This window comes from Canis aureus, chromosome 7, assembly GCF_053574225.1.
Source record: "Canis aureus isolate CA01 chromosome 7, VMU_Caureus_v.1.0, whole genome shotgun sequence".
In the NCBI taxonomy this organism is placed as follows: domain Eukaryota; kingdom Metazoa; phylum Chordata; class Mammalia; order Carnivora; family Canidae; genus Canis; species Canis aureus.
This window is the reverse complement of record NC_135617.1, coordinates 35,245,378-35,389,556: the sequence shown is the minus strand read 5'-3', so window position 1 is coordinate 35,389,556 and position 144,179 is coordinate 35,245,378. Positions and strand designations below refer to the sequence as shown.

At 34.8% G+C, this 144,179-nt stretch overlaps 1 protein-coding gene, 1 non-coding gene and 1 pseudogene across 11 annotated transcripts; 2 read left to right on the top strand and 1 right to left on the bottom strand.

Annotated features, from left to right (window-relative positions):
• Window positions 1-6,036: 6,036 nt before the first annotated feature.
• Window positions 6,037-7,240, bottom strand: LOC144316699 (beta-secretase 2 pseudogene; annotated as a pseudogene).
• Window positions 7,241-25,848: 18,608 nt separating this feature from the next.
• On the top strand, window positions 25,849-142,422 carry SENP6 (SUMO specific peptidase 6). 10 transcript variants are annotated; one of them, XM_077903330.1, is made up of 25 exons: window positions 25,902-26,048; window positions 28,813-28,875; window positions 51,506-51,599; window positions 53,565-53,625; window positions 63,616-63,758; window positions 65,068-65,172; window positions 69,655-69,675; window positions 76,628-76,698; window positions 90,163-90,308; window positions 95,607-95,994; window positions 101,218-101,450; window positions 104,691-104,861; window positions 110,085-110,118; window positions 110,507-110,701; window positions 111,987-112,213; window positions 113,546-113,655; window positions 113,804-113,920; window positions 123,054-123,176; window positions 124,318-124,410; window positions 128,405-128,835; window positions 134,752-134,855; window positions 136,629-136,717; window positions 138,821-138,889; window positions 138,989-139,139; window positions 141,262-142,422. In XM_077903330.1, exons 2-25 carry the CDS (start codon window positions 28,851-28,853, stop codon window positions 141,469-141,471), a joined length of 3,411 nt encoding a protein of 1,136 aa, XP_077759456.1. In that variant the 5' UTR covers window positions 25,902-26,048; window positions 28,813-28,850; the 3' UTR covers window positions 141,472-142,422. The 10 variants fall into 10 exon arrangements, with proteins under 10 accessions (XP_077759454.1, XP_077759453.1, XP_077759455.1 ...); XM_077903328.1 differs by lacking the exon at window positions 28,813-28,875 and having other exon boundaries at window positions 25,849-26,048; window positions 69,658-69,675; XM_077903327.1 differs by lacking the exon at window positions 28,813-28,875 and having other exon boundaries at window positions 25,849-26,048.
• Window positions 72,316-72,421, top strand: LOC144317923 (U6 spliceosomal RNA). Its single transcript, XR_013383805.1, has one exon. It is a non-coding gene; the product is annotated as a U6 spliceosomal RNA (small nuclear RNA).
• Window positions 142,423-144,179: the final 1,757 nt, after the last annotated feature.

The window sequence follows — 144,179 nt, the reverse complement described above, 5'->3', positions numbered from 1 at the left end:
AAAATAAAAATGCAACCTACCAAATGAACAACAACAACAATGAAAACTCATACAATAGCAAAAAACCAAACAATCCAAATAAAAAAGGGCTGAGGATCTGAATAGAAATTTTTTCAAAGGCATAGAGATAGACAATGGGTACATGAAAAGGTGCTCAACAGGGCACCTGGGTGGCTCAGTTAGTTAAACATCCAATTCTTGATTTCGGCTCAGGTCATGATCTCAGCATTGTGAGACTGAGCCCCATCCCATGTCCAACTTCACGCTCATTGAGGAGGCTGCTTGAGATTCTCTCTCTCCCTCTGTCCCTCCCTCTGCTTGTGTGTTCTCTCTCTTTCTCTTTCAAAATAAAAAAATAAAAAAAGGAAAGCTGCTTAACATCACTAATCATTAGGGAAATGCAAAGCAAAACCACAATGAGGTATCACTTTGCCACTGTTAAAAAGGCTATCATCAAAAAGACAAGAAATAACAAGTATTTACAAGGATGAAAACAGAACCCTTAAGCACTGTTGTTGGGGGCTATACAAATTGGTTCAGCCACTGTGGGAAACAGTACGAGGATTCCTCAAAAAAATTAAAAATAGAACTCTCACATGTTCCAGCAGTCCCACTTCTGGGTATTTATCAGAAGGATGCAAAAACACTAATTTAAAAAGATCCCCATTTCATTGCAGCATTATTTACAATAGCCAAGACTTGGAAAAAACCTAAGTGTTCACCACAAATGAATGGATAAAGAAGCTGTGAGATTATATATATATATATATATATATATATATATATATATATATATTACTCAGCAAAAAAAAAAAAAGAAAATCCTGTCATTTGCAACGTGGATGAACCTTGAGGGTATTAGGTTAAGTGAAATAATTCAAACAGAAAAAGATAAATTCCATATGATTCCACTTATACGTGGCATCTAAAAAATGAACATCTAAAGAATGAACTAAGCCTGGGTGGCTTAGTCAGTTAAGCATCTGCATTCAGCTAAGGTCATGATCCCAGCTGGAGTCCTGGGATGGAGCCCTGCTCTGGGCTCCCTGCTCCATGAGGAGCCTGCACCTCTTTCTCCCTCTGCCTCTCCCATCTATCTCTTGCTTTCATCCAAATAAATAAATAAAATCTTCTAAAGAACAACAACAATAACAACACAAGAACAAAACAAACAAAAAAACTCAAGCCTACAGATAGAGAACATATTGGTGGTTGCTTGGGGGAGAAGGGCAGGGGCAAGAGGAGCAAATGAGTAAAAGAGGACAAAAATACAAACTTTCAGTTATAAAATAAAAATGTTTTAGGGATGTAATGCACAGCATTGTGACTATAACTGATGATATATTGCATATTTGAAAGTTGCCAAAAGAATAGATCTTAAAAGTTCTCATCGTAAGAAAAAATTTTTTTGTAATTATGTGTAGCGACAAATATTAACTAGACTTATGGTGGTGATCATCCACAAAATATACAAATATTGAATCATTACGTTGTACACCTAAAACTAACATGTGTATATGTCAATTATATTTCAATAAGAAATTATGATAATAATATATCAATAATGTACCGTTTTTTCCCATAGAATTTGCTTGCCTGTGATTACCTATTTTTGAGTCTGATTCTTTTTTTCTAAGATTTTATTTATTCGTGAGAGACACACACACGGGGGGGGGGGTGGGCAGAGACACAGACAAAGGGAGAAGCAGGCTCCATGCAGACAGCTCTCGACGTGGAACCTGATCCCCAGTCTCCAGGATCACCCCCTGGGCCAAAGGTGGCGCTAAACTGCAGAGCCACCCAGGCTGCCTGAGTCTGACTCTTAAAACAATGAAGTACAGTGGTAATTTAAAAGATGTTGAATATGTATCATTAGTGCTTTAAATGTATTTTTTTTTAAAGATATCAAAGTTGGGGGGCCTGTATGGCTCAGGTGGTTAATCATCTGACTGTCGATCTCAGCTAAAGTCTTGACCTCAGGATTGTGGGTTCAGGCCCCATGTTGGGCTCCATGCTGGGTGTGGAGCCTAGTTAAAAAAAAAAAAAGAAAAAATATCAAAGACAATGAAGAGTAAATTGGTATGCATAATACTGTAGTGAGTTATTTGGCAGTAAGTTTCAACAGTTTAAAAATTATTCATTGAACCCCCTGAACTCAGTAATTTTACTTCTAGAAATCTATTCAGAGGGAAAAAACAGTTGGAAAAATGTATAAATAAATATGTTCATTGTGTTATTATTTATTGAAAAACAAAAACATCTGTACTCCCGTCACTTTACTCCTTTGCTATCCTCATTAACTTGACTTTATTATTCTACTATCTTCAACATAACTATTCTTTTTTTTTTTTTTAAAGATTTTTATTTATTTATTCTTAGAGACACAGAGAGAGAAAGAGAGAGGCAGAGACACAGGCAGAGGGAGAAGCAGGCTCCATGCAGGGAGCCCAACATGGGACTCCATCCTGGGTCTCCAGGATCACACCCCAGGCTGCAGGTGGCACTAAACCGCTGCGCCACAGGAGCTGCCCTAACTTTACTATTCTAAGAAATTCTTGGAAGACAAGAGTCAGAAATATCTTTATTTTTCATTTCTGGGATATCTTGCAAATACATCTAAAGAAACATTGGACTGGTCAACTTTTTTTTTTTTTTTTTTTGGTCAACTTTTAAATAGTAAGACCAAACAACTGTTTTCTCTTCTAGTCTCTAAAACCTTAGCCTCAAACTTTTACCTTGCCTATGCTCCAATCAATCCTAAACCACTATATGATTCTTATTCTCTCTCTCTCTTTTTTTTAAAAGATTTTGTTTATTTATTCATTCATGAGAGACACAGAGAGAGAGACAGAGACATAGGCAGAGGGAGAAGCAGGCTCCACGCAGAGAGCCCAATTCGGTACTCAACTCTGGGACCTGGCGATCACGACCTGAGCCCAAGGCAGGTGCTCAACCTCTGAGTTAGCCTGGCGTCCCCTTACTCTGTCTTTTTCAATTTCTCTTGTTGAAAGATCCACTTTAGATCAGATCCCCAAAAGCCTTATAAATCACTGGGTCTACTCTCAGGAAGAGAGATGCTAAGATTCTGTTAAGGTAGTGGTCTCCTTTACTGAGGTAAGCAATAAATTTAGCTTTGCCTTATCACTGGAATGTGTTGGAAATGTTTTGGGGGAGTTGGCAGTCACCGATATGAAAGCAAAAGATGGAATGATATTCATACTTAGTGTCTAATTAAAGGATAGTTACTGTAGAGGCAGAAAATTTTTCCTTTTCCCCCTTCTATGGTTCTTTGCCTGGTCTAATAATTAAATCAATATGAGAGATTAGGTAAACAAAATTGCGTAAACACAAGAGCCTCATAAAAATATGAAGACTCAAAGGGCAACCAGTTAATTGAGGTTTATATAACATCCTGCTTAAGGAATGGGGTATGGATTTAGGGATGCAAAATGGAGGGAGGCCATTCACAGCAAGGCAGAGGAGGTGTTTAGGGAATAAAGTTGCCCTGTTATGCAGATAAGCTCCTTAAAGAAAAATGTCTGGAAACAGCTCTCTTCCTGGTACAGGACCCCTTTCCAAAGTAGATTTAAGCAGTTGAGAGGGAGGTAAAAAGTTTTTTCTGAATCTGCTGGATTTTGATTGCTTTTAGGTCAAAATGATTCTTGTGATAAAGTGACATTTTTTGGTGGTAAATTCTGCTCCCCTTCATTACTAACTAAGATAAGGTAGATTATTTCAAAGAAATAAAGAAATATGGAGTAAGTGGAAAATGCTTAGGTTATAAGTTAAATATAATATGATTATAACATTATCATATTATAGTATGATTCCAACCATGGGCTCTATGTAAGCATGTTAAGAAAAGAAGGAAGGGAGAGAAAGAGAAAGAGGAGGGAAAGGAAGAGAGAGTGAGAAGGAGCAAGAAAATAGCTCAGCGATTCTCTTTGAATGTTGAAATATATTTTTTTCTTCTTATTTTCAAATTTTCTTCAATAAAAATGGTAATAATGATAATATCTCAAAAAATATTAGGAACTAATTTTTAAATAGTGTTAAACATATAAATAAAATGTAATCATCTTTCCCAGCTTTGTATACAAATGGTACAATGGCTATTATGGTATGTGAATAGGAGAGATATAATTTGTGCAAAGCTCTCTCTTAAAGTTATTGAAGTACACCAGGTTCCTCCACAATCAAAATTAAATTTACTGGTTAGAAGACTACTGAAGAGAGACCCTAATTGGTAATTGAGGAAAATGATAGACTAGTTCAGGCAGGTGAACTTCTTTGAATATAAATAATCACATTACATATTCTAAAATCTAGGTGGTTTCCATAATCCTCATAAATAATGGGGGCTCTCTTATTGTCCTGTAGATGTGACGAGATTAAAATTATTAACATAAGCACAGCTTCTTTCTTTCTTTTTCCCTCAACTGTTTCCACAAAGCTTTCAGGTACTGCCTACTTAATTAAGCTTTATACTTCTTCCTTTAGGAATGGAAAAGAAAGGCCTGAAAAGAACCAGTGTTCTCAGGGCACTGCATGTTTCTAGGAGCAAGTAGCATGGTGCTCTAGAAGCAGAAGAAGTATAATAATCAAAGACTGAAAACATTCTTTTCGGATAGGGAGTGACAGATTTCTAGGAATTTCAAAGCACTAAAAATAGGAGTGGAGAAGGGATAATTGAACCCCTTTAAACATCGGAGAGATAGAGGCAGCTCGGTGGCTCAGTCAGTTACCTGTCCAACTCTTGATTTCTGTTCAGGTCATGATTCTCAGGGTTATGATATTGAGCCCTGCATTGGGCTCCACTCTGGGCATGGAGCCTATTTGGGATTCTCTCTCTCTGCCCAACCACCTCCTTCTCTCCCTCTCTAAAAAAATTTAATAAACTTTGTTTAAAAAGAGTTTGAGAGAAACGTGAATCAAGATTGGAATTTCTTTTGGAGTTGTGTTTTAAATGTAACAAAGGAACAAACCTCTGATGCTGTCATTATCATTAAGAAATTAATGAGGGCAGCCCGGTGGCTTAGTGGTTTAGCGCCGCCTTCAGCCCAGGGCGTGATCCTGGAGACCCAGGATAGAGTCCCACGTCGGGCTCCCTGCATGGAGCCTGCTTCTCCCTCTGCCTGTGTCTCTGCCTCTCTCTCTCTCTGTGTCTCTCATGAATAAATAAATAAATAATCTTAAAAAAGAAGAAAGAAAGAAAAGAAAAGAAAAGAAAAGAAAAGAAAAGAAAAGAAAAGAAAAGAAAAGAAAAGGAAAGGAAAGGAAAGAAAAAAAGAAAGAAAGAAATTAATGAGGATTGATTTAAAATTCATAGATGTGGAGACGCCTGGGTGGCTCAGCAGTTAAGCACCTGCCTTGGGCCCAGGGCATGATCCTGGAGTCTCTGGATAGAGTCCCACATCAGGCTCCCTGCATGGAGCCTGCTTTTCCTTTGCCTGTGTCTCTGCCTCTCTCTCTGTGTCTTTCATGAATAAATAAATAAAATCTTTAAAACAAATAAAAAAATAAAATTCATAGATGTGGAATGTTAGTCAATAATAATAACAAATCCCATTCACATGTTAGCAAAGAGTGAGATTATTTCTTTGAAGAAATTTCATATGTTGGGTAGGGTAATACTGATGTCTCCCAACCAAAGTATATTCTTCACACACTGAAAGTTGATCACCTTTGGTGTAATCAGCCATAAATACTTAAGAAAATAATCACATTAACATTGATCACATTAATCATATTAGTAATAAAAAATAAAATCAGTATTAGTAATAATAATCCTAACAGCCTGTATCTAAAGAAAATTTGATGTTTGTTTATTCATTTGTATATCATTTGTATTCTGAATTATCTTAGCACATTACACATTACAGCATGGACTTAACCATATAAAGGGTCTATGTCAAGCCATCTAAATAGATTTGCTTTTCAAAATACCAAAAGACCTTGTTTTTCTACTACTGGCATACCTCATTTTATTGCCCTTCACTTTATTGTAGTTCACAGCTACTGTATATATATATATTTTTTTACCAATTAAAGATTTGTGGCAACTTTGCCTCAAGCAAGTCTTTTGTCAATACTTTTACTACAGCATTTCATGTACGGGGCAGGTGCCGACACTGGGAAGGGAAGTAGCAGCAGGATGATTAGGAGAAGAAGGATGATTCCACACATGCTCAAGAGAGTATAGGAGACGATCCACAAAATGGGATCATTCAAAGACAGGGCGGGGACGCAGTTGCTGGCTATGTTGTCTGTCGAGAAAGGCCCAGAAATTTCAGACACTGGAGCACCTGCAATTTCTGCACAGGGGCTTGCTGCAAAGCCCACCCTCTTCCAAGCTCTGTCGAAGACCACGTAGAAGCCCTCCATCACGGTAGCACCAATCACCAGCGCGTTCGTGGAAGGTGAGATGCCGAATCGGTAACATTTATAATTCAGGCCAGCCCCCATCATGGGCTGGACGTACAGCTGAGGCAGGATGGTTATGCCGAATGACTGGCTGGAGTTCTCGTCTCTAGGTAGATGGAGATTTTAGGGAAGTAAGACCAAGGTATCTCCGAATTCGTCCAGCAAGCCAGCTGGGACCCAGTCCAGAAACCATCAGAGAATTCTGGAATCAAGAGACGTGCGGGTCACGGCTTCAACCACCACATTGAACACCTTCTGGGGCAGGCGCAGAAGCGTGGTACCGCTATCCACGATGGCCTTGTCTGCGTTATACTCTCTGCAGTCCAGATTCAGACTCTGGCCTCCAATTTCCAACTTCAGAATTTCTATCTGATAATACCACTCCTCCTTAATACGGGTATACCAGATGTCTCCTTTGTACAAACTCGGTTCAGTTCCACCCAGGACAAGACTACCTCCGTTGGTACCAGATCCAGCTACGGGCAGCCCCGCCCCCCACATCTGCATGGAGAAGACGTTGGGGGATCTTCGCCTGCGCCGCCAGAGAATCAAAGAAAGTCTCCAGGGAACTGGATGGCTTGGCCAGAGCAGCATATGCGAGTTCAAGTGTCTCATTCCATTTGATACCAGGCAGAAAGAAATTCTCGGACTCAAAGATAGTGGCAATGTTGACAAAGAAGGAGCTGTTGAAGCCTTTGGGGATGGTGACAAAGTCCTCCCCGACGATGTCAGTCCAGCTCCCTTGCGTGTAGTTCGCAGTGACATCAAAGCCCTTGGAGCGGTACGTACTGGACTTGTCTGCGTAGGAAGTACGACATCACTTCATGTCTCTGTGTCACATTTCAGTAATCTCACAGTATTTCAAACTTTATCATTACTATCATGTTTGTTATGGTGATCTGTGATCAGTGATCTTTGATAGAGCTATTGTACTTGATGGGAAGACACAAACCACACCCATATAAGACAGTGAATGTAATCAATAAATGTGTATCTGATTGTTCTATCAACTGGCTGTCCCTCCCATCTCTCTCCCTCTCTTTGTGCCTCCCTATTCTCTAAAACAAAACAATATTGAAATTAGGCCAATTAATAACCCTATAATGGTCTGTAAGTGTACAAATGAAAGGAAGAATCTCACTTCTCTCACTTTAAATTGAAAGCTGGAATGATTAAACTTAGTGAGGAAGGCATGTCAAAAGTTAGGCCTTTCATGCAAGTTAGCCAAGTAATAAGTACAAAGGAAAAGTTCTTGAAGGAAATTTAAAATGCTATTCCAGTGAACAAATGAATGATAAGAAAGCAAAAGAACAATATGACTGCTTATTGACAATGCCCCCTGGTTACCCAAAAGCTCTGATAGAGAAGAACAGTGAGATTCATGTTTTCATGCCTAACATAACATCCATTCTGCAGCCCATTGATCAAGAAGTCATTTCAACTCTCAAGTCTTATTTAAGGAATACATTTCATAAGACTAAAGCTGCCATAGATAGCAATTCCTCTGATGGATCTGGGCAAAGTAAATTGAAAAATTTCTGGAAAGGATTCTCTGTTCCATTACAGATACCATTAAGAATCATTGTGTTCACAAATTCCTTTAGCTTGTTTGTCCTGGAAACTCTTTATCTCTCCTTCTAGTCTGAATGACAGCCTTGCTGGATAAAGTATTCTTGGCTGCATTATTTTCCCACTTAGCACATATGGAAAATTTATTATGGTCTTATTTTAAGAAATTGCCACAGGGATCCCTGGGTGGCGCAGCGGTTTGGCGCCTGCCTTTGGCCCAGGGCGCGATCCTGGAGACCCGGGATCGAATCCCACGTCAGGCTCCCGGTGCATGGAGCCTGCTTCTCCCTCGGCCTGTGTCTCTGCCTCTCTCTCTCTCTCTCTCTCTGTGACTATCATAAATAAATAAAAATTGAAAAAAAATATTAAAAAAAAAAAAAAAAAAAGAAATTGCCACAGCCAACTCATCATTCAACAGCCACCATCTTGATCAGTCAACAACCATCAACATCAAAGCAAGGACTTCCACCAGCAAAAGATTAACTCACTGAAAGCTCAGATGATGACTAGCATTTTTTAGCAATAAGATATTGTTATTTAAAAAAAAGATATTGTGATTTAAAATATATATATATATATATTTAGACATAATGCTTTGCACATTTAATAGACTTCAATATAGTATAAAAAGAACTTCTAGGGCAGCCCCGGTGGCTCAGCGGTTTAGTGTCACCTTCAGTCCAGGGCCTGATCCTGGAGACCCAGGATCCAGTCCCACATCAGGCTCCCTGCATGGAGCCTGCTTCTCCCTCTGCCCGTGTCTCTGCCTCTCTCTCTCTCTGTGTCTCTCATGAATAAATAAATAAAATATTTTTTAAAAAAAGAACTTCTATATGTACTGGGAAACCAAAAATTTCGTTTGACTTGCTTTACTGCAATGTTTGCTTAATTATGATGGTCTGGAACTGAACCCACAATATCTCCAAGGTATGCTTATATGTTGTCTCTAATACTCTGGCATAGATATAGGAAAGTTTCCTAAGGGATTCCAGCATTTTTGTGTATTTAAAGCTCATGGGTAGCACACATTAAGAAAGAAGTATGGCTGATTTTTTTAAAAAACAAAGACTGAATTATAATAAATACAACATAAATATATAAATGCAAATATACATACAAGAAGGCAGGCAGGATAGTTAGTACTCGAAATCATAACAATGTTGTACCGTGTTTTATGATTCCTCTGAGTTTGTCTCATGGACACACCACATACTTAAAATAATTTTGTGGGGGCACCTGGCTGGCTCAGTTTGTTAAGTGACCACCTTCAGCTCAGGTCATAATCCTGGGGTCCTGGGATCCAGCCCTAAATAGGACTCCCTGTTCAGGGGGGAGCCTGCTTCTCCCTTTCCCTCTGCCCTCCCCCCTGCTTTTGTTTTCGCTCTGTCTCTCTCTCTCTCTGTCAAATGAATAAACAAAATCTTTTAAAAAATAAAAAATAACAATTTTGTGATTAGGAGCTTAAATTTAGTGACTAAAGGTTAAAATTAAAAGAAGAAGATTAGGAATATCTGAAAAATATAGACTACCTAGTGAGTTGTTTTGGTCATGCTAAATAGCAGAGGAAAAATATAATATAATAAAGATCAATGAAATCAAGAACTGGTTCTTTGAAATGATAAACAAAATTGATAAAACTTTAGCCAGGGTCATCAGGAAGAAAAGAGGGAACAAATAAATAAAAGCCAAAGTGAAAGAAGAGAAGGAACAAATGACACCTCAGAAATACAAAGGATTATAAGAGACCACCATGAAAAAAGTATATGCTAACAAACTGGACAACTTAGAAGACATTGATAAATTCCTAGAAATATACAATCTTCTGAGACTGAATGAGAAAAAAAATCTGAACAGACCAATTAGTAGCAATGAAATTGAATCAATAACCAAAAAACTTCCAGCAAACAAAAGTCTAGGATCAGATGTTTTCACAGATGAATTCTACCAAAGGTTTAAAGAAAAGTTAATGCCCATTCTCCTCAAACTATTCCAAAAAAAAAAAGAAGAAGAAGGAAAGTTTCTAAATACAGCATACGAGGCCAGCATTACCCTGATACTAAAATCAGACAAAAATATTATTAAAAAAGGAAACTACAGGTCAATGTATCCCTGATGAACATAGATGCAAAATTCAACAAAATATCAACAAACCTCTTTCAACAATACATTCATTCAAAAGGATCATTCAGGGGATGCCTGGATGGCTCATGGTTGAGTGTTTTTGCCTTCGGCTCACAAGTGATCCTGGGGTCCAGGGATTGAGTCCCACAGGGAGCCTGCTTCTCCCTCTCCCTATGTCTCTGCCTCTCTCTGTGTCTCTCATGAATAAATACATAAAATCTTAAAAAAAAAAAAAAAGGATCATTCGGGGCACTTGGGTGGCTCTGTCGGTTAAGTGTCTGCCTTCCATTCAGGTCATGATCTCAGAACCCTGGGATCCCAGGTGCCCCACATCAGGCTCCCTGCTCAGCAAGGAATTTGTTTCTCTCTCTCCCTCTGCCGCTTCCACTGCCTGTGCTCTCTCTCTCACTTGCTCTCTCAAATAAGTAAAATCTTAAAAAAACAAAACAAAACAAAACAAAACAAAACAAAACAAAACAAAAAAACATCATTTGGGGGTGCCTGGGTGGCTTATTCCAATTCTTAGTTTCAGCCCAGGCTGTGATCTTAGGGTTGTGAGACTCAACCCTGAATGGGGCTCTACACTCAGCGGAAAGTCTACTTAAGATTCTTTCCCTCTCCCTTTGCTCCGCTCCACCACTCACATATGTATGTGTGCTCTCTCACTCAAATAATCTTTTTTTAAAAAGTATCATTAAAAAAAAAAGGATCATTTTTTATGATTCAGTGGGATTTTATGCAAGAATGATTCAAATATTCACAACTCAATCAATGTGATATATCAAATAAATGAAGGATAAAAATATGTCATTATCTCAACAGATACAGAATAAGTATCTGACAAAATTCAACATCCAAAAAGTTAGCATAGAGGATAAAAAAAATTCAACATAATAAGGGCATATATGACAAACCTATAGCTAATGTCATACTTAATGGTAAAAAACAAAGCTATTTCTCTAAGATTAGGAACAAGACAAGGATGTATGCTCTCACCATTTTTATTCAACATAGTACTGGAAATTCTAGCCACAGCAATCAGACAACACAAAGCAATGAAAGGCATTCAAATTGGTAAGGAAGAAGTTAAACTGTCACTACTTGAAGATGACATGATATTATATATAGAAAACCCTAAGGACTCCAGAGACCAAAAAACTCTAAAAACTAATAAATGAATTCAGTCAAGTTACAGGTACAAAGTTAATACACAGAAATTGATGTGTTTCTATACTAATAATGAAGTAGAAAGAGAAGAAAACAATTCCATTTACAATGGCACCAAAAAGAATAAAACAAAGGAATAAAATTAACCAAGGAGATGAAAGACCTATATTCTGAAAACTATAAAACACTGATGAAAGAAACTAAAGACTATACAATGTATCCTGTGTAATGTATATAAATGTTGACCTGTGTTGTACACCTGAAATTCATATAATATTGCTTGTCAACTACATTTGAAAAATTCCTTTTTCCAATATGTACAAAAATAAATAAGTAAATAGATGTACTACATACATGACAATAATGTTACAGGGTTATTGCCTTAGGAATTTAGTTTTTTGTTTTGTCTTAGGTGTTTTTTAATTTCAGTTGTCAGTCTGTAGTAATAGATTTGTAATAATTCATGCACATTGCCTTTTCTTCTAGGAATTAACAAGCATAATTGTTATCCATTTTCAGATTTAAAATTACAACTGTGCCTCTATTCTTTTATGACACTATAAAATAACACTGACTATATTCCCTATCTTTTATCCCCATGAGTTATTCCATAACTGAAAGCCTGTATCTCCCACTCCACTTCACCATTTTGCCAATTCCCCTGCTTGCCTCTCCTCTGGCAAATATCAGTTTGTTCTCTGTATTTGTGGGTTTGTTTCTGCTTTTTGTTTGTATTGCTTTTTAGATTCCACATAAAAGTGAAATCGTATGATATTTGTTTTTCTCTGTCTGACTTATTTCACCTTGCATAATGCCTTCAAGATCTATTCATGTTATTGCAAAATGGCAAGATCTCATTTTTTTCTATGGCTGAGTAATATTTCATTGTAAATGTATATACAAGGAAGTGTGGTATATGCATTCTTCTATCAATGGACACTTAGGTTGCTTCCATATCTTGACTATTATAAATAGTGCTGCAATAAACATAAGGGTGCAGAGACCTTTTTAGGTCTCTGAAAATTTAGCATTTTCATATTCTTTGGGTAAATATCCAGAATAGAATTCCTGGGTTATATGGTATTTCTTTTTTTTTTTTTTTTTTAAGATTTTACTTATTTATTCATGAGAGACAAATAGAGAGAGAGAGAGAGAGAGAGAGAGGCAGAGACACAGGCAGAGGGAGAAGCAGGCTCCATGCAGGGACCCCGATGTGGGACTCGATCCTGGGTCTCTAGAATCAAGTCCTGGGCTGAAGGCGGTGCTAAACCGCTGAGCTGCCCTATATGGTATTTCTATTATTGATTTTTCAAGGAACCTCCATACCGTTTTCCACACTGGCCATGCCATTTTACATTCCTGCCAACAGTGCACAAGTGTTCTCTTTTCTCCACATCCTTGACAACACTTGCTATTTTTTGTCTTTTTGATGATATCTCATTGTGGCTATTTGTATTTTCTTATTGATTAGTGATGTTGAACATATTTTCTTATGTCTGTTAGTCATCTGTATTCCTTTTTTGGAGAAATGTCCATTCAGGTCCTCTGCCCACTTTTTTCTTTTTTTTTTTTTTTTTGCCCATTTTTTTCATTGGATGTTTGGGTTGTTTTGATTGAGCTGTATGAGTTCTTTATATACTCTGGATATTAACCCTTTATCAGTTGTATCTTTTTCAAATATCTTCTCTTATTCAGTAAGCTGCCTTTTTGTCTTGTTGATGGATTTCTTCACTGTATAAAAGTTTTTTGGTTTGATGTAATCCTATCTTTTAGTTTTACTTTTGTTATCCTTGCCTAAGGAGGCATATCTATATCTATCTATATCTATGTATCTGTATCTATATGTATATCTATGTCTATAATAATGGCCAATGTCTAAATGTTAAATGCTTATGTTTTCTTCTAGAGTTTTTTTATGGTTTCTGGTCTTATATTTAAGTTATTAATCTATTGTAAGTTTATTTTTGTATAAGGTATAAGAAAGTGATCCAGCTTAATTCTTTTGTGTGTAGCTGTCCAGTTTTCTCAGCACCATTTACTGAAGAGACTGTCTTTCCCACATTATATATTCCTGCCTCCTTTATTATAGATTAAATGACCATATACATGTGCACTTATTTTTGGACTCTCTATTCTGTTCAATTGATCTATGTGTTTATTTTTGTGCCAGTACTATACTGTTTAGATTATTACCACTTCATAGTAGATCTTAAAATCTGGGATTCTGATACCTCTAGCTTCATTTTTCTTCTCAAGATTGTTTTGGGGCCTTTTGTGGTTCCATACAAATTTTGGAATTATTTGCTCTAGTTCTGTAAAAAAAAATATTTTGAGATGGATTTTATTAAATCTACAGATTGCTTTGGTAGAATGGACATTTTAAAAGATTAATTCTTCCAATCCATGAGTAAGCTGTATCTTTCTACTCATTTGTGTCATCTTCAATTTCATTTACCAACATCTTACAGTTTTCAGAGTACAGATCTTTCACCTCTTTGATTACATTTATTTTCAGTGTTTTATTCTTTTTGGTACAGTTGCACATGGGATTATTTTCTCAATTTCTATTTCTGATAGTTTGTTAGAGGTATATTAAAATGCATTATTTCTATATACTATATTATTAGTATACAGAAATATTTCTGTACATTAGTTTTGTATCCTGAATTGACTTATTAGTTCTGAGAACTTTTTGGTGGAGTGTTTGGGGTTTTCTTTTTTAAATTTTTTTTTAATTTTTATTTATTTATGATAGTCACAGAGAGAGAGAGAGAGAGAGAGAGAGAGAGAGGCAGAGACATAGGCAGAGGGAGAAGCAGGCTCCATGCACCGGGAGCCTGATGTGGGATTTGATCCCGGGTCTCCAGGATCGCGCCCTGGGCCAAAGGCAGGCGCCAAACCGCTGCGCCACCCAGGGATCCCTGTTTGGGGTTTTCTATATAACACCATGTCATCTGCAGATAGTAACAGTTTAACTTCTTCTTTACCAATTTGGATGCAAATCATTTCTTTGTGTTACGTGATTGCTGTTGCTAGGACTTTAGTACTATATTGAATACTAGCTGTGAGGGTGGACATACTTGCCTTGTTCCTGTTCTTAGAGGAAAAGCTCTCTGTTTTTCACCGGTGAGTATGATGTTAGCTATTGATTTGTCATACATGGCCTTTATCATGTTGAGGTAAGTTTCCTTTATACCTGCTTTGTTGAGTTTTACCATAAATGGATGTTAAATTTTCTCAAGTGCTTTTTCTGCATCTATTGTAGTGATCATATGATTTTTATCCTTCTGTTTGTCAATATGATTGATTGCAGATATTGAACCATCGTTGGTTTCCTGGAATAAGTCCCACTTGATCATGGTATATGAAGTGCATCGATTTAGGAAGGAGAACTACAGAAGTGTTCCTGGAACTTTTCAGGTGACTATAAAACAATTCAAAATTACTTTTAAAAAAAGATAATATGTATACAATAAATTACAAAAATCAAAACAGTAAAAAAAAGAAAGAAAAGTAAATCTCCCATCCATCTTAGTTTTCTTCACAGAAGAAAATGACTGCTACCAGTTTCTTAGGGCTAAAACAATCTTCTTTTACATGGTTTTTATGACTTATCTTCTTCAAAACTGTTTATTCCCTCTGTACTTCCACTTCAGTTGTCTCCTACCTTAAACCATATACTTATTCTACATAGTATAGTCATAAAGAGGACCAGTTCTTCACAGTCTGAAAGAGGCTAATACAAGAAACATGTAACTGCTAAAGTTAATCAATGTATCAAAATGATGATAATGGACTTTGGATACTTTCCTTCAATATGAAAGAGAACTTCTCTTTTATCAAGGTGTATTTTCAGACTATTGGTTTATCTGAGGCAATCACTATGCCAGGATGAGTTATACAAATCAGGCACACCTTGGAACTGGGGGGTCAGTCCCCCAAAGCCATGGTGGCTAAACAATGGGACAAGGTAAAAATGGATCCTCACAGTGACACTGACACAAATTTGAAGAAGACATAATTTATTTGATTCTTAAATTAGAAATCCAAAACAAAATGCATGACTTGACTAAGATTCTGAGGATAAATTAAGTATACTTACCTACACAGGACTAGGCAATGTTCTTCTACAGACTTAATAGAAAATTATTACAAAATTATTCCATATTATAATCCAGTGTTTATTGGAATAAAGACATCTTTTGATGATATAACAAGTATTCAGGAGAATACCAATTTCTGTGTATGACCACAAAGCTACTAATGTTGGAAGACTGCTGAGATCAATAACTGGGACTTGACTAATGTTGCTTTCACTTTATTTTACTATTAAATTAGCAAAAAGAAATATGAAACTTAAACAAGATATAGTGGTATAAATGAGTGGAAGGTGTTCCCTAATGCTGTTCCTTTCTCACAGAGTTAGGTCCTAAGTTCTGCCACTGGGGAGAGGTCAAGTCTATATTCAAGGACTGGTCCTATTGCCACAAGAGAAAAAAAATTTTTTTTCCATCATAATGCACCATTGGGCCTTACTAAAATTTCAGTCCAGTAGGCTTGGCTACAAGCCACCAGGCCTATAATATATCCAGACTCAGAAACATAAAAGTATATAAATTATAAGATAATTTAGCAAATATTTATTGCATACCTACTAAATGTTCAAAAACATGCCAGACACTGGAAAATGACAAATTTATTTTTTGTATCTAACTTTTACATTTGGTTTGATTTCACTTCCAGAGATACATATACATCCATTTTGAGGGAAGGTAGAGATTCCTGTGATGTTTTATTTGTGCAACAACTATCTCAATAACATCTCAAAAACATTTATCAAGCAGCTGATTGAACTGTGGTCCAGGATTCTTTTTCTCCCATGGTGGTATTATTGTGGAAGATTTTACATTATCACAGCAATTAAAAAAAAAAAACATTCTTAGGAATATGAGCCCAAATATTCCTAGTTCATAAATGATATTCCAGACAGGTTCTAAATCCAGACACTAAAGACAGCCTAACCTATACACTTGCCTTAAACAGATCAGCTATTTAAAATTGTTTCCAAGTAGCCCGATTTAGTCATTATAGTAGGTAAAAAGGAAATAGCATCATCAACTTCCTGTTCCTCTATTCTTTCACGCCTAGCCTAGCCTCAGGGTGGACTGCTCTTCTAGTTCAAATAGTCTTCCCCCTTGGATAGATATGACTGGCTACTGACATCGTGTTAATGGCTCCCTAGGACCATGGCTTGTCCATAAGTCATCCACAAGCCCTTTCTGGGGAAGTAGCTACAGAAGCAAGCTAGGGTCTCAGAGCTAGTGTTTGCACCTCTCATTCAGATTTTACATAATGCTCTCTAGCCTGTTTCTGTCTATAGAAATGGGACTTGTCCTACACTGCCAAATTTGTTACATAAGAGGCAAGGGACTTTGCATAGTAAAGATCCATTCATAAAACCAAATACCTAAATGCTTTATCTTGCTTAGAACTACAAAGGTCAGTAATAAATAGGAAATAAAATAGTTTCATGGGCATGAGAGATGCTGAACAATACAAAATGTTCTAAAATTCACTATATAATACATTCCAATCCAAAACATTACTAAATTATGACTACTTCCCAAGAAGAAATAATCATAAATGTTAAGTAATTTCTTATTAAAAGCCTGAAATCTCCTTCCATCTCCCCAAATGAGACAATTTCATAAGAACCTAAATCTCCAGTTTGTCACATTATGGATAATTGCTGGTATCTATTCTTAAGAATATTATACTGTTTGCCTTTCTAATACATTGAAACCAAGGTTGTAGTACATGGCTATATTATAGTCACCATGTAAATTCTATACCTTTATTTTTTTTTTATACCTTTAATAAACCAAGCTTTGCAACATTATGTTTTTACAATATTAAGACAAATCTAAATTTTCCATAATTATTTTCTAGGAAAAGATCAAATGACATAATTCAAGATAGCTATTGATTTTAAGGTAAAACCAAGTGAAAGTACCAAAAGTTGACCATTTTTGACATACAAAACCAGTAACTTCATTTGATTCCACCTAATTCCATGTGTTTTTCAAGAATAATGTGCACAAACCAAATACTAATCATCATAACAGAGAAATAGTAGAGGAATCAACTGCAATTACTTAGAATTGTCATAATGGACACATAAAATAGTTTTCCCACATCCAAGATTATAGAATTTGTGTGGTTTTCATACCTAAAATCTTAAACCCATAAGGACGAGCAAGGCCTGACAGAAGAGGATAAATATATAAACCGGGAAAATCCATAATGACCATATTTTTGTTTCAAGAAAAGGCATATTTTTAGGGGCACTGGGTGGCACAGTGGTTGAGCATCTTTGGCTCAGGTCATGTTCCCAGAGTCCTGGGATCGAATCCGGCATCAGGCTCCCCACAGGGAGCCTGCTTCTCCCTCTGCCTATGTCTCTGCCTCTCTCTCTGTGTCTCTCATGAAAAATTAAATAATTTTTTTAAAAGATACATGTTTTTAAAAGAAAATGATAACATCGTTAAACTCTGGAGGCTCAAGAAAGATGTCTAAAAAAACATAGATTTATTTATTAGCTTAAAATCATTCAAAAATACTAAAAAACACTAAGAAGAAAGTAAGTTACCTATAATCCAAAAACTATTTAAAATTCCATAGAAAAGACAAGGTCCTTCATATCAACCTTCTAATCCCTTTCCTCTGAAATAGCCTAACTACACAGATAGTTATATTTACTTATAAACTTATTTTTGTAAAAATGAAATTCAACTGTAATTTGCTTTTTCTTTTTTAATTAATCACAGCTACTTTCCTGATCAGTACAAACAGATCTCTTTCACTGGTTTAAATAGCTGTAAGTATCATCATTAAGTAAACAGTCTGATATATTTCATCATTTCTTTATCCTTATGATAGATTTTTCAGCACTTATTCTATTATGTTTGTATGACTGGAAAATGACTGTGTCCCCTTTACACTAGGGTGGTAGACAAAGGTTTGGTAAACTTTAAAGTCATCAAAGCACCTTCTTGAAAAATACAACTTAGAAAATAACCTACATTTGTTTTAGACTATGTTATCTTGAGGAATAAAAGAATCAGAGAAAGAAAAGCAGTAAGAAACATACACATATACATAAACAGATGTGTAGTTGGAGAAAGAGAAAGTGATTATCTCACACGTTTATGTTTATAATGAGACAACATTAAGAAAATGAATAAGGAAGCTAGTTATAAAATGAAATTTTTAATCTCATAAGGTGAAGGTGTTTAAAGTCTAAAACTCTGAGTGCAAGTTAACTTACTTTTTTCGTGCTTTGAGGATTTGTATTTGTTGACTTGTTCAAGAAATGAAGCAGTTTAAATTGCAAAGTGAAGTTAATGAAAAATGAAAAATCTCAATCATCTTTAGTTGGAAGCAGCACTACAGGACAGCATTTTCAGAAAATTGTGTTGCAAGCTACTAGTATATTGCTTTTGCTGTTATTAACTGGAGACAAAGAACTGAGGGATAAAAAGCCAGAAAGAAGGCTATCAGCAGACTTCAATAAACAGGGCAAATAGTGAAAATCTAAATAAATACATTTCGTTACCATTTTTATGCATTGTTTCATGTATAAAATTTTACTTCTGGCCAATGATGATATTCTATCTTTGGGATCACTACCATATGATAATGAAAAAGGGGAGCATGAACTTTGGAGTCGAGATGGATGTGGGCTAAAATCCCAGCTCTATACTTTTCTAGCTGAGTCATCTTGGAAAAGTTATTTAAACTTTTGAGGGTCTCAGTTTCCATTCCAGAACAAAAATAACATAGATGCTGTTGTTAGTATATGTCAATAAATATTGGTTAGGATATGTAGCTAATATACCTAGCAAATCATATTGAGAGCACTGCCTTTGCATAAACGAAACACACTACTCCAAGCACTGGTATTCTCAGCTCATTCCCATCACCTTTGAGCTTATTAGAAATGCAAATTCATGGGCCCCACTCAGATTTACTAAATTAGATGGAACCCAGGAAATTGTTTTATAATTTCTCCAATTGAATTTTGTGCATGTTAAAGTTTGAGAACTCTGCCTCAGAATCCAGCTAGACATGATTTTCATGTGATAATTTCCATTAAAGGATCCAGCAGTCATTTACATTAGGCACAGGAAGCACAGTGCCTGTGGCCTATGATACTTTCAGAAGCTTATAAAAAAAAGTTTTAATATTATTTCTTCTAAAATCTGAAGAAAAAAATAACATAATGATAATAAATATGTAATAATGAATTCAGCCTGGAATCCAGCCTTAAAAAAATTAAGTTTAAATTTTTTTTTTTAATATAGTTTCAGGGGCACTTGGGGGGCTCAATCAGGCATCTGCCTTCAGCTCAGGTCATGATCTCAGTCCTGGGATCCAGCCCTGCATCTGGCTCCCTGCTCAGCAGGAAGTCTGCTTGTTCCTCTGTCCTTCCCCCTGCTCATTCTCTCTCTCTCTCAAATAAATGAAATCTTTAAAAAATATATATAGTTTCAAATATAGCACTATAAATCAGGCTTTGAAAATCTTTGGGCAGCCCCGGTGGCTCAGAGGTTTAGCACCACCTTCAGCCAGGGGTGTGATCCTGGAGACCCAGGATCTAGTCCCACATCGGGCTCCCTGCATGGAGCCTGCTTCTCCCTCTGCTTGTGTCTCTGCCTCTTTCTTTCTCTCTGTGTCTCCAATCAATCAATAAATAAAATCTGAAAAAAAAAAAAAAACTTTAATGTGTTTCTTGTGGAAGAAGAGACTTAAGAAAGCCAAAGTGCCTAGGGTCCAGGAAAGTCAAATTCAACCCCGTCACCTGAAAACTTCACTGTTCATTTATTAATGTTGATACTGAAGATATCTGGTAGGAACTATTATAAGAAACCTATGTTATTCTGAGGATACATTCACTGACAATTAAAAAAATATTAGTTCGAGCTTCACTTAATCAAAGGCTTAAAAATTTAAACATTAAAATTTTAGCCAATAAACTACCTACTGAAGTTCTAGGAAAAAACCTGCCATATGGAACAGGGACAAAAAGCATGGACTAAAAGAACTGGAAATAATAGAGGAGCTTCATATGAAGCATGATAGGATTAAATAAGAGCAAAAATAAGATAATCAACAAGTTGAAAGTGAAGTGGAATATTATAATGTAGAAATTATATTAAGACAAACTTAAAACCTACTTATAACAGAAATTTATACATTATTCTCATTTAAGACTGTTCACTTTATCTGACACAAATGCATTTAGCCCTTCAAAAACTACCAACCAGACATAATTTGCAGAACCTACTGTCTTCCGAATTGTATTTAGTAGTGGACTATGTATTGTGCTTTTAAGTGTAGTGCTTAGGGACACCTGGGTGGCTCGGTGTTTGAGCGTCTGCCTTTGGCTCAAGGTGGGGGATCCCAGGTCTGGGGATAAGAGTGCCACATTGGGCTCCCTGTGAGGAGCCTGCTTCTCCCTCTATGTCTCTATATCTCTCATGAATGAATAAATAAAATCTTTTTTTTAAAGTGTAGTGCTTAAAAGAACAAGATTGAGAATTGTGTTTTCCAAGAAATATATGTATTTAAACTGGGTTACTATTTTATTAATAACTATTCAGCATAAAATATGAACCAGTTTATTCTAGTACAGTTGACCCTTGAAAAAGGCAGGGGCTGGGGCACCCATGTCCCCATGCAATGGAAAATCTGCATATAATTTTTGATTCTCCAAAAACTTAACTACTAACAGCCTATGTTGACTGAAGTCTTCCTGATAACTTAGTCAATTAACATATTTTGCAGGATATATGTATTATATATTATATTCTTATAATAAAATAAGCTAGACAAAAGGAAATGTAATTTAAAAATCACAAGGAAGAAAAAATAGTAAGGGAGAGAAAATACACTTTTAGTACTGTACTGTATTGAAAAAATTCCACATTATTGTAAGTGGACCCATGCAATTCAAACCCAAGTTGGGCAGGGGTCAACCACAGTTTTGTATGCAACATTTTAAATCTGGCTAAAATAGAGGAAACACCAGCTGTGATACAAAAGAAGAATTTGTAGCCATATTCAGAGAGAAAGCTTTGTTATTATATATCCATTACCAACTCAAGTCCTCCTTTTGTCAGTTCCTGGCCTCTTCAAAAGTTGTTTCAGCACTTAATCTTCAAAGCCAGGCCCTAGCTTCATATATGGATTGCTGATCCTTTTTAGGGCATTTATCATAGATTTCTACCACAATGTTACTTAGGGCAAAGACATTTTCTGGACTTCTGAAAAGATTGAATTAGATGGTTTCTAAGGTTCTAGAATTCTATGATTCTGAATTTTCCTTGGCAAAGATTAGTTTTAATGTTTTTTTCATTTGTTCATTCATTCAGCAGATATGTATTAACCTACTGATGCAAGGCTCTATTTAGACAAAAAGTGCATTGAGGATGGAGGATAAAACATGTTCAAAGGCTCTGAAGTAGAAAAAAAGATGAAGCATTTGTGGAACTGAAAGAAGTACAAAATGGTTGCAGCTTAATGAGAAGGTGAAAATGCTATTAAGATGAGGCTCATGAAGTAGTTAGGGAGGGCCCAGATCAAGTAAGGATTTAGGATTTTATCCTAAGAGCAACAGGAAACCTTTGAATGGTTTTAAACAGGAAGGTGCTTTGATCTGATTTTTTTTTTTTTAAGGCTCATTGTAGCTTTTGTGCGAGAAAGGATTAGAAGATGGGTAGAGAATATGGAATGGCCTGTTTGAAGCTGTTATTACAGTGGTATGGCTGGGAGGTGATCATGGCTGAGACTAGGGTGGGCTCATTAGAAATGGAAAAAAATGTGAATAGATTCAAGACATACCCAAGGATGTAGATTTAATTAAAAAACAAGTCAAGAGTGATTCCTAGGTTTCTAGTTTGTGAAAGTAGGTAGATGGCAACACTTTGTATTGAGCAAGAACGCCAGCAAAGGAGTAGCTTTGGGGAGGGTTTCATGTTCTTGGATCCTTTCAAAGGTCCTGTAGTCTGTCTTAATTCTGTTTTCCTCTGAATTCTGTTTGCATAGGATGATTGTGTAGCCTTGCAGATGTTGGTCCTTTGGGCATCACAGTTGACCATTGTGGTTGGAGATGGGATGTTTGCATCACTGAGTTTGGAAGAGTAGGTCTACGGTTTGAACTTGGTAGTGAGCGACCAGACTAAGTGAGTAAAAAAAACATTAGAGAAGATGGGGCATTAGAAATACAATTTTGGGTGGCAGGACTCTGCTTTGCTTTGTTTTTCCTTTTTTCCAAATTTTCTTTAATGGAATAATTAGAAAAAATGAAGTAGCTTATTATATTCACTTTATTACCCATTCAAACTTAAAATAGTCTAACTTTTCTCCATTAAATTTATTTACTTTTGTATATTTTTTTTATTGGAGTTCGATATGCCAATATATAGCATAACACCCAGTGCTCATCCTATCAAGTGCCCCCCTAAATTTATCTTTTATGCCAGAATTAAATTGTGTTTAATATGACAAGTTAGCTTACATCTCAATAAAATTTGCTAAATTTAACAATAAAGACATGTTAGACTTTTAATAAAAACTGACTATATAACTCAGAGATTGATTTTGTAATTAGTCATATTTCTAATATTCAAAAGCATTTTCAATAACATCCCTGGGTATCATTCAAAACGTATGTATGAAGAAGGGCTGCTAATTATTTGTAAGTATACTAAATATATATTTGTATATATACAAAATATATCTACATTTCAGGGACATATCCTTAATCTGATGTTTTCTAGGCCTAAATACCTAAATAAAGAGATACGTAATAGTACCAATTCTTAATTGATAATGTTCATATAGAAGAGTAGTGATTCCTGAAAAATCTTTATTTTGTTTATTTATTTAACATTTTATTTATTTATTCATGAGAAACACAGAGAGAGAGGCAGAGGGAGAAGCAGTGTCCATGCAGGGAGCCTGACTTGGGACTCGATCCCAAGTCTCCAGGATCAGGCCCTGGACTGAAGGCGGTGCTAAACCGTTGAGCTACCCAGGCTGCCCCTGAAAATATCTTTAATCTTATACTTAAATATGGAAACTGCTCATTTCACTTGTAATTGCAGATTCAAAGACTAACTTAAACTCAACGGAAAGGAATTTAGAGGTTTAATCTACTGGTTTTCATAATGTCCCCTAATCAGCAGCATCTTACATCACATGGGAACTTATTAAAAATGCAAAATTTCAGGCACACTCCAGAGCTACCGAATCAGAAACTCTAGGGGTGGGGTAGAGCAATGTGTTGTAACAAGACTTTCCATATGATTTTTGATGCCACACTTTTAAAGTTGGAATTACTGTTCCCATAGTTTAGCTGAAATTCACAACAGAAATAAGACAAAGAACTTTGTCTTAAAAGATCCTAACTCAGATTGCTTAAAAGACATCTTTTATAGAACTCCACCTTGTTTCCCATTCCATGTATATTAGTTTTCTCTAGTTGCTGTAATAAACACTAACTTAGAACTTAACAAAAATGTGTTACCTTACGGTTCTACAAGGTCAGAGGTCCAGCATTTTGTCTCATTGAGCTAAAATCAAGGTGTTTGCTTTGCTTTCTGGAAGCTCTAAGGGAGAATCAGTTTCCTTGCCTTTTCTGGAAGCTGGCTTCCAGAGTCCACCCACATTCCTTGACTTCCGGCACCTTTTTTCCATTTTCGAAGCCAGTATGCATGTATTAAGTCAGAGACTATTTTTTAAAACTGCATTTTTGGAGTCTGTACAAATGAGTCCAGTCACCCACATCTGCCTACCATCCACACGCCTCAGTATATTATACTGTCACTGACACAGACCCTATGTCATAGAGCATCCAACTAGATCATTCAATATACTCAACAAAGATAACCAAGTATAATAATATTACCTTCACTAAATCAGGAAAGATTATTCATTTTAGGATAAGATTTTTAAAGAAGTTTTAAAGGAAAAGGTTTTCTGCTTATGCCTTGTCTAGCAGGACAATTACACCAATTAGAACAATTCATTCCTCAAAGGGACTGCACAGTCATGGTTTTACCGCATCGTTTTAATAGCTGTTGAATTTTTCGTTTTTGAAAGAGGGATAGTGAGGGATTTGAAAAAAAATGTTTGCTTAGAGGACCCCACACCTGAAAAAAATGGGAGTTTTGGCGGTGGAACTATGCATAACTTCTTTCCTTTTCTGTGATTCTGGATTTTCACTAATGAATGTCTTATTGTTACAATTTCAAAAAGCCAAAGAAAAAAGGAAAAGAAAACCGATTGTGATATAATAACCTGCAATTAATTCTAAGGCCTGACTTGTAATTCTAAGGCCTGGTTTTTGAAGTCTCAGGTACTCATGACAGCATTTTTTTTTTTTTTTCTTTTTTACTCTGTCATCCAAAATGTAGAGTATACAATCTTCCTTGTTAAATTATTTTGAAAACTTCTTTTAAAATGAATGAAGACCACAGATCATTTTCTACACACGACTACACTACCTTCACTGTACCTTCCCCCCTCAGTTGCCTATGGTTTAAATTCTAAGGCCTGGTCAGAGAGTGGAACTTTTAACATTTTTTTTTTTTTAGGCAATCGTGGTGCCACAGGGCCCGATCTCATCACCAGCCTGGCTTCGAAGCGCTCACACACCACGTCTGCTTACGGGGCCCTCGGCGGTCAAGATTTTTGGGCGAAACGTGTGTAAAGGCCGAGCCGGCGCTGCGCGGGGCCGGGCCTATTGACAGGCGCCGGGGCGGGAGCCGCAAGCCTGAGTTCCGTGCGGCGCTGCAGACCGCTCAGCCCTCCAGCCGAGCCCGGGCTCCTGAGGGGGAGCGGCGCTGGGGGCGCTGGGGGCGCTGGGGGCGGCGGCGGCGGCGGCGGCGGCGGCGGGGTGGGGGCGGGAGCCGGGCGGCAGCTCCAGCGCCCGTGGGGGAGGAGCGGCGGCGGCGGCGGCGGCGGCTGGAGCTGCTGTGGCGACGGACGCGAGGCGGTGGCAGAGGAGACCCACCCCTGTCCACATGGACAGTCGCGAAGGCCTCCGCTGATGCATTCACGCCTGGGCGGGGTGGGCGGACGGCCGTAGCGGCGGCGGCGGCTGCAAAAGGGAGCGAAGGGCCTCGGGGCGCCTGACGGTCGCGGAGACCTCGCCGCCCCGGCGCGGCGGCTGCGGCCATCTTACGGCCGGGGGTAACGAAGGGAGGTGTGTTTGTGTGCTCGCCTTCAGCCTCTCTTCCTGGGGCCCACGGCTGAGGAGAGCGTCTCAGGCGGCCTGGGTAGGCGGTGGATGGGGAGTCGTGGGCCGAGAGGAACTGGGCCCGGGAAGCGTCGTCGCCGTCGTCGCCGCTCGCGTTGCCCCGGAGGGGCCTGAGGAGGAGCCCAGGCCGCGGGCCTCGCCACCCGCCAGCCCGCGGAGAGGCCCCGAGCGCCCGGCCGGCTTTTGTGTAGGCCCATCCGGACGTGGGAGCGCCGCCCCCCCGCCCCCACCCCACCCCACCCCCACCCCTACCCCCACCCCCACCCCTGACGGCCGAGTTCTAGGCCCGCAACCCTGCGGCGGCTACCCTCGTGCGGCGCGGCCCCTCATCCCGGCGAGCGCGGCGGTGCTGTGTGCCATGGATTAAGAAGGAGGCGGCGTGGGAGGAGGAAGATGGCGGCTGGCAAGAGCGGCGGCAGCGCAGGGGAGATTACTTTTCTGGAAGGTAACATCTATTTCTGCCCTCGCAGGGGGTGGGGTGGGGAAATACAGGGAAGTGTGGGCCCCCTGGTCTCCGGATATTCAGTTATTCGCGTTGGGTGGGTTTGGGGTGGGGGTGGGTAGAGGCGCTTGAGGGGGGGGCGGGGGCTGCCGGGGCGATGGCGGGGAGGGGATGGATGTGCTGCGAGCACGCCGGGGTCGAGTCCGCCGATGCTGGGGGGCTCGGCGCGGGGTCGGGGTGCGGGGGGTCCGGATGCGAGCTGGAGTTGGTGGGTGCCCTCTGAGGGTGCACCGGTTATAAGTCTTGGTCGTTTTAAGATGTTTTTGATGGTGGCCTAAGGATGAGCAGATCGCTTTCAGATCTGTTGGACGTTCGTGGAAAAGTTTCAGACGGCTGAGGTCGGGTGAAATTGGGGGGCAACCTAAGTAGGGAGGGGAGAGGTAGTTCCACTTGGGTATGTTTTTTCAGACGCCCTCTGCTCTGTTTCGCGGAGCTTCAGGCTTCCCTTTTGTAGCCGCTGTTCAGCTTAGCTACGTCTGAGAGTCTTAACGAAGCGTGTTTTACTGAAGATATTTTATGAACGAATTTATCTGAAAGTAGAGAATGGAGTTCACCATGTCAATTTGGGGACGGTCACCAAAGCTGATTAGACAAACTTTGGGTGGTTCCATTTTTATTCACTTGTGAGTTAAACATTTGCTTGTAGGTGGATTGAGTCTTAGGAAAAGCTGAATGTTACTGTTGGGAATGGTGATAATGGGTAACAATATTGGTTCTTTGCCCATATAAATAAGGATTCTCCTCTCCCCGCGCCCCCCCACCCCCCCCAATACTGGTAAATTCATTGTGGTTGTGAACCAGGAACTTGAATGTTCACATTGCTTAATTTGACCCTGGGTGCAGTGTTGACACTGAATTAAGTATAAATTGAGTTTATAAATATGTTTAGAAAAAAATGAGTCTACTGTACAGCGATTGTTTAAAAAAAAAAGGATTAACCACTCTGGATAGTTTCACAAAGATGATTTCCACGTACAGTATAAGCAGTACCTTTAAAAAATAATTAGAAATATTTCTGAATTGAGAAAGTGTATTCTAACTGTGGTACAAGTGTTCTGTAAGAGTGTAGAGGGATAGGTATTGCCTTGTTTATGGTTTTATTAACAACATCTGGAGCAGTGCCTGGACCAGGGTAGGTCTCCAGTATTTCGCTAATGAACAAAGTGGCCTAATAGAGGTGGGCAGGGAAAGAAAGCTTAATTTTCTTAATTCTTGAGTATATAGCAAAGCAAAAAAAAAAAAAAAAAAAAAAAACCCAAAACAAAACCAAAACAAAACAAAAAATCTTAAGGGTAATGAGAGTTTGATAGGAGATTCCTAGTAAGAAGATGGGGAAAATCTTCTAAGTTTATCTGGGTTCATTTCATATTATCTCTGCTCTATGTCCATTTCTTCTTTAGCCAGAGTAGATACTTATCAGAGACTAAGAGCGGTGCAGCTTGTGTTACAGGTGGTGCTGTGCTGTTATTTTTTTGTTTTGCTATTGGAACCGCCAAAGATGGCTTGCTGATGCTTACTTTAGTGCATTCAGTATGCAGATGATTGATTATAGTTTTGTACTGCAGTTAAGTTTTGGATTTCTGTAGGATTCTGATTCAGTTTAATTTCTGACTAGATGAACATGGGGAAGATGGAAAGAGCATAAATAAAGCCAGCAAATACAGGACTGATTGTGAATTTCAAACTGTTGCTTTTAGTTGAATCTAACTTAAGGGTCTGTGACTGTACAGTTAAAATAAATTTGAGTTTCACCATGTCTCCTTCAGCATTCTCATAAAGAAGGCAAATGATAACTTGTTAGAATAGGAAAAGCAAGGATTTCAGTTTCTCATATCTGATTTTCATGTATTGTACTGAATCTTAATAAATGGAATGATGCCAGTATTTTTTCTTTCTTTTTACACATTTATTTATTTAAGTTTTTTATTTAAATTCCAGTTATTTAACATTAGTGTATTATTAATTTCAGGTGTACAATTTGGTGATTCAACACTTATATACAATTCCCACCATTCGTCACAAGTGTACTCTCCTTAATCCCCATCACTTATTTAGAAAACAGTTTAAGTATATTTAATTTTATTATTATTTTTTATTATAAATTTATTTTTTATTGGTGTTCAATTTGCCAACATATAGAATAACACCCAGTGCTCATCCCGTCAAGTGCCCACCTCAGTGCCCCCGTCACCCAGTCACCCCCACCCCCCGACCACCTTCCCCTTCCACCACCCCTAGTTCGTTTCCCAGAGTTAGGAGTCTTTATGTTCTGTCTCCCTTTCTGATATTTCCCACTCATTTTTTCTCCTTTCCCCTTTATTCTTTTTTTTTTTACACTTTTAATAATAAAATACTCCACTGTAACTTGCCATACATTTTACACTATCCTGTTTATATGTTTTCAAAATATTTCACCATAGGCCTTAGGATTTAATATTTAAACATCAATAGAGTATACTTGCTTACCCTCTGGTAGACTTCTTGAAAAACTAAAGTAGGTTTTCACTCATCAGGTATTTATAGCCACGTATTCTGTGCTAGGCACTATACCAAGGAGAATACAGCAGTGCTTAAGATAATTAGGATCCCTGCCTTCATAGAATTTACATTATAGTGGGAGGGACCTTTAATAAATAAGTAGAAATCAATCCATTTAGAATAATTTTACCCCATGTTTTCACATAGTTCCCTTTTTCACTTTATCCAGGTCTGCTCAGTCTGGACAGACAACCTACTTAAAATGCCATGCTGCCACACACACAAACACAAGGTATTCCCTTATACTGTTTTATTTTTTCATAATAGCACTTATCACTTGATAAATTTATGTTTTTCGATCTAATATATGAGAACAGTGACTTTAATTTTCACCATCATATTTCTTGCACTTGGAACAATTTGTTGTTAATGAAATAAACAAGATGGTAACAGTATGCTAAAGACTAGAAAAAATACACAGAGCAGTAAAGGAGTGGAAAAGCCATTTTACATGGTATTAGAATCAGGAAAGGGCCACCTGAGGAGGTAACACCTGATTTAAGGTTAAGACCTTAAGTTCAGAATATGGCATAGAGGATGATACCTGTAAAGTTTCCAGATGAGGGATCCCTGGGTGGCGCAGCGGTTTGGCGCCTGCCTTTGGCCCAGGTCGCGATCGGGCTCCCGATGCATGGAGCCTGCTTCTCCCTCTGCCTATGTCTCTGCCTCTCTCTCTTTCTCTCTCTGTGACTATCATAAAAAAAAAAAAAAAAAAAAAAGTTTCCAGATGATACATGGTTCCATTTGTGAAACAAAAAAAGGTCATTATGGCTGAAATGTAGCAAGCAAAGGAGAGAATGATAGGAAAGGGAGCGGGTCTATCACGCAAGATGATGAGTTTTTATTTTATCCTAAGAAGTGGGAAGTCATTGAAGAATTTGTGGCCATGGAGTGCCATGATGTGATTTTATCTTTTTAAAAATCACTTTGCTCTGTGCACAAAGAATTAGTCAAGAGGAACAGTAAAAGCAGGGACATGAGTTAGAATATTGGAGTAGTCTGAAATAGAGGAGTTAGATAAATAGATAAAAAGTACTGAAAGGTTAAAACTTCCAGTTATAAAATAATTACAGAGCTGAAAATGACAACATAGGGAATATAATCAGTAATACTGTAATACTGTTGTATAGTAACAAATGGTGACTGCCCTTATAGTAGTGAGCATTGAGTAATGTATAGAATTGTTAAATCAATATATATTGTACGCTTGAAACTAATATAACATTGTATGTTAATTATACTTCAATAAAACCAGTAGACAGGATTGAATTAGAATGGTAGTGGAAATTGGGGAAGGGTGGATAGACTGAAGATACGTTTGGATGTAGATCTTACAGGACTTCTTGATGCATTGTATTTTGAGGATCAGAGTATGGAAGGAATCATAGATGACTCCTGGGATTTTGGTTGGAGATGTTGGGAGATAATTTTAATTCCATTTACTGAAATGGAGTAGACTGGTAGAGGAATGAGAAGTTTATAGCTCTGCTTTGGTCAGATTTTGAGATGCCTATTTGTCATCCATGCTCTAAATTATGTTTTATTTCCTTATAACTAACTAAAATGTTAATTGTTTCCTTTTCTGACTTCATTGGGGAAAAGGAGACCTACTTGCTACTGTTTACTTAATTTTTTTAGTATAGTATCACTAAAATTGTACAGATTTATTTAGTTAGGCTACAACTTACATTGAAATTTTTTTTTTCTCTTTCTCTTCTATTCACTTGAGTTTGTCTTATACCCCTTTTCTACATGTGATAGTAGCTTGGCAGGTTTTTCTTTTCCTTCATTCATTCAGCAGTTATTTACTGAGCAACTGCAGGGTTGTAGGTACTGTGAGAGGCAGAGTGATGAAGGGGAAAAAAAAAGGTTTCTCCATGGAGTTTCCAGTTGAGTGAGGAGAGTCAGTGATCAAATAATCACACTTGTAAAATTAACAACTGTCAGGCACAAAAAAGGGAATTATTTATTATAACAACTTGATCTAATTAGGGCACTTTGAAGGGTAAGTAGGAGAAGGAAATGTAGAAAATCAGAGCTTTCCAGGCAGAGCAAATGAAATAGAGGGAGCATAGCATGTTTAGGGAACTAAAAGGAGGACAGTGTGGTGCTGGCAAAGAGAATGGTCTGAGATGAAACTGGAGGTAACATTATCAGATTTGTTCCCCAAAAGGTCATTGGCTTTCATGTGGGAAAGGATGCTTTAGAGAAGAGCAAAAGATAATCAACAAGATCAGTTAGGGCAAAGGTGATGGTAACTAGCTTGTTCTTGTAACTTTTTTTTTTTTTTTTTTAATAATCTTCCCCCTTTATTCTCCTCTGGGGAACATTTAAAAAATCCACTTCCTCTCTCGTTTGTTCTTCCTTTTTTTTAAATAATGCACTTACATCTAGTTTTCTTTCCTTTTGCCTTTTTTTCTACCAACTAATTGTCTCACCAATATTTTCTCCCATTTTTTTGGTCTCCTTTTGTGTGTATGTGTATGTATACATACACAGGTATACATATGTAAGTACTTTGTTTTCATTTTGGGTCCAGCTGCCTTTGTGGACTTTGACCACTAGCTTGAAAAGCCTGATGCCAAATTATTGTATTGTTGCCCTCTATACCAGCAAAATCTATTAAGTCTCTAAATAAAAAGTGTTTGTTATTTACTTTTAACCATACTGTTACATATAAGTGTAATTCAGAACCCAGTTTGTCAGTTTTACTGGGGACTGTAAATAATAGGATCTCTTGAACTAAAGCACAATTTCTTCTAAGTGATTGGCATTCCATGAATATGAACAATGTCTTTAGCTTCCACCTGCTAAGCGGAACACACCACAAAGTTCTCCATTTATCCCTGCTTCTCCTTTTGATAGCACTACTTTTTAGAAACTGCATTACAGTATCATTCCTTATTTACTCCTTAAGTATGTTTATTACCTGGTTTCATCCCAGTTGAATTGATTTCATGTGCTCATGTGGAATAGTAGAGTAGTAGAACATCATTTAGAATGGCATTTTCATTAGAAATGCAGTGAGAACATGAACTCAGAATCCAGAATGCCAGGATTCAACATTTAGCTCTACCACTTACTAGTTGTGTGATCTTGGATAGATTTCTTGGCCTCTTAGTGTTTGCATATCTGTGAACCAAGGATAGTAATTGTAATTACCTCATAAAATTGCAATGAACATTAAATGGGTTAATATATGTTTAATTCTTAGAACAACAATCCTAAGCACTATGTATTAGTTGATATTATTATATTGATTTTCTTAGTAGATGGAGAAGAGAAAAAGAACATCCTTTTCTTGCTTTCCTTCTCTTTCGTATTGCCTTCACTTTTATTTGAAATTGTTTTTGTTGTTCTCTCACTTACAACTTTCTTTTTCTAGGTATTAGCTGATCGTTGTGGGGTTTTTGTAGTTTTTTTTTTTTTTTTTTTTCATTTTATTATCTTTCAGGTAATCTCTACACCCAGCATGGGGCTTGAATTCACAGCAAGAGTTGTGTGCTCTAGCAACTGAGCCAGCCAGGTGGCCCTTAGTTGATTGTTCTTGATACTGTAGGTTGACTGGTGTAGTCAGAGAGGCAAGAGGTAATGAAATTTTATAGTTCACATGTCTATACTTCCATAAATTGATTGTTTCTGTTGCCGTTACAAAACTATGTTGAATATTTGAGGAAATCAAGAGTTGTAGAGGGGTTATGTGACCTAGAACAAGTTAGCGGGACAATCAGACCTGGAGCTTGGGACCTGACATATAACCTTAACTTCCTTCAACATTTCCTTCCTTCTTTTCTCTTTCCTTCCCTTCTTGATCCCTTTACTTCCCCATTCTTCCTTTTACATACTTTACCTTTAAAAGAGGAGCCAGACAAGAGAAGGAAAAGTGATAGAGAATTATGGGGAATTACCAGTTATTGATGAAACAGCACTCGAAAAGGGCAAAAGCAGAAGCCACAAATCTTTTAAGGCCCAACTTCAGAAATTACCTGGTCACTTCTGCCATATCCCTTGGCAAAAAGGTTACAGAATCGGCCCAAATTCAAGGGGAGGGGAAGTAGACCAGTATTCAATGGCAAGAGAGTGGCAAAGAATTTGCAGTCCTCTTTAATCTACACAGCCCCCTTTCCTCTCTCATTTACCTGTTTGTTTTGTGTGTGTGTGTGTGTGTTTAATTCTTTCAACGAAGTCATAGTATTTCTTGAACTTGAAAATGACAGTTCTTAGAGGATCCAAAAGTTTCTAATATCTGGGCAGTTTGAGAAGCTACAGAAAAACAGAACAAAGTAGGCCACACAATTTGTAATTTGTTTCACAGCTATAAATAGCCACATAAACAGACATTGGTTTGACATTTCTTTGTTAAGGGACTGATTCAAGATTTTCTGAATCCAGGTAAGTGTAAGTAAGAAGAAAAGAACGTTAGAAAATTTTCTCTCCTTTTTTTCTTTGGTTCAGTGGTGTCTGGGTCATGGGAGTTGTTATTGTAGTATTTCTCTTTCTTATTGCCTAAACTCTTAGAAATCATGGTCACACTATTTATGTTATTAAAAATTAAACTAACATTATCTCAATATAAAACACAAGAGTTAATACCCAAAGTCAAAGACACACTATTAATGATTACAGTTACAACACACCTGCTTTGTATACTTAAAGTCATATTATTACTTGGAATGATTCAGCATAGAGGTGATCTGTTATTGTGAACTACAAATTATGGTTGCCAACATCAGCTGAAAAAACAAAACAAAAACAAAGACAGCAAGTATAGAAGGTAGATAATCTATGCAGTATCCATTTGACACTAAAAATGTTGCTTCAGCCCCTATTTTTGGGGTTGTCTTAGATTTTGTACTTTACAGAATTTCCTCAATCACCAAAAATTAGGACCTCTTGTCTCTTGAGGATACAGACTTTCAGTGCTAAAATTGGGACAATCCTAGGCAAATGGGGACATTCAGATATTACCTTATTCTAAGTTAACAACAATTGCCTTGAGGCCATCTGAAGCTACAGACTTGAGTAGCTTCAACAACAAACCATATTCTGATCTTGCCTTTGTTTCTTTTTCTTTTTTTTTAAATTTTATTTATTTATTCATGAGAGACACACACACAGAGAGAGAGAGAGAGAGAGAGAGAGGCAGAGATGGGCAGAGGGAGAAGCAGGCTCCATGCAGGAAGCCTGATGTGGGACTCTATCCTGGGACCCCAGAATCACACTCTGGGCTGAAGGTGGCACCAAACCGTTGAGCCACCCAGGTTGCCCTGATCTTGCCTTTGGAGTGGTTTTTGTTTTTATTTTTGTCTTTTTAAAAGATTTTATCTATTTATTCATGAGAGACACAGAGAGAGAGAGAGAGAGAGAGAATGGGACAGAGACATAGGCAGAGCGAGAAGTAGGCTCCATGCACGGAGCTCGATGTGGACGTGATCCCAGGGCTTCAGGATCATGCCCTAGGCTGAAGGCAGACGCTTAACTACTGAGCCACCCAGGCGTCCCTTGTTTTTTTATTTTTTCTATTTCAAATACATTTCATGCTTGGTTTTAATATGGTCCTCCCCCACCCTCCCACCCCCAATTAACTGCATTACAATCTTTGAAATAGAGCAGGGGGAAAAAAGCAGTACTTGTGTCCAGTAAATAGTAAAGTAACTTTTTCATTTTTTACAAAGATTGAAGCTATTTTTCAGGTCATAAAGCTAGAGACTTTTTGTAGACTATGTTGTAACCTTGTTGTCTTTCATCATTTAAAAATCCGCAAACTTTCTGCCCCACAACCTCATCTATATGAATCCACAATTAAATCTTGGAAACATGATGAAGATACTACCTTGACTCTGCCTCCATGGAAACAGATATCTATTCTCTGCCTCCATAACTCCTATGGCTACAGTTTGGATGAAGGGAGATTGCAAATTTTTGGCATTTAGTCGTCTTTCTTCACCCTAGGTTGGTCTCCATTCTCTATTATCATCATAGGACATTTATCAAAGAACAGTTTAGTTTTGTTACAATAGCAATTAAGTTTGAGAATCTTTATCCTCATTTCCTTCACAGTTTGAATACTAACTCTTGAGTCTCCCTTTTCTTCACCATTTACAAGCTTTACCTGTTTCTCAAGTTTACCTTCTAATTTAAATTTACTGTGAAACTTTCAATTTTTTCCTTGTTGAACTATGCATTTCATGTTCAGAATTAAAGTATCTTTGGTCCCCATCCCTGGATACTGTGTTTCTCTCTTACTCTGATGATCTTCTCAGTTTTCTTTGCAGTAGAAGGAACAATCTGACAGTCATTTCTGAGTTGTTCATTTCCTGGCTTGGGAACTTTGTGTACATCAGGCTTGAGATAACTGAATTTTTAGAAATTTTATGTATTCTGTGTAAACACAGAACCAACTGCATTACTTTGGGATAAGATGCCACCACTTGATATTTCTGTTCTGCAGAAGATCAAGTTTTCAGAAATATCAACAGCACCAAAAACCTTCCTGATAATGACCTTGGAAAAAACTACCTGTATGTTGGCATCCTGCCCAAAAGTGCATAGAAACCCACTAAATGGAAGGAAGAAGTGGGTGGATAAACCGAAAGAACACTAAATAGCGGCTGGATCCTGAGAAAAAAAAATATGTGGGCCAGGCCCCCACCCAGCGGAGGGGAGTCTGGGGGCCCCGGGAGCTCTCAGGGAATGTCACTGCTAAAAAATATATATATTAACCATTCACGAGATGGCTTCCAGAGAAGTCAAATGCCATATTACTCCCAAGAATATAATATATTCAGACTTCATCTTGAAATAGTATTGGGTAATCTATTGGTCTATCTTCTGCTCCAAAGTACAATGGTTTTATAGAGAAAATCACCTCAGCTGTGTGATTTTCCTGCTTCATGTAGCATCTGTGGGAGTTAGTGGTAGTTAGGCTGGTTTGGAGGTTCCAAGATGGCTTCATTCAAATATCTGATTCTGGTAGGTATAGAAAGGTGAGCCTTGTCTCTCCATTTAGTGTCTCTTCAGATGGTCTCTCTCTCTCTCTCTCTCTTTTTTTTTTCAGGTGGTCTCTTCAGCAGAGTACTCAAGATTTATAAATGGTGGCTCTGAGCTCCAAGAGACTGCCTTGTAGAATCCTGACAGGTTCTTGAAAAAGACTGGGGCTATAGTGCTATAGAGCCATGTGAAGTTGCTTTAATTGAGAGATTTTTCTGACATTTGCATTTAATTCCTCTTTATTGCTTTTATATTTCTAAGTTGCAGAAGTTAACTTCTGTCACAGTAATTCTTTATTTTGTTTTTCATTATTGTAAAACCTTATAGTGATAGTTTAAAAATTATTATAAAATAATTCCTAAGAATAGTATAGCAAAAACTCATGTTCTACTTACTAGCCTAAAGAAAACATTACCAGTACAGTTGAAGCTGGGGTGAACCTTATCTTTTTTGCATCCACCTATCTCCAGGGGTAACTACCATCCTTAATTTGGTAGTTATTATTCACATGCATTTCTTTGTACTTTACTCTTTTTTTTTTTTTTTTAAAGATTTATTTATTTATTGTAGAGAGAGAGCTTGTGTGAGTGGAGGGAGAGGCTGAGGGACAGGGAGAGAGAATCTCAAGCAGACTCCGTGCTGAGTGTGGAGCCTGATGCAGGGCTCAATCCAGTGACCTGACATCATGACCTGAGCCCAAATCAGGGTTGGATGCATAACCATCTGAGCCACCCGGGCACCCCATGTACTTAACTCTTAATGTGTGTATCTGCAAACTGTGTGAGTGTATAAATTATTTTGCATATTTTTTTATGAATCATGTTTTGTATTTTTCTGCAACTTGTAGAAATTTTTCTTTACAGCATTGAGAGATTAACTAATGTGGATGAGAATAGTCCTAGTACTTTCATTTTCATTGCCATTTAGTATTGTGTAGTATGACTGTACTACAGTTTATTTATATATTACTCTGTGGAAATTTAGGTTGTATCCACCTTTTTACTATTACATACATTGCTACTATGAATACCTTTGTATGTTTCATATTGCTACTATGAAATTTTTTAAAAGTACTTTTCTTTGTGCCTGTGTATGTTTCTCAGGAGAGAGGTCAGCAAACTTTTCTGTAAAAGGCCAGATAGTAAATATTTTTACACTCTGCAGTCTGAACACTCCTTGTTGCAATTACTCAATGCTGTTATTTTAGCAAGAAGGCAGTCATAAATGAGACATAAGTAAATGAGAATGACTGTGTGCCAGTAAAACTTGATGGACACTGAAATTTGAATTTCATATAATTTTCATGTGTTAATGAAACATACAGTTTTCCCCCCAACCATTTAAAAGTGTTAAAGCCATTCTGAGCTTATGGGCCTCATAAAAACAAGCAGCAGGCCAGATTTGTCAGGGCCATATTTTGCTGACACCTGATCTAGTGTATCTCTTAGCAATGGAATTATTAGGTCATGTGTAATTTCAGCTTCATGTATATATTGTTAAATTGATCTCCAAAGTTGTTTGACTAACACTTTCTAAGTTTTCCAGTTTATAGATATCGTCACCCATTGCATACTCTTTGATGTTTTATTTTATTTTATTTTATTTTTAATATTTTATTTATTTATTCATGAGAGACACAGACAGGGAGAGAGAGAGAGGCAGAGACACAGGCAGAGGGAGAAGCAGGCTCCATGCAGGGAGCCTGATGTGGGACTCGATCCCAGGACCCCAGGATCATGCCCTGGGCTGAAGGCAGGCACTAAACCGCTGAGCCACCCAGGGATTCCCTCTTTGATGTTTTAGTTTTTGCTAGTCTGATGGGATTGTCAGATGGTGGTTTTAATTTATGATATTCTGATTTATAATAAGATTAAATATCTCTTGCTGCCTTTTAAAAAACCTATTCATTGTTCATTCAGTATTCAAAAAATATTGAATGCCAACCTACAGTTAATCCCTATTCTATGAGCTTGGGACACATAAGTAAACAATACCCTATAAGTTTGTTTTTGTGCTTTCAGTTTTTTTGATATGTATTTTTGTTCTTAATTGCACATTCATATTTTCTGCCTATTTTGTTTTTCTGTTGGAATGTTGGGGGTTATTATATACTCTGGACAGTAAATTGAATTATATGGATTAAACATTTTATGAAATTATTTTTTAACGAATGGAATAATTATATGAACAGAATTTTTTTTAAATAGCTAGGATTCTCATGTTTATTTTATTTTTTTTTAATTTTTATTTATTTATGATAGTCACACAGAGAGAGAGAGAGAGAGAGGCGGAGACATAGGCAGAGGGAGAAGCAGGCTCCATGCACCAGGAGCCCGATATGGGATTCGATCCTGGGTCTCCAGGATCGCGCCCTGGGCCAAAGGCAGGCGCTAAACCGCTGCGCCACCCAGGGATCCCATGAACAGAATTTTTTAATGTACTGTAGTTTTTTGTTGTCCCCACCCCCGCCCCCCATTATTTGTGCTTTTTGTGATATAAGAAATACTTTGGTTTTATTGGCCCTTTGTAGTTTAACTCTTTTGTTTTATTAGTCACTGTTCTTTAGTTTTTATAATGGCAGGAGGGTACCAGTCAGGTATACAGGCTGGGTTAACAGAATTTGGAAATCTACTTGTAGTGTATATATTTCCTTTATTTTAAAAAATATTTTAAAAACTTTATTAAATATTTGCAAATTATAGATTAAAAGGGGTTAATATCCAAAATATACAAAAAACTCCTTTGACTCACTAGCAGAAACCTCCAAATAATCCAATTAAAAATGGAAAAAGGAGGGGCACCTGGGTAGCTCAGTTGGTTAATTGTCCAACTCTTGATCTCAGCTCAGGTCTTTATCTCAGGGTTGTGAGTTTAGTCAGCATTAAAAAAAAAGAAAAAAGAAAAAAAAGAAAAAAAATGTACACAGTACCTGAATAGACATTTCTCCAAAGAAGACATTCAGATGGCCAACAGGTACATGAAAAGGTGCTCACTATCACTTATCATTCCACTTCTGGGAATATACTGGAAGGAAACAATGTCAGGAGGGAAGTGAATGAACGTTAAATAGGTGATGGGGATTAAGGAGTACACTTGTGATGAGCACCAAGTATGGACTTGCGTGTGGAATCACTATATCGTATGCATGAAACTGATATTACACTGTATGTAAAGACTTAAAAAAGAAAAACACTATGTCAAAGAGATAGGTGCACCCACATGTTCACAGTAGCATTATGTATAAAAGCCAAGACATGGAAAAAGCCTAAGTGTCCATTGACAGATGAATGGATAAAGAAGTTGTAGTATACATATCTACAATGGAATATTCTTCAGCCATAAAAAGTAAGGAAATCTGCAATTTGTGACAACATGTGTAGACCTTGAGGGCATTATGTTAAGTGAGATAAGCCAGACAGAAAGACAAATAGTGTATGATCTCATATGTGGAATCTTAAAAGATCAGATTTGTGGTTATTTGTGGCAAGGAGTGAGGGTGAAGGGGGTAGGGGACTTGGAGAACATGGTCAGAAGGTACAAACATCTGTATTGGGGATTTAATGTACAAAATGATGACTATAGTTATACTCTTCTGTGGTATTTTTAAGTTGTTGAGAGTAAATCATCATAGGAAAAAGTTATAATGAATTTTCATGTGATGAGTTGTCATCACAAGGAAAAGAACTTTTGATTTTGTATCTTCGTAGGAGGTGATGGATATTAACTGAATCTATTGTGGTAATCATTTCATAATATACACATATTGTATAAGTCAGGTCACTGTGCTGTACACCTTGAATTTATACAGTGGTGTATGCCAATTATATTTCAACGAAACTGGGAAAAACAGACTTTTTTCCCTAACCATGCAAAATATTTTTTAAAGTCATTTTTAAGGGCAGTTTAGGTTCACAGAAAAGTTGAGGAGAAGATATAAAGATTTCCCATGTACCTTCTACTTCCACACATGCATAGCCTCCTCTTGTATCAACATCTCCCAACAGAGTGGTGTGTTTGTTACAGTTGGTTAGCCTACATTGACATTGGGGCACCTGGCTGGCTCAAGTGGAAGAGTGTGGGACTCTTGATCTTGGGGTTGTGAGCTTGAGCCCCATGTTCAGTGTAGAGGTTACTTAAACCTACATTGACGCATCATAATCACCCAAAGTCCGTATTTACAATATGATTCACTCCTGCTGTTGTATAGTCTGTGGGTTGGGACAAATATGTAATGACTTGCATCCATCATTATAATGTATGTAGTATTTTCAGTGCCATAACATTCTGTGCTCCACCTATTCATCCTCCAAACTTGCCTCCTCTAACATAGTCTTGGCAACTACTGATCTTTTTACTGTCCTCATGGTTTTGCCCTTTCCAGAATGTCATATGGTTGAAAGCATATAGAATGTATTTCAGAATTGCACCCTTCAGTTAGTATTATGCATTTAAGTGTCCTCCAAGTCTTTTCATGGCTTGATAGCTAATTCCTTCTTAGGGAAATAATATCCCATTTTCTGGATGCACCATAATTATCCATTCACCTACTGACAGACATCTTGGTTACTTCCAAGTTTTGGTGGATATGATAAAACTCTTATAAACATTTGTGTGCAGATTTCAGTGTGGACATAAGTTTTTAATTCCTTAAATACCAAGGAGTGCAGTTGCTGTATGGTAACAGTATGTGTGGTTTTGTAAGAAACCACCAAACTGTAACATTTTGTATTCTCACCAACAATGAATGAGAATTCTTACTGCTCCACATATTCACAAGCAGTTTGTGTTGTCAGTGTTCCAGAGTTTAGCTAGATGTGTAGTGATATGTTACTGTTTTAATTTGCATATCCCAGATGACCTATGATGTGGAGCATCTTTTTTTATGCTTATTTGCCATCTTTATATCTTTGGTGAGGTGTCTGTTAAGGGATTTGGCCTCTACCTTTTTTTAAAAATTGAAGGAATAATTGATGCAGGGTGATACATTAGTTTCAGCTGTACAACATAGTGGTTCCACAAGTCTATACACTATGCTCACCACAGTGTAGCTACTATCAGTCACCATACAATGCTACTACTATACTCTTGGCTATATACCCTATGCTGTGCCTTTTATTTTTAAAGATTTATTTATTTACTTGAGAGAGGTAGCAGGAGGGAATGGGGGAGAGGGGCATAGGAAGGGGGAGAAAGTCTTAAGTAGACTTCATTGGATCTCACCACCCTGAAATCTGGACTGAGCTGAAACCAAGAGTCAGACGCTTAACTGCTTCACCCAGGCATTCCCATACAGTGCCTTTTATCCCTGTGACTTTTTCATTCTATAATAGGAATCCTATATCTCCTCTTCACTTTCACTCATTTTGCCTATCCTACAACCCTCCTCTCTTCTTTAGGCCCATTTTTAAATCAAGTTTGTTTTCTTATTACTGACTTTTAAGAGTTCTTTGCATATTTTGGATACAGTCTTTTACCAGATACATCTTCTGCAAATATATTCCCCCAGTGTGTGGATTGTCTTAATTTTCTCGACATTATCTTTTCCAGAGCCGAAGTGTTTTTTTTTTTTAAGTTTAATTGATAGTGTGATTCTGCTTTTTTCTTTTTTTTTAAATGTAAATTTTACTTAGTCAACATACAGTGTAATGCTGGTTTCTGGAGTAGAATTCATGATTTCTCCCTTACATACAATACCCAGTCCTCCTCACAAGTGTCCTCCTTAATACCCTCTACCCAACCTCCCTTCATCAATCCTCAGTTTTCTGTCTTTAAGAGTCTCTTCAGGTTTATTTCCCTTTCTCCCCCTGCGTATATTCATCTCTTTCTTTCTTAATTCCATCAGTGAGATCACATGGTAATTTGTTTTTTTCTGACTGACTTATTTCACTTAGCATAATACATTCTAGCTCTGTCTATATCATTGCAAATGCCAAGATTTCATTCTTTTTGATGGCTGAGTAATATTCCATTACACACACACACACACACACCCCATATCTTTATCCATTCATCAGTCAGTGGACATTAGGGCTCTCTCAATAGTTTGACTATTATTGATAATGCTGTTATAAGGTCGAGATGCATGTATGTCTATTTTTGTATCCTTTGGGTAATACCTGGTACTGCAATTGCTGGGACATAGGGTGGTTCTGTTTTTAATTTTTTGAGGAACCTCCGTACTGTTTGCAAGTGACTGCACCAGTTTACATTCCCACCAAAAGCATAAGAGGGTTCCCCCAGTTCTTAAATTTAATGAAGTCCGGTTTATAAATTCTTAAATTTTACATTTTTACATTTAGATGTATGATCCATTTTGAATTAATTTTTTTGAAGGATGTAAGGTTTGTGTCTAGAGTCATTTTTTTGCATGTGAATGTCTGCTTGTTCCACCACCATTTTTTGAAAAGACCACTTTTTGTTTAATTGTATTGCCTTTGCTCTTTTGTCAAAAATCAATTAGGGAAGCCCGGGTGGCTCAGCGGTTTAGCGCCACCTTCAGCCCAGAGTGTGATTCTGGAGTTCCAGGATGGAGTCCCACATCAGGCTTCCTGCATGGAGCCTGCTTCTCCCTCTGCCCATCTCTGCCTCTCTCTCTCTCTCTCTCTGTGTGTCTCTCATGAATAAATAAAATCTTAAAAAAAAAATCAATTGTATTATGTTCATGTGTCTGTATTCTGGACTCTCTATTTTTTCCCACTGATTTGTTCTTTCTTTTGCCAATACCATACTGATTTGATTATTATAGCTTTATAGTAAAACTCAAAGTCTAGTAGTGTCAGTCTTCCAGGTTTGTTTTTCATAAATACTGTGTTGGCCATTCTTGGTCTTTGGTCTCTTTACATAAACTTTAGAATCAGTTTCTTAAAATCTACAAAATAACTTGCTGAGATTTTGATTGAATCTATAAATAAGGTTGGGAAGAATTGGTAACTTGGCAATACTGAGTTGTGCTATCCATGATATTAGTTCTACTTTGATTTCATTTATCAGAGTTTATAACTTTCCTCATATAGATCTTGTACATATTTTATTAGCATTATAGCTAGGTGTTATGTTTTTGGGTGTGCTAATATAAGTGGTATTGTGTTTTTAATTTCAAATCCCACTTTTTCATTACTGGTGTATTGGAAAGCAGTTGATCTTTTTTATTAACCTTACATCCTGCAGACTTATTATAATTGCTTATTAGTTATAGAAGGTTTTTTTTGATTGACTATTTTGGATTTTCTATGTAAGTGGTCATATCATTTGTGAGCAAAGACAATTTTATTTCTTCCTTCCCAATCTATATCCCTCTTATCTCCTTCTCTTGTTTTATTGAATTAGCTAGAACTTCCAGTGCAGTGTTGAAAAGGAATAATGAGAGGATTATTTTCTCCTTGTACTCTGTCTTCATGGAAGAGCTCCGACTTCTCACCGTTATGTATGATATTAGCTGTAGGTTTTTGTAGATAATTCTTTATTAAGTTTAGGGAGCTCCCTAGTATTCCTAATTTACTGTTTTTCGTTTTTTGTTTTTTTTTATCATGAATAGGAGTTGAATTTTTTCTGCCTCTATTGATATGATCATGTTTTTTAGCCTATTCATCCACATAATGGATTCTGTTAATTAATTAATTAATTAATTTTTTTGTTAATTTATTTTTGAATGTTGAGTTAGTCTTGCAAAACTGGGCCAAATCTCATTTGGTCATGGTATATAATCCTCCTTACATATTTTTGGATTTAGGTCCTTAACATTTTGCATCTATGTTCATGGGGATATTGTTTGTAGTTTTCTTATAATGTCTCTGTCTGGTTTGATAGTTAGGGTAATGTTGGTCTCATAGAATGCTTCTATCTTCTGAAAGAGATTATAGAGAGTTGATAACAATTTCTTCCATAAAATATTTTGTAGAATTCAGTGGTGAACCCATCTGGGCTTGGTGCTTTCTGTTTTGGAAAATAATTAGTTCTTGATTCAATTTCTTTAATAGATAGACGCCTATTTAGATTGTTTCTTTTTGTGTGAGTTTAGGCAGTTTGTATTTTTCAAGGAAGTTGTCCATTTCATCTGGGTTATCTATTTGAACATGGATTTGTTAATAGTATTCCTTTACTCTTCTAGCATCCATGGGATCTGTAGTGATGTTCCTTTTTTTCATTTCTGATTTTAGTAATTTGTGTCCTCTTTTTAGTTGACCTGGCTTGAAGCTTGTTGATTTTTATCAGTCTTCAGGGAACGTTTGGTTTTGTTGATTCCCTCCCCTCCCCCCATTCAGTTTCATTGATTTCTGTTCTAATTTGTATTATCTCTTTTCTTCGGCTTATTTGGGATTCGAATTGTTCATTTTCTGGTTTCCTAAGATGGAAGCTTAGATGATGTATTTTAGATTTTTTTTTTTTTTTTTTTTTTTTTTTTTTTTTTTTAATGTGGGGCTTGGACTTATAACTCTTAGATCAGGAGCTGAGCTGAGATGGAGAGTTGAATGCTTAACTGACTGAGCCACCCAGGCACTCATAGATCTTTTATATGTGCTTTTGATGCTATAAATTTCCCCTTATGCACTGTTTTCACTGTTGCTTACAAATTTGGCAAGTTGTGCTTTTGTTTTCATTTAGTTCAAAATACTTTTAAACTTATTTTGAGATTTCTTCTTTGACTTATTTGTTGTTTAGAGGTATGTTATTTAATCTTCCATGTGTTTTGGGATTTTCCAAATCTTGATTTCTAGCTTAGCTTTTTGTTATAGATTTCTGGCTTAATCCTATTGTGATCTGAGAACAGACTTTGTGATTTCCGTTTCTATAAATTTGTTAGAGTGTTTTAGGGCCCAAAATGTAGTGTCAGTGATTGTTCTATGTGAGCTTGTGAAAAATAAAGTTTTTTTGTTTTTGGATGAAGTGGTCTGTAGATGTCAGTAATCTCTAGTTGACCAATGGTTTTATTGAGGTCAGCTGTGTTCTCAACTGGTTTTTCTGCTCCCTGGAACAGTCCATTTCTAATACAGGAATGTTATAGTTTCCAACTATGATGATGGGTTCATTTATTTCTTCCTGCAGTTCTAATCGTTTTTGCCTCACATAATTTGACACTGTTGTTAAGTATATACCTGTTAGGGATTGTTCGTCGTCTTTGAGAATTGACTGTTAACATTATGTAATACGCTTTTTATTTCTAATAACTTTCCTTAATTTGATATCTGCTTTGTCTGGAAATACGCTATTCCTGCCTTCTTTTGATTGTTGTTCGTATGGTATATCTTTCTCCATCCCTTTACTTTCAATGTATATGTATCTAGTGTCTAAGGCATGTTTCTTGGAGGTGTCATACGGTTGGATCTTGTCTGATACACTTGAGAACCTCTGTCTTTTGATGGGTGCATTTAAATCATTGATGTTCAGAGTGATTATTGATGTAGTTGGATTAATGTTTACAATATGTTAATTGTTTTCGGTTATTTGCAAAGTGTTTTTGTTTTGTGAATTACAGTTTTCAAATTTTTTTTTTTTAAGATGTTATTTATTCATGAGAGACACAGAGAGAGAGAGAGAGACAGGCAGAGACACAGGCAGAGGGAGAAGCAGGCTCCATGCAGGGAGCGCGATGTGGGACTCGATCCTGGGACTCCAGGATCATGCCCCGGGCCGAAGACAGACACTAAACTGCTGAGCCACCCAGGGATTCCCTGAATTTTCAAATGTTAACTCTTTTGGAATAGACTGTGCTTAATTATAATATACTATTCTTTACATATTACGGGAGTTGATTTGCTAATAGTTTATTTAGCGTTTTATGTCTGTCTCCATGAGTGGTAATTTTCCTTCATTGAATGTCATTGTCAGGTTTGGAATTAGGTATTATCACTTTGCAAAATGAACTGTAGAATGTTTCTTTTTCTTTTGTATTTTGGGAAAATAAATTTATTGTTATTTCTTAGAAGCTTGAAAGAAGGGATGCCTGGGTGGCTCAGCGGTTGAGTGCCTGTCTTTGACTCAGGGTGTGATCCTGTGATCCCGGGATTGAGTCCCACATAGGGCTTCTTGCATGGAGCCTGCTTCTTCCTCTGCCTCTTTCTCTGTATCTCTCATGAATAAATAAATAAAATCTTAAAAAAAAAAAAAAAAAAAGAAGAAGCTTGAAAGAAATTACTGGAGGGGTGCCTGACTAGCTCAATTGTTAGTGCATGTGATTCTTGATCTTGGGGACATGAGTTTGAGTCCTATGTTGAGGGTAGAGTTTATATTTAAAAACAACAACAAAGAACTAAGTTACTTCCCATGAAATAAAAATAACCAATTTTTTTTTTTTTTTTTTTTTTTAAGGAAGTTACTAAAGAAGCCTTTTGGGTCTGAATATTTCTTTATGGAAAGATTTGTAATAATTCAGTGTCTTTTATTGATGCAGCAGTATTCAAATCTTGTCGTGTCAGTTTGGTAATATTTGTGTAGGTATTTAGGTTCGCTTTCTTTAGTCAACTAAGTCAGTTTGTCCCATCCATCAAATTTTCATCTTTCACTGATTTAGTTACATATCTTATTTACTGTTATCTCCTTTCTGGTCTCCTTTTTGTTCTTAAGGGTTTCTATTTTCTCTCCCCTCCTTCCATCACTGTCATTTTAGTGAAGTGTATGAACAAAAATGCATGTATTTAATTTGGGTTAACTGGGATCTCTCTTTAACCTTTATCTCTTCTTGCACTCAATTTCGTAAGTGGAATATAATAGACATAATTTTCCACTCTCCTTATTACTAATGTCAACCATAGCAGGATATTGAGATGTGGTAATATTCTCAAAGACTTTCAAGGAATTGAGTTTTTTTTCCTACTCCAAGTTACTCTAAACTTAGGTTTTAAAATGTGTTTGCTTTTTATAATTTTTTTATTAATAATAATCATTTTCATGAGATTATTCTGTCATTTATTCATTTATAGGTTATAATCTGCTGTCAACTAGGAAATCATATCACTAGATTTATTAGAATTGTGAGTATAGAATTCCAGTTCCACTAGTGTGTAAATAATAAACACTTCTTGACTTTTTGCTGCCTGGTGACCTTTTTGATTAACTTGCTTGACTCATTTGATGGATACTAGTTGCTGGATTATGAGTCTTAGGCTAGTAATCATTATAGTTTATTACCCTTTCTGTCTTGGTAGTATAACTTTTCCTAACCATCTTTAAAAATTTGTTTTAAAGATTTTCTTTATTTGAGAGAGGGAGCAAGCCAGCATGAGAGAGTGTGTGAGCCTCACGAGTGGTGGTGGAGGGCAGGGGGAGGGAAAAGCAAAGGGAGAGGGAGAAACAGACTCCCCACTGAGCAGAGAGCCCAATGTGGGGCTTGATCCCAGGCCCCCAAGATCATGACATGAGCCAGAGGGAGATGCTTAACCCAGTCACCCATGCATCCCTAACCATCTCTCTCTCTCTCTCTCTCTCTCTCTCTTTTTTTAAAGATTTTATTTATTCATGAGAGACACAGAGAGAGAGAGGCAGAGACACAGGCAGAGGGAGAAGCAGGCTCCATGCAGGGAGCCCAATGTGGGACTCCATCCTGGGTCTCCAGGATCACACCCTAGGCTGAAGGTGATGCTAAACCATTGAGCCACCCGGGCTGCCCCATCTCTCTTTTTTTTTTTTTTTTTTTTTTTTAAATTTCCTTTTATTGGCATTGTTGTCTTTTTTTTTTTTTTTTTTATGATAGTCCCACAGAGAGAGAGAGAGAGAGAGAGAGAGAGAGGCAGAGACATAGGCAGAGGGAGAAGCAGGCTCCATGCACCGGGAGCCCGACGTGGGATTCGATCCCGGGTCTCCAGGATCGCGCCCTGGGCCAAAGGCAGGCGCTAAACCGCTGCGCCACCCAGGGATCCCCCCATCTCTTTTTTAAAACAGGTTCATTTTAAATTTTTTTTTTTTTAAATTTATGATAGTCACACAGAGAGAGAGAGAGAGAGAGAGGCAGAGACATAGGCAGAGGGAGAAGCAGGCTCCATGCACCGGGAGCCCGACGTGGGATTTGATCCCGGGTCTCCAGGATCGTGCCCTGGGCCAAAGGCAAGCGCCAAACCGCTGCGCCACCCAGGGTTCCCTTACATTTGATTTTTAAAAGTTCTTTTGAGGGTTTTAAATTCATAGAGAATTTTCAAAAATGTTATATTTTCTCTATACCATTTATGTATCTTCCCATAATGTTGGCACCTTATATAATCATAGTATGTTTTTCAAAAACTTGGAGATTAGCTTTGGATATAAACTCTGATATAAACTACATAGTTTATTTGGATTTCCCTACTTATTTCACTGATGTTCTTTTTTAATTCCAGTGTCCAATCGAGGATACCACACTGCATTTGGTGTTACATCTCTTTAGTCTCATTTAATACATGACAATTTATTAATCTTTCTTTGTTTTTCATAGTTTTGATGGTTTTATTTATTTATTTATTTTTTTAATGCATTGTTTTTTTTTTAATTTTTTTTTTAATTTTTATTTATTTATGATAGTCACAGAGAGACAGAGAGAGAGGCAGAGACACAGGCAGAGGGAGAAGCAGGCTCCATGCACCGGGAAACCGATGTGGGATTCGATCCCGGGTCTCCGGGATCGCGCCCTGGGCCAAAGGCAGGTGCCAAACTGCTGCGCCACCCAGGGATCCCAGTTTTGATGGTTTTAAAAGCATACTAGTCAGGTATTTTGTAGACTATATCTCAGTTTGAATTTATCTGTGTTTTCTCACTATTAAACTGACATTATGAGGTTTGGAAAGAAGACCACTGAACTGAAGTGGCATATTCATTACATCATATTAAACAGTATTTCCTACTTTTGATGTTAACCTTATGGCTGAAGTAATGATTGTCAGATTTCTCACTGTCAATTTATTGTTTTTTCCCCTTTCTGTAGTCAGTTCCTGGAAATGAGTTACCAAGTCCAGTGTATACTGAAGGGAAGGGGAACTAAGTTTCATATTTCACAGGAAATAATATAATTTGGAATTCTTTTTAAAGGAAGATATGTTTTTTTCTCCCCATTTGTTTACTTATTCAGTTATTTATGTCAGTATGGATTTGTGAATGTTTTACTTTGGGGGTTATAATCCAGTACTGTTGTTAGTTTGGCTAAAATTATTTCACCTTTGTTCAACTATTTAGAGGTTCAGTTTGGCTCCTGAGATTTTTTGACATTCCCTCATCTTTTTAAAAAAATGAACCTTCTTATTTCCTGGTGTAGAAAACAGGCCCCCAAGATCCAGACTAATCTTACATTTTTTCTGCTCCATCCCTATAATCAGTAATTTCTTTTAGAAAATAATAAATTCTTTTATTAGAGAATTTAGAAATCAAAATCTGGGGGCACCTGGGTGGCTCAGTTGGTTAAGTGGCAGCCTTCAGTTCAGGTCATGATCTCAGGGTCCTGGGATCAAGCCCTGCATTGGGTTCCCTGCTCAGTGGGGAGCTTGCTTCTCCCTCTCCTCTCTCTCTTTCAAATAAATAAATAAGATCTTTAAAAGCAAATAGAAATCAAGATCTGACTTTAAGTGTGCTTGTTGCCACTGGGGTGTCACTGTTTTCTAGATCTTCTCAGAGGATAAAGCTTTAGTTCTGTATACTACTAACCCATGGTACAAGACATACCTATATATATTACTTTTTTCTATCTGTATATGTATCAAAGAAAGATTGAGTTCATACTGATAACTCTTACTCTAGTATCATTAGAATGAATAGAGTTCATTGTAGTTTTCTTCTGTTGCTTATTTGTAACCTTTCTCTGACAGAAACCTTACTTCCATTATATACTGTTTATTATTTGTCCAATTCCAGTATGTATGTCAGACGTTTCAGATTTGCTCGTCGTGACTTGTTCCTTCCTATTTTATGATATTTTTGGTTGTGAGCTCTTATTCTTTGAAACTTTTTTTGAGGCTTGTATTGAAATTTTATATTTTTTTTAGGGAGGATTTATATTTGATTCTGTCAGGTAGAGGCATTTTTTTTTTTTTTTTGCCTTTAAAAAGAGCTTTTTATTATGGCAAAATTTGTTATGTCTAGTTTATTTAACTCATTGTAATGTTTTCAGAATTCATCCATGTTGTAGCATGTATCAATTTCATTCCCTTATGGCTGCATAATATTCCTGTGTGTGTGTGTGTGTATACACAGGTACCTGTACACACCACATTTTACTTATTAATTCACCTTTGATGGACACTTAGGTTGTTTTCACCTTTGGCTATTATGATTAATGCTACTACACCTGTTGGTTTACAGGTGTAAACCTGTACATGCTTTCATTTATTTTGAGTATATACCTGGAAGTGAGACTTCTGGATCATAGGGTAATTCTATGTAATTCTATGTTTAACTTTTTTTTTTTTTTTTAAGATTTTATTTATTCATGAGAGACACACAGAGAAAGAAAGAGGCAGAAATACAGGCTGAGGGAGAAACAGGCTCCCTGCAAGGAGCCTGAAGTGGGGCTCAGTCCTGGATCCCGGGATCACACCCTAGACCAAAGGCAGAGACGCTCAACCGCTGAGCCACCCAGGAGTCCCTATGTTTAACTTTTTGAGGAACTGCCGTACTGCCATACATTTGCATCGTGGCTGCACTGTTTTACATTCCCACCAGCAATGCATAGAAGTTCAATTTTTCCACATCCTTATCAGTACTTACTATTTTAGTTCTTTTTTTTTTTTTTTAACTTTATTTACTTATTCATGAGAGACACAGAGGGAGAAGCAGGCTCCATGCAGGGAGCCCGACGTGTGGGACTTGATCATCCCAGGTCTCCAGGATCACACCCTGGGCCAAAGGCAGGCGCCAAACCGCCGAGCCACCCGGGGATCCCCTATTTTAGGTTTTAAAAAAATGTAATAGCCATTCTACAGTGGGTGTGAAGTAGTATCTAATTATAGTTTCGATTTGCATTTCCCTGACATCTAGTGATATTCAGCATCTTTTCTTGTGAGACTATTTTAATTATAGATTTTTCAGGGCCACATAGATATAGTTATGAAAATTCTGGTCCCAAACCTGAGTAATTGTGAGTTTATGGTTAGGATTCCTTAACCATGGGGTGAATACACTTTGTATGTCTTCAGTTCAACCCAGAAACCCAGAGCAAAGACAATACATCATAATTACTCTCGCTGTTTTCCAGTTTCTTTTTTCTCCTTGTTCACCTAATTGGAGGGCTGCCCTTCAGGTCTTCTACTGTTCAGTCTGTCCTCTCATCTTGCTGGCATCCCAAACTCGATCTTAAATCCCTAGTCCATCAGGTTTTTGTCACATGACTCCCAAGACAAATGCCAGCTTCAGAACCTCATTTATGTCTCTGAGTTCCCATTTTCTAGTTGTTTATGGCTTCAGGAAGTTTAAGCTATACACTTAATTCTTTTAAACTCATTGTGAGCATGTTTGGTGTTCTAACCTACAGAGTTTTCCGGTACATCAAGTTCACCATATTGTCAATGCAGAAAATTTTGATTTCTCTTCTATTAAAAGGTGGAGATAATTGACTGAAGTAAATAGGGCATACTAATTAATGGGTACTAATTTATAAGATTAGCAATTAAACATGGAGGTACAGGGTTGATTTTTATATATTTCATACATATTCATGTGCTTCCCCCTCATTTTTATTATATTTTACTAATTTGTGTTTCTTCTTTGGTAATAAACTCATGCATATGAACAACTGTACATTAGCAAAAACAGATTTTAACGTGTTTTTTGTTTTAGAGGAAATAAGATGTTTATAAGAAATAGTCAAAAAGCAAGAAAATTAAGAGAATCTAGACTAACCAAAGAGCTTGGGAAATGCTCAATTTTATTTTAAATTTAATGGTTCTACTGAATACTTATCTCAGTTCTTTTTTTTATTTCAGCTTTGGCTAGATCAGAATCTAAGAGAGATGGAGGTTTTAAAAATAATTGGAGCTTTGATCATGGAGACGAAAGTGAAGGAGACACAGATAAAGAGTAAGAACTCCCCCCCCCCCGATATTTTATATGAATGACATTTCATTAAAAAATGACTTATAAAAAAAAAATAAAAAAAATAAAAATAAAAAATGACTTATATTCCATGGAAGTATTTTTAAGAGCATAATATTCTTTACTTATAAAACGTTTATTACAAAAATAAATAAATAAATAAATAAAACGTTTATTACATAACATGAAGGAAAGAAAATGCAGGGGTTTTTTATTAAGTAATTTTGCTGTTACATTTTCAATTTTTTGAAATGTGTTAGTATGTGCATGTAATACATATAAGCATACAATTTAAAATTGACTATTGAAGATTTTCAGTTAAAGAAAATTTTTTTAAAGATGACATTCTGTTCAGGCACTGATTTGAAAACCTCTGAATTTTGCGTGGAAGTTTAAGTTCTATAGTATCTTTCTTAACAGTTGCCCTTCCATCTTAGATCACGTTACCACCAGAGAAAGCAGAAACAATATTAAATGATAAACACAGATGTTGACCCAAGCAGATGTTAAACGAATTACTTATTATACTTTGTGTGCTTGAAATGTCTGCATTGTAAAATTTAAATGATAGTTTTAATAGAGCCTTTTGCATATCATGAGATTTGTATTACCGATTCACCATTGCTATTAGGTGCCATGATCTATTAATCTGGTTTTCCACTGGCTAGCACATATTCAGAAATACACAAATATATACATATACATTATATATACACAGATATATACATTATTTATAAATACATATAGTTCTACCAAACCTATAAGAATTTTAAAAAATTATTACATAAGAAATCAGAGTATATTGGGTAAATATTGTGGGTGCTTCACTTCTGTCTGGGCAATAGCTCCGTTCCTTACCATTTTTATGTACCTTCACCTATCAGATTTTGAATTGAAGTGAACTTTTATTTGAAGGAGAGCTTTGAACTGTTTTCAGATAAAATTGGTGTTTTATGGTTGTCTTTCTCTTGTTTTTTTTATTTCTGACTTTTAAAATTTTAAATATTTTTTTTATTATAGACCCTTAGTATTTATTTTTGAAAAATTGGAATTAAATCTGAAATTAAGTGGGAAGTAGGTCACCTTTTAAACATTTTGTAAAATGTTTGGAAGGAGAATTTTTAGTACTAAAACAGTTGGGGTATGTGTAGACAGTAATGGAACATTTTATATTTTTATTATAAATAGCTAGGATTTACTAAAATAGCAGAGTTGTCTTTAGAAGAATGTATTTTAGCTTTCTTTGTTAGATTTGTCATTATTATGTAAATTTGTATTTTAAGGTGTTACCTGTTCTGTATATTTCATTTATGAATTATACTCTTGCTCATTATAAGAGGATCCTTAGGAGCTTCAGCTTTTGTAATATCTTGACAATAAATTGAACTATTAATAGATATATTAGTCTGATCTTTTAGAATCTCAAGTATTCTAAAGTGTTGATATTTCTAAGATTTGTGAAAGTAACTTTTACTGTGGTAACATCATTGGAATTACTTTTTTTTTTTTTTTTTACATTAGTTAAGGTTTTCTTACCATTTTTTCTCTATTTTGTTTCGCTGTTCTTTTCCTCTAATTTTAAATCCAAGACAGGAAAAGTGAGTGACTATATGTGAAATCTACTGTTAAGGGAACAAAAATTATGTTTGTAGCAGGGGTCAACAGACCATGGCCCACTGGCCTAGTCTGGCCCACCATTGGCTTTTGTTAATAGTTTTATTGGAATACAGCCATACATATGATCTGTGGCTACTTTCCTACTAAAATAGTAGAGTATTAGTAGAGAGACTGTATAGTCTACAGAGCCTAATTTAATCTCTGGCTTTTTATAGAAAAAGTTTGCAGATCCCTGAATTTGGTAAACAAAGACAATAAATATACTTCTGAATTTAATGTGTGAGTTGTAATTGTCACTTAAGATTTACCCCTCCTCCCTTATTTTCTCTGTAGCGAGGCAAATCTACTCAGTGTAGATGAAGATGAGGATTCCGAGACCTCAAAAGGAAAAAAGGCAAGTGTTGCTTTTCTGACTTTTTTTGGTAAATTTTTTAGGTTATATACTAAAAGCTAATATTGCAAATGAAGATTTTTCCATTTTTTTAATTGAAATTCCCAACCACCCACTTACCCACCCCAGAGGCTAGTGTGTTCCCAGTTTCCTGTTTATTTCATCAGAGATTTTATGCATTATGAAGAAAATATATATTTTTTGCCCTGCCCTCTTATATTAACACAGTTAGTAGCATACTGTACATGTTATTTAGTCTTTAAAAATTTTTTAAAAAAAAATTATTAGAGACCATGAGTCCATTAAAAACACCCTTGTTCTTTTCCCTGGGTGTATAGTATTCCATTGTATGATGTATTGTTCTTGTCCAATACCACCATATTGAAGGATATTTATGGTGTTGTCCCCCTTTTCTTTTCACCCTGAAATAGTTAAGTCACCTTCAGTATAGGTGATTTTGCATAAATACTAGCAAATCTGTAGGATGAATTCCTAACAATAGAGCTGCTGTATCAAGACATGTACATTTCTAATTTTGTTATACCTGATTTACGCTTTTACCAGCAATGTCTGAGTATGCCTGTTTTCCCACACAGTTGTCACAGTTATTGATCTTTTGAGCTTTGTCAGCAAAAAATTGTATCTTGGTGTAGTCTTAATTTTCATTTCTTTTACTATAAATGAGGTTGAATGTTTTCATATGTGTAGTCCTTTATTTCCTTTTGGATAGTATCATTTAATATCCTTTGCCTATTTTTCTATTTAGTCTTTAGAATATTATGATTGATAGGAATTCTTTTTATGTTGAGCCCAGGCACACATTTTTGACAACTCTGAAATCTGTCTAGATGCATCTTATAATAATGGCATGACATGGTTTAATTAGAAAAATTTCTTTTGCACATTAGTATTTACAATGATTTGAATCTTACAATGGTTTCCTAGGTTTGAATAAATACAAAGTGTTGGAGAAATTGGCCCCTTGCTGTGATACTATCTGCTAATATTTTAAACGAGTTTTTTCCCACTAGTCTTTTGTCTTTGCTTTTGGCGATTATTGCTTTGGAGAACATATCTTCTTATGTTGTCAAATTTATCAAAATTGTTTTCCTTTTATGGGTTCTGGGTTTAGTTTCTTTGCTCCTAATGATGTTAACTTAGTTATTTGTTTTGTCCTAGTAGATAAATAGTTTCACAATACCAATACAAATATAATTGCTAATAAAGTAATTTAAATTTTTTTCCTTCTGTTTGCTTGTTAGTTTTTGGTGGCACCACCAGGTATATAGCCCACCAGGAATGTGTGTTTAAATTACTTGGGTTTTTTTAAATTTTTTTATTTTATTTTTTATTTTTAAGATTTTATTTATTCATGAGAGAGAGAGAGAGAGAGAGAGGCGCAAAGACACAGGGAGAGGGAGAAGCAGGCTCCATACAGGGAGCCTGATGTGGGACTCGATCCCGGGACTCCAGGATTACGCCCTGTGCTGAAGGCAGGCATTAAACCGCTGAGCCACCCAGGGATCCCCTGTGGTTTTATTTAAAGTGAATTTTTAAAATATTTTTTATTTATTTTAAGTGATCTTTCCACCCAACCTGGGGCTTGAATTTACACCCCAGGTTCATCTCCTCGGACTGAACCAGACAAGGCGCCTCTAAATTACTGTGTTTTTAAATCAATTGAAATGATTTAAGTTGTTTTATAATTACACAATAAGTTGTTTTATAATTACACAAGAAATACATGATTCCAAAGTCCTATTTACAAAAGAAGTTTTATTAGAGAAATCTAGGTTTTATTTTGATTCCCTCTATCCTTTTCTCTTTCACTAATGGGCAACTTAAAAAAAAAATCACATGGATTTAGCCTTTCATTGTTCTTTTCTTTCATTTTTAATGGAATATACAACCCTTCTCAGAGAAACTATCCACACTGCTTATTACCTTGATTGTTTTACTTTAGCAGTTTGGTCTGTGGATCACTCCACTAGCAAAGTACTTAGAAATCTATATTATCTCTTTTGTTGTTACATAGTATTCCAGTGAGTAGAATGAACAGTAGATATTTAGTTGGCTCCCTAGTGATGAGCAGAGGTCTTTCCCAGTCTTTTGCTATTATAAATAGTGCTTTAATAATGCCTTATGCCTAAATAAATAAATAAAGCAAACAAGCAAGCCAGCCAGCCTCATGCTTATGTCTTTTCATGTCTTTATAGTATATTTTGGGATAGATTCCTAGAATTGCAGTTGTTATTACAGAGGGTAAATTTACATGTAATTTTTCTAGTTATTGCTAAATGCCTCATTCATGGAAATTACCATTTGCCATTCCCACTAATAATATATTTCTTTGTAACCTTGAGAAGTATGTGGTCAAACTTGAATTTTTACCCATCTGACATAGCACCCTCTTCACATATTACTTATGCTTACCGTTGAATAATATTTTAGTGACTTTTAAGTTTAATCTCCGCCAATCTCTTTGTTTTTTTTTCTCCCATAACATCTCTACTTTGTTGTAATTAAAGAATTTATAGAATTTGAAGTTTTTCTCTTAGTACTCTAAAATTTTCATTTATAAAGTTACACTAAAAACCACAAGGTTTTTCACATTACATTTTTCTCTAGCTTTTATTTTAACATCTTGATTGCTTAGAGTGCTGCTGTTAGGTGTTCTTCAAGTTCTACAAAAATATAATGTAGTTTGCAGGGAAAATAAAGGATGTTTTCAGTTACTAACTTCTGTGGCATTGGTTTTCAATTTATGTGTTTTTTTTTTCCTTGAAGATGCCCTTAATTTTTTTTAAAATGCCTTATACGTTTTTAAGGATGTAAGTGGGGATATTTTAAAATAAAACTTAAATTATGTTTATGTGTATCCAGTTATCTCTAAAGGTAATTCTAATTTGATACTCAGCATCATCTATTTTAAAAATACATGTACCATCTCTTTTTTGAAAGATATGTATTTATTGAAATTTAACATTAAATAGATATATATTTATTGAAATTTAACATTAAATAATTGTCACTACATGGTTCTAAGTATTTTTTTACTGGATGGAATTATCCTTATAATTTATTAAAGATTCAAAAATATATTACAGGTATTTGTAATCATTGAATCTATTATGTAAAATTATATTGGAGGGCAGCCCAAGTGGCTCAGCGGTTTGGTGCCGCCTTCAGCCCAGGGTGTGATCCTGGAGACCCGGGATCAAGTCCCATGTCGGGCTCCCTGCATGGAGCCTGCTTCTCCCTCTGCCTGTGTCTGTGTCCCCCCCCACCCCCCCCGGGTCTCTCGTGAATAAATAAAATCTTTAAAAAAAATTATATTGGAAATGTATTTCTTAAGATGAGTAGTGCTGATGTTTTTCTTTTTTATTCATTTGGTTCACATATCCATGAACAAGTATTACTTATTGCTAGAATAAAACTTTCAGTAGCAGTTTTCTTCTTTTTCTTTTTTAAGGTTTATTACAGAGAGAGAGTGCACATGCGCAATTGAGTGTGGAGTGGGGAGGAGCAGAGGGAGAGGGAGAGATAGAGAGATTCTTAAGCAGACTCCACTGGTAGCCTAGGGCTTGATCCCCAAACCTTGAGATCACAACCTGAGCCAAAACCTAGAGTCTGCTACTTAGCTAACTGTGCCTCTTAGGAGAAGAATAGAATTTTGTTATAGCATTATCCTTCAGTTCTTTTCTTTTGAATTAAATGCCAAAAATCACATAGCAACTTAATATTTAAAAGTTAAAAATAATTTGTGATCCAATCATTAGAGTTATTGCACTTCTGAATTTGGTATACTAAAAAGGCTTTATCAAATTTAACAAGTAGCCAATTATTATGCTTGCTACTTTTAGATTCCTTTTTTTAAAACTAGATACTTTCTTTTTTTTTAAAGATTTTATTTATTTATTCATGAGAGACACAGAGAGAGGCAGAGACACAAGCAGAGGGAGAAGCAGGCTCCGTGTAAGGAGCCCAATGTGTGGGACTCAATCCTGGATCCCAGGATCACACCCTGAGCCGAAGGCAGATGCTCAACCACTGAGGCACTCAGGCGTCTCTAAAACTAGATACTTGAGAAATAATTTTAAAAATTGAAATCTTGTTAACTTCAGGATATTGCCTTTGCCAATATCATATTTTTTTGTGAAATATTTTGTAATTTTTGTTTTGTGTATTTTTTTAATATGGAACTGCATATTTTGTTCATATACTCTGTGGAAAATACCTATTTATACTTTATTTGACAAGGCCAGTCCATATGGTCCTGCCAATCAATTAAATCAGATATACTATTTATCTGTAAATGTTTGTTTTCAGTTTTCACTTCAAGTGTACATGTTAGTTTGTATCTTCATGATAGCCATTTCATTTCACTTCAGGTAGAAAATATGGCCGTGGTTTTGACCTGAGTTTGTTACTTGGTTGTAATAAGGCACAGCAGATTTCAGTCTCATTTTAAAAACTTATGCTTTCTTTGAGGTGTTCTCACTTGATTTTCTCCTTGGGTCAATGCTTTTCTTGATTATAATTGGAATAGAATATACAAAGCCAGTAAATGCAAATTTTTATCACTTTTGCTTTTCATTTTGCAGTGAAATTAAGGAAATATAACTTTGGTGTAGAATATCTAGTTTCTAACCTATGGTTAGAAGCATATTTAACAAAATATTTATAAAAGAGGGAAAGATATGAAGACCTACTATCATTTTTTGTGCCAAAAGAGATTCCAGTATTTCCAATTGTTCCTTTTTGGAGATTTTTAGATTCTAATGCAATAGGTGAGACTTATGTCTTTCTTTTGTAGAACAGATAAAGGTCTGTTGGGAAGGGAGATACTGTATGATGCCTTTTTTTACAGATGGGTTTTAAAGTAAATCAGTGTTAAGAAATTGTAAAAATGGAGATTGAGGGCTTAGGATTTAATTGCCTTAAAATTATCCATGCCTGTTTGCCATTTAGAAAGTCTTTGTATATCCTAAGGGGTTATGTATTTCTGGATTTTTAATGGCTTGTAGGTAATATATAGGTCCCTATGGATCATTGGTTTAAACTAATATAGCTCCTCTTCTCAAATGATAATGGAATTAGGAGAAAGCCTTTATTTTGATTAAAAATGTCTTAGTATTCTTCACCTTTTCTTTCATAGAATAATCCTTTTGCCTTTGGCTTCTCTAGTTTCATTGTGCCTCTTTAGAGAAAGGATACATGTCTTTCATTAGTTGTGAAAATATTTTAGTCATTGTATCTGTGGATATTACCAAGATTTTACTTATTTATTCGTGAGAGACATAGGCAGAGGGAGAAGCAGGCTCCCTGCAGGGACTCAGTCGCAGGATCCTAGGATCACAACTGGAGCCACAGGCAGACGCTCAACCACTGACCCACTAAGCTACCCCTAACCTGTAGTTTATATAAAAAAGGATAAAAGATAAATGGCAAAGAACAAAATCATCCCTATACCGTATCTAGGTAATTTCCTTCACTCTGTCTTCTAATTCACTAAATTTTGTCTTTAGCTTTGTCTAATCTACTTATTTTTGTTGGGTTCATCTTTTTTCTTTTAAAAAATGATTTTATTATTTAGTTATTTTTTTAAAGTAGGCTCCATACCCAGCATGGAGTCCATCCTGGGGCTTTAACTCATGATCCTGGGATTAAGACCTGAGTGGAGATCAAGAGTCAGATGCTTAACTGACTGAGTGACCCAGGTGCCCCTTAAGAAAAAAAAAAAAAGACATTTATCATTTGTAGAACTTCTGTTGGTTCTCTTTGAAAATTTTGTTTTTTCCATAGTGTCTAATTCTTTTTTGTTTCGATATACATTTTGTTTTTAAGAATTTAAATGCCTTTAAAGTCTAATCATTTTAAGTGTCTAATCATTTAACACAGGGAGCCTGATGTGGGACTTGATATCAGATCCTGGGATCATGCCCTGGGTCCAAGGCAGATGCTCATTCACTGAGCCACCCAGGTTTCCCCACATGCAGCCTTTGAAATAGTCTAAATTTTGTAGTTGTATCATGGCATCAAAAGGCTATGAAATTTGATCAAAATGATTGGACTATTGGTGAAATACTTTCATTCACTTGTAGTTTGATGCTGTGCTATCTGCTTTACAACACTCTGAGTAACAAGTGTTATATAAAATTTACTATTGTATTTCATTTTGAGAACATCATCAAATACACTTTCTGTTATGTTAGCTAGAATGCCTTCTTTATTAAGCTCTCTGAATAAGAAGTTCAAGTGTGGCAGTTGTTTGCCATTTGCCATGCATTACTTTATTGATCTTAATTTCTTATTTATTTTATATTTTAATTCTTATTTAAACTCACATTTGTTAACATATAGCATAGTATTGGTTTCAGGAGTAGAATTTAGTGATTCATTGCTTACCTGTAACACCCAGTGCTCATCCCAACAAATGCCCTCCTTAATGCCCATCACCCACTTAGTACATCCTCCCCCATTCTCTTCCCTTCCAGCAACCCTCAGTTTGTTCTCTGTAGTTACTAGTCTCTTATGGTTTACCTCTCTCTCTGTTTTTATCTTATTTTCTTTCCCTTCCCCTATGTTTATCTGTTTTATTTCTTAAAATCCACCTGTTAGTGAAATCATACAGTATTTGTCTTTCTCTGACTTATTTCACTAAGTGTAATATATTCTAGTTCCATCCACACTGTTGCAAATGGCAAGGGTTCATTCTTTTTCATGGCTCTATTCCATTTTATATATATACACCACATCTTAACCATTCATCTGTCTAACATTTGGGCCCTTTCCGTAATTTGGCTATTGTTGACAGTATTGCTATAAACATTGGGGTGCATGTGCCCCTTCAAATCAGCATTTTTGTATCCTTTGGATAGTAGTGCAATTGCTGGGTTGTAGGGTAGTTCTATTTTTAACTTTTTTTTTCAAAAAGATTTTATTTTTATTTGAGAGAGAAAGAGTGAGCATACGAGTGGGGTTAAGGGTAGAGGGAGAAGCAGATTCCCCACTGAGAAGGGAGCCTGATGTGGGGCTTGATCCCAGGACCCCGGGATCATGACCTGAGCCAAAGGCAGATGCTTAACTGACTGAGCCACCCAAGTGCCCTTATTTTTAACTTTTTGAGGAACCTCCAGATAGTTCTCCAGAGTGCTGCACCAGTTTTCTTTTTTCTTTTCTTTTCTTTTCTTTTCTTTTCTTTTCTTTTCTTTTCTTTTCTTTTCTTTTCTTCTTTTCTCTTTTCTCTTTTCTCTTTTCTCTTTTCTCTTTTCTCTTTTCTCTTTTCTTCTTTTTTGCACCAGTTTTCATTCCCAAAAATAGTGCAAAAAGGGTTCTCCTTTCTCTGCATCCTTGCCAACAGCTGTTGTCTCCTAAGTTAATTTTAGTCATTCTGACAGGTGTGAGGTGGTATCTCATTGTGGTTTTGATTTATATTTCCCTGGTGATGAGTGATACTGATCAATTTTCCATACTTCTGAGATTCTTAACAGGATATGTATCAAAGTTATCCGAAACAGCAGCTTTTCCATGTTAGTGTACATCAGAATCACCAATAAAAAGATTGCTGAAACCCATTTTGAAAGTTTCTAATTTAGATCTGGAGAGGGGCTTGCTAATTTGCATTTTAAAGTGTTCCAAAAGGATGCTGGTTGTGTTGGTCTAGCGAACCACACTTTGACAACCATTCGTTGATTTAGGGCATTTTTTTTTTTTTTTCAAAATAACATGGGAGTGGGCCTAGGTCACAATAACTGGATAGGCCTAAGTTTTCTCAGCTAAATGCATCTTAATAACCAGTTTATGATAAAGTAATTTATGGATTTATGGAGCTTCTTTTTTCTTAATATATTAATTGCGGGGGGGGGGAGTGGTAGAAGGAGGAACTCTCAAGCAGACTCCCCGCTGAGCATGGAGCCAGATACGGGGCTCAGTCTCACAACCCATGAGATCATGACCTGAGCCAAAATCTGGAGTCCAGTGCTTAACCAACTGAGCCACCCAGGTGCCCCAATTTATGAGCTTTCTAAGAGAAGATACATGTATTTCTAATTGAGTGAGAACTATTGGTTACTGAATCCTGACCTATCTGCTCATTCAACGGCTCAGCAATTTGTGTATATTTTGGTTAATGCATGAAATAATCTCATGATTACAAGGAAAGTTACCTGGCTAGAAAGACAAGTTTGTAGATTCTGAAATTGTTATCTTTCCATGGTAACGCTGTTATTTCCTGTGAAAAAGAGTCCCCAATGCAAAAGTGATTGTACTTTGTTTATAAATGGAAGAGAGTGATAATTCCAATATCTTTATCCCCAATGGTTTTTTTTTCCTGTTATCAGTTGTTTCTCTTGGTTTTGATCACATTGCCTAATTTCTTTGAGCTTGCTATTAATGGTAACTATTGCATATGAAAAGTCAAAGGGATAATTTGAGGCCTAGAAAATTACTTATTTCTGGAGTGGATATGTATTTACTTCTGTCTAGTACTAGAAGCATTAATAATCTCAGTCTCAGATCACCTTAATTCAGTGGTTCTCCAGGTATGGTGTCTGATTGGCAATATCAGCATCACTGATACTCACTAGAAATGCACATTATTAGGCCCATCCCAGACCTAATAAGAATAAACTGTAAAGATTTGACACAACAATTTAACAAATCATTGAGGTAATTCTGATTTATACTAAAAATTTGAGAACTGCCTTAATTGAACTGAGGGTCGAGTTGATTAGAAGCTGTGTTTCAATCTATATGAAGGCTGTTATTCATAGGATATAATTTTTTTTTCATAGGATATAATTCTGATCAATATTTTGAGGGGCTTACAAAGCCCTTCATAGATGGTGGATCTTCATCTCTACTTTTTGTCTTTCTAGCTCTCTGTTGAAAGTTCAGCTTAGCCTCTCAACTACATCTTCTGGAATCAATAGATGCCTCAGGGGAAAATATAAATCTGAGCTCAGATCCCTGAGTTCCTTGTTCCTAATCTTTTTTTTTTTTTTTTTTTTAAAAAGAAACTATTTTTTTTTTAAGTTTTATTTATTTATGATAGTCACAGAGAGAGAGAGAGAGGCAGAGACATAGGCAGAGGGAGAAGCAGGCTCCATGCAACAGGAGCCTGACGTGGGATTTGATCCCGGGTCTCCAGGATCGCGCCCTGGGCCAAAGGCAGGCGCCAAACTGCTGCGCCACCCAGGGATCCCTCTTGTTCCTAATCTTAATTCCTAATTCTTCATTGCTTTCAGAGCCCTCAGATGTCTCAAACACATATATTTTTAATGTGTCTTTTGTCTAGCTTTTTTCCTAGTTTTCAGATAGTAGAAGGAAATTGATCTTCATTACCTAATCTGCCATTACCAGAAGTGGAGCAGTCTGAAGCCCATGGCTGTAAAAGATTAGGAAGTAAAGAAATGTCTCAAGGAGGAGAAAATGATAAGCACTGTATCAAAATAGGTCTTTTTTTGGAATTTTATAATGTTGATATGCTTAAAATAAGAATGGTGTTGGCACAATGAACTCTGTACTCAGGAGATCTTTTTTGTGGGAGTTTTTTTTTTTTAGGGGAACTGTTAGGTTTCTGTAGAGATCATTTGGGGGGGGGTAGCCATGTTCCTGTCTTCTTGTGACTATATTTTATAAATGAATGAAAAATAAAATATTTGACTATTGCTTCAAAATAAAGCTTCGAAAATAATGATTTTTAAAGTGTCGTTTTGGGTAAATTATCACTAAGAACTGAAGACTTTTGTCTCAATGAGTCTGAAAGCTTTTATTGAATGTCTGGTGCAATGAATATTCCTACATATTTGTGTTATCCTTAGGAAAAAAAAAGTATTGCAGTTGAATTTTCCTTAAATTCATGCCAGTGTCATCCCTCTCTCCCATCTCCAATGGCTGGTACAGTTGTTACAGCTTTTTAAAAAAATAGGTTTTCAAATAATCGTATTATAGTGTTTATTGAGTCTTCAATGTTTATGGATCTTTTTACAGTTAAATCGTCAGTCTGAAATTGTTTCTACCAGTTCTGGTGATCCCTGGAAGACATGTGCAAGACGAAACAAGGCTGAAAATTTAAAACCTTTGAAAGGCAACCCCATTGGGCTTAACATGTTGAGCAACAATAAGAAATTGAGGTATAGGCACTTCACTACACATTTCTATAGAAAAGAAAAGGTTTGACATAAAAAATTAACTACTTTTGTGGGCAGTTGACCCAACCTATACCTTTTCTTTTCACTTTATTAGCCAAGAGGTAGAATTGCTTCAGGGTGTGGATTTTTTGCTTTGAATCTTGGGATTAAGGTTGATTGCATTCCAAAAAAAAAAAAAAAAAAGATTGAATGCAGTGATTTCTTGGTTCTGAATAAAAATATTTCAAGAAAAGTTTCAATAGAATAGGATTTCATAAGATAAGCTTGCTCTCATATAGTTAGTAAAATCTTGGTCATAGTATTAGGAATAGAAGGCACTGGAGGTAGACTGGTTCTGTCTCCTTTAGAGGATACATAGTCAGAATTGTCTCATAAGGGAATTTTTTTTTTTTTTTTTTTTTTTTAAGATTTCTTATTCCTCTTCTCTTCTAGATACATCCCACCTTTCCTTAGTGGTAGTCATAGGGAGCTACTTTTACTGGTATGATTGGGCGTTACATCTCCCAAAAATAGGGTTGAAAATCCCTGTTTCATTTTAATTTTGTCAATATATAGATAGAAAACTGGGGTACATAAAGGCTAAGTAACTTTGAAGTCATATGCTGTTCTTCATTTTTTAAAAATGTCAACTTTGAAGAAGTAGAATTAGAGACTCCACTTTTTTTATAATTCGTACATTTGATTTTTATTTTGGCATTTAAGAAAATTTTGTAATATTATGGTTTAAAAGCTTTTTATATGGATAGTCCCTAATAGAGAAGAAGAAAATGCCAGAATTAATTTATAAGGTATTTTATAGTGCAAAACATTCATTTAGGATTCCTGATTTCTTTCTTTCTTTTTTTTTAAAGATTTTAATTTATTTACTCATGAGAAACACAGAGAGGGGGAGAGAGAGAGAGAGAGGCAGAGACACAGGCAGAGGGAGAAGCAGGCTCCATGCAGGGAGGCTGATGTGGGACTCGATCCCTATCCCTGGTCTCCAGGATCACTCCCTGGGCTGAAGATGGCACTAAACCGCTGAGCTGCCAGGGTTGCCCCGGATTCCTAATTTCTATTCTAGTGTTCTTTTACTCTGTATCTTCTTTCATGAATTGTATTGGAAACATTCCAGAGACAAATTCAGAAAAGTGGAAAATTTCTAATGGACAATTTAATATGGTCAATTGAGTTGATATATAGTTTTTAGTGTGAAGATTTTTATGTGTATATATGTATGTTCAGATTTATTTTGCATATATGTATGTGATTCTCCTCTGTTCAGATTACTTTTTGTCTCTTGCATCTGCAGTGAAAACGCACAAAATGCATCAATATGTTCTGGAACTGTAGTTCATGGTAGACGTTTTCATCATGCTAATGCACAGATATCACTAGTAAAAACAGCAGCCCAAAGGTAAGGATTCAAATTGCCTTTGTTTAGTAATATATACCATCCTCTTTAATAGTTTTGCACTGTTTTTTTCTTTTCTTTAACCTTTTTTTTTTTTTTTTTAACTTTATGGAACTTTACTGTGTTTCTCTTGTCTGTAATGAGATATTCCTGTCTCTGAAGTAATTCATGTCCTAGAATTTTATTATTTTATATCTGCTTTTGAATAAATCACATTCGGTAAATAGAAACTTAAATAAAAGCCTTCCTATTGCATTATATTCCAGTTAAATTAATCTGATTTTACAACGTTGACAAGAAATCTTCAGCTGGTAGTTTAGCTCTGATGAGTAAAAACTACAGTACTTTCTACTGTGCTACTTACTTTTTAAGATTTATTGGATTTCATAGTAATAAAATAAATCACATTATTAGTTTTAACTGAGAAAATTTTGTGTTTCAGTAGATTTGGATGTTCTCATTGATCTTCAAAGTAATACTTGAACCTTGAAATAATGAAAGTAACAGTGGGGAAAGCTTAGTGTTTGAAATATGATGTTACAAAATTTTAGTTGAATTTCACTTCTGAGTCAATTTTAATTGATTAAGAAATTCTTAGGCTCCAACAATAAAATAATTTTGCGGTATGAATAGATGTGTAAAGTGTTTTTATAAGTAGTAAAGTTTAAAGATTTGGTATATATGCTAGATGCTGTTCTTCATTTTTTAAAATTGTCAATCTAGATTGTTGCTCATTCAGAAAATGTCGTGACTCTTAGAAACCCTTGCTATATTTACTATGTACATAGATTTGCTGTAGCATAGATTTTTAACTTAAAAACCTTAAATCTTTCTCATACTTTAGAATAAGATCTTTCTTTTGCATAAATATATTATTTTATCATAGATAAACATAAGATCATAATATTTGAGAAATGCAACTAAAAAGAGAACTTACGGCACATACCAAAAAATACCAAAAGATTGGCTTCTCTTACTGTAAAGTATATAAATCAAGCTCTCTGGCCAAACAAATGGAACAAACATGAAACTAAGTAATAAAAGGAGAGTAATTAATGGGAAGGCAAAAAGAGAAGACACAGTATTTTCACACACTGATCATGTTGCTAGAATCCACTGCTGACAAAGATTTGTCTTTTTGATATTCTGAAAATGTCCTTGTTGAAATACTCATTTATATTTTATAATCACATGATATATTCTACAACCAAAATTATTACTTCTTTTGAACTTATTTATTAGTTTGGAATTATTTGCAGTGCTACCTATTCTTTCCATCCCTGCTCTCATCTTTGGTAATGTTAAAAAACTGATTTCAGTCTGGAAATTGGTTTGTGCTTTGTTTTATTCTAGGTCTCGACACCTATTATACCTTGCATATATATTATTGCTGTCTGCATAAAAGATTAGATTCTGTGAAGAGGAAATGGCATTTAGTAGTAAAATATTATTTCTTTAAAAAAAAAAAACCCCAAAAAACCAAGCTGAATTAGTTTTTATTTAGAGAGACATCCTGAGTGAAAGTCCTTGACAAGAACAACTAGGGGCAGTAAGGAAAACTGAAAAATCATGTCAGGACAGATGCTATTTATCCTTGTCCCTTATTTATAGAATAAACATTTCTTATTCCTACTGTGTTAATGTCATTAAGAAGATTTTGACATTCAAAGACAATTCATTGAGAGTTTTTCGCATTTTCTTCATTCAAAATTATTGAATGATTTTATGCTACGTGCCACACATAGATGAGGTATAGAGTAGTCAAAGGTGACTTTGACAAAATCCCTCCTTTCAAGCTCAATTTTGACTAGGGTAGAGGATAGAAAGACAAGTAAAAAAAATAATTACATGGTAAGCACAGTGTAGTAGACACAGTTTGCATAGTGCTATTTACAGAGAAGGGAGCTGTGAAGAATTCACAAAGCATGTATTAAAGAAGCTTTGGAGTGTACTAGCTAGAAGAGAACCCTCCATGTGGTAGGACTCACATCTTCAAAGGCATGAAGAAAGCCTTCACCTAAGGTGGTTACTACCAAACCTTTGTTGTTGTTGTTGTTGTTTTTCATTTGTTTAAACCTTTAGTTTTAATTAGTATAGTGTTGGCGCAGTTGTCAGACTTCAGGTGAGGTGAGCACCCTGGTTTTCACTGGCTTTTACAGCTCAACTCTTAATTTGAAATGAAAGGAAATGCCACAAATTGGTAATTCATACAGTCCTCTTGGAGAGGGAGATATAATTTGTCTTTAAAAAGTAACTCCTGCATTTTGAATAATTTGTAGTTCTTTAGTAAGCTATGAAAACAAATACATGACACTTTTTTAATCTGAAGGGAATAAATGGAGATTAATATATCTGATTAGACTAGCTACTATTTGGGAGAACATTACATTTCAATCTATTTTCTTATTGCTACTACAAATGTTAGTATAAATCATATTTAGAAGATAGGTTGCTTATGTACTAGTAGTAAAGGTGGGGGGTAGTCTTAGTATAGAAAAATGAAATGCAGAAATTTAAAAATCTATATATCACTATACTATCTCCATCCCTAATTTCAGTGAGACTTGCTAAAAGAGCATATTTACTGGTTTATGTTTTATTTACGTTTTCACTTTTTTTTGTTTTTGTTTTTTATTAAGGATAGGTGAAAAGACTTGTAAGGACCGTAGGGGAAAATGAATGTCTACAAAAGCATATATAATCCATAAATGGGAAAATGGGCTCCTGGAATAAGCAAGATTTAATTATTAATGAAAAGCACACCTTGAAAGAATTTTTGAAGTCTTAAATCAGGTCATGGATACCAGAATCAATCAATCTCTCTTTTTTCCTTCCTTTTTTAAAACATTTAAGAACGCTAGTACAGCACTAGTACAAGAATGAAATAGTCCAACAAGAATGTAAGTTGACATTTTAAAAAGTCCTACATTACTAATAATGGCTTCCCTCTCCATTTTTCAAAAGCTTTTTTTTATTATTATTTTTTTAATACGTATGCTCCTCTAGGTCAGGACTTGATAATAAACACATACTAAGGAATCTTGTGGAAGCACAGTGACTTACAAATTAGATACCATATCATAATAAATGCATTTTCTTCAAGGATAAGAAAAATAAGCATGGGCATATATATATTTTGTTTTGTGTTTTTTGTTTTCTTCCTTAACTCCCTTGGTTTATTGGAAAGAACCAAACCTGTTTCTTCTACTGCTACTCTGTCTTCTACCTCTTTCCTTTACTCTATACAGGTGAGTTTAAAAAAACAAAAACAAGAGACTACTAAACTCTTCTCACTTCTTGGGCACAACAGTGTAAAGCTAGATGGCTGTATTAGGTATTAATATCTAACTTTTGGTTTTCTTTTTTTTTTTTTTTTTTTTTCTGGAAATAGAGGTCCAGTAGAAATAAATAGATAAGTTGGACTATACTTAAACTATATATTCGTTTTATTTATTTTAATAGGGGTATGGTAGTATTCCCTCACTGTTTTGTCATTTATCCAACATAAATTTATTTTATACAGGTTATCCTGTTTTGTTTTTTGTTTTTTTTTATGGTAAGGTAAAATTTCTACTGTGGTTTCATGTAAGCTTATAATTCTCTTTTTTTTTTTACTATTGAAAACTTAAGAGTTTCTTTTCAGTGTTGTTTATGCAAAACCACATAACTTTTTTTTAATTTTAATTTGCCAGAATTGATATTTTACTTGTTTGTTCCATGCTATAGAAATATGAGAATAATATTTATATTCTCATATAATATTACTCAGGGAATTTGTAAAGAGTGTTTTACTTACAATTAGTTCTGAATATTTTGATCATTTTATAATGATGAATAATTCTAAGATATGAATCTTATTCTAGATTAAAAGTTTTTATAATTTTACTCGAGTAATTGATAATGATAGTTTTTTAAATTTTCCATAAACTGTGGAGAAGGATGGACCTGCTATACATTGGATTTTTTATTAAAGGCTAGGATTTTAAATCTCAGGCCTTGCCTTGTATCCAAAACTATATACTGCTGTATTTAATTTATGGCTTTAATGCAAGTTTCAACCTTAAAAAATTTTTTTTTCTTACTCAGAAGCTAATTATCACACCTGGTAACAGAATTGGAACCACTAAAAATTTTATAACTTTCAGGAAATTATTCTTTGAAGACTATTTACATAAATACTTTAAAATAACATATCTTCAAATGGTTGATGGTCAAATAAAGCTCTTTTCAAGAATCTTTCATCTCTTTGTACATCCTTTTTTCTTAAATACGTTTAGATATAAATTTTCTGTATTAACAAAAATTGAAAAAACAGTTTACATATCTGACAAGATTCTAAACTTAGTATATAACATATATATAATGTGTTTAAAATAAATTAATCACATTAGAGTTTTGCCTTATTGACTGCAGTACTAAAACTACAATGATATATCAAAAATGAGGTCTTGCCTCTTACATTGTTTTTCTTTTTCATGTTTTAAGCAGTCTGGACCAAAAGGAAAGGTAAGCTTAATATTGATGACATTAGAGCATGGATATAACAGTACGATATCAGATTATTTTTGTGCTTTGAAAAATATCCATTGAATTAGAGTTCATCAGTAAAGCTTATTGATTATTTTAATAAATGGAAACATTAATGGCAGAACATGCTATTTGACTTATGTGGGTAATGTTTTACCACAGTTCTTAGTATGGTTATGTATTTATGCTGACGTGACTGCTTTCCTTTTAAAAGTGGAATATTTTAATGCCTTAGTAGTAAAGTTGTTTTCAGTTAATAGCATTAAAATTTTTCTTATTAAATTTTATTGATAATACTTTTTACACTTTATGAGTTAGAGTTGAGGGGGAAAATGGAATTAGAATACCTTAAGCATGGTGTTAAAACTCTAAACATCAATATTTTCCTATTTTGACCTAAAACAGAATTTATGATCACTATTTGTTCCCTTTGTAATAACATTGGTAGGCATATGTCCTTTAGCAGGAGTGTCGAATGACGTAAATAACACGGAAACAAATTTTTTAAGAATGCACATTTCTGAATAGTGCACTGATTGCAATTGTTTTAAAGCAAATGTTTATAGGAATAGTTTCTCTCCTCAGTGTGTTATGTAGAATTTTTTGTGCATGTACATCTGTTTTCTTTTATGAGAATCTCATAGCCTCTTATGAACCTCCCCACAAAAAAAAAAAGGTTAATAGCCCTTGTATTAAACCAATACTTTATGTAATTGGTAAAGGTTAAAGAAAGAACATTCTATAATTTTGTTTACTTATATAATCTTAAATTTATAATTTTTTAAAGTTGTAGAGAAATTAAAGAGGACAACTTGCAGTATTTTTAAAAATGCAGTATTCCCCTTCCTTAATGAACACTAAGGTCTGAAATATAAGGATGATCCTGCCAGCAGAAAATTTAGGCATATTTTATAATTCTGAAATACTTCACAATTCTTACATGTTTTAGGTGAATGGGTTGTGCAGATATTTTACTGTCTGTCTCCTGGGAAAGAAAAACTATTTTTCCATTGTATCTATTTTTATCTTTGAGTAAAGCATTATTTCTTCCGATGTCGATGAGTCATTTTATCTTTAAAATTGTTAACTCATGACTACATATTTTTTGGAAAACCATTAATAAGATTTTGAAAATAAAATTGCTGAAGAATGTATATTAAATAACTCTTTATACAATCATACACAAAACAGCCTCTTGGTTTATATAAATACTTTTCCTGTGTTATGCCAGATAAAATGTAAGTACTCTAATATTCTCAGATTAATATAAAGGTCTTAGATTATTCTGTTTTTCACAATAGTCTTGGAGGGTTTATACTGACTTTTTGCACTGTTTTGGTTTATGCATATTTCTGTAGTGGAAATTTATTCATTGATACATTCAGCAAATATTTCAATGACTTTATGTGCCAGGCACTATTCTAGGAGCAGACAGAAATCCCTAGCCTCTTGGAGCTTACATTCTTGTTGGAATAATACTAGAATAGGAATCAGAAGATATGGAATTGAGTAATCAGCAATACCATTAGACACATGCCTTACTGTAAAATGGGGATAATATTTGCCCATTTTAAAGGAGATTTGTGAGGAACAAGTGAGGTAATTATTTAAAACTGACTTACATATTGTAAAATTTGAAATTTCTGTAATAGTAATAGATCTTCAAATTCTTTCAGACTTTTGTGCTAAATGACTGGCAGAGACCAGATATGAAGCAGCAACTGTTTATAAAATACCTTATAATGAATATACCCGAGTGCTTTATTCAGCAGCAGTTATCTTTAAGTTGAACCTAGCCCATGAAACCCTTGGATTCTTATATAGAATTATGTTTATCTTTGTTGGAGATAAAGTGAGAGGAACTTTTGCATCAGTACATTTTACTCTGTGAGATGAAATAATAGAAATCTATACAACAGACAGTAAAGAAGGATGAAAGGAAACCATCAAGTCTGTCAGCTGTGACAGTAATTGTGATCGGGTTGAATATATTTAATAAAAGACCAATTGTTTGGATTAAACCCAGTTATACTATGTTTATAAGAATCACACATAAAGTAAGATTCTGTAAGGTAAAAAGGCTGTTTAGAATCACAAAAGAAGCAAACAGAAAACATGAGTATAATTTTAATAAAAACAGAATTAAGGATTAGTACTAAATAGGATGAAGGAGCAAGTTTTGTAATGGGCATAGACTATAAAAGTATAACAACTTCATTTAAAATTTCCTTAAAATATTTAAAATGTATTAAGTTCCCAGTTAGAGGCCAGCTGTAGAAGATTTTAAATATATCTCTCGGAAAATTAGACTGACTTATGAGTTTAACATCAGTTTGGATTAATGAATTTTAACATTTGAATATGAATACGTTGATTTTATAGAAATACATGTCTTTTGGATCGGGTAGAGCAATGGAAAGAATAAATTGAGCTATCATTAAAATCCAGCAGAAACCAAGACAACAAAAACCCCACACCCAGATCCTGGCTTTTAATACCACTCTCTAATAAAAGTAATGTGGAGAAATGACTGATTCTAGGTTTGGGTTAGGGAAAACGCAAAATGAATGTGAAGTGTTTTAGTGTTAGAAACCAAGCAACTACTCAAAAAACAAAAGGGTCCTTGCCTCAACAGCACATGTACTAAAATTGTAACATTACAGAAAAGATTTTTATGGCCCTTATATAAGGATAATAAGTAGATTACAAAGCATTCTATATTTCTGTGAATTTTGTGTTTATATATATATATTTTGTACCAGAATAAAGAAAAAAATGATACCACATCAAGGGGACACAGGAGCCAACTGAAAGTGTGCCCAAAGACTAAAACTTCAACAATTGGATTATAACCTAAAGGATGTGATTGAGTAAATCGTTTATTTACTCGGCTATCCTAGGGTTTTACAAGCTACATAAAGTGAATTGAAGGAAATGGACAACTGTTTATTATAGAATTCTAAATAATTTGTGTAGATACTCCAGATTTCAGGAAATGGAGTTTACCCTCACCTCTTTTGTGTGCAGGACTGACTTGTTTATTTGCAGATAGAGTGTAGAAAGAGAAAAATAGTAACTCTAGAATGGAGAAACTTGGCAAACACTACCTTAACCAAATAATGAAGGTTAACATCACCAGTGATAAATTTTATGATATTATTATATACTTCCTGATATGATGTGATGAGAAGAGCACTTCAAATTTGCAATATCCTTCCCCCAAATATATAGCCTTTGTCTAATTGTGAGAAAAACATTAAGAGTGACCCAGGTTGAAGGGCATTCTACAAAATAATTGATAATTCTCTTCCAGAATGCCAAGGTCATGAGAGATCATATAAGACTGGGTAACAGAGGAGGCTAGAAAGACAATACAACTAAAAGCAGTGAATCCTGGATTGGATTCTGGTTCAAAAAAAGGATATTAGTGGAATAGTTGGTGAAATTCAAATAAAGTTTAGCATATTTAGTTAATAGCATACTGGTGTTGGTTTCTTTTTTGACATATGTATAATGATGAAGGTGCTAACATTAGGAGAAACTGGGTGAGGGATATAATTCTGAATTGATTTTTTAACTTTTCTGCAAATCTAAAATTATTCCATAATTAAACTATTTTAAAAAACTTTCAGAGCTGAGGCCTAAGCTTTAATAAGCAGAGCATTTTGAGGTTATTTAAAGTATTCTGCACAGAAGAAAAAAAAACTTCCCAATTGTTTTATGCAGCTTACAAAGTGTGGGTCCATGAAGTTTTTTTTTTTTTTTAAACTTCTACACAAAACATAAACCCTCACAAGCAAAAACACAAAACAAAACAATAAAACCCCCAAAAACAAACCCTACCTTCTAGATAACATGACAGGGAAGTTTCTATGCTTCTGCTTGATTTGAAGTGAGAAAGAAATATCCACTGAGAAAACCTAGGCTTCATACGTGTTTGGAGTTTGAAATTTTCCTATCTGTAGGGTGATGGAACCCACAAACCAAGAAATTAACATAAAATTTGATTTTTGATCATCTAACAAAATTTTTTAAAAGCTTAAGTTTATTTTTTTAATACAGAGTTTTTTACTTTTAATTTTTGTGGAATATAACTATTAATTGGGTATGAAATTTTAGAGTATTAAAAATTACCACACTCCCTATAAGAATCCCTGTTTGACCACAATATTTTACTTTTTAAAATACCTACTTCAGGGGCACCTGGCTGGCTCATATAGTAGAGCATGTGACTCTTGATCTTGGGGTGGTGAGTTCGAGGCCACGACGGGTGTGGAGTCTTGAACTCTCACATCCCTGAGATCCTGTTCCTGGTTTTGTCTCTGGTCTAAGTCTTCATCATCAGGTCTTTTTCCTCTGGACATGACATCCAGATCTCCGATTTTGAAACCAAATTTCTCTGGAATGCCAATTTCTTTAGCAAGTTGCTCTCTGCTATCAAGGGTTGTCCGTAAATGCCTCGATGAAGGTGTAAATTGTGAGGAAGTCTTCTCTACTTTGAATATCCTCTTCAGGGTGATCCTGGGCTTGGCTTGATTCTAAGTCCTCATCGGGTTCTGATTTTTTCTGGCACTGGTGTCTAGCTCTTCGATTCTGAAACCAAATCTGAATTCCAGACTCTTCAGTGTTGACTTTTAAAGCCAGTCTTCGTTTGGTAGGTAGCATAACCTGGGTAAGGATTTTGGTCAAATGCCTTGAAGAGGATTTTTAGTTGATCTGTGAATTTGGTACAGCATGTCTGTGACTGATGGCTGTGGTCTTGTTTGGAGAGTCTTCGGCCATGTTGGAAGAGAGTTCTGAAGTCTTAAGGATTCAAAAACTAAATTTTACAGAATATAAGATAGTTTGTGGCTGGGAAGTTTTCAAAAATTTTCTTGTCAAAGTAATACTACTTTCATCCTGAAATTCTTGTATTAAATTTTAAGGTATGCTTTTATTTCAATAATTTATTCATACATATTTTGGAAAGAAAAATTAGTTTTCCCTATTTATATAGATAGAGAAACACATAGAAAATACTAATATGGCCATAGGTCTGGAAATGTTGCCAAATATGAAGAATAATTTATTAACACTACATTATAAAACATGATAGTCATGGATTATATGATATGTGGTGTTTGTTCTTCATTAGCAAAATGTAGTTTAATGCACTGTGTCAAAATTGCAAAGAATACAGCGTGTTTAATGCAGCAGTTTCACCCGTCCCTTCACATGTATGATTGTTGTCTTAAATGACTTATGTCAGTTATTACTGAACAAACCTGAATATGTAGCATACCCCAGAATGAATAAGCAGGTTCAAAATAACAAAATCCAAAATATCTGTATTTTCAGATTTTGTGCCCATTCTCTCTCAAATAATTATTTTCTGTGTTGATAATCCTTAGTATTTAAGAATGTATACTATTTGTGTTATACACTATTTTAAAAATAATTTTTAGAGTTTACCATGATCGTATCATCATACTTTGCTTCATATTCATTGCCTCTGTTGCATTTTTAAAGTTTGTATCTTTATTTTTCCAAAGTGAAGAGTTATAAAAATTAGAGATTTAAAAAAACGGTTATTTGAGTTAAAGATAAGACTACATTATATCCTCTTTGGTATGAAAATGTATGGAATATAAAAACATGAGTTTTATTTTTTAAGTTTAGTGTAATTAGCTAAAAACCTACCTTCTTTATTAGTGCTAGTAGTACTATTATCTCTAAGGCAAATTCTCATCTTTACAACTCCTATCCTCATGAATTTTAAAAATTTTTTCATGGTTGAAATTGCCCAGTTGTACAAATACGCTGCTTGATAATCATGAAAATTCTATTACTTAACAGTATTGATGCAATTTGCTGGATTTCAGATTCTGACATTGCTATTTAATAGTTATGTGAGTATAGGCAAGTTAACTGACCTTATTGTGCCTCAGTCTCATCTGTAAAGTGCTAATAATAGTATATACTTCATAAGGTAATTGTGAGGATTGTTTAATAGTTATAAAGCTCTTAGAATAGTACCTGGCACATGATGCTCACTATTGCTAACTGCTAAAGACACTACTATCACTACTCTTAACTATTTTCTTGTTTCATTCCCATATTTTTTTTTGAGAGCTTTGATTTTTATAACTTAAGAATATGAAATTTCTTTTAGAAAAATTTATTTATGGTTTTTGTTTAATTGTATACTCATAGGTGTTGAATGCTAATGTGTATGAGTTTACAAATAATATAGCTTCTTCTATTTTTAATTCCTTGGCTAAGTAAGATGGGAATATTTTTAGAAGTTTTTAAAGTATTATTATATCTTCATAATATAGTCATAGTACAAGACTAAAATACTTCATAATTTCTGGTTTTGTACATAATATTTTTTGTGTTGACTTTGAAATGTCCTCAAGACCAGTATCTCAATAGCCATTTATTCCTTTAGTCATTGACTTGTTTTTGAATAACTAAAAACATTTACAGCAAAATTGGTCAAATTGGTTATTATTAAGCTGATTTTTTAAATTTAGAAAATGTGTGACAGTGAAGTAATACATGTTCCTTTTTTATGTGGTTTTTTGAATTGATTATGAAGATAATTCCAAAAGAAAACTAAAGTTTTGTGCACCATATAACTTTGGTGACTACTCTGAAGCGACAATGATTTGGATTCATTTATTATTAACTATATATTTGAAAATCTGCTTGCTATGGGCTTTGATTAACAGTCTAAATAAAATATGGTCACTGTTCTTAGAGACCTTACAATGTAATAAGCTTTAGTATATCTTATAATACAGTTTTATTTTATAGTATCACTTTTTTTTATGTGGCAAAGAAGCTATTGTTTTCTTTTAATAAACATATTGTAAGTATTTCCTCAGCCTTTTCGTTTTGAAAATATTTTTTTCTGTTAGAATAAAGCTATATAAATTTCCTTTTTTAGGAAAGAATACCCACCTCATGTCCAAAAATTTGAAAATAATTCTGTAAGGTTGAGTCGGCCTCAAGGTGTTGGTAAGTGTGTACAGTTTTATTTGTTGATACCTGTGAAGGGTTTCAAATAGTTGTATGAAAGGTAGAAATAGAGATGGTTTTAGAATATTCCCAAGTATAATAGATATATGTAGAAAAGCATTTTGAAATCTTACTTAAAATTTTTTGTGACCTGAAATTATCAGGGTGGTTGCACAATCAGGAGATAACAGTGTGAAACCTTTTTTTTAAATTAGCATTTTCATTAAATTCAGGATCCACGTATGAACTGTAGATGGGTTATAGCTTCAAAATTGTGTTTTGTTGAACTGTATTATAATTATAATCTTTCATGATGTAATTTTCTTATTTTAAATGGTTATGAGCCTAAAATTTAGAATATATTAGGCAACCACTGAATTTAAGAGACCATTCCTAGGGCAGTTGGGTTAATAGTAGATGTTGGAAATAGTCGTGGGTAGAAATTTTTATTTTCATTGAAATAATCTTTTAATGTACTGATATTAGTGCAAAAATAAAGGCAAATAACATTTATGGAAAATGTTTCACTATCAAATTGATTTTTATTATCTAGTGATTCTTAATCTGTGTGTCTATCTTGTTTGTCCCAGGCCTTTTCTTGCTTAAACCAGGACTTCTGGTTTTATCCAAAATTAATTTAAACAGCTGTGTTTTCCTGGTAGCTAAGAGTTTGTTTTTTAAAGCACCCATATTCTTTGCTACTCTGAGTGGAAATCTTTTATTTGTATATTAAATGTATCCCTATTTTATGAAGAGAGTATTCCAGATTTATCTTCATCCTTTCTTAATAACTTGGCAGTTAGGTATGTGAATTATATTTGGCAGTACATGGACACTACATTAAATTTATTAATAATGACTACCCACTTCAACATTCATTCTGTTATACCTTAAATCTTTTTTGAACTCTTGTACTGGATACTGAGTCAAATGCTTTGTATTCATAATTTACTTTTATCCTAGCTCATTATCCCGGATCCTTTAAGCTAAATTTAACTTTACCTGCATTGTGTACAGAGGAAACTGAAACACAGAAGAGTTAGACAGTTTCTCAGGGACATGGAGCTGATAATGCAAAAGCCTATACCACCATTGTGCTTTACTGTTTTCATGCTAGATCAGAAAGAAAGTTATTTCTACTCCTCAGAGGAGAACTGCATAATAGGTATTATCATTCCTATTGCACAAGTGCATTTTGGTAAGTTAAGTGATATTATCTTCTAGTTTTAGATACGAGTCAGCCCCAGGTTTGTTACAAATAATTTTTAAAGTTTATTTGACAACATTCATTAAGTAGATAAAAATAATGTTTACATTTTTTTAAAATTTTGAATCATTTTTGACTTAGACAAAAGTTGTAAAATCAGTACAGCGTACCCATTTACCCTTTACCAGCTTCCCCTGTTGTAACATCTTACAGTCACAGAAGTACATTTATCAAAACTAAGAAATTGGCATCAGTATAACATTCTTAAGCTATTTCACCAGTTTTTCATTAATACTCATTTTCTCCTCTAAATTCTAGTTTGGCATTTCATACTACATTATTTGTCATGTCTTTAAGTTTGTCTGACAGTTTTGAAGAGTAATGGTCGGTTACTTCATAGAATGCCTCTCAATTTGAGTTTATGTGATGTCTTACGATTAGGTTGAAGCTATGCATTTTGGAAAGACACAAAAGTGATGTGTCTTTTTAAAACACATAACATCAAGAGTGATGTTGATGTCTTTCTATGTTAACTACTATCTCATGGAGTTAGATAGCTTCTGCTGGGTTTCTCCACTGGAAAAAATATTTTTTTCTTTGTATTTAATAAAGATCGTGAGAAGATACTCTGAGACTATGCAAATACCCCGTTTTTTCTTAAGCTTTCACCCACTCACTTTAGCATCCATTGGTGGATCTTGCTGGTAAGTAACTATTATTACATGGTGTTTATCTAATGATAAATTTCTATTTTCTTCTTCATTTCTTTTACATTTATTAATGGGAATTATTGTGTAGGGAAAAGCAGTACCTTCTCTCTTATTTATTTGATTATTTCTAGCTGTGGGCTCAGGTAAAATACACTTGGTATATTTAACTCATGAACTTTGTCACTTGTATTGGGTTAGGTACATGTGAACTTAAGTACAGGGTGAATAACAGTGTTATAATATTGCATATATTGTTGCATGAAGATTGCATTTTATTTTAGGATTTCCTTTGGAGATATTTTTTAAAACATTCAGAGTTAAAGACAACAACAACAAGAGAAAGCATTGAGAGTTCACACTCCAGGATTTGTAGTTGCTGGCATAGCACCTGGAATAATGTTCTAAAAAGAAATAACTCACTGTCTTTTTATAGTTCTTAACATCTAAGATGATTTTTCCCCTTTATTTTGCATTTAAAAGACTATAAATTTTGATAAGTTACAGTCATATATCAGCACTTAGTAGCATTGACAAGCAGTTTTCTGGGATTAAAATTAAAGCTTGTAAACTATTAAGTATAAATTTTGGTCAGGGGATCCCTGGGTGGCGCAGCGGTTTGGCGCCTGCCTTTGGCCCAGGGCGCGATCCTGGAGACCCGGGATCGAGTCCCGCGTCGGGCTCCCGGTGCATGGAGCCTGCTTCTCCCTCTGCCTCTCTCTCTCTCTCTCTCTCTGTGTGTGACTATCATAAATAAATTTAAAAAAAAATTTAAATTTTGGTCAGATCACATAGTTTGTTGCTTCATTTGTTTGGTGTTGTTTTTGTATTTTTCTAAATATACAGAATAACAACAACTATAGAGCTATAAGTTAAGATCTCTTATTTCTTTTCTGTTTGTGTTCTTGTCAAAGAGAATTAATAGACATTGAACATTTAGTTATATTCTTAATTACATTATGATTACAACTTAAATATCTGATTTACACTATTTAACCCATGTGTAGGAGAAAATATACTGTCATTCTTAACCAGTCTGTGTGTGTCTTCCATTAGCATCTTAATATATAACTTCCCAAGTTTTTTCTGTGCTTATACATTTTATTAAAAAACATTTATGCTATATATAATATTCTATAACTTGCTTTTTGACTTTGTTGTGATATCAGTCTGGTTTCTATACTCTCATTAAAAGATAATGGAATATTAGGGAAAAACCAGTCTGGGAAACACAATCGAAAGAAGCCCAAGAATCAAATGGATGTTTAGTTTTGGTGGACTTCTTTACAAACTAATATATCCAAATCTCTGTAATTACTTTTTAATGAGTAGTGACCAACCACTATATTTATGTATCGTGATTAGGTTGTTTTCAGTGGTTTGATATTATATATATTACAATTAAGAATCTAGCATATGCATCTTATATATTGAATCTATTATTTTTTTAGATTAAATCCCTAGAAATAAATTATAGGGACAAATGTTATACACGTTTTGAAGACTTTTGATATGTTACTGCCAAATGGCCTTCTTTAAAAGGGTGTGTCAGCTCCCAACAAACAGTATTTGAGTATTCCTGTGTTGTTGTTCTTTTTTTTTTTTTCCACACTCCTCAGCAACATTAGCTATTATCATTCAGTTAGGCATTGGGAGTCTGATAGGGAAATAGTATTTGTTTTTCCACGTTTCCTTCATTATTGGTGAAGCATTACGAAGGCCGTTTGAATTTCTTTTATTAATGTCTATTTATTGTGGCCTTTGCCTGCTTATCACTTATTTAGCATAATCAAAAGTGATTTTTTTTAAGGAGATTGTAATGAGAATGTAATACATAACTTTAGTTTTACTTTATACTGAAAAATTAGTCAAGGTGGCAGCTACAACCAGCTGTTATTCTGGCTTGTCTTTCTCTTTTGAAAGACTGTAAAAATAATTTAAAAGCAAATACCTGACCAGAATAAAGACAATTTGTATTCTGTCACTATCCTTAGAGTAAATATTTCCAAGATATTAGTAATATCATGGATAAATTCTCAAAAAAGTGAATCAGATCTGCTAGTAAATTAGTATCACTGTGCAGCAAAGTTAAGGCATTTTCAGTGATGACATAGTAATAGCATTTCTTTATTCCACTTGTAATTTCATTTTTTTAAAGTATGTCATATAGTTTTTATCTTTTGTAATGTGATTCATTAATCCAGTAAACATTTTTCGAGCCCTCAGCTCGTGCTGTTTCTAGACACTGGGAGAACACATGCCTAAAACATAATTTCTGCTCTTTCAGAGCTGACATTTATTACAATGAGATGAAGAATCAGTACAAATCCTAACAGTGAAATAAAATGAGGTGCTAATAGAAGTACAGATAATATGCTGTGGAAGTTCTAGATATTGCTTATTCATGCTTAGTGTGAGGCAGATGCAGCTTCTTAACAAAGAATGGTTTGAATTTACTTAGATAAATAGGGAAAGCTTTATTAGTGTAGAGAACAGCAATATATATGAGAGAGTGAAAGGAAAAAAAACACTCTGGAAAAATGTATCTCTTTGAGGTGCAGCTCGTTTGGAAGCCTGAAACATCAACACAGACTTGCTTGTGAAAAGATGTGGTTCTGAATTTTTTCCTTAGATACTAGAATCATTGAAAGATTTTAAGCATTAGGATGATAGTCATATTATTTTTTGTTAGGTCACTTTGGCAGTAGGGGGGAGGCATTTAAACCAAGCTTATTTGGGGTGAGGAAAATCAATCTAGGCAAGACTTACACATCTGAAATGTAGTGGCAGTGTTGTTGGAATAAAAGAAATGAATTTAAGAGCTGTTAGTAGAATTCCTTGAATGTGAGGAAGGAGGTACAAGGAGAACTTAACTATTATTTATATTTCAGCTTTGATGTCCAGGAAAGTAAATGTGCTTGAACTGTCCAAAGGCTGAGAAGATAGAATTCACTTGATGCAATTCTGTGTGATTACAATAACAAGAATAATTATATAGGTTTCTTCACACAATATTGTATATCAAGTCAGAAATATTACATAACTTTATTTCTGTGTGCAGATAATCTACTTATTTAAAAATTAAAAGATATGAGGATATTGAGGATAGGAATATGGAAATATTTAACAAACTTGAGATTATGCAGGTGGAACATTTTGATTTATAGATTCATTAACTTGTGTTTTGGAAACATATTTTGTCTTCTTGCATACTTAAATCTTTGCTGATAAAATCAGATTGTAATAAATGTTAAATTCTGTTTTTGATGTTCATTTAGTCACTTAAAATTCTAATTAAATCCTTAATGAAAATTATTAAATATATATTGAAAAATAATGAGGAAAGTCCTTTTGTATTTCTTGAACATAAAAAACCATTAGGCTGCATATTAGTTTAGTTGCCTTCATTTAAACAGTTGTAACCAATGTTTGAATTAAAATTTTTTCTCCTCACTAATCATTTTTTGTTTTAGTGGGGAGGGAGGGGCAGAGGTTCTCGAAGCCCATTGCAGGGCTCAATCCCATGACCCTGAGATCACACGACCTGAGCCAAAACCAAGATTTCAACACTTAACCAACTGAGCCATTCAGGCACCTCTCTCATTACTAATCTAAGAAGAGTAACTAAGAAAAAGGAGTGCATTTGTGTGTGTGTGTGTGTGTGAGAGAGAGAGATTGATTCAGTTGATTGATGGATTCAGTGTGAAAAGTACTGAAATTCTGCTGCCTTAGTAACATAGAACAAGCTGAAGAGAATATTAGTACAGTTAACAAAAGTGGTCCACAGTTTGTGTGGAGATCCTGGTGAGTAATGAAAAGCAGACTAGAGCTATCAGGACATGACTACAGGTTACAACTTAAAGTTCTAGCCATTCTTTTAGTAATACTATTTTTTACTGAAGTATGGTTGACATAAAATACCACATTCAATGACTCTGTAAATTATGCTGTGCTCATCACAAGTGTAGCTACCATCTGTCACCATACAACACAATTACAGTATCATTGACTATATTTTCTATGCTGTGTCTTTTATCCTTGGGACTTACTCATTCCATAACTGGAAGCCTGTGTCCCCTACTCCTCTTTCCTCATTTTGGCTACCCTTCCTCCCTCTAGGCCACCATCAGTGTATTTTCTGTATTTATAGGTCTCTTTCTGCTTTTTGTTTGTTTTATTTTTAGATTCCACACGTAAGTAAAATTATAAGGTCTTTCTGTTTCTTTTGCTTAGCATAATAAGTTCATGTTGTCACAAATGGCAAAATTTCATTTTTTATGGCTCAGTAATATTCCTGTGTGTGTGTGTGTGTGTGTGTGTGTGTGTGTGTGAACATAGGGATGGAAATATCATTTCAAGTTAGTTTTTTTTTTTTTTTTTTTTTTTTTTTTTACTTCTTTGGGTAAATATCCAGTAGTGGAATTACTGGATCCTGTGATATTTCTACTTATTAATTTTTTTGAGGAACTTCTATAGTTCCTCAAAACTATAGTTTTCCATAGAGGCTATACCAGTTTACATTCCCACATTCCCACTCACAGGGAGCAAGGATTCCCTTTTCTCCTCATCCTCATCAACACTTGTTATTTCTTATCTTTTTTAGCCACTGTGACTGGCATGTAGGATGATACCTCATTGTGGTTTTGATTTGCATTTCCCTGGTGATTAGTAATGTTGATCTATCTTCTCATGTGTCTGTCTTTGAAAAATGTCTATTTAGATTGTCTGCCCATTTTTTAATTGGATTGTTTTTGAGTTGTATAAATTCTTTATATATTTTGGATATTAATCCCCTATCAGATAATATCATTTGCAAATACCTTCTCCTATTTGGTCTGTTTTCTTTTAGTTTTGTTGATGGTTTTCTTTACCGTGCAAAAGTTTTTATAGTCCCAATTAATTATTTTTGTTTTTATTTCCCTTGCCTGAGGAGACATACAGAAAAATACTGCTAAGGCTGATGTTCAGCTGAGTTTACTGTCTGTGTTTTATTTTAGGAGTTGTATGGTTTCAGGTCTTACATGTAGGTCTTGAATCCATTTTGAGTTTATTTTTGTGTATGGTGTTAGAAAGTGGTTCAGGGCAAATCAAACTCCAATTAAAAAATATACCCTCCCCCCCAAAGAAAGTGATTCAGTTTTGTTCTTTGCCATGTGACTGTTGTCCGATTTTTCTAGCACCATTTATTGAAGAGACTGTTTTTTCCCTCTTTTATATTCTTGCCTCCTTTTTGTAGATTAATTGACCATATTAAGTGTGGGTTTATTTCTGGGCTCTCCATTTTGTTCCATTGCTTTATATACCAGTTTTTGTGCCATTATTATACTGTTTTAATTACTATAGGTTTGTAGGATAGTTTGAAATCTGAGATTGTATATCTCCAACTTTCTTCTTTGTCAAGATTACTTTGGTTATTCAGAGTCTTTTGTGGTTCCATGCAAATCTTAGGGTTATTTGGCCTAGTTCTGTGAAAAATATTGTTGGTGTTTCAATTGGAAGTGCAATGAATCTGTAGATTGCTTTAGGTAGTATGATACATCTTTCCATTTATTTTTGTCATCTTCAGTTTCTCTCATCAGTGTGTTAGTTTTCACAGTACAAGTGTCTCACCTACTTCACTAAATTTATTTGTAGTTATATTACTCTTCTTGGTGTAATTGTAAATGGGATTATTAAAACATTTCTGCTTAGGTTATTTGTGTACAGAAAACCAATTCATTTTTGTATATTAATGTTTTATTCTACAACATTACTGAATTCATTTATTCTGATAGTTTTTTGGTGGACTCTTTAGGATTTTCTAAATGTAGTATCATGTCATCTGCAAATAATGACAGTTTTACTACCTTACTAATTTGGTTGTCTTACAGTTTTTTTCTTTTCAGATTGTTGTAGCTAGGGACTTCCAGTCCTATGTTAAATAAAAGTGGTGAGAGTGGACATCGTTGTTTTCAGAAAAAAGCTTTTAGCTTCTCACTATTGAGTATGATGTTGGCTGTGCGTTTGTCGTATGTGGCATTTATTATGTTGAGGTATGTTCCTTCTAAACTCACTTTTAGGAGTCTTCATTATGAATAAATACTGAATTTTGTCAAATGCTTTTTTACATCTACTGAGATGAACACGTGATTTTTATCCTTTACTTTGTTAATGTAGCACATTGATTTGTGGATATTGAACTGTCCTTTCATCCTTGGAATAAGCCCCACTTGATGGTAGTGAGTGATTCTTTAATGTATTGTTCAATTCAATTTGCTAATATTGAGGAATTTTCTATCTGTATTCATCAGGCATGTTGATATATAATTTTCTTTTTTTAATATTTTTGTTTGATTTTGGCAGGGTAATGCTGATTTTGTAGAATGAATTTGGAAACATTTCTTCCTCTTTTGTGTTTGTAGAAGAATTTGAAAAGGATAGATATTAATGTTTGGTAGAATTCACCTGTGAAGCTCTCTGGTCCTAGACTTTTGTTTGTTGGATGTTTTGATGAAAAATTTTATTTCATTAGTAGTAGTTGGTTTGTTCATATTTTCTGTTTCTTCCTGATTCAGTCTTGGAAAACTGTATGTTTCTAGAAATTATCTATTTCTGCTAGTTTTCCAACTTATTGGCATATAATTTTTCATAGTTTCTTATAATTCTTTGTATTTCTGTGGTGTCAGTTGTAACTTCTCTTTTCTGATTTTATTTTTTACTTTTTTTTACTTCTGATTTTAAATGCTCTTTTTTGTAGTGAATCTGGCTAAAGGTTCAATTTTTTTTAACTTCGAAGAATTACTCTTGGTTTCATTTCTTTTTTATTGTTTCTTTAATCTCTTTCATTTGTTTCTACTCTACTTTTCATTATTTTCCTTTTTCTTTTTTTTTTATAATTTTATTTATTTATTTATGATAGTCACACACACAGAGAGAGAGAGAGAGATAGAGATAGAGAGAGGCAGAGACATAGGCAGAGGGAGAAGCAGGCTCCATGCACCGGGAGCCCGACGTGGGATTCGATCCCGGGTCTCCAGGATCGTGCCCTGGGCCAAAGGCAGGCGCTAAACCGCTGCGCCACCCAAGGATCCCTATTTTCCTTTTTCTATTAATTTTAGGCTTTGTTCTTCTTTTTCTAGTTCCTTGATGTGTAAAGGTACATTTGCTTATTTGAGATTTTTCTTATTTTTTTGAGGTAGGCATGTATCTCTTTAAACTTCCTTCTTAGAATTGCTTTGATCTATCCCAGAGTTGTTGTTGTTGTTTTTAAGATTTGTTTATTTGCGGGAGAGAGGGTGAGAAAACATTCACACACGTGTGAGCATGGGGGAGGGGCAGAGGAAGAGAGAATCCCAAGCCTACTCTGCTGAATGCAGAGCCCAACATGGGGCTTGATTCCACAACCCTGAGATCACAACCTGAGCCAAAACCAAGAGTGGGATGCTCGACCGACTTCACTACCCAGGTGCCCCTGTCCCAAAGTTTTTGAACCATTGTGTTTTCGGTTTTCATTTGTCTCCAAGTATTTTTTAAATTTCCTCTTTGATTTCTTCATTGACCCATTGATTGTTTAATAACATGTTGTTAGCTTCCATGTGTTTTGGGGATGGTGGTGGGGTTTTTTCTCTTCAGTTTTTCTCTTGTGATTGATTTCTAACTTCATACTGCTGTGGTCGGAAAAGATGCTTTTTAGATTTTTTGAGACTCATTTTGTGGCCTAACAATTGATCTCATTTGGAGAATGTTCCATGTTCACTTGAAAAAAATGTGTGTTCTTCTGTTTGGGGATGAAATGTTTGGTATTTATGTGTTAATTCCATCTAAATATGGTATTTAAGGCCACTGTTTCCTTATTGACTTTACATTTGGATGATCTATCTATTGATGTGAGTGGGTTGTTAAAAGCCCCCTACTATTATTGTTTTACTGTCAATTTCTCCCTTTATGTCTGTTAATATTTGCTTTATGTATTTAGATACTCCTGCGTTGGGCGCACAGATACTTACAATTGGTATATCCTCTTCTTGAATTGATCTTTTATCATTATTTAACTCCCTTTGTTGTCTTTTGGTACAGTCTGTGTTTTAAAGTGTATTATGCCTGATATAAGTATTGCTATATCCCAGCCTTTTTTTCAATTCCATTTGCATGGAATATCTTTTTCTCTCCTTCCACTTAACAGGCTGTATGTGGCTTCAGGTCTGAAGTGAGTCTCTTATAGGTAGCATATAGATGGGTCTAGTTTTTTTATCCACTTAGCCACCGTATGTCCTATTTTTTGGAATATTTAGTCCATTTATAGTAATTATTGATAGGTATGTACTTACTGTCATTACGTTCATTGTTTTTTGGTTTTGGTATAATTGTTCTCTGTTCTTTTCTCTTACTCTCTTCCCTGTGATTTGATGACTTTCTTTTGTGCTATGCTTGGATTCCTTTATAGTTTTTGTATATTTATTGTAGGTATTTGGTTGGTGGTTATAAGGTTTATGTATAATTTTTTTTAAATTTTTTATTTATTCATGGTAGACATAGAGAGAGGCAGAGACACAGGCAGAGGGGGAGAATCAGCCTGCTTCCATGCAGAGATCCCGACACGGGACTTGATCCCGGGACTCCAGGATCACACCTTGGGCCAAAGGCAGGCGCTAAACCTCTGAGCCACCCAGGGATCCCCTATGTGTAATATTCTATGTATTTAGCAGTCTATATTAAATTTATGGTTGCTTAAGTTCAAACACATCCTAAGCACACTACTGTTTTACTCCTTCCTCCCACATTTTATATAAGTGATGTTATTTTATGTCTTTTTATTTTGTGTATTCTTTAATTTTTGTAGAAATAGTTGATTTTACTACTTTTGCCTTTTAACCTCATACTAGTTTCATACATGATCTACTACCTTTACAGTATGTTTGCTTTAGTGGTAAGATTTCTTTCCATAGTTTTCTCTTTCTGCTTAAAGATGTCCCCTTGGGATGCCTGGGTGGCTCAGTGGTTAAGCATCTGCCTTGGGGTCAGGGCATTATCCTGGAGTACCAGGATCGAGTCCCACATCGGGCTCCCTGCAAGGAGCCTGCTTCTCCCTCTGCCTCTGTCACTGCCTCTTTCTCTGTCTCTCATGAATAAATAAATAAAATCTTAAAAAAAAAAAGATGTCCCCCTACAGGGTATCTGCATGGCTCAGTCAGTTAAGCATCTGCTGTCTGCCTTTGGCTCAAGTTGTGATCCTGGGGTCCAGGGATCAAGTCCTGTGTCAGGCTCCCTGCTCAGTGGGGAGCCTGCTTTTGCCTTTCCCTTTGCCCCTTCCCCTGCTCATACTTTCTCTTATGTTTTCGTGCGCACGCGCTCTCTCTCTCTCAGTAAATAATAAAATTAAAATCTAAAAAAAAAAAAAAGATACCCCTTAACATTTCTTCTAAGGTAGTTCAGCAATGATGAACTTCTTTATCTTGTGTTTGTCTAGGAAGCTCTTTAGTTTTCCTTCAATTCTGAATGTGTATCTTGCCTGGTAGAGTATTCTTGGTTGTGGGTTTTTTCCTTTCAGCACTTTGAATATATGATACTGCTCCCTTCTATGCTGCAAAGTCTCTGCTGAAAAATCAACTGATAGCCTTGTGTGGTTTCCCTCTCACATAACTGTTTGCTTTTCTCTTGCTGCTTTTAATAGTCTCACTTTATCTTTAATCTTTGACATTTTATTATATATTTTGTTGTGAACCTCCTTGGGCTTATCTTGTTTGGGGCTTTCTATGCTTCTGGACCTGGATGTCTGTTTCCTTCCCTAGGTTAGGGAAATTTTCAATCATTATTTCTTTGATTAAATTATCTACCCCTTTTTCTCCTGGGACCCCTATAATGTGGATGTTCGCATCGCATACTTGATGTTGTCCCAGAGGTTCTTTTACCTGTCTTCTTCTTTTTTTTTTTGAAATGATTTTCACTGTTAAGCTTGAGTACTTCGCATTAACATATCTTCCAGATTGTTCATCCATTCTTCTGCATTCTCTAATCTGCTGTTGATTCCTTCTAGTGTATTTTTAATTTCTGTTATTGTATTCTTCAACTCTTGATTGGCTCTTTTTAAAATTTATCACTATATCAAAGTTGTTATTTTGTTCATCTACTCTTTTTTCATGTCTGGTGAGCCTCATTATGACCATTACTTTGAATTCTTCATTGGGTAAATTGTGTATCTCCATTTTGTTTAGTTCTTTTTTTAATTTTTTTTTTTATTTTTGTCTTATTCCTTTCATTTGGAATATATCTCACTGTGTCTTCATTTTTCTGACTATTTCTATGTATTGGGTAGGTCAGCTATTTCTGATCTGAAAGCAGTAGTCTTATGTAGAAGGCATCCTATGAGGTCAGATAGCAAGCACACTCTTCCCTAGTCACTAGACAGATGCTCCAGAGGTATCTGCTGTGTAGGTTGTGTGTGCACCTGCCTGTTTTGATTAAACCATGACTTCTATAAGGTACAGTGGTCAGCGCGCCTGGCTGAAGCCTGGCTGTAGCTGTGGTGGTCTTGCTGATGGGTAGGCAGTTAGCTCTTGGCACACCTGGCTGAGAGGTCCAGCTGCAGCTGCTGTGAGTGTGCTTATAGGAGGGGCAGCATCCCTGAGGGGTTGCTCACTGGGTGTGGTGTTGTGGGAGTTGCTTTTGAGGCTCCCATGGAGTTTGGCTGCTTGAGGGAGGTGGGCTCACAGGTGAATGCTGGGAAGGGGTAAGCAGTGCTAGTAAGTTAGATAGGTTGTGTCAAAACTGGTACCTGTAAGTGTCTGGTCAGATAGGCTGAAGAAGGGCAAAAAATGGTGCTTCCCAGCATTTCTGTTCTTAGAGAAAGAAACCTCTTTGTTTACACATGCCTTAAACTAAGTCAGTGAATCTCTTTCATGTATAACTCAGGTACTTTTCAAAGTGTGCTGCTTCTGTTCTGGGTCTAGGACTAAGTGATATAATGCACTGGCCCTTTAATAGCAGAATATATATATATATTTTTAATAGCCCTCCAGCTTTCCCAGAGTTAAGGCCTACTGATTTTCAAAGCTCTTGGAGTTAATCCCTGCTGATTTTCAAAGCCAGGTGTTATGGTGGCTTGTCTTCTTGGTGTGATTCTCAGAGTCAGGGTGCCTAACTAGATCCCCCCACTAGGAGGACCTCCAGGTCTCTGATAGCCCTCCCACTTTTCGGTTGCCTGCAGGAGATTTGGTTCCTGACTGCATCTCTGTCCCTCAATGTGCCTTTTCCTTTATTTTTTTTAACTGCGGAAGATCTGTTTTGGTAATCTTCAGGTCATTTTCAGAGTGAATTGCATTATATGTAATTGTAGCCTCAGTGTCCAAGGGAGGAAGTGAGTTCAGGATCCTCTTACTCAGCCATCTTTCCCTGCTCCCAAGCTTTGGTTACTCTTTTTTTTTTGGTTACTCTTTATTATATGTTGTGATGTTAATTTATTTTGACCAAAATAAAATAATTTGATAATATAAATTAGCGTTGTTTATAGCAAAGATCATGGGGAATTTATAAAATTTAATTGGGTACTTTTATTTTTTTTTCTCCTTCCTTTAGATCGTGTAATGAAGAAAACTGAGGAGTCTGAATCACACCTGGAGTCTGAAGTTAAAAGGAAAGTACCGCAGAAACGTCACAGTAGTACCTATCAGTCTCCACCTCCTCTGTCTCCTGCTTCAAAAAAATGTTTAACTGATTTAGAGGTGGGTGGAGAAATTATTCTTGGTTGCTAATGAGTTGGTATTTTTATCAATATTATCTTTAGTACTTACTAAATTCTAGGTGACCTTTTCTTACAGGACTAGAAAAGACGTAGAAAAGTTCTTTAAGCAAACTTTTCTGCCTTCATTATGTCATTTTTTTCACTGTTGAAAATGTAGAACACATATTTTCTGAAAAGAATTTAGCAGTGCCTGCCTGCAGCATACTCCAAATAATACCTCTCAAACCAGAAATATTTTGAAATAATTTAAAATTTACAAAAAAAATAAATCATAAAAGGACTATCCGTATACTCTTCTATTAGATTCCCCAGTTTTCCACATTTGATGTATTGTTCTCCCTCCCTCTGTCTTCCTTCTACCTTCTGTGTGTGTGTGTGTGTGTGTGTGTGTATGTGTGCGCGTGCACGCATGCATTTCTGCACCATTTGAATATAAGTAACAGACATGATACCCATTTATCACTATACTTTAGTTCATGTTTCCTTAAAAGAGGTGGGGGTGGGGTGGAGAGGAGGCATTTTTATATATAACCAGAGTGCAACTGTCAAAATTTAAAAATTGACATGGATCCAAAATTACTGCCTAATCCACAAACTATTCAAATTTCACCTAATTAATGTCCTTTGTCAGAACAGGATCCAATTCAGGATTGTGTTATATTTGTTACGATCCTTAGTTGTCTTAAATCTGGAATAATTCCTTAGTCCTTCCATGTCTTTCATCACCTTGATACTTGATTCTCCCTACCTTGTGGGGAGTATGATGTTTCTTTATGATTTATGCATTTTTCCAGAATCCTCCAAAGCGATTCTATAATCTTACCATTGCATCATATCGGAATGCACACAACATTGATTTTCACATTAAAACTTTTATCTTAAGATGGACTTTCTAAGGGTACCTGGGTGGCTCAATCTGTTAAGCATCTGCCTTTGGCTCAGATCATGATTTCAGGGTCCTGGGATCAAGCCCTGCATCGCGTTCTCTGCTCAGCTGGGAGTCTGCTCTTCCCTTTCCCTCTGCTTCTCCTCTTGCTTGTACTCTTTCTCAAATAAGTAAATTAAAAAACAAAACAAAACTGTACTTTCCTAGATTTGTCCACTGTAAAGTAAGTTACTAGGTATTTCTTAATTACTAATAAGATGAGGTAATCTAAAGTACTTAATTACTAATAAGATGAGGTACTTACCTTAAGGTACTTACCTTACCTTAAGGTATAATGCCTTACAGTAAGTAGCTCATGAATGAAGTATGATCTACTATAAGGTAGAAGGTTTCTTTATATTTACTATATATTCCCTTATATCTATATATGAGATATATAGATTCTTTTTTAATTGAAATATAGATAACGTTAATAACATGGATTCTTACTCAAAAAAGTTGTATTCTGTGACTTAATATTTTGATGTTCAAATTGTCCCATCCTAGCCCCTGGGAAGTTTTTTAAGCTGGCTTCTCTTTCTTTTTGACGTATCCACATCATTCTTTTGAGTACTTCCCCTTAATTTTTTATGTAAACAGGTGTTCTAGACTTTTGTATTTTCTCCGCCTCGACTCTGGAGTCATGCATTTCTCCAAGGAGCCATTGTTCCTCTAAATGGGGGGACGATATTTGAGCATTAGTTATGCTCATTGCTACTTGGTATCATGTTTATATGTCCTCTTATTGAACAAAACTAGTTAATATATGTGTATTTATATGTTAGTATTTAGTACATGTTAAAAATCTATGAATTTGTCTGGAGCTGCCTTGAACTTGAGTTGAGGCCACCTCCCACCCCCAAAATAATAAAAGTCCATGAATTCACACTGATAATTCCAATTCTAGTGTATTACCCCAATGTTTATCCTAGCCTTTTCCACTTTGTGTGTTTGTAACTTCCTTCTCTGAGAAGCCTGACTCCCATCATGTCTGGTATATTTACTTATTGGCTGAGTTGTTTTTATCTGATTATTTTCCTGGCATGCCAGCCTAAGCTTGGCTTAGGCCATACTGGCATTTCCCCACTACCTTACCCACTGATCAATGCAGGTAGAGAAGGATCAGAAGACACAAAAGCTCTTCCCCAAGACATACCATGCTTTCCTCCTGTAGGGATGCCAGCTGAAAACCTCAGAATTTGACATCCAAAATAAATCTTTCTTTTACTTTTTACTTCCATGCCAATTGTTCTTATTCTGTTCTTAGTGAACATAAAGAATAGCTTCTAGCTACCCTCTGTAATTTTTAATACACCTGTAGTCTGTGAAATGCTACGCTCTAGAGCATACTGCTTATAAGGAAACATGGTCTTTGATTTTTAATGAGATTATATATCTTACTAAAAAATGACATCTCAGCGAAATCTCATCAGACAGGTTCATTCCTATTAAGTATAATTGGTTATTATTTATAGAGTTTGGCAGATAGTATGTCATAGTGATTTGGATTTGTTTTATTTTGTAAAAGTCTACCTATCAAAAGGAGGAAATGAGACTTTAATTAGTCTTTGTTTTCTAAAAGAAATTATATCTAACAAATTGTTATAGAAATATACAACTTCGTATACACTTCACTAAAAGTAATTGAGCAGTATTGAGATTCTAATTTTGAGATTGCTGGGTTGATATAATTCTGAATCTCTAATTTTTAGCATGAAAAATTTAATACTATATTTGGTTCAGCTAATCAGCGTTTTTAATTGTTGCAAATAGTTCCATGGTATTTGTTTCTAATCTGATAAAAGGCATATGAGAATAGCTCACAATATATTTCATTCTGTATTTTAATATTAGAAATTTTAATAGTATATGCTTTTTTTCTGTTTAATGTCAATTTTATAAAGGGAAATATGTGGAAGTATCACCTTTTCATAGGGTTCTTTTTCATTGAAATATATCTTATTTATCTTTATTACAGACAATGAAAAATTGGACTCAGTAGCCAGCTTGATCATTATCATTGTGAAAATAGTGGGGTTTAGATTTTTCTTAGATTATTAGATATTTTATTGCAGGGTGATATATAGATGGGGACAACTAATTTATTTGTGAGTTTCCCTTTTAAAATTGCAGTGGGACATGGCCAAACATTTGCAGTTCATTAATGAATAATTGCATTATTTCATTTAAATACACAGTTGACCATTCAACCCAGGAGCTAGTAGTACTGATCCCTGAACAGTTGAAAATCTGCATATAACTTTCATATCCCCCAAAACTTTATTAATAACCTAATGTTAACTAGAAGCCTTACCAACAACACAATTAACACATATTTTGCATGTTATATACTGCATTCTTACTATAAAGTAAGTTAGAGAAAATAACATGTTAAAATTATAAGAGAGAAAATATATTTATAGTACTGTACTGTATTTATGTTAAAAGATCATTATATAAATGGAACTGTACAGTTCAAACCTATGTTAATTAAGGGTCAACTATACTATTATTTCTTTCCCTTATTGACAATAGGCGAAAATTTTGAGTTAGATAATCTGTACCATATTTGTGTTGTTGTTTGCATAGTTCACCTGTTAACTGTGCATCCTAAATACACAGGGCCATATCAAAAGTCCTGTGAGAAAAATAAATTCTTTATACACCTAGGTTCCACAAATAGTATAACTGAATTTTGCTATGTACTGGTAAAGAAAAAGACACTCTTTTTAAAAATTTTTTTTTAATCTGCCTTTGCTGAGATAGTAGGCTGATGCTCTACTAAGTTCACCTTTGCCTTGGTTGAAGCTTGGTTTCTCATTCTTTGTTGTTATCTGGGATAAATTCTTGAATGGGTAACATGTATAGTAGAGTGGCTTTGTTGTGGATCATGTAAATAGTTCTTGTCAGGTTTCCTATTTTTAAAACAAAGAAATATGACTAGAATAGTGGTTTTTATGTAGGCTTTTTAGACTTTTTCTATGTATTTTTGAGTTATAAATTTACATAGAATAAAATGTATAGAACTTAAGCATTTAGCTCAATGAATTTTGAAGTTTACGCAAGTGATCATAACTACTACTTACTGGTTAGTCCTCCCATAACTGCTTGATGACTTCTGTCACCTAAAAGGCTTTTTTAAAACAACTATATTCTCTTATGTATTTTTAAGTTGACAGTCAACATTTTCTGTTTCAGGTTTAACTGATTACATAGGTTGCAATAGTTGACACAGTCAAAAGAGTAACATTTTAAAATAGAGTGCTCACTCTCCTTCCGTATGGATCTGGTAGCATAAAAAACTATAGCACTTGATAATTATGATCTTTTCCTATCATCTCACTGACAGAAGTATTTATCCACTTATTTACCATGATATAGGGATCAAAGTGTTATAAAAAATTTCAGTTATTTTGGTTATTAACTGTAGACTATTGATTAAAACTGTTATAGTTTGATATGTAATTATTGACATAAAAGTAAAATTGGAAATGCATGTTCTAAGTAGAGACATTGACTATTTTCTAATTACTTCCTATGTCCATGAATAAACATTATGTTGCATTCTGAGACAGGATTCAACATTTCTTCATGTTTTTCTTTATATGTTCTAAAGAACCTTTTTCACATAAATAAGTATATGAGTATGAAAGGAATCTTTAAACTCTAAAATTATATGCCCGAAATCACAGGAAGCTCTATCATCAAAAAATATTTTTAATCTCATGATTGTAACCTAGATTAGGCTTCCCCTGAAATATTTTGAAGCACTGTCTTAGAAATCAATTGTCTTGTAAAAGTTTTTGTTAACCAGTATTTAGAATTGAATTCTTTCTTCCAGCATTTAAAAGTATTCTTTGGTTTGGTTGGTGGTTTTTATACTCCAGGGCCGTATACCGTTTTAATATTTCAAATGGAAGTTGAGCTTTTCTTTTATCTTTTTCTTTTCTTTTCTTTTCTTTTGTAACATGAGAACAGTTCTGGCAAGAGATAACTTGCCATTAGAGGCATAATCAAGTCCGGTTTTGGAATGATATGTGGAAATTAGGATTTAGATATTTATTCCATTAAGATTATTTATGCTCTGTATGCCATAGAAAATTGTTATGTAGCCTTTGAGTAGTATACTGGTCCAGTGTGAAGACTGCTGGACTAGATGGTCCTAAAAATTGCTTCTAGCATCCTGATGCTAAATCCCAAGTAACATGATGTATTTAGTATTTAGCATTTTGTGGTAGCCTTGGTGATGATGGGGAGTGACAGACTTAATTTTGAGGTCTTTTTATTCCATGATGTTGAAATAAAATGCCAAAGTCTTTTTTGTTTTTTTTTTTTATTCTTTTGGAACTTAAGGTTTCTAAACAGTGTGGATATTGTCCAAAATGTGGAAAAGAAAAGGAAAATCAGACCAAATGCCAAAGTTGTGGTATTCTTTTTCCTAAGGATTTGCAAAGAAATTGCAGACAAGCTATAACTTTGAGTGAATCTCCTGGACCATTATTAAGAACATCAATTCATCAGAATTCTGGAGGACAGAAGTCACAAAACACAGCATTACCATCCAAGAAGTTTTATGGCAACAGTGTGGGAAAGATTCCAGTTGATATTATTGTGAATTGTGATGATAGTAGACAGAATTATTTACAGACTAATGGGAAAGTCATTTTACCTAGGGCAAAAGTAGCCAAAATCACAAACCTGAAAGAAAGGAAAACAAGCCTGTCAGACCTAAATGATCCAAGTAAGTATTTTACTCCCTTTAGTATTATTTATATCAATCCAATATTTTTTACATATATTTTTATTGTGAGCATGAGCATATTTGAGAAGTGTAGTTTTAATAGGTATCTCTTGTGTCAGTTATGTTAACATGTTTTTGGGTAGATGATTAAAACTGTCCACGTAGTTGGAAAATAACTGACTTTGTTCTCATCCTGTCCATCTTAAATAGTTAAAAAAACAACACAGACCTTGTCCCCAGTCATAGGTGAAATGCCAGTTATGCCCAACTTTCTAACTTTGGCCCAGTTAATTTAATCTCTCTGATTTGTAAATGGATAATTTCAGCCTGACAGTGTTTTGAGGAAGTAAATAAAATAACATTTAAGCTTCCTCGTAAGTAAAATATTTGATACACAGGACTCAATGAAAATAGTCTCTTGCCGCTTTTACTCTTCCCCTAAATATTTTTCCTGCCTTTAGACATAGGTGCATATATATGTGTATGTGAAATGTAGTCCTATTTGTAATACATAGCCAAAGACTGGAAGCAGTCACAAAGTAGTTGAATAACGTATAGCATACATAGGTATAAAAGGAGAGAAAGATCTCACTTAAAATTCTGCAGAGTGATTTCTAACATCTGTAATAGCATGAATAAAATAAGGTACCAATAAGAGTAAATAATATGCTGCTCTTTTTTTATGAAGGGTGAGAGAATGAATATAGAGATTTTTTTTTAATGTAGAGATACACCCAAAACTAATTATAAAAAGTAATTGGTTAGAAGGGAGAAAAAAAATTGTAGGAATTAGGTATAGATGTTAGATATTTCCATGCATACTCTTTTTTTGTAGATTTGACTTTGGAACCATGTAAATATTTTTCATGATTATAAAACAATATTAAATTGGAAGTTAAAAATAATCAAAACCAAGATGAAACTAATGAACCTTTTTATGTATCTAGTTGGTGGATTCAACAAACAGAAGAATTATTTCAAATGATTTTAAATTAAAATAATATTGTGGCTATACATTATTAATGTGATGTATTTTAAGGTCAAACAGAACTGCACAGAAATCCTAAGTGTATTTAGTAATATTGTTAGTAATAAATTGGTATTGTTATTTTTTTGGTATTGTTATTTTTAAACACATATATTGCTAAGGCAAATAAGCAATTATTATTGTCTTCAGAAACTGAGATTTTCAGTGTTGGTGAAAAGGAGTTCAAAAGTCAGAGAAGTAAAAATCTCATTTTAAACTTGAGTTGGAGATAATAGTGTAAGATTGTTACATATATTCTCCTTAAATAGAAATGAACAATCCTAGTTCCCATATTTATGTTTTTAATACCATTTCTCAATAAAAATAACTAGAACTTCTCAGAGAAATAGCTGATTCCAAGTCCAGAGCAGGAGTGTATGAGATAGATCTAGATCATCCACTCATATCAGGAAGCCTGGAAGCAGTCAATAATGACTGGACATGTCAAAAGGACACAGGAGCTAAAAAGAAAGGTCTTCTACAGACCAGTAATAGGACTGATTAGGTCACAAAAGGTATCATAACTTAATTAGCTCTAAATGATATCCCCCCTTCAACCCCCCCAAAAGAAAAAAAGTTCTCCATTGGTTATCTTTGGAGGTTGCTTAGGTTCCAAGTCGTGACTTTGAAAACATAAATAAAAGGGGATAAAATTTATAAGAATTTTTTAACCTGGGAGATAGGTCGTTAAATTTTAATTCAATTCAATATGAAAACCTTAGCTCATACCAGTACATTAGCTTATTTTTCAAAAAGAACTCAGGGGTGCCTGGGTGGCTTAGTTGGTCAAGTGTCCCACTCTTGGTTTCAACTCAGGTCATGATCTCAGGATTGTGACATTAAGTCCCACATCAGGCTCCACACTCAGCTTGGAGTCTGCTTGAGATTCTCTCTTCCTCTCCCTCTCCTCCTCTGCCCCTGCACTCTCTCTAAAATATCTTTTAAAAAAATCTTATATCTTTAAAAAAAAAAACTCAGTTTAAAAAATGATTACTGTGTGATGTGTCCAGCCAACATTCTGTTATGATATTATGGTGGAGTTGGTATTTGAAGGTATATTTTAGTGTTAGATCAATACAGTATTAAATATTGTTAATATCATTTGAATCTTTCCTAATACTGAGGCTTTTACATTTTAATGGTTAGATATGAAGAGAACTTTCACTTATGAGGCAGTTACTGGGTACTATTAGCCAAATGTCATATAAGAAACTTACCATTCTGAGGAGGTTTCTCGGATGAGACAACTGGAAGTTTAATAAGGCAAAGGTGATGAGTGAAAAAACAAATTTATGTGATTTTTGAGGTGTCTTAAGTGATTTACTATTCACAGCCTAGGACAGTATCAACTATGAATTAAAAGCATTAATTTTGCACCCTCCCCTGCTCACAAAAAACAAAAACAAAAACAAAACAATTGAAGACTAAGCATTTCCCACTAAAGTACATAGAGAAATATGTTTTAAGAACATTTTATATTAGTAATAAAAATAACATTTATTGAATGCTTATGTGCCCTTTGTGATAATTTTTAAAATCCTGATGTAGGCACAAATACATCTCATTTTATAAATGAGGCAAGCTAAGCTTGAGATTAACTTCTCAATATTATATACATAGGGATTGTTGGAGTTTAGATTAAAACAGATTTTTCCTTATTCTAAGTCTGTTTTCCTTATATACTTAATCATTCTTAAATTTATATTCCTATCAAAATAGTTTACTATCATGAAACATTATGTCCTGCATGGTCAAATAATAAAGTGTACAGTGTCTCAAGTAGTGGTGATAAATTCTATATAGAAAAGTGAAGCAAGATCCAAGGAATAGAGAGCGATAATTGTTAGGTGTTTGAGATGAGGAAGGGTGCTATTTTAGGTAGATGGTAAAATATAGGCACCTTTGATAAAGTAGCTTGAACAGAACCCAGAATGAAGTAAGAAGAAAGATGTGCTGATATCTATAGGAATAAGATAGAATATAAGTTCAAAGATCCTGTATTAGTGTGTTTGGGTTGCCATAACAGAATACCATAGACTGAGTAGCTTAAACAACAAAAATTTATTTTCTCACAGTTCTGGAGGCTTAGAAGTCCAAGATCAAGGTGCCATCACTTTGTAGACCACTACCTCCTCCCTGTATCCTTCCTTATATGGCCTTTCTTCTATGCTTGCACAGAGAGACATCTCTGCATTTCTTCTTCTAATGAGGACACCAATCCTTTTAGATTAAGGCCTCACTTTTCTGACCTTATTTAACCTTTATTACCTTATGGATGTATCATAGTCACGGGGGGGTTAGAGCTTTAATGTATGAATTTTGAGGGGACACAATTTAGTCTATCCTAGACCCTGATGGAGAGAGAATCTTATGTGTTACCTAGAATGTATTCTATATACAGAATGAAAGCAGTTACTATAACAAGATTTTTAAGTATATGGTGTCTTTTCGTACTTCCCATTTGCTTTGCAATTATGGTGACATTGAGCAACCCTCATTTATTTTAAGTTAATAAAACAAGCTATATAGTATGATTCTATCTGTTGCAGCACTGGGGCTTTAAATATTTATGTAGTAGATATAGATGTTTTAATGTCTCTGAAGCACCATAAAAATAGTTACCAATAGAACAGTACACTTCCCCTTTATTTATTTATTTTTTTCACTTCCCCTTTAAAATATATAATCTATTCATATATAATACATATTTCTATAACATTTTTATAAATTATGCACTTCATGAACTTTTTTTAAAGCTTATATGTGTCACTCAACTAGACTTTTTATATATTAAATCTTGTTCTTGTGACAGTTCTTTGAAATACGTGCCATTTTCACCCTAATTTCACAGGAGAAACTGAGATAAATAGTAAATTACAAAACCCTAGCTTTCAAATATGTATAATTCTGCTTAGACCTGCTAATCTGGCCTGTTAGGTTTTCTGTTAATAACATACCACTTCTGAAAAAGATCCACTTTAGCATTTGCTTCTGAGACTAGACAGCACAATAAAAACGACAAGTGGAGTGATGCTGGGGATGATGCCTCTCTGGGGCATGTCTATTACTCAAAAAAATATTAACTAAACATTTATGTGTGGGCTTCTAAAAACGAAAATTGCTTCTGTAAGTTTATGTGTCCTTGAACGCATGATTTTTGAATTCTTTTTCTTTACCAGGCAGTTTTTAGCCTCTGGGAATATAGCAGTGAACAAGGCAACGATCCTGCTCTCTCATAGTTTATATGTAGTGGGGAGAGAGCAAATAAACAGCTACAACAAAAACAACAGAAAATTTATATCTGTTGTGAATATGTCAAGTGCCTATGTGCTTACTGTAGATTGAATAAACAATTGAAAAGCTAATATTTGATGACAAAAATGTGAAGTGTTAGGGGAATTGCAATCCTGACAAAAATAAGCTGTGGTGTTTGAGGAACAGAATAAATGAGTGGTGTGCCTGGAGCAGAAAGAAGAAAAAATAGAGTAGTATAAGAAGGTTGAAGTAGGCAATGGCCAGATTATGTACACTTACAAACCATAGTAAGGAGTTAGGATTTGACTCCGGTGCATTGTGCGTGGCTCTGGGGAATTCTGATAAGATCCAGTAATGAGTAGAAGGTATAAGAGCAAATTCCCTTCATAATATCTTTCATGCCCACATTCATTTAGTCCACAGAATTTACTGAGCAATGAACAGTGGTCTGTGTTCTCCCAAAGACCAGTTTTATGATTTTAGTGATTGCCTATGTGAAATAAAATTATTTGCTCACATGGAGTTTCACACACATTGACAATGCGTGCTATTTTGTGAACAATTTGTATGCAGATTATCTTCATTCTTGAGACTTTCTAGAACTCTGAAATAGATCTGTGATAAACCTTTAAATTTCCTGTAACTTGTGTACATTTCCTGTGTGGGTGATGGTAATGGACTATAGAATAATTTCATATTTGTATAATCTGTTTAAGAAGATGACAGTTCTTATGCTTTCGTCATTTTTAATTATCTCCAAATTTAACTTTTCATCAGATAGAATGGATTGTATCTTCATTCGTTTCTATTAGTCTTCTAATAATTAATTCGCTCTGGAAGAGAGCCAAAGCAAATCTGGTATATTTCCTGCTTTGGTAATATATTTTCATATATAACTGACAGAAATGAAATACCTGAAGTATTTAACATTTTCTTTATAGTAATTTTGTCCAGTGATGATGATGATGATGACAATGACAGGACTAACAGAAGAGAAAGCATATCTCCTCAACCTGCTGATTCAGCATGTTCTTCCCCAGCACCATCCACTGGAAAAGTAGAAGCAGCACTAAATGAAAATATCTGTAGAGTAGAGCATGAACTAAGAAGCATTCCAGCAGATTCAGAGTTAAATACAGTTACATTGCCAAGAAAAGCAAGAATGAAAGACCAGGTACTTTTCACATTTATTGACATTTACTCAGAGTAAATCTCCCCTTTGGGATGTAAATATTTTTTTAAAGGGAAATTTGGCAGTGTCTTTAGGAGAAAAAGATGAATTATTTGTTAAGCGGGGCTTAAAATTCCGATTGGAAGGTTATTTAAGAGAACATTAAAGAATACACAAAAATAAATTTCTATTAAGTTAAAAGCTCAAAGTGTAAAAAATTCAGCAAGAAGAAACATCAGCCTTGCAGTGAAATATAAGTATGAACAAGTATATTTATATGTATAATCTAGTGGACAGGGAGAAGTCATTTTAACTTGGGTGTATTATACTATAATACTATTGTTTTGGTATGTTTTAATATATAAAAATTTCAGAATGTTCATGTGGTAGAAGACAACAGAAATTATGTCAATAAATAGATCAAGAAAGGAATGTTTGTAATTAGCAATCTAAAGATAGAAATAGACAAAAGGAGCAGAAAATTCAGATGAACTTAACCTTTTCAAAATTAATACAAAGTCAATTAATATGAATTGCTGCTGGCTAGACTCCAAGGAAAAGGGTACTTTTCTAATTTGCAGGTGGAAAAGAAAAAGTTGTTATGGCCTTTTGGGAAAGCGATTCTAAAAACATTCATTAAAATTTTTGAATGTGTAGTGAATGACCAAATAATCCATTCCCTAGACTCAATCTCAAAAGAAACTTCTCCCTACAGAGAGGGAGTATCTACATATACTGTATGTATAAACATGATTATTGGCAAACAAAATCATTGTTTATTAGTATGGAAATGGTTGAAGAAATTATGGTATATCTATACTGTAGACTGTTATGCAGCCATTGACTGAGAATTAGAGCTATGAAATGACTTTTAGGATCCTTACATGGTATTGGTAGGAATACCACAATACAGAAATATATCCATATTTTCTTATTTTTATAAAAACTTTTTTAAAAAGACTTGTATGTTAAAAAATTATGTATGTGTATACAAATATAAAAATGTAGAAACCTCTATCCTTAGTTGTTACAATGGAAAACATACGAAAGACAAAGTAACTATAATGATGATGGAAGACTATGGATTACTATTTTAATACAACCTTGTGAATGCCTTTTCAAGCATTTCAGCCCAATAAAAATAGTAAATGAAGGGATGAATATACTTTATTAAATGAAAAGTATAGAACAGTGTGTACCAAAACACTGTAAACTGAAGTTAATCAGTAAATGTGAGTGGGGAAGAAACAGTGAACTCTGAGTTGGTCCTTTGTGTATTTTTTGTTTCTTAAAACCAAGAAATAGAAGCAAACCACAGAAAAATGAGTAAAGGAAATGAATAGAGTTTTAAAAAGATAATAAAGCACTAAAAATGAAATTAAAAACATTTTGTTAACTGTCTGGTTGTTGAAAAATTTTAAAGTATATAATAGTGTGTCATTTTGGTTAGTGTTTGGAGAAATGAAATTATGGAAATTGGTATAGCTGTGTTGGAGGGCAGTTTGGCAATAGTTACATACATAACTATGATTTAGCTACCAAAATGCTTGGAGGAGAATAGTGTGTCATGGGGGTAAGGTCAAAAAGAACTCATATGTCCAACCTAGGAGGGTTCAGTTAAATAAATAATGGATTTCCGTATGATGGAATTTGTGGATAAACAGTTTTCATACTTCACACTGAATAAGAAGGGTTCCTTAGTGTTCTTTTAGAGGTTTCTTGGAAAAATACGGACTATTCACTTCTAGATGCAAACTCTCCACTTTGGATTCAACTGGAACTCTTAAATTATGTATTTTATTATTGAGCTAAATGACATTTCATTTGAAGAAATAATTCTGAAACTAAAAAAAGCTTTTAAACCTCTTTAATAGTTTCTATTAATAATTTGGGAAAATATTTATGATTAATCTGTTAATAAGCCTGAAAAAGCAGTTTGCAGAACTGAGTGTGTGAGTGTGTGCATGTGTGTTTTGTGTTAATTCATATTTTTTTCCTATGCCATAGATCATAGAAATGTCTCTAGAGGGACAATGGGGAAAATAGTGCCTATCTCTCCACAGTGGGGTTTTTTTTCTTGCTTTCTATCAAGATCATGTTTTATTCTTGTGATAATAAGGCTTTTAACATAACTTTAGTTACCTTTAAATTATATACTCAAAGTAATATTTTATATTGTGATTAAATTGCATGTGGAAGTGAATGAAATATCAACAGATCAAGTACTTTAACATTTTAAAATATGCAAAGAAAAATCCTTTTGTAAATGACCATTCCCCTAAGTTACCTGTTTTCTAAAGAATTGCTGGTTTGGGGGGGTTGGTGCTTGAGTGGCTCAGTCAGTTAAATGTCTGCCTTCTGCTCAGGTCATGATCCCAGGGTCCTGGGATTGAGCCCTGAGTCAGGCTCCCTGCTCAGTGGGGAGTCTGCTGCTTTCCCTCCCTCTGCCCCTACCTCCCCCCCTCCACTTGTGGGGTCCTCTCCCTCTCTCTCTCTCTCAAATAAATAAAAGTTAAAAAAAAAAAAAAGAATTGGTTATTCAATCCAAGCATTATGACCATTATTACTAGCTAAATTATCTAACATCTTACTCTGAAACACTGTGCTAAGCTGCTTGTATACACTAGTTCATTTGGACAGATACTCTTACTATTTTAAAGTTTAGTAAATCAAAACTTAAGGAGATATTGTTTTAAAAATTAGGTAATTGGGACACCTGAGGGGCTCAGTCAGGTAAGCATCTGCTTTTAGCTCATGTCATGATCCCGGGGTCCTGGGATTGAGCTCCGGGTCCTGGGATTAAGCCCCGCTTGGGACTCTGCTCAGCGGGAGTCTGCTTCTCCTCTGCTCTCCCTCTGCCTGCAGCTCTGCTTACTTGTGCTCTTGGGCTTACTCATGTGCGCTCTCTCTCTCTCTCTCTCTCTCTGTCAAATAAATAAAATCTTTTTTAAAGAATTAAATAACTAAACTGTGGTAGAGCTATGGTTTAAACCTAGGTAGTCTGATTCCCAGATTACCATTTCTCAATGCTGTGCTATTACTGGAATTTCATGGTATAGCTGGACAAAACAGGATTTCTGTTATATGAAATCAGTAAATATTTAATCTCCTGCTGAAGTAAAATCAGTCTTTTATGTTTTGATAATTACACTTCATGTTGAGTCTTTGCATATGTGTACAGCCTTGTTTGCAGCCTTGTGTTTTTAGTTTCTTACTAAGTGAAAAAAATTTCTTCTTTTTCAGTTTGGTAATTCTATTGTCAGCACACCTCTAAAACGTCGTAAAGTGACACCTCAAGAAACTTTAGTTGATCCTGTATCTTTAAGCTGCCAAAGTTCCTTTGACAGTGTCATTTTAAACTGTCGAAGTATACGAGTAGGAACACTCTTCCGGCTATTAATAGAGCCTGTAATTGTAAGTATATTTGTAAGCTTTTTACTGTACCAGTTATGAGATTCAAAATTCCATAGCTAAGGCTAATATATAATTTAAAATTTGTAAATTAAAATATTTAACTTAATAGAATATTAGAGATTATTTAAAGATTTCAAATTGCTTTAAGAGTATGTAGACAAGTATAAATAGCTCCTTACAATAAAAAAACAGTGGATTAAAATTTATGATATTTCAGGTAGTGACATATTCATCATAGATAATATTCTCACTGAGTTAGGAAACCATTATGTTACTGTTTTATTCTCATGCCAGCTCAGTGCATGGAAAGAGTATTTTAAAGAATGGCAATGAGAGAAAGAAGAATCCAAAAGCTTTGGGGCTACAGAAAAATGTCTTGCAACATTAAGACTTCTAGAAATAGATTATTGGAATAAATTGCCACTCAGGAGGCATTGTGCTTTTGGACTAGTTTGGTGTCTGCAAAGCCCAAAGGACTTTCTATAATTCTTTTATTGTACTTGTCATACCTGTTAATTCTGCTGCCACCAGTCTAATTCAATGTGTATTTTCTATTTGAAATTTTAATATAATATCCTTAACCAGCCTTCTTAGTCATCATCTTTCTTCTTTCTAATGTATTATATGCGTTATTCATAGATTAATCTTCCTATAGCACTGCACTTAGTTTGTAACCTTTTATTTTATAAAGACTTAACTTGGTGTCTGAAGCTATTTTCATTTATTCTTTCAAACCCAGTCTGCTAGTATTGTTCTTGATACATAAAGCATAAAAGTCTTTAAGAAAACACATTATATTATATCAGGAAAGTGAAAAAGTTTTATTAATATTATTTAAATTATGGTAAGTAGTAGCTATTTTTTTTCTAGGAGTAGTAGTTTCAGGATACAATATGATCAATAGGAGAAAAAAAAAGGCCCTATCAGTGTATGAGAAAGTGAATTATGGATCTGATTTCTTACTACAGCAAAGCTATAGGGGAAACCTGCAATTTTTTTAAATCATTAACTCCAGCTTCTCACCATTTAAAAACTAGTAATCCAGAGATTTAAAGCAAATTATACACAGACTACACTATCTAGTACCCAGTAACATTGTAACGTACATCAGGGTTGTGAGAGATTTATGAAATTTGTGTTTTATTACAAGCCTTCTTCGTATAGATTATCCTTTCCTGGTTTCTGTTAACAAAAAGTATCATTATAAGTCAGAATACCTCAAAACTTCTCAGGGGTACCCTATAGGTTTTATGGCTTTTCCCCACATTAACATTGTTATTCAGAACTTTTCAACATGATAATTAAGGTTTTCCTAATAATTTAGACGTTTAGTTGAAAGTTGCATATTTGGTTGCAAGGTTAGCTAACAACTACAGTAGGACACCTGGCTGGCTCAGTGAGTAGAACATGCGACACTTGATCTCAAGGTTGTGAGTTCCATTTTGGATGTAGAGGTTACTTTAGAAAAAAAAGAGTACTGCATTAAAATTTTGGATGTAGAGGTTACTTAGGAAAAAAAAAAGAGTACTGCATTAAAATTAAATTTTTTTTACATGAAAGTTACATGTTTGATTATATATGATATAGGTGGAAGAAACGAACTGCATGAATTTAAGAAATAAAAGGCAAAAAGTTTTTTCAATTTTAAAAAAGCAAAGTATTTGCAATATAAAATGTGTTCATACAGGTTTATTTTTTTAATGCTTAATATTTCAACCAAAAATAATTGTATTTTTATTGTGGAATTTTGTGATCTGTGGTATTAACTTTCCTTGTACCATGGGATTTTTCTAGAGAACATTCTTTGATAAAGGATAATTAATCTATAATTTTTTCAGATAATGTATTAAAAATAAAGATGATTTAGGGCACGTAGGTGGCTCAGCTTCTTAAGCATCAACTCTTGATTGTGGCTCCAGTCATGATCTCAGGGTCATGGGATCAAGCTCTGCATCAGGCTCCTGCTGGGTGTGGAGCCTACTTGGAATTCTCTCTCCTTCTCACTGTGCCCCTCACTCTGGCCTCTCTTTCTCTTTCTCTCTCTCAAAAAAGAGAAAATAATAATAATAAAATGAAGATGATTTGACATTTTTTTCTTGAATATAACTTCATTATGTTTTTATAGTGAGATGATTTATCTGCCATGTCATCATTAATCTCAGAAACAGATTTTAAATGTTTTACTATTGGAGAGGCCCAGGTGGCTCAGCAGTTTAGCGCCGCCTTCAGCCCAGGGCCTGATCCTGGAGACCTGGGATCAAGTCCCACGTCAGGCTCCCTGCATGGAGCCTGCTTCTCCCTCTGCCGTTGTCTCTGCCTCTCTCTCTTTGTGTCTCTCATGAATAAATAAATAAAATCTCTTTAAAAAAATAAATGTTTCACCATTTTAAATATTTTATCAAATCTCATTTATTATTGGTTAATTTAATTTTTTAAAATTCATTTATTGCAAGTAGCGGTACTATCTAGAAGTGCCGATTTTAAATCCTTTTTTTTTTTTTAAAGATTTTATTTATTCCTTTGAATAAATAAAGGGGAGGCAGAGAGAGAGGGAGAAGCAGGCTCCCTGCTCAGCCCCGATGCAGGGCTTGATCCCAGGACCCTGTGATCATGATCTGAACTGAAGACAGAGGCTTAACTGACTAAGCCACCCAGGCGCCCTGCCAATTTTAAATCATTTTATTTTGTTCTTAAATAAGCTCTCTATGCCCATTGTGGACTGAACTCATGACTTTGAGATCAAGAGTCACATATTCTACTAAGTGAGCCAGCCATTTTTATTTAAAAGTAGTGTCAATTTGGGCAGCCCTGGGTGGCGCAGCGGTTTGGCGCCTGCCTTTGGCCCAGGGCGCGATCCTGGAGACCCGGGATCGAATCCCACGTCGGGCTCCCTGCATGGAGCCTGCTTCTCCCTCTGCCTGTGTCTCTGCCTCTCTTTCTCTCTCTATCTCTGTGACTATCATAAATAAATAAAAATTAAAAAAAAAATAAATAAAATCTTTAAAAAAATTTTTTATTAAAATTAAAAAATTTTAAAGATTTCTTTTATTTATTCATGAGAGACACACAGAGAGAGGTAGAGACACACAGGCAGAGTGAGAAGTAGGCTCTATGCAGGGAGCCTGATGTGGGAGTCAATCCTGGGACTTCAGGATCACTCCTTGGGCCGAATGCAGATGCTTAACTGGTTGCTGAGCCACCCACGCATCCCTAAAATATTTTTTTTTTAAAGAGTTGAAATAATTTTACAGTGAACACTCCAAAAAGTCCCAGTTAGATCCTGCCATTAGCATTTTACTAAACTTAAACTTGCTTTTTGTATATCTATTCATCCTTCTATATATCAGTCCAAATCACTTATTTTTTTTTCATTTGTTTTTATTGAAGTTCGATTTGCCAACATATAGCAACACTTATTTTTAAGTAGGCTCCATACCCAGTATGGATCTTGAACTCTCACAATTCTGAGATCAAGAGTTGCATGCTCTACCGAGTGAGCCAGGCACCGTCCAATTAACTAATTAATTATTAAAATTTTAGTTAGTGAACATATAGTGCAATACTGGTTTCTGGAATAAAATTCAGTGATTCATAATTTATGTACAACACCCGGTACTCATCACAGGTGCCGTCCTTAATGCCCTTCATCCATCTAGCCCATCTCCTGCTTCTCTCCTCAATTTGTTCTCTATTGGAAAGAGTCTTTTGTGGTTTGGGGGCACCTGTTGGCTCAGGGGTTATCCGTCTAACTTCGGATTTCATCTTAGGTCATGATCCTAGGGTTTCAAGATCAAGCCCCCATGTCAGGCTCCAAGCTGGGTGTGGAGCCTGCTTAAGATTCTTAAGATTCTTTCTCCCCTTTTCCTCTACCCCTTTTCGCCCTCTCTTTCTCAAAAAAAAAAAAAAAAAGTCTCTTATGGTTGTTTCCCTCTCCTTTTTTTCTTTTCCCCCTTCCCATATGTTTTCCTGTTTTCTTAAATTCCATATGAGTGAGTCATATGGTATTTATCTTACTCTGACTTATTTCACGTAGGATAATACATCTAGCTCCATCCACATCATTGCAAATGGCCTCTATTTTCAAATGCATTTTGGAATTCTTGTTTACTTTTTTCATTCTCTCAACACAACATTATAAAGTGAGTAATAATTCAGGATATAGTGAGCTTAATATTTCTTTCTATGTCAAAATAATTCAGTTAGAAAATCACCTTTTATAACTACCAATAATAACTGATTGAGGCAAGATCTTCAGTGGATGGTAAAGCCATTTGCAGATAGGTTATTAGGGAACAGGATATAAACCAGCTTTCAGGTATCTCTCCACAGATTACTATTTAATTACTAAGGGAAAAATACATCTTTACATTGCTTTTGCCAAGTGATTAAGCTTGTATCTGTAATGGGACAGCCTAACATGTGCCTTCCAGTATGATAATAATAGGAGGTGCAAAATATCACCTGTGTGCTATATTTGCTGGAAATGTATGACCTAAATTTTAAAATGTAGCAACACAAGTTCAAGATGTATATATTTTGCAGATCTTAGCCTGGATTCTTCAAAGGCTATGTCATAAAGAACAGAAAGGGGCATATTTCTGGTCTAGACTAGGGTAGACAAAAGAGGCAAATATAACCTTGACAGAACATGGATTGGAGAAGTTAAAACACAATAAAGAACAATTTTGAATAATTGGGAAAATTTGAGTAATAAGTATGTTGGATGGAGTTAATCTTGATTTTTTTTAGATGTGGTAATGCTGTTTTGGTTGTGTAGGAGAATGTCCTTGTTCTTGGGAGATGCATCCTGAAAGATTTAGAGATGGAATATCATGATGCCTTCTGCTTGCCATTTTATGTTGATTTAGCAAAAGGGAGGTGTGTATGTACATAGAAAGAGTGATGGGGATTAGGCGAGGCAAAATTTTAATAGTTGGTGACTCTAGATAAAGAATATTCAGGTATTGATTGTAAAATTTGGTCAATGTCTCTTTGGAGTTATAAGAAATAAACTGATAATATAAGACATGTTCTAAGTGCTTGAATTAAAAGGTGAAGCTTGCCTTTCTGAAGATAATTTGGAATGAGGGGATAGCTCATATTTAAGTACATGGTAGATGGTTTTGTTTTTCTGCCTTCTATAGTCTAAGTCTCAATGTGTCATTTACAGTATTTGTAGCAAAATCTTCATTAAGTCTGTGGTACTAATTTCTTACTTTTTAGTTTTGTTTAGATTTTATCAAGATACAGCTAGAAGGTAAGCTATTTTATGTCTTTTTAGTCACTAAAGCTTTCTTTACAATAAAACACTTTACAGGAATAAAATATTAAATGATATTCATGGAATTCATGAATATGATTACTTATGTATTCTTAACAGAAGGCATGTATCTTAATAGTATAATTTTATTCTGTAACATAAAACCTATGTTTAATTTTATAAGTATACTTCATTAGAATCTTCATTTGAAAAAATATAGAAGCTTCTTTAATATAGTTATAAAAATTTTTCATATCCCACTACAGTTAATATACATAGATGTAGCAAATATGTGGTTAACTTTAAACTTGTATTTCCTCACCGTTTCCTCCATTCATGATTTTAAGAATTGATTCCTTTTCTAATTCCATTTATTTTCCTCCAGAACCAGAAAATGATCCTGTAGGGATTACTTTAAATACCTCTGATCTAACTAAATGTGAATGGTGTAATGTCCGAAAATTACCAGTCGTGTTTCTTCAGACAATACCAGCAGTTTATCAAAAGCTGAGCATGCAACTGCAAATGAATATGGAGGATAAAGTTTGGAATGATTCTAAAGGAATAAATAAATTAACAAGTAAGTTTTTAGGACACATTATAATACATACAGTGCATTGCATAACAGTGTGAGTGTGCTTTAGCAAACAGATGTCTTAGATGTTATTTTTATCCACAATCTTCATAGTGATCTTGTAAGATCTATAATTATATATATGTACATATATATGTATATATAATATAATTATATATAATTTTATATGTAATCATATATATATATAAAGCCCACAGAAAGTGGAATTTGTAAAGATAAAACTCTCCACCATGCCTCCCTCCCCCAATAAACCCTCCCTCACACCTTCAAAAAAAAACCATGCTCCCACTAAAGATGAAACTCAGGTTTATCTACTTCGAAAGTTTTCAGGGGCATCTGGGTGACTCAGTAGTTGAGTGTCTGCCTTTGGCTCAGGGCATGATCCCGGGGTCCTGAGATCAAGTTCTGCATCAGGCTCCCCACAGGGGAACTACGTCTCCCTCTGCCTATGTTTCTGCCTCTCTCTCTCTCTCTCTGTCTCTCATGAATAAATAAATAAAATCTTAAAATTTTTTTTTTCAAAATGAGTTAAAACTCAAAAGAGATCTGCACTCCTATTTTAACACTATAATTTGAGTAAGATGAAAATTTTTTAATGCACTGGTAGGAGTGCTAAATATAGATCAACCATATAATTCTGGAATATTTGAAACAGCCTGAGTAGGAACTTTGCTGGCTCATAGATAGGTCTTTATCCTCTACAATAATAGAAGTAGTTCTCCAGTTTGTTTCCCTTCACCTCTAACATTTAGCATGATTAATTGTAAAGTAAATACTTTTCATCAGTTAATTGTTGCTTTATCTTAATGATGAATAAAGAATAACTACTATTAAAGTTGCAAGAATTGGCACATTAGTGAGTAGGAGTTTTTGCAGTTAAATTCTCTAGAGATACTGATAGTTCACCTGGCAGTTTTTTATTTGTGTTTGACAAAAATGTTAATTGAAATATATTTAAAACTCTATATATGTGTATCCTATTAAATGAATTAGTTACATCCATATATAGATTTGTTCTTGAGCTTGCAGCTTGCTGCTAGGGTAATGTATTCTGGTTCCTGTGTCTTAATAACTTTTAGGTAACATTGCTAGGTGACACTGTCATTGTCTTTATTCCAGTATTGTGTATCTGTTGTATATCAAACAGTATTTTGAACACTGACACCAGGATTTCTGATGATATCCTTGGAAATAACTAGTTGTTACTCTTTTCCCGTATCTGTTTATCTGTTTTTGTTTTTCCTCTTAAAGTTATTATTTTTTTTTTCAGATTTGGAAGAACAATACATAATTTTAATTTTTCAAAATGGCCTAGATCCTCAGGCAAATATGGTATTTGAAAGTATCATTACTGACATTGGTATAAAGAACAATGTGTCCAATTTTTTTGCAAAAATTCCATTTGAAGAAGCCAATAGCAGACTTGTTGCCTGTACAAGAACCTATGAAGAGAGCATCAAAGGAAGTTGTGTGCAAAAAGAAAACAAAATTAAAAATGTAATTATGTTTTTTAGTTTTTTAAATATTTAGTAGCTTTAAAGGGAAATATGTTTCATTATTCTACTGCTCATTTTGGACTTAGATATTTTTAATTCCATTTCAGAATTATTTGCTTTTATATGTTATTTGTAAACTATCTTGTGTCAAAACATTAATGGTGGGTAGGTGACTTGTGACAAAAATAGTAGTTGGTACAGGTCTCAGAAACAGTTCCTTTCCACATTCTTACTCTTATCTCTTTATCTTTTCTTTTTTCTCTCATCTTGTTTTCTTTTCCCTCCACTCTGAACATGCATGCTCATATACTGCTACATTGAAATTGTTACTCTTAAATTTGCTAGTGGTTCCCACTGATGCCATTGGCCTCAACAGATAAAGGAATTTTGGTCCTTGATGTACATTTATATGTAACATGTGCATACATGTTTGAAAACTTAGGAAACAAAGAATATCTGCCTTTTGATTGTCACTGTCAATATATGTACCCAATCCTAGAATAACTATATAGTGAATAACTCCGAAGCCACCTGAACCAAAGGCTGTGTATTCTTTTAACATATGGTATAATGTTATATGACACAGATTTGTGGCCTAACCCTGCAACTGAATTTTCCCGACTTAATTTATTAGAAATACTTTAAATCTTTCAACCTGCCTACAGATTGGAAATAGGGCTATCCAAGGCACAATCTTAGTGAAGTTGAGCGAGGTCTCCCCAGAGAAGAGCTATTTACACGGTTAGTGGTTTGATGAAAAGAACAGAAGGAAGGGGAATCATTCCCCTTCTTTTGCAGAACTTGCTACAAGGGTATTAAGAAGGAAGAAAAGAGCATCAGGAGCCATAAGGCAGCTGTGATAGAAAAAAATATGAGTGTAATGCTCTTTCTTTAAGGACTTCTTCATTCTGGGGAACTGAAGCTCATTGGACTGTGTTTCCTGAGCCTCTACTCCCATATCCCATGGATTGCCTAGTAATTGACCTTAGGTAGGCCTCCACTCCCAGAATCAAAAACCACTACATCTGTTCTTTGGATTTACAAACATAATCTAATTTAATAAGGATGATAGAAGTGATAGACAAGATACCAAAAAACCATTGTTAAAAAAATTGGAAGAGTATCACTGCTCTAGAAACTATACATACAAAGAATGTGGGTCCTGGTTTTTCCTGTTTCTTATTTTTGTTAAAAATCATGTATACTTTTTAAATTCATATTTTAAAATTTCTTAAATTCTAAAGTATTTCATGCCTTGTGCTTTGCTTTTTTTTATTGAAAAATTTCCCAGTTGATTTTGTAAACTAACTGATAATTTAATTTCCTTTACCAGGTGTCCCTTGAATCTAAAATACAACTTAAAAACAAACAAGAATTCCAGTTTTTTGATGATGATGAAGAAACTGGAGAGAATCATACCATCTTCATGGGCCCTGTAGAAAAGTGAGAGTATTAATTTACATTTGCAATGCTTTTAACTTCCTTTTCTACTTTATTACGTATCAATTACACCCACACGTACACGTATATTTTTTCATTTGCTTGGGTTTCTTTCTTTTTTAAGTTGGTTATATGTTTTATTTTGTTACAGATTGATAGTATATCCACCACCTCCAGCTAAGGGAGGCATCTCTGTTACTAATGAGGACCTGCACTGTCTAAGTGAAGGAGAATTTTTAAATGACGTTATTATAGACTTTTATTTGAAGTAAGTTCATCTTCTACTTTCGTTTAGCATATCTTTAACATCCTATTGTGTTATGTCTTTGTTTTCTAGAATCAGAACGATTGGGTTTTGAATTCTATCACTGCTACTTGTGTGACAGGGAAATTATTTAATGTCTCTACCTGTGTTTTCTCATTTAAAAAGTGAGAATAAGAATAATAAGATCTCAAGGGTATGAGAATTAAATACGTGTCAAGCACTAGGAAAATGCTTGTTACATGCAGCATGTTCAGCTTATTGTGTTATACTGCTTTAAGCCTTTAAAAAACTGGTACTACTCTAAATTAGGTAATAAACCTTTGAGCAAGCACAGAAGTGTGATTTTACTTGATATTCATCAAGTGCCAGCTTTGTGCAACATACTGTGTTAGAAGTTTATGGTCTTGTAGGGAACACAAATATGGGATTAAAGCATTGACAGAAACATTAACATGGTATAGATGCAGCACCAAAGAATGCTTCATTCTCTTTGGGGGTTGGGAAATGTAACCAAGAAGCTTTCCTGGAAGAGCTTACATCATGACCCAGTATACACATGCATATACATGTATGTGCAGTGGGTTTATACATGTATAAATCTGTATGTGTTTACTGGTTTGTGATATAAAATGAGTGTGTGTATGCAACAAAACAGAACTTAACTATTAGTATATCCAGCACTTGCCAATATTTTCTAGTTTATTCAAATGTATTTCATAAAACAATGTTTTTTTAAAGAACTGATTGTTGAAAGCTGCTGAATTGATTTTATAGCCTACTAATGGTTGTAGTTAACAGTTTGGGAAAAGAATACATTGATCAGAGACACAGTATCATAATTGAACTTCCTTAAGATCATTTTGAAAAGCATATTCATTGTGTATGTCTAGATCAGAGATGATTTGAGGAGATTTAATTAAGGTGATATAAGCCTGATTAAGGGGCACTTGTATGTCTCAGTTGGTTAAGCTTCCAACCTCTGAATTCAAGCCCCCCATTGGGCTCAACACTAAGTGTAGCCTACTTAAAAAAAAAAAAAAACCAACTCATTAAGCCATTATAATTGGCGTGAAGAGGAAGTGTTTTTTAAGAGGTAGAGTTGTTTAGCAACTGAATGAATGGATATTAAGAAGAGGAATGGATGACAGATAACTCCATGCTTTCTAACTAGTGAGACCTGTTAAATGATTTTGTCACTGACTGTGAAGCAATGAACAGAAAAACAGAACAGTTTTGGGTGGAGGAAGGGATAAGTTCATTTTTAGATGTTTGTGACACAACCAAAGGGACAGTACCAATGAACAGTTGAGTATATGGCTCTTGAGGTTTTTGAGTTCTGGCCTGGAGACATAGAGAGTTAGGGGGCTTTATTTTGCAAGTGGTACTTTAATTATGAGGAAGGGGTAAAATTGCTTAGGTAGAAATATAGAGTGAGAAAAAGCTATAAGGACAGAATCTGGAGAGCTAGAGAAGAAAGATTCTTATGAATAAATTCTGAAGGATCTGAGAAGTAAGAAGAAAAATCCAGAGTTGAGTTGTCATGAAATTGAAGGGAAGTGAAAGCTTTAAAGGAAGATACATTTAGTAGTCAGTAGAGATTAAGGCAGATAAGAGCTAAGAATAACTTTAAGGTCACAGTGACCCTGAGCTAATACATGTCAAATATACAGAGTTGGACTTGCACCCTGGTCCCTGGGGGATAATGAGGTACTCTGTTTTCTCTCTATCCAGCAGAAGTAGTATCGGTGGAGACGTGGTGGGGAGACTCCCATCCCTACTCATCAGTAACACAGAGCTCTTCTGTTTCTCATAATAGTGGCCTAGTAGAGAACCTGAACTTCCACCTCCATCTGGCTGTAATGAGGTGGAGCCCACTACATCTACTGGAAGATGGCCAGGGGAGGCCTACAAGAATTAAATAAGTTGTAGGGTCCCGTAACATAATACTCGAAATGCCCATATTTCCATTGAAAATCACTTACGTGACCAATAAGCAGAAAGAGCTCAAATGGAATGAGAAAACATAATGTAAATAGATAGTCAACACCAAGATGGCACAGATATTAGAATTATAGAATTAGAATTATGACAGATTTTGAAGCATCCATTATAAAAATCCTTCAGGGAACCATTGTGAACAAAAGTGAAACTTAAGAAAATCTAGATATAAAGGAGAAAGAAATGGAAATTTTAGAACTAAAACTATAATAACAAATAAAAGCCTTAACAGGCTCAACATCAAAATGGAGAGGACAGAGGAAAGAATCAGTGACCTAGAAGATAGAACTTATCATTAACTACATCCACCTTATTTATTTATTTACTTTGAAGATTTGTGTATTTGACGGGGAAGGAACAGTGAGAGAGAGAAAAAGATACTCTCAAGCAGGCTCCCTGCTGAGCATGGAGCCCAAAGTGAAGCTCAATCTCAGGACTTTTGAGATTATACCCTGAGTGGAAATTGAGAGTTGGATGCTCAACTGACCAAGTCATCCAGGCACCCCTAACTTCTTCCTTTCCTTCCCCTTCCCTTTTCCCTTTTCCCTTTTCCCTTTTTTCTTTTCTTTTCTTTTCTTTTCTTTTTTTTTCTTTTCTTTCTTTTCTTTTCTTTTCTTTCCAGCATTCATTTTAAATGCACTATCTTCCTTCCTTTCCTTTCCTTTCCTTTCCTTTCCTTTCCTTTCCTTTCCTTTTCTTTTCTTTTCTTTTCTTTTCTTTTCTTTTCTTTTCTTTTCTTTTCTTTTCTTTTCTTTTCTTTTCTTTCTTTTCTTTTTTTCTTTCTTTCCAACATTCATTTTAAATGCACTATTTATGTTAATGAAAAGACCAAGATTGGCAAAGTTGTGGATTAATTAAACACCATAGCCCAACTATGTCCTATCTGCAAAAAAAGGTGACTTCAAAGATAATAATATATGTAAATTGGAAATAAAAGGATGGAAAATATATACCAAGCAAATATTCAAGCGAGATTTAACTATATTATTATTAGAAAAATAAACTTTAGAACAAAAACAATTACCAGGTGTAGAAAGGGATGCTCTACAATGCTAAATAAATCCACCAAGAAGACTTAGCAATCCTAAATAGGTATGTACCATACAACAGAGCTACAAAATATATAAATCAAAAATGAACCTATCTAATAAGAGAAACAGACAAATCCAGAAAGATGGAGACTTCAGTTGCCTTCTCTCAACAATTGATAGAATAACTAAATTCGAACAAGGTCAACAACGTCATCAGCTAAAAGATATGCTTCATGTCAGGGCATAATATTATATTCCTATTTATGTTAACTATACCCATTTTCAAAGGTACTATTTTTCTTTTGAAGATTTGATAGTAATGGATTATATTTCAATAAATTATAAAATGTATCCTAGATTTGCTAGCAAGAGAAAGTGTCATAGCTTTTAAATGCTTAACTTTGCAGATGTTAGATTCCTCTGAGACCTAACAAACACATTCAAGAATGAGTTGGGGAGAAAAATGAGTTCAAAGTTCTTCATAGTTAAGACAAAAGATGTTATCTCATACAAATGGCCAACAAATGTATGAAAAAATCTTCCATATTATTCATCAGAGAAATACAAGTCAAACCCACAGGAAATTATCTGAACCCCATTAGGATGGCTACTATCAAAAAAAAAAAAAAAAAAAAAAGAGAGAGAAAAGTGTTGCCAAGAATCCAATGCAAATTGGATTCCTTTTGTACTGCTGGTGGGAATGTAAAATGGTACAGCCACTAAAGAAAACAGTATGGTGGCCCCTCAAAAATTAAAAATAGGACTACCCTATGATCCAGTGATCCTGTTTCTGGGTATATATCCACAAGAATTGAAAATATGGTCTCAAAGAGGTACTTGAACACCCATGTTCATACTAGCCAAGAGGTGGAAGCAACTCACATGTCCATTGATGGATGAATGGATAAACAAAATGTATATAGATACCGTGGAATATTATTCAGTTTTAAAAAGGAAGGAAAGTTATCACAAGCTACAGCATGGATGAATCTAAAAGACGTTATGCAAAAATGAAATAAGCCAGTCACAAAAACAAGTACTGTATAATTCCACTTATATTAGGTATCTGAAAAAGTCAAAGTCATACAAAAAGAAAATAAATGATGGTTATCAGAAGCTGAAGGGTGAGGGGAAAAGAATTTTTTAATGAGTATAGAGTTTCTGTTTTGCAATATGAGGTTCTAGAGATGTATTTCACAACCATGTGAATATACTTAACATTCTTGAACTGTGCACTTAAAAATGGTTACGATTGGGTGGTGCCTAGCTGGCTCAGCTGGTAGAGCATGCAACTCTTGATCTAGGGATTGTTGAGTTCAAGCCTCACGTTGGGTATACAGATTACTTAAAAGTAAAAATTTGTTAAAAAAATGTTTAAGATTGAGAGTGCCTGGCTGGCTCAGTCAGTGGAGCAAGATCCTTGGTCTTGGGATTGTGGGTTCAAGCCCACGTTAGGTATAAAGATTATTTAAAAATAAAATCTTATAAAAAATTGTTAAGATTGTAAATTTGAGATTATGCATTTCATCATAATTTTTGAAAAAGATATCTCTTAATTCTAATGTATACCACCTTAAGAAACTGAGCGAAAAGTCTTGACTGTGCAGAACAATACTATTGTTGTTGGATGAAGTGTTGTTCTGTGAATGTCACTTTGGCCAAGTTGTTTGACAGTACTGTTTGGGTCATCTTTGTCCATACTGATTTTATGCCTATTTGTTCTATCAATTATTGAAAAGATTATGGATCTCCAAGTATAATAATGGGTTTGTCTATTTTTCCTTTCAAATACATTTTTGCCATATGTATTTTGAATATTTGTAAGGTGCATACAAGTTTACGTTTCTTGGAGAATCAACCCTTCATGGTTTGTAATGTCCCGCTATATTCTTGATAATGTCTTTATTCTTAAGCCTGCTTTGTTCTAAATGAATATAGTTACTCCAGCTTTCTGTTGGTTTTTTGTTTGCATGGTATGTATTTCTTCATCCCTTTACTTTTAACTCTTTATATTTAAGTTTTGCTTTCTAAAGCATATAGTTGGATCTAAGACATAAATTGAAACCCTATTTTGTTTTCATTGTGGTTTATTTCTACTTAAATCTTTACTATTTATAGTGTGATAAGAGATTTTATAGTATTTTTATATACTCAAAATTCTTTACATTTTCAGGAGGCTCCTTGACATTTTATAGTAGCACTTTAAAATTACATTAAACTTAAATTATCTAAAAGTTTTGCCTTTTCTGATGCAAAAAAATATTCTAAATGAAAAAGGAAACCTAACAAAATCCATGTTTTTAAAAAAATATGTTTATGGGATGCTGGGAGGCTCAGTTGGTTGAGTGTCCAACTTGATTTCAGCTCAGGTCAAAATCTCAGGGTCCTGGGATTGTGCCCCACATCAGACTCCCCACTCAGCAGAGAATCTGCTTGGGGGTTTTCTCCCTCACTCCCCTCTCCATGGTTGCCCCTCCCCCCACTTTGCACTTTAGCGCTTTCTCTCTCTAAAATAAAATAAATATATCTTTAAAAATAAAAATTTGGGATGCCTGGGTGGCACAGTGGTTGGGTGTTTGCTCTTGGCTCAGGGCATGATCCTGGAGTCCTGGGATCAAGTCCCACATCGGGCTCCCCACAGAAAGCCTGCTTCTACCTCTGCCTATGTCTCTGCCTTTCTCTCTGAGCCTCTCTTGAATAAACAAAAATCTAGTAAATAAATAAAATAAAAAGTTGTTTATATTTGTCTCGTGACATGCTTAAAAGTGAATTAAAAGGAAACTTTTTTGTTAAACTTCACTATGTTAAAATAAGTATTCAAATGCTACCAGAGCTGCTCATTCTTTTCCATTTCTAATTCTGTAAGTAGGAAACAAACTTTTTTTCCAATGAGTTTTTATTTCCTTAACATACAGTATTGTGTTAGTTTCAGGTGTACAGTATAATGGTTCAACAATTCTATATATTACTCAGTCCTCATCAAGATAAGTGTATTCTTAATCCCTATTATCTAGTTCATTTATCCCACCCACCCACTTCTCTGGCGACCACCAGTTTGTTCTCTGTATTTACAAGTCTTATGAGGAGGCTCTTTCTTTTTTTTTTTTTTTTTTTCATTTGTTGTCTTGTTTTTTAAATGCTACACATGAATGAAATCATATATTTGTCTTTCTTCGCCTTATTTTACTTAGCATATACCCTCTGGGTCCATTCATGTTGCTGCAAATGGCAAGATCCCATTCTTTTTGATGGCTCAGTAATAATCCATGATGTGTGTGTGTGTACACACACCACAGTTTTATCCATTCATATTTGGGTAATTTGGTTGGTTTCCATGTCTTGGCTATTGTAGATAATGCTGTGATAAAAACCTGTGGGTGCATATGTCTTTTCAAATTGTTGTTTTCGTTTTCTTTGGATAAATACTCAGTAGTGGAATTACTGGATTATATGGTAATTCTATTTTTGATATTTTGAGGTACCTCCTACTGTTTTTCCATAGTGGTTGTACCAACTTGGATTCCTACCAACAGTGCATGAGGATTCCTTTTCCTCCACTTTTTCACCAATACTTGTTATTTCTTGTGTTTTTTTATTTTACTATACTGACAGGAATTTAGTGATATCTCTTTGTGATTTTGATTTGAATTTCCCAATGATTAATGATGTTGAGCATCTTTTCATATGTCTGTTAGCCACTGTATATCTTTGGGAAAATGTCTGTTCATGCCTTCTGCCCATTGTTAATTGGATTATTTGATTTTTTTTTCTTTTTCATGTTGAGTTGTATTAGTTCTCTATATATTTTGGATATTAACCCCTTGTTGGATATGTCATTTGCAGATACGATATCTTCTCCCATTTCGTAGATTACTTTTTTATTTTGTTGATGGTTTCCTTCACTGTGTAAAACTTTTTTTTGGTGTAGTCCCAAGAGTTTAATTTTGCTTTTGTTTCCCTTGCCTGAAGAGTTATATAGAAAAATGTTTCTATGATGTCAGAGAAATTACTGCCTGTGTTTTCTTCTAGGATTTTTATGGTTTCAGTCTCACATTTGGATCTTTAATCTATTTTGAGTTTATTTTTGTGTATGGTATAAGAAAATGGTTCAGTTTTATACTTCCGCATGTAGCCATGCAGTTTTCCTAACACTTAGTTGAAGAGACTCTTTTCCCCGTTGTATATTCTTGCTTCCTTTGTTGTAGATTGACATATAAGTGTGGGTTTATTTCTGGGCTCTCTATTCTGTTACAATGATCTATGTGTTTATTTTTGTGCTGGTGCCATATTGTTTTGATTACTACTACTTTGTAGTATTTCTTGAATTTGAAATTGTGTTACCTCTGGCTTTGTTCTTTCTCAAGATTGCTTTAGCTATTCTGGGTCTTTTGTGGTTCCATACAAATTTTAGTATTATCTGTTCTAGTTCTGTAAAAAAATGTTGGTATTTTGATAGGGATTATATTAAATCTGTGGATTGCTTTGGGTAGTATGGACATTTTAGAGTATTGGTTCTCCCAATCCATGAGCATGGAATATCTTTACATTTGTTCGCATCATCTTCAGTTTCATTCATTAGTGTTTTGTAGTTTTCAAAGTATGCGTCTTTTACTTCTTTGGTTAAAGATGTTCCTAGGTATTAATTTTTCCTTCTTCTACTTCCTTATTGGTGTATAATCAACAGATTTCTGTAGATTAAATTTGTGTCCTGTGACTTTGATGAATTTATTTATCAGTTTAGTAGTTTTTTTGATTTTTTTTTTTAAGAGATGGAGGAAGAGGGGTCAGGGGGAGAAAAGAATCTTAAGCAGGCTCCATGCCCAGTGCAGAGCCTGACATGGGGCTCAAACTCATGACCGAGCCAAAATCAAGAATTGGATGCTTAAGTGATTGAGCCACCGCCACCCAGGTGCCCCTTTCCAGTGGAGTCTTTAGAGTTTTCTACATATAGTATCATATCATCTTTAAATAGTGAAATTTTTATTTCTTCCTTAGCAATGTGGTTGCTTTTCAATTTTTCTTGTCTGATTGCTGTGTTAGGACATCTAGTACTATATTAAATAAGAATTTTGAAAGTATACATCCTTATTCTGTTCCTGATCTTAGAGGAAAAGTTCTGTTTTCACCATTGAGTATGTTGCTAACTATGGTTTGTTCATATGCCTTTATTATGTTGAAGTATATTCCCTCTACACTTACTTTGTTGAGAGTTTTAATCATGAATGATGTACTTTGTTCAATGCTTTTTCTGCATCTATTGACATGATCATCTGTTTTTTATCCTTTCCCTTATTAATGGTGATGCATCATGTTGATTGATTTGTGAGTATTAAACCACCATTACATCCCAGGAATAAATCTCTTTATCATGATGAATTATTTTTTTTAATGTGTCTGGATTTGGTTTGCGTATATTTTGTTGAGGACTTTTGTATCTATGTTCATCAGAGGTATTGCACTGTAGTTCTCTTTTTTGTAGTATTTTTATCTGGTTAAATGGTATCTGGGTGATGCTTGCCTCGTAGAATGAATTTGGAAGCTTTACTTTCTCTCCTGTTTTTTGGAATAGTTTGAATAGAACAGTTATTAACTTTTCTTTAAAATTTTAAAAGAATTCACCAGCAAAGCCATCCAGTCCTGGATATTTGTGGAGTTTTTTTGATTACTGATTTAGTTTCCTAGTAATCAGTCTGTTCTAATTATATATTCTTCAGTTTTGGAAGGTTATACATTTCTAGGAGTTTATCCATTTCTTCTAGGTTTCCCATTTTGTTGGCATATAGTTTTTCGTAATAGTCTCTTACAATTCTCTGTATTTTTATGGTGGTGGTTATTTTTCCTTCATTTTTTATTTTATTTTATTTATTTGAGTCTTCAAGCTCAGATCTTGCAAATTACATAGTTATACTCTCAAATATTACCTTTCATTCCTTGAAAATAATCTAGTAGTTACCATTGTCTAGATTATGAAGCAAATTTTGCTAATAAAGTCTTTCAATTGTAAGAAATAGAGGTTGATGGTGCCTGAATAGTTATTTGATCACTGTTTGACTCTTATTAGTATAAACTCTTAAATACATTATATTTGGATTTTTTTTGTAAAATAGATATTTGGTGCTTGAAAAACTGAAGAAAGAAGAAGCTGACCGAATTCATATATTCAGTTCTTTTTTCTATAAACGCCTTAATCAGAGAGAAAGAAGAAATCTTCATGAGACAACTAATTTATCGTAAGTCAAGCTCTGAGGATATTTAACAGATGTAGGAAGTCGCTCAAGTTTAATTTAATAAAAAAGTACTTTCATTGAGTCAACATCTTTTAATTCTATTATCAGTTAGCAAAATTTATATAATTCATAATACTTTAAAGCCTCAAGAATACCTAGAATTCATAAAGGTATTTGGTCTGTTATCTAAATTAATATTCCCCAAATATGCCTGATAATTAAAAAAAATACTTAGATATTTATTAGGTACAAATTGCTCTGTTCCATTCATATTTAAGAGAGGAACCTGTGAATCTATACTTTTAATAAATTATTTGGATAATTCTCCAATGAGTTAAAGGAAACACTGTTCTACATATTAGGCCTTAATCAGTTTGTTCATAATTCCTCTCTATATAGTGATTGTATCCAACTCTAATTTGCACTGATACTTGGTCAAAAGATGTATACAAAATGCCATAAGTGGGCAGCCCCGGTGGCTCAGCGGTTTAGCGCTGCCTTCAGCCCAGGGTGTGATCCTGGAGACCTGGGATTAAGTCCCACGTCGGGCTCCCTGCATGGAGCCTGCTTCTCCCTCTGCCTGTGTCTCTGCCTCTGTCTCTCTGTCTCTCTCATGAATAAATAATAAAATCTTTAAAAAAAAATACCATAAGTGCTGTCAATTGTCTTGAATTGATGGCTCTTGTGCATAATATAAATAATATTTTACACTCTTTCAGTGATTTCTAATTTTACATTTTAAGAGTTCATGAGAGTGATTGGGTTGGCCATTGTTCATAATCTATTTTATTTTGTCTTTTATAATGCTCACTTTACCTGCTCTCTTCTCAGTCATCATAGGTGATGATCTGATACATTTCTCAATATAGTTGCTGATATGCAGTAATAAAAATAGTAGCATTGGGTTCACTTAGTAAATAGTAGCGGGAATTAAATAATTCTGTCTTGCAGACTCAGTGATAGCTGGTTTCACACCTTCCTAGCTTCATCTGAGATGTTCTGTTTTTTTTTTACGCTACTTGTTAAATCACCTTATACAACACTTTTGTTTGTTTACATCTTAGTCTTCATAATTTATAAATGACTGCATATAAGCTGAAGCATTAGAATTTCAGAAGGTGATAGTTTATCTCTTGTCTTGTAGAATACAGCAAAAGCGACATGGGAGAGTAAAAACATGGACTCGGCATGTAGATATTTTTGAGAAGGATTTTATTTTTGTACCCCTTAATGAAGCGTGAGTAAGAATTTTCATTATGTAAATGTGAAGGCCATTTTTAGAAAATGTGTATATGAGTTGAAGAATTCATTCTTTTTTAAACTTTCTGAAATTTGTTTTATGTGTTTATGTTTATGCTGTGTATTCTGTGAAAATTAATGCAATTTTTTAGTGAATCATGTAATATGTTGAATTTTCTAAAGACTAGCAAGAGATCTAATTTTGTTTAACAGTGTACAATAATGTCATTTTTAAAATGTGGTACTGTTGTCTACCAAAAAAAATGTGGTACTGTTGTCTACCAAACATCCTAAAGAGCAAGCATACTTCTTTATACAGAATAATGAGTAGGTCACATAGTAAATTTTGAATCTTTAGAAAACACTTCGACTTGGGATACCTGGGTGGCTCAGCAGTTAAGCATCTGCCTTTGGCTCAGGGTGTGATCCTGGAATTCCAGGATGGAGTCCCACATTGGGCTTCCTGCATGGAGCCTGCTTCTCCCTCTGCCTATGTCTCTCTGCCTCTCTTTCTCTCTCTCTCTCTCTTTCTCTCTGTCTCTCATGAATAAATAAAGTCTTTTAAAAAGAAAAAGAAAACACTTTGGCTTTTAATCAAAAGATAGCCAGATTTGTGTCATGTTCAATTTGAAAACCATGCTGCCTACTTGAAACTATTTTCTAAGTAAATGGAGGTGGTTAAATATTTTGCATTCTCCCATAGTGACTAGAGAGGCATAGGATAGAATTATTCTGCAATTTAGACTTGAGAGATTTCATATTTCTGTTTTCCTGTGCCTTCCAGGCAAAAATTCCCAGGAATACACTTGTAGTTCGACACCTTGGGCTTATTACTTGCCTCAAGAGAGAATACACACCATGGTTGCCAACAAAAAGAGATTGAGAGAGAAAGCACATGTAACAGAATTTGGGTTTTGGTTTGGTAGTTTGGGGGAAGATGTAAGGAAACAGTTGTTTGCTTCGGTAAAGAAGTAGCATTACCCATTTAAAAGAAAGGGAAATATTTGATATTTTTTTGGTTGCATTGTGGCCTTGCTTGTCTCTGCTTAGACAAACTGAGAAGTGGCCTTGCTTTATCTCAGTCTATCATGTTTCCAGAGTTTGTCTGAGGTTGGTTTTCTATGAGATTGTTTGTATCTGATAAACCTAGCTATGCCAGGCGAGCTTCTGAATGTGCTCTTTTTTCCCCCCACTGTGAAAAACATTCACTCAATACTAGAATCCAATTCTGTTTATTTAAAAATCATAACGTTAATCATAAGACCTGTGCTCTCTAATGAGCCCAGCCAAAGATAGTTAGGCTAGGTCAAAATACTAGTAATGGCTTATAAAGCCCAGCTTCTTAGGATCTATATATTTAAGTCAAAGATTTTATCATAATTAAAAACCAAGTTTAAAACTAATTCTTAATTTCTTCATTATCCTCAAAAATAAGGTTTCTTAACAGTAATTTGTCATAAAGAATAACATGTGATCTGTCTGCTTAGCTGAAAAGGAAGATATACATAGCTATTTGTTAAAAATGAATAATATTTAAGATACTATTTGTCAAAAATGAATTATAAAAATTTAAGATACACACTTTAGCAATAGAGGCACATTCCTCCTATCTGGGATGGATTGAAGCTATGACGAATGCTTCCAGTTACCTTGATGAAAGAGAATGAACAAAGATGAAAAGTCAGTAAAGGATTCTACAAAAGAACTATGCCATTAGTAGATGGAAGAATAGCCTACAGATCCTGAGGGCTCATTTTGTTTTGTTTTGCTTTTGAAGTTGTAAAGCACAGATATTTCTAGTCACTAATTATTTTGTTTTATTTTATTTATTTATTTTTTAAAGATTTTATTTACTTATACTTGAGAGACACAGAGAGAGAGGCAGAACATAGGCAGAGAAGGAGCAGGGTTCATGCAGGAAGCCCGATGTGGGACTCGATCCCAGGACTCTGGGATCATGCCCTGAGCCAAAGGCAGATGCTTAACCACTGAGTCACCCAAGTGCCCTCTATTCACTAATTATTTTAGATAGGCTTATGTGTTTTTGCTTTTTGTTTTATTTTTATTTTTTTCCTGATAGTGGTAGTTTCTTTAAAGTTTGTAAGCTACTTGTTAAAAATTGATAAGGAAAAAATATTAATATTTAGATCCAATCAATCTTAAGTGAAATTACTTGTTTTGTCGTCTTCTCCTAGGGTTGGATTAAGGTCACTGTGTACCTGCTGTTAAAAGAATCGTAAAAGCAAAGCCCTGTCTCTTACAGGTTGAAAATAACCTCAGATGTATCTGATTCATTTTTCTTCTTTCAGCTAAATAAAGAATTTTTCTTAGTTTTTAAGTGTACAACAGAAAAGTAATGGCTTATCCATATTGTCAGAGCTAAGAAATATTAAAAACTGTGATAGATTTAGGTTATAGACTTTAGGTTGAGAACTACTATATTATATCACTTTAAACCAATTTTTAAAACACCATTTAACTCTTCTAACATTGAGCTGTGACTTATAGTCAGCTATGTTTTATAGTGAAGTGAGGAAGATGATGTATTGCTCTTTCTACTACCCTGGCCTGACCTAAGTCCCTAGGATAATGAGGATTAATAACTAAGAACAGGAGAGAAGCATTCTTCCATCTGGCCTTTAAAATGCTGAGGATGAAGCCAGGCTCTGTCACCCTTGTGTTTATGCTATCTGATGAAGAGACAGTGTTTCTTCATATTACCTTGGAGGAATTCAGCATTTTGTAAAAATGAGAGTATAGAATAACACATTCATGTCAAGATATGCATTTTTTCACTCCTCAAACATCTATTGGACACCTTACTATATGACACTGTACTCAACTAATAAGTTCTCTGACATCTCTTGCCTGTTCTTTGTATCCTAGCATGTAACACTGTCTAGCATATGGTAAGCCCTTAATAAAATTCCTCATTAGATTAATGGATATTAATCAGTGTTAGCTGTACAGCTTTTTACTCATGGCTTAAAACATATTATTAGAAACCGTGATACCTGAATTCAGCTATATCAAGAGCACCCACCTGATAACTGGAACTCTACTAATCCTGAAGTTTTGTAATAATGTTTAAAATAAATATGTTGTTTCAGTTTAGTGTATATATACCAATATAGCATAAGACAAAGAATTATTGGGCAGCCCTGGTGGCTCAGCGGTTTAGTGCCTGCCTTCAGCCCAGGCTGTGATCCTGGGTACCCCGGATCGAGTCCCACGTCGGGCTCCCTGCGTGGAGCCTGCTTCTCCCTCTGCCTGTGTCTCTGCCTCTCTCTCTCTCTGTGTCTCTCATGAATAAATAAATAAAATAAAATAAAAAAGACAAAGAATTATTTAATATTTTCAACATTAAGCAATGCCTAACCTTATTCTTAAGAAAAACAGACATGGTAAAATTTTTTTAAAAGCTATATATGTGCAATATTTAGAAAATGTTCAAAAGTATACAGTCTATTTAGACTTCTGAAAACATTTTAATCTTGAGGCTAGTTTTCTGTCCTTTGACATAAATAGGTCAAGAGGAAGGTAAATGGGAATGGTGAATTACAGTGATCTAATTTATCTTTTCCTAAATTGCTTAAAAATAGAAATGAATTTTTCATTCAAAAAGCAGTTAAGGGAGGATGGCCTGGGTGGCTCAGCGGTTGAGCATCTGCCTTTGGCTCAGGGCGTGATTCTGGAGTCCCTGGATCGAGTCCCGCATCGGGCTCCCTGCATGGAGCCTGCTTCTCCCTCTGCCTGTGTCTATATTGTTTTTATTTTTATTTTTAATTTTAATTTTAATTTTTTTCTATATTGTTTTTAAATAGACATTGTATTCTATTAATGATCTTATAAACTAGTGGATTCATTTGAGAATTGAAATTTGTTGACAAAAGCTTTCGAAAATATTTCAGTTGACATTTTTTGCCTAATAAACTCTTCTAATAATATATTCAATAGTTTCATTTGTTTTTTTTCATTTGTTTTTTTTACAGTGCACACTGGTTTTTGGCTGTGGTTTGCTTCCCTGGTTTGGAAAAACCAAAATATGAACCGAATCCTCATTATCATGAAAATAAGGAACTGCAAAAATGTTCCAGTGTAGAGGACAGTTGTATTTCTTCTCCTTCAGCCAGTGAAATGGACAGTTGTTCGCAAAACTCTTCTGCCAAGCCTGTAATTAAGAAGATGCTAAACAGAAAACATTGTGTAGCTGGAATTGATTCAAGTGCTGAACAGGAAGAAAGTGACCCTCATTATCGGAGAAACACGGGCAGTGTGAAATGTAGTCTAAAAAAAGTAAATCAGACGGCAAGTGAAAATGAAGAATCGAATAAAGGAGAATCTGCATGCCAGAAAGTTGTTGATAGGACTAAAAGTGAAAATGGCCTACAGAATGAATATTTAAATTCTATGCATCATACAGGTATGTTTCTAAATGTTTCAAAAGAATCAAGGAATTCAGAATAAATTGGATTGTTTATACATAGGATTAAGGTTTTAGGGCATACTTTTTTTTTTATTTTATTCTACTTTTTTTATACTTTTTTTTAAAAGTCAGGTTTAGTAAGATACGATTTATTTATTAGCAACATTCACCCATTTTCTAAGTATAGCTCAGTGAGCTTTGATAAATATGTGTAGTCTTGTAATTGCTACAGTACAGTAATCACAATTTAGAACTTTGCTATTGCTCCAAAAACTTTCCCTTGTGCCTTTTGTTTTTAAAATTGTAGTACAAGGCCTACATTTTTCATTTATAGCAACTTGGATTTATTCTTATTTCATAGGCAGTTTACTAATATGTGGCACAAACAGTAGTTGGACAGTCTTAGATCTTTAAGGCAAATTAATTCATTCTTCTCAATTTACAGGTAAGCAAATAGAGATCAAATAGCAAGGGTCAGAATTTAAAACCTTTTCCTCCAAAATAGTTGTTCACATTTAAATGAAAAGTTAGTTTTTTATTCCTTACTCCCTTTCATGTTTTAATAGGAAGAAGGGCACTGGTCCGATCTTTGTTTTTTTTATTTCCATTCAGGTGTAATGAATTGAATTTTTCCCCTTGAATCAGTTCCATATTCCTAGTACTTTGTTAGATCTAAAGTTTCTCTTTCCGTACTTAAACTTCATATCAAATCAATTGTGTAATTTTCTGTCCATCTCAAAAGAAAAATAATCTACTTCAAAAAATCCGTAACATGCTATGACATATACCTTGCTTATTAAACTATGAATAAATCTAATAAATTTTCTTTGGAAGAAAAAAGTTAAAATAAGGCATAGAAGAAATTAATGTGAATTCAGGGATCCCTGGGTGGTGCAGCCTTTGGCCCAGGGCGTGATCCTGGAGACCCGGGATCGAATCCCACATCGGGCTCCCGGTGCATGGAGCCTGCATCTCCCTCTGCCTATGTCTCTGCCTCTCTCTCTCTCTGTGTGACTATCATAAATAAATAAATAAATAATTTAAAACGAAAGAAATTAATGTGAATTCAGAAAGAACCTATCAAAAATTAAGAATGCTGGGGCACCTGGGTGACTCAGTTGGTTAAGCATTCAACTCTTGGTTTTGGCTGGGTCGTGGTCTTGTGGTTGTGGGATCAAGCCCCACGTCAGGCTCTATGTTCAGTGCAGAATCTGCTTCAGATTCCTTCTCCTCCCTCTGTGTTCCCCCCCTTTCTCTCCCCCCCCTAAATAAAATCTTAAAATTAAGAATGCAGAATACAGTCTTGGTACTTTTACCACCTTATTTTAGTAACTTAAGCTGTTGTTGAGTTTTATAAAAATATTTTTTATTTGTTTGACATACCAGCTGCATAAATCTGATGCTAGCTCTAAACTGTTGATCTTTGTGCCCTTTGGAAGGTATAAGATAACCGGCAGAAGGGGGAAATTTAGCAGTTACAGCAAAAAGTACATCAAAAGCCAAACACATAAATACTTGCTTTTCTGACTCACTTTTCGACTCCCTTTTCAGTCTTTCATTAGGCAAGAAATGGAATGAAGATAGACAAAGTGGGTAATCACCAACTGCTGCCTCTATTATTTTTCAGTTTTAGTATTTTAATACTTGAGTAGAAAAAAAATGAGAGGCAGTATACAGTCATACTAAAGATTAACTGCCATTTTGACACTCTGAAGAGTAAGCCTTCAAGGCAGTGTGCATTGTTTCTCATTTCCTTGAAAACCGTTTTGTCAGCACATGAAAAGATGATGGACATCATTAGACATAAGGGAAATGCAAACCAAAATCGCAATGAGATACTCCTCCATATCACACTAGTATGGCTACGGTCAAAAAGTCAGATACTAACATTTATTGGTGGGAATGTGAATAAACCACCTTTGTTAGTGGGAATGTAAAGTGGTGCAGCTTCTTTCTTTGGAAGACCATTTGATAATTCCTCAAAAAATTAAATGTAGATTAATAATAATACCCAGCAATTTCACTCCTACATATATATCCAAGAAAAAAGCACAGTGGGGATGAATGTTCATTGTAACATTGTAGTAGCAAAAATGTAGAAGCAACCCAGATGTTCAATGGACAGATGGATAATCAGTGATATATCTAGCTCATAGAAATAAATGAAATACTGATACATGCTACAACATTGATGAGTCTTGAAAATATTGTGAAAGTAGTCACAAAAGACCATATATTACATGATTCCATTTGTATGAAATCTCCCGAACAGGAAAATCTATAGAGTAGATTAGTAGCCACTTAGGGCTGGTGTGGTGTGGCAGATAGGAATATGAGGAAGGGGGAAATGATAACTGAAAGGTACAGGTTTTTGTTTTTTTTTAATTTATTTATGATAGTCACACAGAGAGAGAGAGAGAGAGGCAGAGACACAGGCAGAGGGAGAAGCAGGCTCCATGCACCGGGAGCCTGACGTGGGATTCGATCCCAGGTCTCCAGGATAGCGCCCTGGGCCAAAGGCAGGCGCCAAACCGCTGCGCCACCCAGGGATCCAGGTACAGGGTTTTTTAATGAGGTTTTAAAACTTATTCTGATGAGGGGCACCTGAGTGGCGCAGTCGGGTAAGCATCTGACTCTTGGTTTTGGCCCAGGATATGGTCTCAGGGTAGTGAAATTGAGCCCTCTGTTGTGCTCCATGCTCCACACTGAGTCTATTAAAGACTGTCTCTCCCTCTCCCTTTGCCCCTCCCCCTGCTTGCATGTCCCCCCCCCCCCCCGCCAAGTTAATACTTGTAAAATAATAAAATTTACTCTGATGGTAGCTGCACATATGTGCAAATACATAAAAACAACTGAATTGTACATTTTAAATGAGTAAATTGTATGACGTGGGTTATATTTCCATGGAACTATTTTCTTTAAAGTTCCTCTTTGATCACTGACCTCATACACTATAATGTGAATTCAAATTAAAAATGAATTAAAGTTCATGACTTAAAGCAATAGGACAAAGCCTACGGCTTCATACACACAAACCCCAGAAACTCCTAGTGGCCCTCTCCTTCAAATTAATGTTCTAGTTGAGTAATACCCAGTTAAATTTAAGCAAATATCCTCACAAATCCTAGAAGAGATCAAAGTAAAGAATCCTCTGTTTACGAAGTTTGCCTTTTTAGTATCTGTTTATCCTTTTTTTTAAACTATAGTTTGTGTATTTGTTTTTGTTTTGTTTTTAGTATGCATGCAACCATATCAACAATATCTTCCATAAGGGGAGTTGATTTCCTTTTATTGGGTGTGATACACTGATACTTTCTATTCTTTTTGATGTTTGCCTTAATCCAATGATGATAGTGTCCCACAGTTTGAAAAACAGTGCTCTAGAGCAAGTCTGCATTTCTGTGCTTTCATCAGATGCTTCCAAGGGATCACTCACCCAAAAGTACATTAAATAAGAGTCCTCTCTAGAGGTGCTTTTACTGTTAGAGAGGTTGGTTAAGTAGTCTGTCCTATATAAAATAATAGCATATTAAAAATTAGGATAAGAAGAGCCTATAAAATTTCCGTGATTATGATTACTATCTCAATAATTGATTTCTGTTTTGCCTAGGAATATAATTAACAGAATTTAAACAAAGCATTTTGTTTTATTTTTTATTTATATTTATTTATATGTTTATATGTTTTTTAGTAATCTCTACACCCAACATGGGGTCTGAATTTACAACCCCAAGCTTAAGAATTGCATGCTCCACTGACTCAGCCAGGCACCCTTAAACAGGGCATTTTAGATAGGTGTTTTAATATTGTTTTAACTATCAAATATATAGAATTACAAGTTTTGACTCCTCATGTCAGAAGTGGGAATTGTGTCTTTTCATAGGGATTATGCTAAGGGCAATTGTAGGAAAATAATGTTTGGTATCAGTACTTTCATTTGCTAGTTTTTCAGTTGGGCACCATATGAAATGTTGTCTTGCTATGGCACATGAAAAATGTATGTTTTAAACTCTGGAATCACACTTGGAATCTTCAGAGGATCTAACTATATGAGAAATTCTCAGGAACTGTGACTGATTAAAAAAAACAGTTGCGTTATCACCTCTCAGTGTACATCAGGACATTTGTTTACTGCATGAAAGAATTGACTATTCTATTTAAATTATTTTTCTCCCTTTTTTGAAATGCACATATATTTTATTTGTGTAAGGTTTATATTTATATTATACAACTTCTCTAGATATGAATAATTGGCTGCTAGATTAACTTGATTATAATTGATTTGGAATTGCCTGAGGATTTGGACAAGTTTTATTCAAATATAGGTATTTTAGTTCCAAACAAACATAAAAATAGATTTTTGAAAAAAAATTGAAGAGATTATTATTTTTCATGTAACAAACATATTTACCAAAGTGTTTATTATTTAAATAGTATGTTTCCAATCAACATTTAGAGAGAGAGAGAGAGATTTCTTTTTAGGAGCATGTTTTATTTTGCTGTCTTACCACTCCATCTTGCCTCTATTAGTATTTTAATTCTCCTTTAATAACTTATACAAAAATAAACTTCATCTTGTCTAAAATCCCTTAATGGCATACTTCTTAAAGTAGAAAAGATATACTTTTTAATAAGCAGATTACTAAATTTGGTATTAAAGTACCTCACTTTTCATTATTTTCATATAAATCTTACATTCCTTTGAAACGTCACGTGTAATTAGTGTCTTTCAGCAAAATATTTTATATTTATGGATTTAGATTCTTGAAACTGACCTTTAAAAGTATCCATTTCAAAAATAAAAATAAATAAAATCCATTTCAAACTTTTTTTCTGAGTCATTTCATACTACTAGCATCTAAATTTGGTTTGGCTGGTTTTATTTATTGAAAAGTCAATGAACATAATGAAACATGAAGGAAATATATACAGGGGTGCCTTGGTAGCTCAGTAAAGTGTCTGACTCTTGATTTTGGCTTGAGTCATGGTCTCAGAGTCATAAGATCAGGTCCAGCATTGGAGCCTGCTTAAGATTCTCTCTGTCCCTCCACTCCTCGTTTGTATGCTCTTGCCCTCCATCTTCCAAAATAAAAATAAAAATAAATTTTAAAAAAGAGGGAAAAATATACAGAGTTGGGGAACTCATCCAGAGCTATTATCCTAGTGTCATGAGTATTTTAATTTTTGTATTTTACTCTCTATTAGTTGTCCAAAAACAAATCTGTTTAAACCTTAATCATGGGGATCCCTGGGTGGCTCAGCGGTTTAGTGCCTGCCTTTGGCCCAGGGCGCAATCCTGGAGTCCTGGGATCAGGTCCCACGTTGGGCTCCTGGCATGGAGTCTGCTTCTCCCTCTGCCTGTGTCTCTGCCTCTCTCTCTCTCTATGTCTATCATGAATAAATAAATAAAATCTTTAAAAAAAAAAACCTTAATCATAATTTTTAGTCTCTATTAGATAATTTTTCATAATTTTATACTTTTAAAACTGTGATATTTTATGTTCTACAATTAGCTAACCATTCCTGTTATTGGACATTAGGTTATTTTTAGACTGTTGTAGTCTCTGTTACTAAATCTATCTAGCATACCTAGCACAAAAATGTTTTAATAAATATACTTATAAAGTATATATAGACATTATATTTAATGTTTTTTATATATATATATTTATGATATAATTGATACCTAGGTTAAATTTTAATGAATTTTAGGGTCTGAGTTGTAGAAGCAACTTTGTAATTGATGTGTCAATCCAGGTTTTTATTAAAAATAAGTTACATTTGTGGAATTACATGTTAAAGCAGCATTTTATCTGTAATTACTATATTATTAATTGCTACCATTAATTTTAACATACTATAAGTTATGTCCATGTCCTTTTAAAAATTTTATACTGTTTCTTATTGCTATAGATGGCTTAAGCAAAATTAGGCTAAACTATAGTGATGAATCAACTGAAGGTAGCAAAATGCTTGAAGATGAACTCATCGACTTCTCAGAAGATCAGGATAACCAGGTAAAGCCTAATGCTAAGCAGAAAGCTCCAATATAAAAAAAAAAAAAAAGAAAAGAAAGCTCCAATATTCTATCTAATTAAGTTTTTCTTTGGAGTTCTGTAAGAAATCCCTTGACCAGTAACTCATGCCTTCTGAATTTGAGTCTCATCTCAAAGCACAAACTAAGTTTTTAATTCAAAAGTTGCCAGGATAAATGTATAGTGTGATTTTATTTTTCTTTTAGGGTTTTTGTTGTAGTTTTTGCAATTGCAGACTAAATTATTACCTACTTCAGAAAAGTTTTAATATAAAATTGATTCTCCTACCTGAACCCAGCCACCACTCCCACTAGCCCTACCATCCCTTTCTCCTCCTCTTTTAAAGCATTTCTGGGTCATACTTAATCTTTGGTCTAACTTAGTCAGGAGGCAAATGTAGATACTTGGTTATGTTGTGCTTGAGCACAGGAAAGTTATTTTTTCCACGCTTTCAGTGATTCTTTTCCTTTCTTCTATTTTAATGTATATTAACCATGGTAGAAGCATATAATATTTAGTTAGAACTAACATAGATAAATTCTCATTTCCTTAGAGTTTCATTTGCTCTGATAAATTTTATTTACACCAAGAATGAAATAGATTTTTGAAAATATTTTATGACTTCAGTTAAAGGGGGTTTCATATTGAAAGAGAAGTTTTAAGAATCATACAGCATTCCATTTCTTTAATCTCTGACCTTTCTTTAGTTGTTAGGAAAAACTTTAGTATTGAAGATAGCTTTGTATTGCACCATTTTTCCTTTTTGCACAATCCTCCTGTGGAAAAAAGCCATTTTTTGTAATATCCCTTGCTCAACAATGTATGTCTAAGAAATACCGTTTTTCTCTGCAACTTATACCTGCATATATATGGATTACATTCAAGGTTTATAATGAGTGCTATTCTTATGCTCCTTTGATTATAATGGTTATGTGAACAAGCTAATCTGTGTATTATTATTAATTCTATTGTTGATTATCTTAAGGTTGCCAGAGCGTTCTAAAGAATAGGAAAAGCCTTGTTTTACATTCAAGATAATCTAAAATAAGACAGAGTGTCATTAAATTGTCTTCTCTTGGGACGCCTCAAGAGAACCGCTTGGTGGCTCAGCGGTTGAACGTCTCCCTTTGGCTCAGGGCATGATCCTGGATTCTCCATATCGAGTCCCGCATCAGGCTTCTTGCATGGAGCCTGCTTCTCCTCCTCCTGCCTGTGTCTCTGCCTCTCTTACTGTGTCTCTCATGAATAAATAGATAAAAAAATCTTTAATAAAAAAAAGTTGTCTTAAGTGAAGTGCATATATAATTCTGTCAAGGAGGTTTTCTGAAAACCCTTTAAGTATTTCTAATTTGAAAAAATTATTTATGTCAAAGAATAATATGTCATTTATGTTCCTAACGAAAACAGCTGTCTTAACCAAAAAACTAAATTTTTATAGAAATACCTAAATCAGAGCAGTAATATTGAAGAAGAATGAATCATAATATATTCAGTCTTTAAATTTTTCTTTTACATTGAAAATAGATGTAACAATATTTCATAGACTTCTGATCAGTGATTTCATTAAAATGTCAGTGCTGTGGCATTAGATAATTACCATCAAGTGACCACATTTTCTCATGTCTGATGACTATTAAATAGAAAAGATTTACATGTTTGTTACAAAGATCTTTTTTATCATCGGTAGTGCTATTATGTGAGGTTATTAATTATTTAGATTGTATATTTTCACTACTAACAGGCTGTCTTTTATAGGATGATAGCAGTGATGATGGATTCCTTGCCGACGACAACTGCAATTCAGAAATAGGACAGTGGCATTTAAAGCCTACTATCTGTAAACAGTAAGCATTAATTTTATATCTTGCAAACTGCATAAATAAATTTTAAAATTTTATTTACATATCCTCATAGAATAAAACATAACTGGATAGTTTTTATTTAAACAAGCCCTTAAAAGTTACAAAGACTGTCAGGGTGAATGAGAATTGCCTAGTGTCCAGGGCTCCAGTTGGGGAGAATGGGTAGTCATTTCTCTGTTTGAGTGTGAAGTGGAATCTTGCAGAAAATACTGGATTCTAAACTATTTTTTTCCCTTCTCTTCCCTTCCCTTCCCTCCCCTCCCCTCCCCTCCCTCTTCCCCTCTCCCCTTCCCCCTCCCCCTCCCCTTCCTCCTTTCCTCCCTTCCTCCCTTCCTTTCCTTTTCCTTTTCCTTTTCCTTTTCCTTTTCCTTTTCCTTTCTTCTTTTCCTCCCCTCCCCTCCCCTCCCCTCCCCTCCCCTCGTCTTGTCTTTTCCTTTCTTTTTTAAAATAATCTCTCCACTCAATGTGGGGCTTGAACTCACAGCCCCGACCAAGATCAATAGTTGTATCCTCCACTGACTGAGCCAGCCATGTGACCCTAAACTAATTCTTCTATATGATGATTACCTGTTTTGTTATCTATAATAGGTTTTAGTTAAAAATGGGGATTATTGGTCAACCAAGGTGGCTCAGTGGTTTAGTTCCGCCTTCAGCCCAGGGCCTGATCCTGGAGACCTGGGATCGAGTCCCACGTCAGGCTCCCTGCATGGAGCCTGCTTCTCCCTCTGCCTGTGTCTCTGCCTCTCTTTCTCTCTCTGTGTGTCTCTCACAAATAAACATACATTTTTTTTTAAATGGGGATTATTTCAGGGTGTCTGTCTGGCTCATTGGAAGAGTGTGTGACTCTTGATATTGGGGCTGTGGATTTGAGCCCCACATTGAGTGTAGAGAATACTTAAAAAAAAAAAAAAAACTTAAAAATGGAATTTGGAGGGGGGCGTCCCTGGGTGGCTCAGTGAGTTAAATGTCTGCCTTCGGCTCAGGTCTTGATCCTGGGGTCCCAGGATATAGCCCCGTGTTGGGCTGTCTGCTCAGCGGGGAGTCTACTTCTCCCTCCACCCTGTTCATGCTCTCTCTCTCTCAAATAAATAAATAAATATTTTTTAGTTATATATTTAAAAGATTTATTTATTCATGAGAGACACACAGAGAGAGAGAGAGAGGCAGAGACATAGGCAGAGGGAGAAGCAGGCCCTATGAAGGGAGCCTGATGTGGGACTCGATCCCCAGATCTTGGGACCGTGCTCTGAGCTGAAGGCAGACGCTCAACCACCGAGCCACCTAGGTGTCCCTAAATAAAATCTTTTTAAAAAAAGTGGAATTGGGGGGCCTGAGTAGCTCAGCTGGTTAAGTCCCTGCCTTCGGCTCAGGTCATGATCCTGGAGTCCCAGGATATAGCCCCGCATTGGGCTCCCTGCTCAGCGGGGAGTCTACTTCTCCTTCTTCCTCTTGCCCTCCCCCCACCACCACCTTGCTCATGCCCTCTCTCTCACTCTCTCTCTCAAATAACTAAAATCTTTTTTTTTTTTAATATAATTATTTCTACTTTGTATGGTCCCACTTTTGGTAATTTGGCATTTGGAGATACTCAAATTTTCAGAGTTATTTTTACTAAATTTTGTTTTCTTTTAAGGAACCAAGAGTAGAACTTTAATGACATGTTCATAATAAGATATGGTTCAATTAATATTCTATAACTTGGTATTTAATATAACCATGGATATTTAGGTATTGTTAGGGTATATGTATCTATAAGATTTTTTTCCCCTAAGTTTTACTGAGGCAAGGGAATTTTAAATATTTTAAATTCTGTTGTTGGTGTTCATCTTTTTATGCCTTTTTAACATAAAGTATTGGGGCACCTTGGTGGCTCAGTCGTCTGCCTCCAGCTCAGGTCATGATCCCAGGGTCCTGGGGTTGAGCCCCACATTAGGCTCCCCACTCAGCAGGGAGTTGGCTTCTCCCTTTCCTTCTGACCATCCCCCTCCCTGCTCATGCTCGCTCTCTCTCTCTCAAATGAATAAGTAAAAAATCTTTTTAAAAAACCATTATAAAGTATTAACATTTGTTCATTTCACCCCACAGACCTTGTATCCTACTGATGGATTCACTTAGAGGCCCTTCTCGATCAAATGTTGTAAAAATTCTAAGAGAGTAAGTTCAAAACCATAATTTGTATTTTGCATTCTGGTGGGAATGAGGGACTATGTACATTTATACATGTATATTCTTACTATTTGTGCATTATTGCAGGTATTTAGAAGTGGAATGGGAAGTTAAAAAAGGAAGCAAAAGAAGTTTTTCCAAAGATGTTATGAAAGGCTCTAATCCAAAAGTACCCCAGCAAAACAACTTCAGTGATTGTGGTGTATATGTATTACAGTATGTAGAGAGCTTTTTTGAGGTGGGTTTCAGTATGTTGGATCTGATATAATAAATAAAATAGTGTATAGTGAACCCTTAAACAACATGGGTTTGTACTATGTGAGTCTACTTCTATGCAGATTTTTTTTTTTTTTAAATAAATACAGCACAGTACTCTGTATTTTTCTCTTCCTTGGGATTTTAATATTATTTTCTTTTCTCTAACTTACTTTATGTAAGAATACAATAATATAGTACATATAACATAAAAATATATGTTAATTGACTGCTTATGTTATTGATAAGGCTTCTAGTCATCAGTAGGCCATTAGTAGGTAAGGTTTTCAGGAGTCAAAATTCTATGTGGATTTTAGACTACACAGGGTCAGAACCCCAAATCCCCATGTTGTTCGTGGGTCAACTGTATTTGACCTTATATTAATGCAAAAAACACAATAAGGAAATATTTTAAAGAGTCTGAAAACTATCATTTCAAAAATTTTTCCAGGGAGCAAAATATCCAAAATTGGAGAATTTTTAAAGCATAAAAAACTACTTTATCAAATCCAAGGCTTGTTGACTTCATTCCTCATCACTCTAATCAACTCCTTTGCCACTAAATCTTCCCATCTTAAGAAATCTCTCCCATAATTTAGACTTTTATCCTCTTTTCTCCCCTTTATGGATATACTTATGGAGAAGTATTCACTGTCTTCATTTCTACAAGTCCCACTTGTTTCTCAAATCTCTGTAGTCTGGCTTTACTTTCACCCTTATTGAAATTGTTCCTGACCTCCCAGCATCATTTGACACTGTTGACCATTCCTTCTTCATAATGCTCTCTTCCTTTGACTTCAGAAGTATAATATTATACCTCTCTTGGATAATCTTTATAATTATCTTGACTCCTGGGGCACCTGGATGGCTCAGTTGGTTAAACATCTGCCTTCAGCTCAGGTCATAATCCTGGGATCCTGGTATCAATGGAGCCCTGCATCAGGCTCCCTGCTCAGTAGGGAGTCAACTTCTCCCTCTCTCTCTGCCCCTCCCCGCTGCTCATGCTTGTGCTCGCATGCACTCTCTCTTTCAAATAAATAAAATCTTTAAATAAAAAAAGATAACTCCCGTCTTTAAAAAAAAATTATCTTGATTCTTTCCTCTTCCTCATCCATCACCATAATAGCATTCAGTCCTGTGAATTCTGTCACTTACTTAATGTCATATATGTGCAATTCTTTATTCCTGCTGCTGCTTTCTAAGTCCAGTACACTGGCATCACCATTCTGAACTGCTGTACTAGTCTCTAAACCTGTTGCCTTTTGATTTTCACAGTTTTCTAGAAACTTTGATCTAATTATTTTACGCCTGTTGCTCTTGGGTTAAAGATGAAAATCCTTCACATGGCCCGTGTGACCCTATTTCTGCCCAAGCTTCTAAGCCTCATTTCCTATTGTTCTTACTCTAGGCTTCTGTGTATCAGCCACCTGAATCATTCAGTTTCTTGTATTGTGGCATGTTCTTTCTTGCCTCTAGGTCTTGATACCTATGTTCCTACCTAGGATATTCTTCCCAATTGCTGCTTTAATTCCTTATTGGACTAACTCCTACTCATTCTTCAGGTCTCAGTTTAAATATCACTTCTTGGGATTGCATTAAGCCCCCACACATGTTTTCTCATAGGACTTTCTGTTTTCACTGCCATAATACTTGTTGTTTCCATTGTTTTAATTGTTACCTGTCTATCTAGACTTTGTTCTGCAAACCATTTGTAAAAAGGCCAACTAGTAAATATTTTAGGCTCTGTGGCCATACAATTTCTGTCTACTCTGTGTTCAGCTACTGCAACATGAGAGCATCTACAGAAAACATGTAAATGAATTATTGTGGCTGTGTTTCAGTAAGTCTTTATTTACAAAAATAGGTTGCTGGCTGAATGAGGCCCACTAGCTGTAGTTTGCTGACCCCTGATCTAAACTATAAGATCTGTGGGCAAAAACTGTCTCAGTCTTTCCAGTGCCTAGCATAATATCTGGCATGAGATAGAAAATAAGTACTTAATAAATGAGTTATTGATTTTCCATTTGTAAGTCTAGAATGCTTTTGTGATTGAAACTAAAATTTATTATAATTTTCTCATGTGCACTTAATATTCTTATTTCCAGAATCCAATTCTCAATTTTGAACTACCTATGAATTTGGCAAACTGGTTTCCTCCCCCAAGAATGAGAACAAAGAGAGAAGAAATCCGAAACATAATTCTGAAGCTTCAGGAAGATCAGAGCAAAGAGAAAAAAAAGCATAAGGACGCTCATTCAACAGAAACATCTTTAGGTGAAGGAACAGAACAATGTGTCAATAGCGTCTCAGATTGAACCATTTCTGATGCTTGTCAGTATTGCCTTCAGAAACTGAGTGACTTTCAACTTTGGGTATAGACAGTAAAGAACTGAAGTGCTTACTACTCAGAGTGATCTGGAAATGTTAATGCTTGTATAAATGTCATATAATTAATTTCCAATGGAGTATGTATTAAGTAAAAGTTTGTAAATATGTTAATGAGGCCAATTTTTCCAGCATTTATAATTATTTTTTTCACTTGTTAGGAGCTTTTGTTATGTATTTTCTGTTAATAGTACTTAAAACTGCAACTTCTAAACACAAAATAAATAAAAAGAAAATATTTATAGGAGGAAATGATTAATTTGATATTCTTTAGTGAACTTGTATTGAATTCCTTAGTGGGTGTGACATTTCATGGGAATATTCAAGTACCTATGATAATCTTTTGACCTGCTTTTGTTCTAAAATAACTTGAAATACGAAAATATGATAAGTATAAGGCATTTTGAACAAGAAAGACATCATATGCTTGTATAGTGGGAAAAAATAGCAGCTTTTTAATTCGTATATTCCCTTGTATCCAGAGAACTCCAAAAGTGTAATAATATTTATAATTTTACACAAATATTTAAGAAGAAGCAGTATTAAGAGAAATTCAAAGAAAAATAACCTTGAATTATACTACTAAATAGTAATTATACTTTATCATACCTTATTGTCAAGTACATTTCTGAAGACATCAAAGACTCAGGTTAAAACTATTTTGGTAAGTGCAGCTTAAATTTCAAATATCCCATGTTACCTTTCTATATTATAGCTTAAAGTATGCTATAATCTGTGTGATATAGTTAATTAATAAACATTTTTAATCTGTGTGAACACAGGAATTTAAATAGGAATTTACTATTTTTTGTAATGGCTTTTGCTATTTTTTCATTGCTCATTTTGTTCTCGTTATTTTGATAAACAAAGTATCAGACTTCTGTGCTTGAGTTTTTTAGTGTAAATTATTTTTACATGTAAAAGTACTGTCTTTAAATCAGTTGCATAATACAGAAAAAAAGTCTACCTTGAATTCCCCTTTAAAAATACTAAAATGTGCTGGTTTTGATGACACATTTACAACTCCTGTAGGGATTGTGCATATATCTACTGAAACTATTATTTTCAAATGAAATGTTACACATTTCTTTCAAATTAACTTTGAGACTTAAAAAATATATTTTAAAAGGCATTTTTTGTTAAATAATTTTAAAATGCACGTATAACATAAGTAGTTGGGAATAAAATGAAGGCCATTTTTATCAGCAATTTTTTTTTTTTAATCTAGCTAAATCTGGCAATTGTGACCAACATTTCAGGCTATTTTCTTGAATTTAGTAAGATCCGTGGGTGTGTTTGGAGTGGATGGGGGTGTTGTTAACAATAACCAAAAAAGAAATCTATTGAGACACATCAGGGGAAATATTAAAATGTAAGCGTAAGGAAGGTCACTGTTAGTGGTATCAATTACAGATTTGTTACTTTGAATATTTTAACATTTTCCGTTTCAGATTACATTATTTCTTTTTCGGGAATACCCTAGAGCTATTAGCTTAGGTATGATATGAAAAAGTAAAATTAAGAGTTTGGGGTGCCTGGGTGGCTCAGCTGGTTGAGCATCTGACTTTTGTTCTCAGCTCAGGTCTCCATCTCAGGGTCAGAATTTTAGCTCTGCATTGGGCTCCACACTGGGCAAGGAGCCAGCCTACTTTAAAAAAAAAGAGTTTAATTACTAACTGAACATGGACCAAAAAATGAAAATCATATTAAAAATCTGATAGCAGTAAGCAAAATTGGCATATTTAATTTTTTAGTGTACTGTGTTTCGTCAGAATTTGAAAGTACTGAAAAAAACTAAAGTGTTTTAATTTCTCATGGTTACGTTTGCACTCTTATTTTTGATGTGATAAAATGATAACTTCTTTGTTGGGCCAACCCAAGTCAATCACATTTTGACATGAAAAATATAGATTGATGTCTATCAACTTTGTAGAGGTAGAGTATCCAGCTATTTAATTATATTTCTCCCACTCCATGCAAAATTCTATTTTTGAAATTGATGCTCATGACATTGTTATATGTACAATCTTTAGAGACTGCCAGGTTGAGCTCCAAATCCAGATTTAGGAATCTTTTATGTACATGCACATTCTCTTGATAATTGTGTACTTTGGTCTTTCTATATATAGTTTACAGTGGATATCAACCTTTTAAAATGTGTTATTACTACTTAGAAGTTGTGAAACAAATTTTATAGTTTAGAGGTTTGTTACTAGACACTGAAACTGCATGATGAGTATCTGGTGTCTTAACTAATTAAAGAGATCTGTTGTATTTGTTTTCTTGTTGGATAGAATAACAGTTAATCATTTTTAGAAGAGTTTTAGATTACTTGCCATAAAATTTGTATGTGTTTTAGCCCTTGGTAGTTTAGGAGCAAAGGTGGCATTTAACTAGTCCTTTCCTTTTGATGTTGCCAAGACAGCTAAAAACTTAATGGTATTATTTCAAGTTCCAATAAACCTAAATCAGTTAAGCATAGTAATCTGTGCTTAAAGTATTAGTTAATTAGTAGGAGGTTTTATTTGAAAGGATAAAATAATTATCTAAATTATTTCTTAATTCACCAAAATAAATTCAGTATTTTTTTTTCTTTAAAAAGCTATCTATGATCTCTAAAGACTATAAGATATAATAT

What these genes read in the sequence shown, in the direction of transcription:
- SENP6 (XM_077903327.1), top strand. Translation starts at nt 25,997, where the DNA reads ATGGCGGCTGGCAAGAGCGGCGGCAGCGCAGGGGAGATTACTTTTCTG. An exon ending in AGTCTGGACCAAAAGGAAAG is followed by an intron (nt 69,676 to 76,627) that starts GTAAGCTTAATA and finishes TTCCTTTTTTAG; the next exon opens with GAAAGAATACCCACCTCATG. An exon ending in AAGCAAGAATGAAAGACCAG is followed by an intron (nt 101,451 to 104,690) that starts GTACTTTTCACA and finishes CTTCTTTTTCAG; the next exon opens with TTTGGTAATTCTATTGTCAG.